This window comes from Polypterus senegalus, chromosome 8 (genome assembly GCF_016835505.1).
Source record: "Polypterus senegalus isolate Bchr_013 chromosome 8, ASM1683550v1, whole genome shotgun sequence".
NCBI classification, from domain to species: Eukaryota; Metazoa; Chordata; class Cladistia; order Polypteriformes; family Polypteridae; genus Polypterus; species Polypterus senegalus.
Window position 1 is genome coordinate 116152250 of NC_053161.1, and position 140000 is coordinate 116292249.

Sequence of the window (140000 nt, forward strand, 5' to 3'; positions counted from 1 at the left end):
CAATAAAATATAAAATAAAAATAAAAAGAGGAATAACCTTGGAGGTCAATCATCACACGGAAAGCGGATAGCAGACGTCACAAAGTATTTGTGTACCAAATGTCAGGTCAACAGGTCAAACGATTTGCGAGCTACAGGTGATTTAAAATCCTGGACAGACAAACAGACAGCCACCGTAGCATATTATACAATAAAAGAAGATTTTAAATTTGCAGCTTCCACAACACAAGGTTTGAAAACTAAAACAATTGAGTATTTCCTTCTTTTTAAAATATGGTACAATGTCACACTAAAAACACCACTTTTGAGTTTGGGTGCTTCGAAATAAAATATGAAAGAGAACAAAACTTGAGTATACAATCAGTTATTCAGTAAAATTAGACAATCAATGACAACCACTGTGCCACCATCCACCTTAATAAAAGGATATGTGTCTGAGGGTTTTCTGTGTTTGTCTAGTTATTATTTCCCTGCCATTCCAACAGATGGCGCATCACAAACATTAACACTGCTTTTACGAATTTCATAGCAAATGGCATATAACAGAGACATCTGCATTGTATGATGCACTGCAAACATCAACACAGAGATCTACAATGATTACTTAGATTTCAATCCATTTTAGAAGGGTAGTAGATAATTCCACCATCTTGACTCATTCAACGTCTATTTGTTTCTGCTGTTAGTCACAAGCTCATGATGGTCAACCAAGCTTCAGTACTCCCAACTCTTCTAAGGGAACTCCCAAACCAATTGGTGGATATCAAGTATCCAGGGGCCTCTACACTGATTGGACACACCGTATTACTTGGCTTTTCTCAATCTGAAGAAACAGCAGTTCTGCTCTTAGGTCATCTTGGACTTTTAGCTGCCTGATTTGTTTATGGAGGATAAAGCCTACAGCAATGCACATTGCAGCACATTCGTTTCCAACTACAATTGTGTCATTTTGGTCATTACTTACTGAGTATGACCATTGGTGAAGATGGGAACATATATTGTTCAGCTTTATCCACCAACTTAGCTGCGACTTCACCCTCACCCTGCAGTACAACCCTGCTGCTGTATACGCCCATACCAGTCTGTCTACCCTCATCTGGGAAAAGGACCCCAAGGTATTTAACTTGCCAGAGCCCCCTTCTTTAACTTAACAGGACTACATCATCAGATTTGTAAGTGATCGCCTTCATTTGGACTTTCTCACACATACGTTTGCATCAGTCCAGTGCGTACCAGACATCAGAGTCTGACAAAGCTATGAAGATGACATGGGGATGGCACTACTGGCCTCAACCGAATCTTGATACCTTCGGCAAGGAAATCAGCGAGGAGTAAAAGAGACACAGCATGGGAGAGTCCTACAGCCACTTTCAATAGTTTAATGTCAGCTTTCACCAAGCAGCTTAATCAAATTTAGGGTGGTGAGGGGCAGAGCTTACCCTGATAGCACTAGGCATCCATCCATTGTAGGGCCCATTCACAGAACAGGCCCTGTTTGGAATTGCTACTCAAGCTAACTCATATATCTTTAGGGATGTGCAGGAAAGTTTAAACTGCACCCAGATTTGAACCGATGACACTCCATATGAGGCAGTCACGTTTAGTACTGTGCCACTGTTCTGATCTAATGGTAATAACAACAATCTCCAGCTATAACCCCTTTGTGTATATCATATGAATAATGATGGATTTTATTTTTTGAGCACTTTTTCATGCTCTTGGGGCTTTAGAAATGCAGATATGTTCTTCAGTTGCATAGAGTTGAAGCACAGGCAGTCACTAGTGGGGCAGTCTTGTGGTTTCAAGTCCAGCAACTATCTTACCAAAAAAAACTCAACACCACCTGACAAGCTGCCCACCAAAAATCAAACAAATTCCTGATTACACTTTGCAGAATGAAACAAACTGATGGCTATGACACTCCAAAGTAATGCAGCTCCTCACTAAGAATTAAAAGAACTTCATCACCATAGCATCATGAAAAAACCGACTGAATGACTCACATAGACAATCAATAACATTTTTTACTTTTCATATTGGCTGTGTACCGAGGTGTGGCAGGTGTGACTGTGTATGTCTAGACATCTGCAACACGATCTTTACAAATGAAAAGAGGAACGTTACAACAGTGGCTGCACATCTCCACACACGAGTAGGCACGAGTGACAAAAAGCTTACCTGATAAAATAACCTGATTTCACACTCTCAATCCCCTTATCCCAGTGAAGAGTCACAATGGGCCACCATCCTGCCACTGCAGTTTTGGGTGCAAGTGAATAAATGGTCCTGGACAGGGCACAGTCGGGTACAGGGTCCAATGGGTCCGATCACACAGGCCCCCCAAAAGGCAGCATCTGCGAACTGTGGGAGGAATACCAGAGTACAAACAGGAAAACCCCCTCAGACACAAGAGAGAACATGCTAACGCAATACAGACAACAACCAGGTACAGGATTCAAACACAGGCAACTATTATTACAAAATGTAGTCAAATAGCTTTAAGAGAATAAATACTTGCTAAAATAAAACTTCCTCTTCCAGTGTGTCAGTTTTTTTTTTTTTTTGTAAATGGGTTCACAGGAAACTTTGCTCTATGCAATACCCTGTGAAGAAACATCTGTCAAACTCATTCAAGGTTGCTTTAAGTTCTCATCGAATGGAAGTAACAATGGCTTAAACTATATTTTAAAAGCGGGATTTAATTGATGGCTTGTCTCCAAAAAGAAGAAGCAGCCCACACACTCTCACATTTTAGGCTGAGGGAATGCTGTCTCGGAATTCCATTGCCTCTGGTTCAACTCTGTCTGGCCTTCCCCAAAAAAGTACGTTATCAGCCAGGTCAGCAGAAAAAAAAAAGGCCTTTATCTAAAACATTCCTGAAGGCTTTGTCCTCTGCAGACCATCACTGTTTAGTCTACTGGTGTAATCCTGCCCCAGCACTGCTCTCCTTGATCTTCTCAATTCTCCGCCATCTCTTTACTGTTAAGCGCATTCAAGGTGTGGTCTGCAAGTGCTGAGCACAGCCTGATTGTGGCTGCCCTTTCAACAGCCCACAAGTAGGTTTTTTTTTGTTTATTTTTGGGTCATTTTTCATCAGGTCACAGGCCAGCAGGGCTGATCTAGGATTCAGGCTGGTGTATTTTTGGTTCTTTAATTTTTTCTTCTTATGTTACTTGAACTGACTTACATTCGCACAGCCCATTAGGGACGTGAAAGTGTATATTTTATGGCCAATTTTTGGATAAACAGTATTACTCCAAGCTATTTAGATTTCAAATTAACCCAATGAAACAAAAGATTCCATTTCAGGAATTAAAGTGAAGTAAGATGACACTGACAAACTTTAAATGCTGAGCCTGTCTCCGATTTGGACACAAGACACACACAAAAGTATATCAGCATCCTTAAATTCAGTGTTTTGAAGGTTTTGACCAAGTGATTTCTAAAGCTTATTGATTTTCCAAAACATCACAAGTAAGGATACCTGTAACTTACCAGAGCAAGAACATGGTGACCATCCATTTTCTGAGAGATGCTTTTTTTTACTTTTTGTATATGAAGTATAGGTAAAGTACTGTAATCGTCCAAAGATTCAATGTTGAGATTTTGATGAATCTCGATGTTTTAGACCTCCCCGAGTCTGAAAATACTATTTTTGGAATTATGTTTTTGTGTGTGTGTGTGTATATATAAATACGATAACTTGAATGCACTTTCACTTAGGTCAACCAAATCTTGCATACAAGTATTAGGTACAAAACATAGATTTCTATCAACTTTTGAGCTATTTCCGCTAACCGGAAGTGGTACTTTACCTTTTATTCATGCAGCTGCAGAGTCCGATTTATTCAACTTTACTTTGATAATAATTGTTTAATATATTGTTAATTTGATTTGTTGTTGATGGTTCTTTAATGTACATACTATAAAAATATAATCATTGTCTTGCAATTCACTCCTCAGATATTCATTGCCATATCTGAGTATACGAGAAAGTCTAGGGGAGAGCACTCACATTTTATTCTTTTTTAAATGAGCTACTCCTTTTTAAATGCATTAGTAAATTGTATTAAATCACCCAGTTACCTTTTTTTTACAAATTTAAATTTTGCATTTTTTCCAATAAAGAAAGGGAAAGAAATGAGTCATTGTTTAATGTGGTCCTCCATGGAGTGAACTTAGATGGTCTCCTTTCTTTCTCCATTGTTGTTTTTTTTTGTTGTTCCATTATTTGAGAATAAAACATTACAACAGATACAACTAAATAAGCTATGATCAAAAAAGCAAAACTATAGTATTATTCAACAAAATCAAAGGATAAGGAACTCAACATTTGGCCCCCACACAAAAAACAAAAAAGAGAGCGACATGAATAGAGAGTTACATGTAAAATATTTCTTTATACGTAATAAAACAGCAAATAAAAATGATAAGCACAGGCCCAACATTTTGCAATACTACTTGTACCAAAATTAAGTAAATAACATTATGAAATAATCGCATGAAAAATGAAGTGATATACAATAATAATAATAATATAAAAGAGTACATGCCATGTGCACCACCCTAATTGGGGCTCATCAGGTGTACGCACCTTTGCTTCCTCTTGTAAGGCTCAAACCTCAGCAGCTGGTTTGCTTACTTGACAGAGGTTACATCTAACTTTTATTTGACAGGTACTATATTGCATGTCTATGATCTGCTTCTTGTAGCCGAGAGGATTTGCTGATTGGCTGACCAACCAGAAGTGTTACCAAATAATCGAATTGAGACATATAGATATATACTGTAGAAACAACTTTTTCCTCTTAATCTTTTCCCACTTCTATGTGAGGTCAATATGTTTGATCAATCTTCTCCAAACAGCTTGGTCCTGCACCTTCTTGCTAGTCAAGCCCTTTTCCTTCAGATCTTCTTTTCCTTTACCCATGCACCTCTACTTTGGCCTCTTATTCAGTCCTTTTTGTGTAACTCCACACATCCATCTCAACATTCTCATTTCTGCCATATCTAACTTCTCCTGCACTCCCTTTACTGCTCATGGCTCAGCTCCATACATCATTGCTGATCTTACCATTGTCTTAAAAAAAAAAACAAAAAAACTTACCTTTAACCTTTGCCTTAATTCTTCAATTCCTTCCACACTGCACTCTATGGGTTATCTTTGTATCTAAATCTCCATCTTGTCCTGCCACTGGTACTAGTTAAAATGTATCCACTCGTTTCAATAGCTCTTCCTGCAAGCTAACTTCTGAATCCTGATCATCATCATCATCAATAAACCTCATATATTCCATCTTCTTCCTATTTATCTCTCTCTTGCAAAGCCCTTCTCCATTCTTTCAGATTCCTCTCCACTTCTTCTGCATCAGGTGGGTTGTTTTTTTATCCCATGACTCAACACACATCCATAACCAGATCAAAGAGGTAAGGATCTAAAGAAATGCCCATGTGCAGACCTGCTCTAACTGGTATCTCATCTGTTACCCCAACACTGCTTTTAATCTGTGTCTTCATTCCCTCATACATATCCTGGACAATCCTCAGTTCCTTCTCTGGTACTCCTTTCTCCGTTATGTACCCCCAGATCTCTTGACATGGCACTCTATCGTAAACCTCCACTATCAATAAACACCATATGCAATCCTGTTCTTTTTTGGTGCTTCTCATGAGCTGTCTCAATGCAAACACAGAATTAGTTGTTCCTCTTCCTGGCATTTGCAAATATTACCCTGGGATTTTCTTCAATCAACAGCTTTTCTAAGTATTTCTTCCATCTGTTGTTGATCTTATCATGCTCACTTCAACACCATACCTTGCTCATCTTTCATCTGCTTATCTGACTAAAATACTTTCCAGCCCTGTCCTAAGCTTTCACTATTCTAAAAATAATTTTCTCCAGTTTTTCATACACCTCCTTCAAAGCTGCTGCTTTGGCTTTTGCCACTGCCCTCTTTGCCTCGTTTGTCTGCTTACACATATCTCTATCTTCCTCTCTCCCTGATTGATACCATGTCTTCTATGCCTCCTTCTTCACCTTTATCACATCCTGCATCTCTCTGTTCCACCACCATGTCTCTTTCTCCCCAAGTGGGCCTTTTTTTCTGTCATCTTACCTTCACCTGCTCTTAATACAACTTTGTTATTCTTCTCCCATAATTCCTCCACATTCTCAAATGCCTGCACTTTATTTAAAACTTTCTCCCTAAACCTGTTTCTAAGTGTCTCCTCTTTTAAACTCCACCACTTTGCGCTGTTTGCTCTGGTTTTATTTTCCTGGTTATTCTAATATCCCAAGCCCATCACTGTTGCACTTTCCCCAATTTTATTATCTTTTTCACCTGAAATGACTACATGTTAGAAAGTCTATTTGACTTTCAATTTACTCCACTACTGTAAGTCACCAGCTAATCTACACTTTTTTTTAAAATACTTTGTTAATTATCACCATATCAGATGAACTGGCAAACTCTGCTGTCCCCTCCCCTTCCCTATTTCTCTCCCCTACTCACCACCCTCCACGTACCCTTCTCTATTATCTCTCTACTCTTTCCCACATTACCATTTAGATCACAAACAACAATCCATCTTCTACCACCCTAAGGTGTTCTTCCATTTTTGCCCAGAAAATGCCCTTGTCCTCTTCCTCATAGCTCACTTGAGGAGCATATGTACAAATAACATTAACTAGCAAGGCACAGATTCACATGCATTACCCTTTCACTGCTCCTCTTCACACTGACAAGACTATCTTTAGGTTTTCTGGATACTACTATACCGACACCATTTCTCTCTTGCTCATTTGCTTCACTGTACAACAACAAAAAACACCCTCCCAATTCCCTTGCTTTATTCCCCTTCCATCTCATTGCCTGCACATTCAACACTGCCAACTTCCTCCTTCCTCAAATCTACCAACTCTCTTCCTTTCCAGTCATTGTACCAACATTCAATTCAATGTCCCTACCATTACCTTTGATTTACCCTTTCTTTCCTCTCCCCTGTCTTCTTCTGGACTAACTTTTTTTGCCATGCCAAGACTTTACTAAGTCTTTTGAAGGCTTCTTTCATCCAAACTAGTCTCTTAATGAAAAATTAATTACTGGCTGAAAATTAATTAATTTGGTTCCACTTAACTTTCCTGTTACATATGCATCTGCAAAATCCAATTGACCCAATGATCAGAAACATTTTGTACCTTTACCTTAACCCAAATGACCTAATACACTATCTTTTTGTCTCATAAATTCCAGCATTCTGGATTAAAATCCCCTATGAAGTACAATGCAGCTGTTATTTCTATGGAGTTCACATATTCTCCCTGTGTCTGCAGGTTTTTTTTTCTTTTTTCCAGTCAGATCGCAAAAGCAAGTGTGTTAGGTCACTTGGTAAATAACTGTGTGTGAGATGGCCCTATAATGTAATGGCATAGGCTTTAGCTCCTATTACCTCAAATGTTTTTAAGAATGTTCATTTTCTTTTGAATTGCAACCTCTATCAAACATGACCAAACACAAAGAACTGTCCACTGAGGAACTGACAGATTAGATTAGATCAGACAGACAGACAGATATTTATTTGTTCCTAGGGGGGAAATCTGCCTGATTCAAGTAAGTCCTCTACTCCCAGTCAGAGAACGAGATCCAAAGACATCCTGAAGGTCTAATTTACAAAAGGGTGGATTAACATTAGCAACTAACAGACTCTATCTACAGATCACTTCTTATCATCATTCAGTTATTAAAGCCACATCACATTACATGACTTCCAATGATTTTCAGTTAAAGCCATCATTTACAGAATCTTAGTGAGTTGAAGACAGTTGGCAATGCATTCCCAATGCACTTATCTTACAATAAAAAGCTGCAGCCCATAGCTAACCCAGGGGTTTATAATAACTAGTAACATGGGAAATGGAAGTTAGGGTATTAAAAGGCGAGCACGGTCAAAGGTTCATGACCTGTACAAGTCAAAAAAATATACTTTGGTAAAAAAAGAAAAAAAAAAAATATTGTCTCTGAATATACAGAATCTGGAACAGTGTGTTAGAAGAGTTTTGAAAAAATAAAAAGTAATAAGGTACTTTGGTTAAAAAATGTTTTATATCATGCCTTTCATGATGAGCACCAATCTAAAGTGAAATGCACTTGCTATTTACTTCTTTTCAATTGACAAGTTATAGACAGTTTAGCATGGTAATTGCACCTGCAACGCCTGCAGTGTAATTGATATTTTATAAAAAAGCACCTTTCATTGAAAATAATGTTTCACAATGTAGGAGCTCATTAGATAATCCAACTCAGTCCTAGAATACACAGGAACAGGAGATATTAATGTTACATGTTCACTTTTTTCTGAAGATCAAAGCATATGTTTTAAATTTATGAGTTCAAATCAGAGGAATATCTTATTTCTTTTGAATGTTTTTTTTTTTTAGAAAATTTTTTAAGGTACAGGTGTACATCAATGGTTTTTATTCATAGAGCCACTGTTTGACAAAGGACTATTTCATTTTGGGAAGGTTTTTTTGCACATGATGTTGGTTCTTTGTGCTTTCAAAAATGTCTTAATGTGTATAAAAAATTCCTGAATGTATGGATTGGTATGATAGGTTACTGGGCAGGACACTAACAGATTAAGAAAAACTGAACTTAGCCTGTGTTATTTTATGTATGCAGCAAGAGTCCTTTAAAAATCAGGGACCAATAGGACCTCACAACTATGTTTCCATCTGTTTGTGGTTATTTACTGTATGGAGCCTGTTATGGCTCTAAATAATTAAGGGTTCTTTCTGGACATTCATGTGGATGGGTGGCATTGCTCTGAAGAACCACTCTGGCACCTTTAGTTTTAAGAGTATAAGAATGCATTCACCAATTTACTCAATCCACTTTTTAGAATCATGTGCAGTCAGATTTTATAGGCCCTATAGCTTCCAAATGTTAGAACTAGCATTTCAAATAAAAGTTCTTAGAAAATGTAAATCATACTGTAAACAAGAGATGATCTTAAGGACAGAGTAAATTTTAAACAGGTTGAGAAGGAATTACTGTTAAGTAGTACATGAAAATATTTTTTTTGTAATTCAATAGTATATGCAAGAGTATGGTGAAAGCAACTAACCCATTAGTTCTCTTTACTGTCTGGGAGAGAATCAAGTTGAGAATTTAGTTTCTCTTTGTTAGTAGAATCATAAACTTGTGTTAGATTCCGGATATCTTTTGTTATTATTTGGCCCATATCAGCTTCCCTTGTTCATCATACACTCCTTCAAACTGTGGCATCAACAGATGGAATTACTGTTTACACAACAGTTCTCGGAATGATGAGAATTTGGGATTCTTTGTCAATGTGGACAAGAGATAACTGACTGACATTTTAACAAATTATGTTCCACCCAAGTCCCAAGCAAGTACTTAAAGCAAGTCAATCTAACTCAAATAAAAATGACTTTGTACAGGTGCATAACAAATACGAAAAAATATTTACAAATGCAAAATATAAATCTTAATTTAACAGTTTCTTTTTACTGAAGCACAAATGAACTGTTACAAAACCTATGTGAAAGTTTAAAAAGAAAAAAGTAAACATCCAGTTGTGATTTATTGTAACCTAATATTCTGTATCGTAATCCAATTTCTGGGGCAATGATAACTATACAAACAGTAATAGAGAACTTATTTATAAATGACACTTAAAAACCAAGGACTTTCCAAGGTAACTTTCACTAATACAAAACAACACAACCTATCCCCGGTACACCGGACACAATACACAGTTCCAAAAGCCCACACACCACCACTTCAGAATCTCAAAACAGCCTAACTGGTGTATCTTTTTTTGGGGTGTAACAGGAATTCAGAGTACTTTAAACAAAAAGTCATGCAGGCACTGGGTGTATGTGTAAACTCTACAGAGACAATTTATTTATTTCTTGTATAGCCCAAAAAAGAAAGAAAAAACAAATCCAATCATACAAGGAGTGCCTGAATGGCCTTTAACAGGCCCTGTTTTTTGACAGTCTGCCAGCCTTGACTCCCTAAGAAGAAAATTAAAAACCTCCCCAAAAAACCCTTGTACGGGAAAAAATTGAAGAAATCTAGGAAAAGGCAATTCAGAGAAAGACAAAGAGACCCCATTCCAGGTAGGTTGGGGGTGAAATGGGTGTCAAAATCTGGGGTAAATATAATACACAGGAGTAATCGTCTTTAGACAGTGACCAGGCAATGGAATTAAATACACCAGCTGAACAATGAGGCAGAATGCTACACATAAATTTGACCGTTATATTTAAAGATTTTACTATTTACAAAAAATTTCTAACAAATATCCAAACATGTTGTTGTTAAAGGCTTTTAAGCATGTGACATTAAGTATTAGCAAACACCGTTTAAAACAAAAAAAAAATCATGTTTAGAACACTACATTGTGATATCTCACAAAACAAAAAAAAAGTTTTCATAAAATGGTTTAAAGCAGGATGACTCTGAAAACAGTTCCTACAAAATGATTAATAATATGTCACTGCCTGTATTTTGTCATGGTGAGATAACATTCATTCAAAAGAAAGGAGTTCCAACTCCCTTTTGTCTTGTGCACTCGCCCTCTGTGACTCATTCATGTGCAGACTGTGGTTTGTGTGGCACAAGTTAACACACATGTGGGTACTGCAATTGTTTGTGAATCTGAGGATACAGTGGTGCTTGAAAGTTTGTGAACCCTTTAGAATTTTCTATATTCCTGCATAAATATGACCTAAAACATCATCAGATTTTCACTCAAGTCCTAAAAGTAGATAAAGAAAAACCAGTTAAACAAATGAGACAAAAATATTATACTTGGTCATTTATTTATTGAGGAAAATGACCAAATATTACATATTTGTGAGTGGCAAAAGTATGTGCACCTCTAGGATCAGCAGTTAGTTTGAAGGTGAAATTCGAGTCAGGTGTTTTCAATCAATGGGATGACAATCAGGTGTGAGTGGGCACCCTGTGTTATTTAAAGAACAGGGATCTATCAAAGTCTGCTCTTCACAACACATGTTTGTGGGTGTATCATGGCACAAACAAAGGAGATTTCTGAGGACCTCAGAAAGAGTTGTTGATGCTAATCAGGCTGGAAAAGGTTACAAAACCATCTCTAAAGAGTTTGGACTCCACCAATCCACAGTCAGACAGATTGTGTACAAATGGAGGAAATTCAAGACCATTGTTACCCTCCCCAGGAGTGGTCGACCAACAAAGATCACTCCAAGAGCAAGGTGTGCAATAGTCGGCGAGGTCACAAAGGACCCCAGGGTAACTTCTAAACAACTGAAGGCCTCTCTCACATTGGCTAATGTTCAAGTTCATGAGTCCACCATCAGGAGAACACTGAACAACAATACAACAATGGTGTACATGGCAAGGTTGCAAGGAGAAAGCCACTGCTCTCCAAAAAAACATTGCTGCTCGTCTGAAGTTTGCTAAAGACCACATGGACAAACCAGAAGGCTATTGGAAGAATGTTTTGTGGACGGATGAGACCAAAATAGAACTTTTTGGTTTAAATGAAAAGCGTTATGTTTGGAGAAAGGAAAACACTGCATTCCAGCATAAGAACCTTATCCCATCTGTGAAACATGGTGGTGGTAGTATCATGGTTTGGGCCTGTTTTGCTGCATCTGGACCAAGACAGCTTGCCTTCATTGATAGAAAAATGAATTCTGAATTACATCAGAGAATTCTAAAGGAAAATGTCAGGACGTCTGTCCATGAACTGAATCTCAAGAGAAGGTGGGTCATGCAGCAAGACAATGACCCTAAGCACACAAGTCGTTCTACCAAAGAATAGTTAAAGAAGAATAAAGTTAATGTTTTGGAATGGCCAAGTCAAAGTCCTAACCTTAATCCAATCGAAATGTTGTGGAAGGACCTGAAGCAAGCAGTTAATGTGAGGAAACCCACCAACATCCCACAGTTGAAGCTGTTCTGTACGGAGGAATGGGCTAAAATTCCTCCAAGCTGGTGTGCAGGAATGATCAAAAGTTACCGGAAACGTTTCGTTGCAGTTATTGCTGCAAAGGGGGGCACACCAGATACTGAAAGCAAAGGTTCACATACTTTTGCCACTCACAAATATGTAATATTCGATCACTTTCCTTAATAAATAAATGTATAATATTTTTGTCTAATTTGTTTAACTGGTTTCTCTTAATCTACTTTTAGGACTTGAGTGAAAAATCTGATGATGTTTTAGGTCATATTTATGCAGAAATATAGAAAATTCTAAAGGGTTCATAAACGTTCAAGCACCACTGTATGTGGTATGCTGTAGATGAACACTTATCAACACTGCCAGGCAGACAGAGAGATATTGTGAACTGTTGAAAATGTGGAAATACTGATAAAAGTTCACTTAGAAATCATTCATTCAAGCAGTGAGCAACTAACAGCAGTCAAACAACTCATACCAAGCTCACAGGTGTTTTACAAGCAATTCAATACGTCTTGCAAAATATTTATTTGAAACTGCAGATGACAAAAGAAAGTTGTACATAGTTGAGATTATTCTCATCAAAATGTTAGCTGAACTCTCGTGCAAAAAGGTAACAGGCAACAAAGCTAGAATGGGAAATGACACTGATCACTAAAATAGGTCCAGAAAGGTTAGCCTTATCTTAAATTTTAAAGTGATGAATCAACAATACCTTTGTGAAGCCATTAGGCAAATTTAGGCTTCTGTTCCTGTGCATTCAACATTCTTGGACAATGCCGTGAAGGATGACCAAAGCTAATACCTTCACTGTTCACTACACCATTAGCAGCAGATGGTGTACTAGAGGCTACCTGTATTCTCCTTTCTGGACCATTCCTGGTGAAAATGGCTAGTCATGTTCCAGGCTGACATTTTTATACCTGTGTACCCTTGCACTTTAAACTAATCAAACATCTAAACTATAAGGTTTGTGGCCACATTACCCTTGAATTCCATTCAGACAATGTTTTTTGCAAGAAATCTGAAGTGAGGCCATCATCTTCAACAATTCTCCTAATAAAACTGCCCAGAAACTGTCCTTCTTTCAAAGCCACCCGAGATATTGTCCTTTGGTTATATACAATAATGCCTATAGCATTTTTACTCATCAGACCTGTCCCTTCTGCATTTCTCAATATCTCTCTGTTGAAGGGAGCCCTAGCTATAAAACACTAATAAAGAAACAAACTGTGACATATAGCAGGGTCATTTATGCAATAAGAAACAACAGAAAATTTAAAGGTGGACCGAGGTTGCATTTTAGCTTTAGTACTTTTTTTAATGTAAATCTCCAAGGTAACACAGTACAATGCTACAGTCAATAAATTTTAAAAACATACAAATGATGGGTATTTCATGAATGGTTGCCTCCTTAGCATTATATGTTTACCTCCAGAAAAACAAGCCAAAAACCTTGAATTATTTTTCAGCACGAAATAATGTGATAGAATCATGACAATGCCAAAAATCATTATTTGTGTGATATGCTTTGAAAGAGTCACCAAAACACAGCCTGTCATCACAATCGGGAAGGTAGAAGTGTGTTTCTTCGCACACGTTTCTTATATTTTTTTAACGTTGATTGCACATGAAAGTGTAGAATGTCAATTCCTGATCGACACAATCAATGCTGCTCATTGAGTTATTGTAGGCTAGCACAGCCCAAAGCTTGTTGACTTCTGCATTTCCCCATTTCCGCAGCACAAACATTGACAGTTGCTGTATTGTGAACAGTGTTTAGGAGACTAATATCTTTCTGTCCTGCCATTTGATCACAAACACTTTTATGATTTTGCCACACTGAAACTTCATGAGATTGAATTCACAAGGAATATAACAGCAGTTCAGTTGTACAGAGCTGTATATGTCAGCTTCACTATTCGTGTGAACATCCGATGACCAACTCAAACTGTCATCACTATTGCTTTATTCAACTAATGGTTCAGTTTCAGTTTGTTCTAAAATTGGCCTTACATTTTTTCATTTACACACCATTGTGTGTTTTGGTTGAAGGCTCTGTGTCACTCATGAAAACTGATGAGTTAGCAAACTGTGGCAAAACACACAAAAATATTTATGACTTTTTTTTGCAGCCTTGTGTTACTTTGTCCACTTGATGGCAACAGAATACTGTTCTAAGACTTATTTGGACTTCATACTATATCTCATCAGAACAGATCAATCTGAAAGACACAAGGTTTAACCATTTTTATATACTGTAGAAATCCGAGTCCTAGAGAGGCTTGGGATTAACGCCAAGCAGGATAAAGAAGCAAATTAAGGAACATGCTATTAAGGTCAATTGAGCATCACAAAATTTAATACAACTTTGTAAACTTAAAACTCAAAGGTAATATGGCGCAATGCAACAGTTAATTAACTAGGCAGGATGTATCCAAGCTTTCATGTTGTTGACACCAAATTCTGACTCTACTATACGAATGTCACCACAGAAATCAAGACTCATCAGACCAGGCAATATTTTTCCAATCCTCTGTTGTCCAGTTTTGATGAACCTTAGTTGCCTGATCTTAGCTGACAGGAGTAGCACCTGGTGTGGTCTCCTGCTGCTGCAGTCCATCTGCTTCAAGGTTCGATGCTTTGTGCATTCAGAGATGTTCTACTGCATACCTTGGTTGTAATGAGTGGTTATTTGAGTTACTGCTGCCTTTCCATCTTCTCAAACCAATCTGGCCATTCTCCTCTTACATCTGGTATCAACAAGGTATTTTCGCACAGAGAACTGCCACTCACTAAATATTTTCCCTTTTTTTGGACTATTCTCTGTAAACCCTACAGATGGTTGTCATGAAAATCACAGTATATCAGCAGTTTCTGAAATACTCAGAACAGATCATCTGGCACCAACAACCATGCCAAGATCAAAGTCAATTAACCCACCTTTCTTCCCCATTCTGAGGTCCGGTTTGAACATCAGCAGGTCGTCTTCACAATGTCTACATTGAGTTGCTGCCATGTGATTGGCTGATTAGATATTTGCGTTACCAAACAGTTGAACAGGTGTACATAATAAAATGGTCGGTGAGTGCACACACACACACACACACACACACACACAGAAAGGACACCAGAAAATAAGCTCCAGATTCCAGATGCTAAAATGAATCTGATGTCTTTTAAAACTTTGCAACCACATGATAGAAACTTATTTTAACAAGTATATTTAAATTTTCACCACTCAAAAAAATAAATGATAATGCTCCAAAGAAAAATAATGTAAGAAATCAGTAAGGCTGCCATGTCACAAAAGCTCTTGAAGAGAAGGGTGAATTTCGGTATCACAATCATTTACTGCCACCTTCTGGACAATTCTGATAGGCCTCCTGTATCACAAAACTTTTTACTACAAATGGACCTAGTATTATAATCCAAGGGCCCTGACATAAGAAAGATGCAATGCATACACACTTCATCAGATGTATGTATTAATCAAAGTATCCTCACATCAAATTCCAAAAAATAAATGTTCTATTTTACAGTAGAGGCAACAACTAGGTATTCTTCAAGTCTTAATAGCTAATCACAACAGAGAGTGGATATCAAAGTAACAGATTTTATTTCCTGCCAGCACAGAGACGTGATAAAAACAAATGACTAAGAACCCCCAGGTGTTACGTCAAATACACAGCTTCAGCAAGTGGCTTGGATATCTGTTCTCAATGAAGATCAGATCTGTTTCATCAACAATCAGTAAAATTATGAGGAGAAACAAGACAATAGACAAATACTGTTCACTGTTCTGCTGAAATATTACCATACAGTTTGTCTGAATATAGTAGTGGCAGTGAAGGCAAGAGGGCACAATTGTTAACAGTGTGGTCTTACACATTTAAAGACACAGGATGTTAGGATGCCTTGTCACTTTAAAATGCTCCGATTAGTATATATGATGGCACATGTGGTCAGTGAGGAACTGACAGCCATTTCATGGTGTGTTACTGACCTGTACCTGATGCTGCCTGAGACTGGTGCAGGCTTTCCGGAAAAGGACAAAGCAGGTTCAGAAGATGAAAGACTGACTGGTAAAAAGTGGAGCCACACTCTAGTCACATGACAACAACATAAATAGCAGATTTTAGCAATCCTACAGTAGAACCACTAGTGTGACACTCCTGCTTCCAGACCCATAGGGCCCTCTTCACTAGATCTCCACAAAGTTGCACTTAAAAATATTTTTAATCTTTGGAGAAAGAAATAATATTTAATGCATATTTAGTCTAAATTAAACAGTTAAAAACTGGTGTGTCATGTGATGTTACAGGCAAGAGATGAATCTGCATAAGTCAGTAGATAATGAAAAGATCCATCATGATAAGAAGAAGAAAATAACTATTGCCTAAATCAAGCAACTGGCTCAAAAGCCTTTTGTCAATTAACAACCAAAGGTAACATGCTTAAAGCGTCAGTGGATGAGGGAATTGGCAAAAATGCTGCCTGTGCCATAAACAGAAAAGATTACTGTAGGACAGATGAACTGAGCATTGTGGCAAGTGTAACAGAAAAAAAACTCCTGCTTCTCCGCCTTGCCCATTTTTGCTCAGATAACCAGAAGTGTATTTATAACGATGTGCCAAGCAAACTGACAGTCCTAGACCCAAGTAAAAGTAAGGATTTGCAGTATTTGAATAAAAATAACAAAATACCATTAGGGTCTTAAAATGTTTCATTATTATACAGTATGTTAATAAAATGGCAGTTTTCTGAACTGCAAGAAGTTAGCCAGGCACAACAGGCTTTATTTAGACTGTAAACATTTGTTTGAATAGTTTCTGACATTAGTGGAGAGGCAAAAAAATGAAATACAGGAAAACACACATGTGGAGTTTTTCTAGGGGCTGATAGGAGAAGAAAGTGTGAAATGTGGGAAACTGTCAGGATTTCTTAGGATCCTATTAGTATAGGCCTGGGTTTGCTGTGTTCAAGGTGTTTTCTTTTTTGTACAGTTTTCTTACAGAATTTTTTTAATACATATCACCCAATTTAAAGTGTCCTGATTTGCTCTATTGTATCTGTTGAATTATTGCTGTCATTTTTGTTGTTTGCAATTGTTGTGTCTTCACAAATGTAACCATGTTATTAAAGAGCAACTGCACCACTGTTAAACTGCATGCTACCTTGTGTTTAATTTCTGAAACTAAAATAAGTTACATTCACACTGCAGTTCAACTCACATTTTTTTACTGATATGTGGCAAAGATCTGATTTTTCAGAGAAGAATGACTAGCAAAAACTGTCAATCAAAATCGGAATCAAAACTTTTCAGAAAGTTTTTACACTTGTCTGATTTGAATTGATTTATAGGTAAAGCCTCCTCGCTGTCCTGTCTGCTGAACTTTGTGTCACGTTTTATGTACAAAATATTGGCAAGGATAAATGTGCTCAAACCAACAGCTCTGAAGTTATTTTTTTTTTGTTGATTCTCTTCCTTGCTATCATACAAATTCACATGCATCCTGCACTGAAATGTGAAGCAGAGAAGCAGTTATTACCTTTTAGTTTGCATTTACTGTATCTGACAAAAATGATTTATTCATGTTGTGGATGTGCAGTACATTCAGGATACAGAAAAAAAAACACCATACAAAGACAAAAATTAGGATAGAGTCACTTTTAGCTTCCATGTAAATGTTGACTTAAAAAAATGTGGTTCTTCAAACAAGAGGTTTGCAATGTCAACAGCACCATCTAATATATTAAATGCTAAATATGGGAACATTAACTTGGTGTCATATTGTAAATGTTTTTTTTCAGTGAAAGGCCCACCTCTGCTATTGTGAGGGTCCCACAAATTCCGTGCTACACCACTGTATAGAGCTGAGATAAAGAGTGATGTAAATTAATATAAATTAACTGAAAAAGCACACTTTTACTTGAAGTGAAAAAGCTGGACTGTGTTTCCTTCATGAATCAAATCAACTTTTCATCCAGGACTGAAACCCTTTGTGATAAGCCACCATAACAAAATGGAGAAATATATTTCATTTTTTATTCCTCACCGGATCTTCTCTATCATTTTTACACATTTCCAACAGAGTCTTGATTACATGTCTAGACAGTTTTATTTTAAGTTTTTGGAATATTCTGCAAATCTGAGTTGACTTTTCACTTCAATGACAAAAGCTTTTTCAACAAAAACTTTTCACCATATAAATTTGTTGCATTTACAGTAACTTCTGACATTTTACTGTAAGAGTTCATGGAGATACATGTACTGTACAAACTACACGAAAAAGACTATCAAAACAAACTTTTGAAAGAGGCTTATATGGCGTGAGGAAAGATAAATGTTTAAATAAAATATTCAGATTAAAAAATGGCTCAAATGGAAAGAAATACTGAAAAAAGTGTGACTTACTTGTACAAAAGTCTGGGTACCTAATGAGTAATCTGGTTGAATAGTTGCCTACCTTAAAATTTCTGTAGCATACATTCTGTTAGCAAATCATAAAAATGGAAAAAATTTGCTTGCAAATTAATTTCTGTAAGTAAAATGGTCAAGAATTAGTAGTAACAGACACTGCATTTGAAGGTTAATACCAATTCAGTGTAATAACTTTTTTTGTGGTGCTAAACAAAAATAAGTACATCAATCTATCTTTATTGCTGGTAAGCAAGAATCTGTTCTGAAATTAAATGATCAGGACTCCAGACCAATGCAGGCCATGCTCTCACCAAGTTAATTTTGAGCTACCAAACAACCAAAAAACATTCCTACTGACTGTTAGTAAAAACAATGTGAACATGCAAATTCCAAACAGAAGGCAAGCAAGCCCTTTCTGAAGACTAAAAACTAATCATAGTGAACAGCCAAACAGGAATTCATCAAGGAGGTTTAAATTAAATGACTGAACATAGACAATGGTTGACAGAAAAAGCATGAGGACTGAGAAAATGCACTATGGCTATGGGCAGCAACATACACTTTGGTTACTTCAAATACACTTCAGCTTCTGGTAGTCTGATTTCTTTATACAGTTGAGTTGTACTTTAGAGTGTTCACTTGTTAGTACTTGCTCTCAAAACAAGCTTCACATGCCCTAAATATCAATTCTAAAACACTTGGTGAATTACTTTTCAAAGGCTTATAGAATATTTTAACAAAGTGCTTAAACTTTAAAAGTTTTATGAATCTAACTTTGTACATAACACAGCTTTCAACAGTGAAGTGTATAGCACAGAACTATTGGCAGAGTTGCACAAAGAAAACATACTGGTGGATTTCCACAGATGATGAAGTGAACTGTGATTTAAATAAGTGGTACACTGACAATTAAACACAGCTAACTGCATAATTATAAAATGAATAAAGCACGATAGAACAAAAATTGTTATTGAATAACATAACTGCATAATCAATTTTTTAAAGATTTTACTAATACTATATACAATATTTTCAAATAAACTTTAGAAACAGAAACATTCTAAATGTAAATTATACATTACAGCTGGGTGCAGCTCAGATATGATAGAACTTAAACATTCTATGAGAACTATGGGTCCAGAGTTTTATCTATACACACATTTCCTGACCTTCCTAACCGTAATCATGTTTCAAATGATTATGTACCTTATTTGCACTTTTTGTATAACAACATACTTTTTGACATATTGCAGTAAATATTCTAAACAGAGCACTCAGTCACCCTAGTCCACAGGTGGGCAGATTCAGTCCTGGAGGGCCGCAGTGGTTGCAGATTTTTGTTCCAAAAAAGTTGCTTAATTTATAAACAATCCTTGTCAATTATTTAATTTCATGGCCTGTTAGTGCCTTAACTCTGCTATGTCAAGTAATTCTCATATCCTAGATTTTATTTCCTTTCTAAGTATATCATCGAAATGATTTGAAGTTGAAAACTGATAAGTTATTCTCAGTGCTTCACTTTCCTCCCAAGTATTTAATTAAACCCAATAGGGCATGATAAATACACACAGGTGTAAATGGAAACAAGCTAAATGGAGAAATGCTGATTTATTTTGTCATTTGCATCTTATTGCTAATAAGGAGCAATTAGAAACCAAGACCACAGATGTTTAAGACTAAAATAAGCAATAAGGGTTCAAAATCTTAACGAGCGAGACAACTAAAGTGAAGCAGAGGTGTTACTTGAGCAATAAGTGTTTTTTATAAAGCAATTGGGTTGGAGCAAAAACCTGCAGCCACTGCGGCCCTCCAGGACTGAATCTGCCCACCCCTGCCTAGTCCATGGTAGAATGGTTACTTCTACTGCTTTTGGCAGTCCGATATACTGTAGTTCTCTATCTACTCCTCTGTGAAGTGAGCAAATGTGGCTGAACAAGCAGATACTAATGCCATATATTCTCAAACAATGGCAACACTGAAAACTCGGGTATTACCACATAATTTTTGACATTTTGCAGCAAATATTCTTTACAGGGATCTGAATTACCCTGCACCTTGTAGAATAGCAGAAACTACATAAAATCTAAAAGTCTGTTGGTTTTCTAGTGCAAACCTGTTCCATACTATGTAGATGGCTAAACTGAGCTTTAAATAGCTGTATATCTAATAACTAATACAATCATTTAATTTGTAATTTTATATTACATGATTCCTGTTGCTTAATATATGCTGTTTTTTCACCAAAATGATTAAGTCAGGTCTTTTAAAAATGTGAATAATCTAACAATGAATAAAGTGGAACAGAGAAACACAGATATAATACCGATATGCAACAAAACTGATGTTAAGGGAAACATAACTGTAGGACTTCAAAAATTTACCACACTTTGCGAAAAGAATCTATCTAAAAGTCCTTAAGTCTGCCTAGCAAATGTTGTCCCAGTCCATTAAAAACATGACAGGGATAATCCAAGTATCTACAGGCTTGTAAGCTTAACATGCACCATGGGAAAATAAGTATTAAGAAAAAGATGACCATCACATAGCAAAAACAGGTTAATTAGTAAACAGTCAGCCTGGATTTAAATGGTGGCGAGCCTGCTTCAAAAAATGCTGGTATGCCATGCAGAAGCAGCAAAAGCATTAAATCAGTGAGGTGTAAATGATATTATCTTGATTTTCTGAAAACTTTTGAAAACATACTGTATAGGTTATTAGGGACCAAACTAAAAGTGTGAATTAACAGTGTACAGTGTAGATGGAAACAATAGTGACTTAAATGCTTTAAGCAAAGACTTATGGTACAAGGAACCTTACCAGATTTAGGTGATGTTAATAAAAGCGTGTCACTCAGGGTTCAGAGTTGCCTATTGCTCTTTACAGTATATATACACATGATCTGGATAAGAACAGAAATAAAAAAGTTGGTTAAGATTGTAAATAATACAACTTGGACAATGTAAAATAAGCCACATCAATAAAGTGGGACATGAAGAAATACAGGTTTGGAATGATTTTGTTTCCGTGATGAAATTTAATGTAAATAAATGTAACAAATTACACGTAGGAGGTTAAAATGGCAGATTTGAATAAACAATATGTGGCTTGTGTATCTTTTGAACTGAACTGAAGTTGTTTCCCAAGGAGACCACAATGTAAAACAATACACTGGCTACTAAAAACTGGTAAAACGTATCCAGCAGCTTGCTCCGCACATGAAAAAACCGGAGTCTCCTCAGGATTAGGGTAGGGGATAAGGGCCTTAAGGCCAATGCATTGGTACACTTACTCTGCCTATAATTAATTTATTTTCAGGAACACACCCATACTATTAATTATGTTTTAAGCCTAAAAAGATCTTTTTTTTTTTTTTTAAGTCTGTCCTAAACATGCCCAACTCTTAAAGTTCGTATATATCCATAATATTTTAATCGTGTACTCAGGAATTACAGTCTGCTCTAGCCCTTCTTGTGCAGCACCACTATGTTCTCGGACCAGTGGTTCTGTACAAGTCCAGTTCAGTTTGATGTTATTGTAAATTCCCAGGTGCTTGTAAGTTCTCCACCACTTCCATGCCCTCCGCTGGAAAGGTGATTGGTCTCAGAGGCTCACTGGCACACTGAAAGGCAAAACTATTTTGTCTTGGTGATATTCAGCTGCAGGTGGTTCTCCCTGTACCACAAGCTGAAGAACTCCACAGACCTCCTATACTCCGACTCAATTCCATTATTAATGCAGCCTATGATGGAGTCATTTGATAATTTCTGTAAGTTCCAAGTGCTGGTATTGTACTGGACATCTGTTGTGTACAGGGTAAACAGGAAGGCAGACAGAACAGTTCCCAGAGGTGCTCTAGTATTACACACCACCACTTCTGACAAACAGTCCTGGAGCCTCACAAGCTGCTGCCTGTTGGTCAGGTAGTCTATGTTTTAGGAGATAATAGGAGCATCAAGAAGAATAGCCTTGAGCTATTTTCTCAGTCAATGAGGCAAAATGGTGTTAAAGGCACTGGGAAAAATCAAATACATTATCCTGACTGTGGTGCCAACTTTGCCCAAGTGAGAGTGGGCTCCATGGAGACTGTAGATTAAAGCTTCCTTCACGCCTGTTTTTCCCTGATAGGTAAGTTTCAGAGGATCACAATAGTCTCTGTAATGTATCATGCAAAAACAGCGGGTCTTAGGTCCATGGGACCACTGGAATGAACTTCCTTTGGCAATGGTGTCACACAAGATGTTTTCCACAACTGTGGAACCTTTTGCAAACACAGGTAAAGGGAAAACAGTAGCTAAAGAACTCCAGAGAGATGGCTGGCACATGTTTTCAGCACCCTGCGGCCAATTCCATCTAGTCCTGCAGCCTTGTTCGTTCAGAGTTTCCCCAACTCTCTTATCACTTGATCAGCAGAGACAGACAGTCCGGAAAATGGAAGGGGACTGAAAACCACACGTGTGATGTCATCCTAGGGGAAGGGCATGCAGCATAAAGATAGCTGGGATTCTGGAACCTTCACAGCTTGCATATAGAAGCTAGAAGGGTTAGGGGACGGTTGAACTGACTACAATGTGGCAGCCTGCTTGATAGTCCAATAATAGTTCTCATCCCTCTCCACACTTCCTTCATGTTATTCTACTGTAACCTTTGCTCAGCTTTCCCTTCACATAACTGCTTCTGGTTGATGTCTTCCTTTCCTGAAGGTCCTCCTCTTCTTATTCAGTAGGGCTTTTAGGTCCTTTGAGATCTGTGGCTTGCTGTTGGGAAAACAGTGCACAGTTTTTGTGAGAAGTATGTTGTCTTCTGTTGATGTAGTCTTTGATATAGTTGCTGAGTCCCTCAGTGTCTTCTCCATGTGACTCATAAATAATGTCCCTGTCAGTGTTCTCAAAGGTATTCTTCAAAGCTTCTTCAGCCTTTGATGTCCATTACTGCATGGTCTTAGTGCAGCCTGGAAGCTCGAAAGCAATGAATTTGTATCTAGGCGTGTGCTGTACCAAATTATTGTCAAATCAGGCCAAAGGTGGCAAAGCAATAGACTTAAAGGTCTCTTTGACAATAACATTAAATTAGTCCAGGGGCCTGTCTTCCCTAGTTGTATAGTTTACACAACTGGTAAAAACTGGCGTGAGTGGAGAAAAGCGAAACCTGATTAAGTCCCAAGAAACTCTGAGAATGAAAAAGCTGGGAGTGTCGGAGGTGGGTTTACTTTCCACAAAATAAACTGTCTGTTGCAATTGCCACATCTGCTGCTGGGGGATGTAAACTGGCAGCACAAGAACATATGAAAACTCCCTTAGCATTTAATAAGGCCATAAATCACACTGTTAGCAACTCAACATTTGGGTCGTATACCTATGTTTTAATTGTAATATGTCGGGGGTTGCATCATTTTTTATTCAAAGAAATGGCTAGTCCATCTCCTTTCTTCCTGCCATTCTCACTCCAGTTTCTGTCCATCTGCATGAATTTAAATTCATAGAATGCATCCACAGAGTCCAGGGTTTCAGCTCCGTGAAGCACATGAGACTGCAGAGTTTGTGTTCCTTTTGACTCCTATTAGCACTGAGAGCTTGCCCATTTTACATTGCCCATGATGCCAGAAGGTAGGTAAGGTCTGTACTTTCTCCTCTTATTGTAGAGCTGGGCTCCTAGTTTCATTCCTCTTTGTCTACACAATCTGGCACTAAGGAAGACAAAAGGTGTAGTTCTAGCAGTTGTTGCCCCATATAAGTGAGTGTGAGTCATTCCCCACAACTTCTTTTATCCATGTTATCCAAAAAGGTAGCAAACAACAATGAAGACAAACACACACACAAGAGCTGCTGTAGTAGACAGCTACTAAGTACTTTGTACTGTATTTATAAGATCATTTCAGTTAAAGAACAAGCTACAATTTGAACTTTGATGGAAACAATGTTTCCATGAAATGGATTATCTTTTGTATCTGTTTAATAATACCCTGCATATTAATATTCTGAAATATTAAAGTTCACAAATTAATAATTATTTTTACATATTTGTTTGATTCTAAATGGTACAACTGCAAACAATTTTTATCCATACATTTTTTCTTCCAAAAAAATTACTGCTTCAGAAGGCACAGCTGCCAAATTATAAATATTGATTACCATAATTTTAATACTACAGTTAACAGCGAAATTAAAGATTATGGAATAATTGCCTTTTTTCAGAAATATTTAGTACTGTAAGATTACAAGGAAGGCATTTTACGAGGTGCTCAAAACTTGTGATGTTGTCTTGTAAATTGTCTTCAAGTGCACATTCACATAGTGCCCAACCAATGTACACTATGGCGAGTAGATGTTACTACTACAAACCAGTATACATCATACCAATACAAAAAAAAAAAAAATCACGCTGATCAGAGACCATAACAAAACAATCTTCCTGGAAAAGAGAACACAGTTACAAACAGGTTTGCCTTTTTAGAATATTTCAAATATTCATCAATATAGATACTTAACAACACAAAATTTAATTTTATTATTCAATCTTGAAGATTTATTACAATTCCAGTACTGAGTGCTGCTAAATGGTAAACTTCCAACAATGTCTGACATTACTGATATTTGTCCCAGTTGCTTCTGTGATCCAGTCTAGCAACTATATATTCAATAGCTTCTCATCTCAACTAATAAAATGGAAACACTATATGGCTTGAAAGCTGATAATGACGCCAGAAGCATATTACTTCTACTTTACTCCTACTAAAGGCCCAGATACAATCAATACCTGGAATAAATATTAAGGTCTGACAGCTGTGTTTCTTGATAGAAACATACACAAACATATATTCCCAAAAGTAATGCAATATTATTTGTAAATTCTATAGGCCAAATTCCAAGACAAAACACAAATAACTCTTTTGAATAAATTACTTGCTACTTCATTTATCAAATCATATACCTTATTATAACAATGATAAAAATAACAGTATGCAAAATGAAGGACACTGTAATACAAAATAACCTTAATATGAAATTTTAAGAGATTTTTTTTTCTTTATGGTAAGGTTAAATCTACTATATGAATGCATGCATCCAAAAACTTCTTGAAAACAACAAATCCCTGCAATCCCAAACAGATATCATAGAAGATGATGGCATTTGTTGTTTCTCGAAGCATTAAGCATGAGATTGGCAAGATAAACAAGCACAATAACTAAAAGTGACAAAAAGAAATTGCAATGGAATTAATTATTGAACATAGGAGAAACAGATACTTTAAGTTTTATTATCCTGAGTATGATGCAGTTGCCACAAACATTTACAAAATGGTATATTAGGGGCAATGCTTCAAATACCTGTATAAAATGACATTATACAAGAAAACAGTCAATGCTTTCATGGAAAAAAATAATAAGTTCCAAATATAGTTACAAATCACACATGCATGACAGTTTACAATGACCTGGTTCGAGACTCGTGTAGTAATGTAATACAGTTAAACTGAATTTTATTTTGAATACCTACTGTATATTGAAATTTTCATTATATCTTCAACACTTTTAAAGAAACCAATGTTCTAAAATTTGAACAGTTCTCAAGTAAATTTGAGCAAAGAACTTACTGTACCTACAAAAGCTTACTGTCACCATAAACCCAAATAAATGGTTAAAAATGAAGGTCACTGTGTTAACTTTAGTGTGTACTTCAAATCTTAATATGTGTTACAACTTCTAAAGAAACTATCTTCCAAACATTAAAAACAGTAAATGGGATACTGTATTCACTTTCATGCTAAAACTAGTGAAAGAAAAATACAAAAGACAACTCTATCAAAAAAGACCACAATGTTTAGTTTTGTGAGGAGCAAATGAGAGTATGTACTAAGATTCCAATTAAGAAAATACTCCATATACAGATTATATCCAAGATAATTAATTTCTTACCAGCCACAAAAAATGAGAATTCCTGTAGGTTAATACATGTTAATAAACAATTGATTTTTGTAGAATTCAGGTAAAAAATTATTACATAATGCTAACCTTTAAACTTTAACTGTCATTAGTATAATTTAAACCTCCATTTACAGTTTTATAGAAATTTGAAATGTATTATGAATGTAACATAACATTGATTTTAAAAACAGATTTTCAGATAAATTAACACAAGTATAAAATTATGAATCCACATCTCTTGAAATGAATAAAACTGTCACTTTTAAGTATCCTCATAAAGATCACCTATTTTACACATGATGAGAAGCTGCAAAACATACATACAATTAATGCATTGAGCAAAACAATCCAAATCTCTACCCAGTCCCCATTTGTACAATACAGTATCAAAAAAGTAAACATCTCATAATGTTGATAATTTATTATCAAACAATAAATAGTTTTGTTTGCAAAGACATTGATGTCATTCTATTTTTATATTTTCTGGAAAATATCTAAACGTGTAATAAAAAGGTCAGGCGAGTGCTTTAATGAAATTTTGGTAAATAACCTAATTTTTAGACCTTCTCTTATCTGCTATAGTGAAGCAGTGCGCAACCTAGAAAAGTCACATTCCAAATAAAGCAAAGAATAAATTGCATTTCTGAGGTTTATAAAAAGGACCCTACCAAGATAAAAAAAAAATTCAAAGCATCACAAAAAAGATGGATGCAAACCCAATACACGATTCAAGCTAAATACTGAAATACTAAATTAAACAAAAAAACACATCAACACAATAGAGGCTGCTTCATAAAAAATAAACATTACAAAAAGATCTAAAATGCCATAATTAACAAGTAAAATACAAGAATACAGCTTTCATTTCTCTAAGAAATAAATAAATGATTTTTATTTTCCTTTGTATGGAAATTTTGCATTTGTGTAAAACCATTTTACTGCCTGTAACAGAAAATAAGCCTATTTTTTATTGGGTTGCTCTACTAACCTAAATTGTTTAATCCCAGTAACTAAAGCACACTCACTTTATCAGTGACCTTCAGCTGTATGATACTGTGATTAATCTGTTTGTGATGTAAGAGTAATCTTGACTTTAACTATTAACTTGTTTTCTTGCAGTAATTGAAACAAAATTTAAATAGGTCCTTCCACTATCAGGCTGGCTAGCCCCAAACCTCCCTCTACTCCATTTACTAAGCAGAAAAGAACAGCTATACTACTGAACAGTTATTAGGTATAAATTACTCAATCTTCTTAAGACAAATGATATCCCTAATTGCATACACAGTTTTACAGATAAACATAGTAAAATGTGACAGGGAAAAATTCATACAGTTAATAAAACTATTTCACTTTGTATCACAAATGATGGTTTGGTCCTTTTTTTACCATTTTGCCCATAATATAAGTTTATATAATAATAATCATAATAATAATAATAATAATAATAATAATAATAATAATAATAATAAATTCATTTAAAAACAAAACTCTAGAGAGACCAATGCATTTCATTGAAGTCCACTGCATCATTTAGTCCATTATCAGATTCTAAAATGCTCATGATTACAGCAATTGCAGTTTCATCGTTACTAAGGCTAGGTAAGCCAGGTCCCACCACCATATCAAGATCCAGTTGAGAGGGCTCATCTGAAAACAACAGAAAAGATAAGCTCTGAAAGCTATGTGTAACATTTTAATTGATCATAGAAAGAGATCCTAAAGTACTAATCATAACACATAAGGACCCATCTATGTGCTAAAAAGGACAATAATTGAATTTTCCATCATTCATTTCCCAAACCTGTTTTTTCCATTATAGGGTCAGAGAGCGGGACCATTTTGAAGAAGCATTGGTTGGGATTCCAGTCCACTGTGTGACATATCACTTTCTTCCCACATCCCAGTGACACATGTTAAGGATTTTTGCCACTCTGGAGAACCCACAAAATTCCACATGGAAGAATATCCTAACTCTAGAGACAGTGACTGTAGGGGTTATCAACTACAGATCCCTGCAGATGTTAGGCAGCAACACTAATCATCAGTAACATTCCACTATTTGCAAACCTTCTTCAACCTGCTATAACCTAATTTCCTTGCTTCAATTTTAAAATTAATTATTAAGGTGAAAACAATAATGATTAATAGTTATTTTATTTTTAAACTATTACCCACATACAAAATAAAAAGAATATCTTACTTAATAAAGCATTACCAAGTGGAAATATGCTATTCTGGCTATCACTTTCTTCACTAGGCTTTGCAGAGCATCCTGAGTGCACCGATTCTCCATTTGGCACCTGAAAGCAAAGAACCATTTAACAGAAGATAATTTAATCTCCAACCAAATTGTGACTCAGTATCACTGCCATATTCTCTGTAGTTAATCTTCAAAGGTTGTATGAGGCTGCAGTCCTATCCCTATATCTTCATAGACATTTCTACAATTTTTTACAGTTGTACATAGATTTTTGGACATTATATCATTACTAAATAAAGCAATTTTGTAATAAGTGAATTTTCATTACTACTAATCCATTTTAGAAATAAGAATAAAAGTAAAATGAGAAAAAAAATGTTATTTTTGATCAAGTTACCCTTTGTAGTACTGGAATGGGAATGAGTGGAAGTGTCATCCTTTATAATGGACCTAATATTGCGCAACTATGATGTTTTTATCTGCACTTGTCAGTGCTGCAGTACATAAAGGAGGGTCTAGACAACGTACTAAGTACAGATAGAGCCTGTACGAAATGCAATTTCATTTTCCTCTTCCTCTGTTTCCAGGTGGCTTTAGTGTTTGGTCATCTTAATGATTCATGTTAGTTTAGCAATACTATATTTGTAAATGCATACTACATCAGACGTGACTGACTCAAACTAAAAAGACTACTAAAATTTTTCATCCAAATTATTTATAAAGAAGCAACCTATTTACTGGTTTCATCAAATAGGAAAAAAAATATAATTATGGTTAAAGAATCGGCTTGCCAGTAATCAAGTGGGATAATGAAAGATACTACAAAAACTGTCCTAGGACAGAATTAGATCAAAAATACACAGGTGTTGTGACAAAGGTGAATTACACTGGAGAAACCACAAATTCTACAGTGTTCCTGCATTAAGCTTGTTCGCAATCACCAACAAACAAAGGAAAGATAAAGTGCTATAAAACTGCCAGCTCCACACTTCCTCAGCAACAAAACACAGCTATAAGCGCAGTTATAAACAATCCTAATAATGAGACATTATGCATTTGCATAGCAAAAAATGCCCATTACTAAAAGGTAAACCCATTAAATGTCGTGAAAGGCATCATTCATTTACATCTTCACATATATGGGGCACCTTAGAGAGTTGGAGATGAAAAGCCAAAAATTTTACATCAAAACTGAACAAAGGATTATGTTGATTAATGTGCATGGGGAAATGTAGTGTAACAGTCTGCTGTCCACAAAGAAATTCAATGGCTATAAGATATAACAAAATGTTGAAGAAAAAAATTAAGGCCCAAAAACCTGGGGTTGAGTATGAGAATCTCACAAAAATAAAACTGAATTAGCTCTTTGCAGCAGTTAGTTGGACACTGTCCTCAAGGATTTCAAGGAATACTTAAAGTTTATGATGGTCTTTTACAAGAGAACACCGGTTCCCATAATATTAGTTTACAAGAAAAGCTATGTAAATTGCCTTGGTGAAATAGCAAAATCCTATAAACTCAAAAAAATAAATATAAAAAGATAGATAAGTATGCTTATCCAAAGTAAACTCTAAAAACATAAGAAAGGCTAAGCCCTCTATGTTATAAACAGAACATTCTGGGAAACTTAAATAATAATTTACATATATAAAAGAAAACCTTTCTCCATCTTAATAAGGTTCAGATATCCCATCTACCATCCATTTACAATCAACTAACCAAAAATGTGCATATCAGACTGTGAATGCAGCATACTTGTGTACTAAGTTAAGACAATTATAGATATCAACACATTAAAGTCTCAACATATTACATAATAACTTTTGCACACATAAATAAATCAATTTAAATACAGTATAAATAAAATAAAGTAATCAGGACTGAAAATAATCAGAGTACAAAAATATCTAAACTTTCCAAAATCTAAGTGTTAAGGAAACATTGGCGAAGCGGGAGCACATACATGCCCAAATTACATCGTCTTCTTTGTTGTCTATACATCTAACAAGTTACAGGTCACTTGCACTGGTTGCCATTATTGCTATCAAATAAAATATAAAAGAAATTATATATTAATACTTACATGGTTGCTGGTTTGAACTAAGGACAGTGCGGATTTGTCTTGAACTACACTGAAAGGGCTTGCATTCCCACTAGATGGTGAGGAGTTTAACCTTCAGAGGGGGAAAAAAAGTGCAGTAAAAAGATTAAAAGATTTTCATTCATAGTATATCCATTAAAGACATCCATATTTGAATACACTAATTAAACTTACTCAATATAACTTAATGTAAACCTATGGCAGAACATAAAAAGGAAGGAAAAAATTAAAATAGATGAATAGTGACACACTTTCTTCTTATACGGTGTGAGAAGGGCCTCTTTTTTCTCTCTCTCTCACTCCCTACAGAATTAGGCAGCAAAAGGGCAGGCCATTCATTTTACACAATCTTCATCCCATCCATAGCAGCATGCATATCATAAAGTACTCCTCCTTTATTGATGTTCCAGTTTACTCAATTAATGAATTCTTTCATGGGAATAACTAATCTGCCTCTGATTTTTTATAAAACAGTGCCCTATTGTAACTCTGACTGTAAGTTAACCTGGTTAATCAAAGAAACCTAATTTCTAAAATGCCATGTAAACCCTTATTTTAGTTAGAGGACTCAGGTTATTGGCCTCTGTGAAGCCTGATTAACACAGTTAATTTCTCCATGAATAATCCAGATATGTGGTAATGTTAGGGATTTTGTAGCCTGTGTATGTCTGTTACACCCTGTCAGCCTGTGCATGTATTTGCTTCGTACACGCTTTCACCAACCATCAGTAGAAGTGTCCACAAAATGCATTTCAAGAAGCAATTGTCTGGGCGACTGCATTACTCTTAACATTTCAGAAATTGTTAAATTTATGTTGAGCTGAGCAAACAGTGCTAAACTCAGCAACAGAACTTTAAAAGTCTGATTACTTTTTAAAGTATTACTTTTTACTTTAAGTTTGATTGCTTTTTACTTATCAATTACTTTAAAAGTCTGATTACTTTAAGAGTTACCTAATGCAATACTTATCTTAATGAAGTAAAAAATACCCTGCATTATTATTATAGCAGCAGTACTGGAAGGTAAGAAGCACATGTGTATCAAGTCCTTTGCAGGGCTCAGTCGCACTGCGAAGTAGAACAAAATGTGCTGCATGCAATCTGGTAACAGAAAACCTAAAAATAATTGTCAATTTGACAAAACATATTTATAAAACACAAGACAATCATCACAGGCGTCATATTTATTTTCTGATTCAAGGTGGCCAATAATAGAGTTTAACTCTTTTTTATGCAGTTTAATAACGCTGAAGCGTTTTAACAAAGGAGAACTCCGAAGATTATTTGCCGACGTAAACATGGGTTTCTAAGAAACCAGATTTCTGCCTTAACCGAGTTATTCACCTTAATCAGGTTATGCGAGTGCATGCAAATTCACTCTGCATTAGTTATACAAAGTAGTATGTTTACTATTGCTGCCTTATAGTGTAAATAGACAGGTTTTGCTTAAAGTTACTGTAAGGCAATGTAGTAATATCACCTATGGTCTTTTTTTTTTTACCATAAAACAGCTTAAGAGGCGAGTTCCAAGATAAGTACAGCTTTGCAAACTACGGCAAAAACAGCTGTGAAACACACTTTTGGTGATTTAGAGAGGAAAAAAATTAAAGAAAGAAAAAAAAGTCATCATCTTGTCCGATCATTCCTTAACACTAGAATTACCAGAGCCTGCGAAAAAGCTTGTAGATCTGGCCCACCTTAAATCCCATCATTCCTCTCCGCCAGCGTCCTTTGTCCTGTAAATGCGCTGATAAAGACAAGCTGCAAGCAGCTGGCTATTCCATCCCCCCACCGACTTAGAACGTGCGCGAACTTCTCACAGCTCATGCCTTGATTGATTATCTGGGAGTGAAGTGGCGTTTTAGAGTGGAAATAATATATCGTTATTTGGAACACACGCATTTCATGGACAAGGACAATACAATAGCTTCCGTGGCTTAGCGTTAAGACTTGCTAACTCAGAGGGCAGTAGGCTTGCCATGCCTCAAAGACCCGAGTTCAATTCCCTGCTGGAGACAAAGTGTTATTTTTATTTTTAACCTCAAATGGACATACAATTTACAAATTGGTATGCACTGTCAGTTAATGAGATTGTTATATTTTCATGTGGGATGCTCCTTTTAAAATATATTTTAACAATTGAGACTGCAATTAACATGAACAAGTGTCCTTATAACTGTTATTTTTAAGATCCATAACACACAGACAGACAGAGCACTGCATAATAGAGAGACGGACAGGCAGAGAAGTCACTAGATATATAAATAAACAGGGAAGGCACATGTACTGAAAGAAAAAAAAGATCAACATGTGCGTTGATCCTGCTGCACAACGCACATGTACCCCCCACCCCCCGATCTGACACTAAGTAAAAGCGCAAGTACAGACGCAAACCAAGTGTATGTGGGTACTGTATAATATTAACAAAAAGAGCAGCTTACTACTGAAAATGGCAAATATAGGAGTGAGTGGGGATCGAACCAGGGACTCTTGATTACACTTGGTTTGCGTCTGTACTTGCGATGTTACTTAGAGTAAGATCGGGGGTTGGGGGCCCCTGTTAGAGTGCGTGAGCTTATTCAGTGCAGCAGGATCAACGCACATGATGATCTTTTTTTTCTTTCAGTACATGTGCCTTCCCTGTTTATTTATACTGTATATCTAGTGACTTCTCTGCCTGTCTGTCCCTTTACATAAAATCATTCCCGATAATATATAACCAGCGTCGGAATATAAAAACTCATTTTTGAATATATAAAGTCAGCATTGGAATATATAAAAATATTCCCGAATATATAAAATTTCCGTGCTTGTCATTACACTTGTACTAGTGAAAGGCAAACTTCAACAGAAGCCACTCAGAGTCAATCGGGCTTGTGAGGTTCATCCAAAAATGCGCCCATACAAAAAGAATAAATAAATATAGTGTTCAAAATGCCGGGCACATACATCATTTTGAATGAATTAACTGAACAGTGGGTTTTTTTTTTTATATTTTTCTGAAGATGTTTTTGTTAACTTAGTTCATTACGTTGTATTAGGAACTCATTGAAATGACTCAGGTACATTTTTAGTAAACTCAATTAATATTAACATAATCTGACTTTAAATTTATATATTCAGGAATGAGGTTATATATTCCGACGCTGACTTGATATATTCAGGAATGACTTTATATATTCCAACACTGACTTTATATATTTGGTAATGACTTTATATATTCTAATTCTGACTTTATACAGTATATTCAGGAAGGACTTTATATATTCCGAAAATCATTGCCTAGTTGACACCCCATAGGCGCTGTAGAACAGATATATGAAAAAACAGCTAAGGTGATAGACATATAGATAGGAAGGAAAGGCACTATATGATAGGCAGACAGGGAAGCTGTTAATAAATTAAATTAGGGAAGCAGAATAAATTACTGTAAATTACTGTTATTACTATATAGATAGACAGGGAGATCAGGCAGGCAGGCAGAGCGGTGAAGGTTAAAAAGAAAAAAAAAATAACATTTTTTCCCCAGCAAAGAATCGAACTCGGGTCTTGAAGGCATGGCAAGCCTGCTGCCCTCGGAGTCACCAAATCTTCCCGCTAAGCCACAGAAGCTGTTGTATCATTCTTGAACCATTTATGAAAGTGTTTATTTGATAGTCTGGACTTCAGGCTTCACAGATTTTATAGTTTATGCCTACATTTTGTAACATTTATTACTAAAATATGAAAAAGTTTCTGTTTTAACAATGTGTTTACACAGATTACTGTAGAAACGGAACACACATGAAATGAGTGTTTTCCAAATAACGATATATTATTTCCACTCCAAAACTCCACTTCACTCCCAGATAATCAATCAAGGCATGAGCTGGGAGAAGTTCGTGTTTCTAAGTTGGTGGGGGGATGGAATAGCCGGCTGCTTGCAGCTTGTCTTTATCAGCACATTTAGATGACAAAAGACGCTGGCGGAGAGGTGTGAACGGATTTAAGAAGCGATTTAAGGTGGGCCGGACCTACAAGTTTTTTCGTAGGCTCTGGTAATTCTAGTGTTAATAAATGATATTAAACAATAAATGGAAATTAAAGATGCTTTATAAGCAAGATAAATGTAGCTCCAATTACTGTACACAACTTGAAGGATGGCAAGCTAAGTTCATCCTTCTTGTAACAATGAATATTTGGCCAAGGGTAGCTACATTATTTCTACAGTTTCTGAATTAAACATAAATATAGACGTAACATTGATCCAGCATTATTCTAAAAGCCTTAAAGTTTAAAAAAAAAGAGAGAAATACAGTCTTTCACTGCAAAGACAATACTAGCTTTCAAGCCTGCAAGCAACATTTCAATCATCTGCCTTCCAACTTGCAGTCAGTGATGTATAGCCCTTGTCTAAAAATATTTCCTGACCCCTTCCTAATGACAGTAGTACAGAGGCTTATGAATTCTTTCCTGCAAGCAATGTAGGATAGGAGTACAGGCAGTCCCCAGGTTACTTACAAGATAGGGACTGTAGGTTTGTACTTAAGTCGAATTTGTATGTAAGTTGGAACAGGTACATTATTTTAATAAATGCCATTGTAGACCGACTGTAACCAAGTGCTCTGCCAATGAATGATGGAGTTTCACCTCTCTCTGACCTTTTTATTATTTCTACTTTATTTTCAATGGTGATGGTTTTTCTCTTCTTTACTGTATCACCAGCACTTGCATCAGATTTGTGTTTCAGTGACATTCTTGAAGGGTGAAGGCAAAAGGTTAAGATGAGCTCTTTTACACAGCACTGTACATGCTATCACAGCAGGAAGGCACCCGTCATCGACACGTCTGATGTACTGACAAGAGACAGCAGACTTGATATTGAGAATGACTGGGGCAGCGACAGGCGGTTCATCACCAGCCCACCTCACAGTCACCTCCACTACAATATGCTGCCTGAAGTGTCCGCCCACCAAGAACAAACACTAAGCGGCAAAAGGCGTGTAGTGAATCGCCCACCACTGCCCCCATTCAACAGGCAGCCATCCGAGGCACACTATAATGCTACCCCCCGCCTCCCCGTTCACCCTCAATGGCCTCCATTCAGCCACATCCTTGTCACCGCTTGCATCATCACCAGCCGCCCACCGAGATTGAACGAGGCAGCCGTGTGTGGTGGGCAGGCAGTGAAATAGCTTGTTGCCAGGAAACGCCCGAGGGACACTACACTGTGCCAGCAGCAAAATCGACCCCCTCCAGCCACTGCTTGCAGTGTCCCCAGGCCGAAGATGACGGGGCAGCAGTTACTGAGGCGCATGCGTTGCAGCCCCATTCGTATGTTGCAGGATGAATGTCCTCAACCTGGGGACTACCTGCACTGTGGCATATACTGATTAATTAAAAAAAGAAATCTTTAAAGGAACAGGGATAGGGTTAGTAGACTTTCTCATTAGTTTAGTGACAAAAAGGAGAAAAAGTACGATTTTGAGAGTGCAATACTTTCCTTCCGTGGTTAATTCTTGTTTTGCTATGATAGGCTCTGGCCCGTATCTATAAATTGTAATATGTGACTAAGAAAATGAAGGTGTAAGTATTTTCAAATGGAGCTTCACAGCGAGTGATAGATGCATGCATCTGTCAGAAATGCTGATCTATTTTTGCTTATTTATTCTTGACTAAATTAGAAAACTACAAACCGGTTGTTTATTTCTATGTCAGAACATAAAGGAAAATATTTATAATTTAAAAAATTATTTTCAGCTTCCAACTACATGTAATGAGAAGTGATAACTTTTTGAGACATCCCTTTGCATGAGAAGGTGGACATCGTAAGCTAAGAAGTAAATTAGGATGCCAGTTTTCTTATAGAAATGTTGAATATGACAATATCAAGGGAATAAATGAACAGTGAGGAAGAAACCTATTTTTAGGTGAGGCAAAACATATTAGAATTCAACTATAAAAGTTGTAATTATTGATTATCTCATCAAGACATGGATGTATAACAGAGCGTATGAAAAAGGTAACATACTAAAATACGGATTGAGAAACAACTGAATTGATATTATAATAAATAAAAACATTTTAATATTTTGCTCTTAAAATGTTTTCTTTCAACCTTTTCATAGCATCAGACATAAAAATCTGGAAAATATGATAAGCATAGTTAAAAACAAACTGTCAATGCTCTACGGTATGTATGTACAAATAAACATGAACTGAAAAGTATTAGGCCATTAGACAATAGACTGAATAGTATGTACTGAGGAGTTTTAAAGGCTTGGCTAACCAAAATACAGTAAAAGGAGTAGAAAAAAGATAAAAAGCATAAGTGTCATGCATTATCACTGTACCACTGGACCTTTCAGGAATTGCTGAGAAGTGTGTGTTTCTTGATGCTGAATGTAACCATATATTCACAATCAAAATGAAATGAAGATATAAAATAAAATATTTCAAAAATTAATGTTTCTTAAAGATCTTATCCTGCTAAAAAAAATAAAACATTTCCCACTCTTGTCTTAAGATACTGTATGCTACAGTATTTTTTAATGGGGAGACAGGCTTCTCATTTTTATCATTAAGCTCTTTATTAAAATGGATTTATAATCTGACACCAGCATATCTAGGGGAAAGCTGCGATTTTTCTGGGTGTATTATGAGCTGTGTAACAGGGTGTTAAAAGTAAAAACAGACATGAAGCTTTGAAACTAACAGAGGTTAAAATGCATATAAAATATATGAAATATTAATTATCATGATAGGATACACAAATATAATCACTTTTAATTTTTCTCATAATTATACAAGTATCATTTATGAAAGTAACTATACTAACAGCATACAGTTAACTGTATTAAAGTACATCTTTGGATATGGGTGAATTTTGGAAAAGCAGCTAAAATCCATTCAGCAATAGTACAAATGGGACAACGTTTAGAATTCTTTCAAAGGTTGTTACATGGATTACTTAGATACCTCATAGGTAATACAAAAATAAGCAAACTGAACTGTGATTAAATATTTGCCATGCTTTCAAAAATTTCAAATATTCAAACACTGAGAAAGCCAACCAAGGAAGTTTCAAAACCAAAATTGAACTTACTTCACAAAAATGCATTCAGAGGTAATTTTCTCTTACCTATTGCCATCCATCAGTTCACTAGCAATCTGAGTCCCAATACTTCCGGCACCAATCACTGTACCACTGGAGCTTCCAGGAATTGCTGGGAAGTGTGTGTTTCTTGATTCTGAATGTCAACAGATATTTACAAATAAAAAGAAAAGAAGATATAAATATTAAAAAAAAAAGTTTTTTTAAAGATTTTATCCAGCTAAAAAAAAAAAACAACAAAAAAAACTTCCAATTCTTGTCTTGTCACTGTATGTTGCTTTATTGATCAGGTTCTCTAAACTGATCTACTATGTGCTTCTTAAATGGGCCATGGGTAGATTGTTTTATATATGCTCCAAGTATAGCAATCTTGAAAAGAAAATTACTTTCTTTAATATTACCAGAGATGCTCTGAACAATTACCAATTTTTCAAATCTTTAATTGAATTTATATAAAGCATATAACATTCTATACAATCAAGTCAAAATTAACAAAACTAAGGCCATCAGCCAAAGTAAACCTTTTGAGAGAAGTAAAGAGAGAAAGGAATATTTCTCCCCAATATGAATGCCTATTTTGAAATGTCATTGATTAGATACTGATAGGTTTTAAAAAAGGTCTGAACAGATGTTCAAAGTAAGAATTAGATTTTTTCCAATTTCAAATAGTATATAACATAATTTACCCACTGACTTAAAACAGGTGGGTTAGGATTCTTCGAGTTGAGCAAGAGAAGTCTATGTGCTAGTAGTGAAGTAAAGGCAATTGCTGTGTTTGTCCTTCTCCATTTTAAGCCCATCTGGGAGTACACCAAGCACAGCTGTTAGTGGAATAGGAGGGATTGTGACACTTAGGCTGTCTGATAGGCACCTTAAAGATTTTTGTCTGGAATGGTACATGACCAAAACATTTTGCCTAGTTAAGCTGGAGCTCGATTGCAACATTCACAGTTTGGATCTTGCCCTTGTGCTTGATAAAAAATTTTAAGTAAAATAATTGAATGCTTTGCGCATATGGAGGTAGTGTGAATTCTTTGGATGGCTGGCTGCCTTCCACTCTGTTTCTGAAACATTGAGTAAGAGACCCTTTTCTAACTGTACTCTGGATCTTTAAAAGGAAGGGACTTTAAAATGGTTTTATACATTATAGAAATATTGTCCAAGTAGCCCAGCCACAGGGGATGCACAAGTCCGGATAAATGGGGAGGGTTACATCAGGAAGAGTATCTGCTTTAAAATTTTGCCAGATCAATATGCGGACAACAATTTAGATTTCTGAAGCCAGGGTTAACAATGGCCACCACCATTACTGTTATCCAACAGGGTGCTGGCAGAATTGGGCTACTGTTGGCCAAAGAAGGAGAAAAACAGGGGGTAGGTGTGCCTGGAGACAAGAGGAGAGGAGGAATGTAAAGAGAGTGGAACTGAGGGTATGAACTTTGAATGCTAGCACTATGACTGGTAAGGGGAAAGAGTTGGTTGATGTGATGGTGAGAAGGAAGGTTGATATATTGTGTGTGCAAGAGACTAAATGGAAGGGGAGTAAGGCCAGGTGGATCTGAGGTTAATTCAAATTGTTCTATATGCAGCTTTTAGTTGTACTGTGTTTATCATTGGTGTTATAAAGTATACATTTTGGACAGAAACAAGTACTGCATTATTACACTGTACCTCGAGAATTACAAATATTTACCTGGTATTCAGAAGAAAAAGAAAACACCTGAATAAATATATTAAAAGTTTATTTTAACAGCAAGAAAAAAAAAAAAAGGCTGTAGTGCAATTAATGAATAAAAATTATTAAAAAGGTATCAGTGCATGTATATTTACATTTAACCAGTGTTTGCCAATATCAATTAACTGACTGTGTGTGTTTGTATGTGTTTATATATATATATATATATATATATATACACACACACATACTCACTCAAACTGGATTCCAAAAAAGTTGGGACACTAAACAAATTGTGAATAAAAACTGAATGCAATGATGTGGAGATGGCAAATGTCAATATTTTATTTGTAATAGAACGTAGATGACAGATCTAACGTTTAATCCGAGTAAATGTATCATTTTAAAGGAAAAATATGTTGATTCAAAATTTCACGGTGTCAACAAATCCCAAAAAAGTTGGGACAAGTAGCAATAAGAGGCTGGAAAAAGTAAATTTCAGCATAATGAAGAGCTGGAAGACCAATAAACACTAATTATGTCAATTGGCAACATGATTGGTATAAAAAGAGCTTCTCAGAGTGGCAGTGTCTCTCAGAAGCCAAGATGGGTAGAGGATCACCAATTCCCACAATGTTGCGCAAAGAGATAGTGGAGCAATATCAGAAAGGTGTTACCCAGTGAAAATTGCAAAGACTTTGTATCTATCATCATCAACTGTGCATAACATGATCCAAGATTCAGAGAATCTGGAACAATCTCTGTGCGTAAGGGTCAAGGCCGTAAAACCATACTGGATGCCCGTGATCTCCGGCCCTTAAACGACACTGCACCACAAACAGGAATGCTACTGTAAAGGAAATCACAGAATGGGCTCAGGAATACTTCCAGAAACCATTGTCAGTGAACACAATCCACGTGCCATCCGCCATTGCCAGCTGAAACTCTACAGTGCAAAGAAGAAGCCATTTCTAAGCAAGATCCACAAGCTCAGGCGTTGTCACTGGGCCAGGGATCATTTAAAATGGAGTGTGGCAAAATGGAAGACTGTTCTGTGGTCAGACGAGTCATGATTCGAAGTTCTTTTGGAAATCTGGGACACCATGTCATCCGGACCAAAGAGGACAAGGACAACCCAAGTTGTTATCAACGCTCAGTTCAGAAGCCTGCATCTCTGATGGTATGGGGTTGCATGAGTGTGTGTGGCATGGGTAGCTTGCACGTCTGGAAAGGCACCATCAATGCAGAAAAATATATTCAGGTTCTAGAACAACATATGCTCCCATCCAGACGCGTCATCTCTTTCAGGGAAGACCCTGCATTTTTCAACAAGATAATGCCAGACCACATTCTGCATCAATCACAACATCATGGCTGAGTAGGAGAAGGATCCGGTACTGAAATGGCCAGTCTGCAGTCCAGATCTTTCACCTACAGAGAACATTTGGCGCATCATAAAGAGGAAGGGGCGACAAAGAAGGCCCAAGACGATTGAACAGTTAGAGGCCTGTATTAGACAAGAATGGGAGAGCATTCCTATTTCTAAACTTGAGAAACTGGTCTCCTCGGTCCCCAGACGCCTGTTGAGTGTTGTAAGAAGAAGGGGAGATGCCACACAGTGGTGAAAATGGCCTTGTCCCAACTTTTTGGGATTTGTTGACACCATGAAATTCTGAATCAACATATTTTTCCCTTAAAATGATACATTTTCTCAGTTTAAACTTTTGTTCCGTGATTTATGTTCTATTCTGAATAAAATATTAGAAGTTGGCACCTCCACATCATTTCATTCAGTTTTTATTCAAAATTTGTATAGTGTCCCAACTTTTTTGGAATCTGGTTTGTATATTACATACATACATATATTCATATATATATATATATATATTATATATTCATATATATATATATATATATTCATATATATATATATATTCATATATATATATATATATTCATATATATATATATATTCATATATATATATATATATTCATATATATATATATATATATATATATATATATATATATATATATATATATATATATATATATATATATTCATATATATATATATATATATATTCATATATATATATATATATATATATATATACACACACACACACACACAACACATAATTTTTGTTTGACAAATGGTGAAAACTACTACTAATGTACTACTAAGTACATTATAGGTAAAATGAAACAATATGACAGCTTGCAACTATGAGAATTTTTATTATCTTTTATGTCATATGTATTATGGATAAATATTTTTGTACATATTTTATTAGATAAAGCATGTATTTTAAGGAAATTTTATTTCAGAATTTTAATGGTCATGAGCAATAAGCCTACAGATTCAGACTTTTCTCACCAATTCATATAAATCACATGGGGTATTAATCCAGGGCTACACAACTTATTTTTTTTAAGGGTTTGGCTTTTAAAGTCTAAGTTGCTCAAAATAATGACTGTACCATACTTGCAAACTGCATTTGTGCACCACCAGTGTCTTTTCAGAGCTACCATATATTTTAAAAACAAAGATTCTAACTTACCTTCAGATGTCTTAGAGTCACCTGATTGTGGCAAAGTTTCACAAAATTCCCTGGACCTGACATCAGTGAAAATAACAGTGGATATTAATTACAGAGTCATGCTTATATTGCCTATAATTAGCCACAATAATCACTCAGTTACTCTCTATTCTGCATACTCCTGAACTTTAAATAACTCTTATAAAAATACTGGATCATACTCACTTATGGTGATCTAATCTATTTTCTAAACATTTATTTTCCATTTTTACTACATTTTCCTTAAATAAATTAAGAAAGCACTACATTTTGCAAGACAGTAAGACAAAGACAATAAAAATATAATCTATATCTTAAAAACATAAATAGGTTTTCCACGGTTATAAATAATTAAGAGACATTTAAGAATGCTTGACATTAAACATTAGTTAACATAAAAAGTCACCCTCAACCCCACAAAGTCAGAATGAATGAAGTGTTGTTATTAAAACTGTTTACTAAGATGAAGACCAAGGTTTGATTAATTAATACTCACGATATGACTGTGTTTGTGGACACTATGTACTCTACTTCTTTGGTCCAGGGGTTAGTGAAACTAAACCATCGACTTTGAAGAGTAACAAATGACCCATATTTAGTTTTAAATTTGTAGTAATTTGTTTCAATCTTCTCTTTACTACGCAAAACTAAGCAAAAGTAAGAGAGATATGTAAAGTCAGAAACTGAAGGAAGATTTCAGAACAAAAATCAATTTAACAGATGTTAAAACTAGCAGGTCATTTTAAGATATAGCCATTAAATAAACATTATTCAAATAAATTATGTAGCTACTTGAGATGACATTCTGCTTAGTAGTTAAAATCAAATGCAAAACATATTTTCAACAGAAAACTTGCCATGCCAAAATACCTTAGGCTAATTGGATAAACATTAATTAAAATGTAAATAATAAATGTTACTTGGCAAATGTCTGAAATTATCCTTAATAATAATAATAATAATGGGCTAGAATCCAGTGATTCTAAAATGTAGAAGATGACATCCTTGAACATGGTAAAAGAAAGTAGAGAAAAAGGATAGACTGATTGTAATTACTGAAAATACACAAAAGTAGGCAAAACATAACACAATAATAAATATTAAACTTAAGTAAAGGGAAGTGATTTACAACTGACTTGACAGTGACTACAAATTATGTTTACTGTAGCTACAGTGTAAAGGGTCTGAGCTGAATAAATTTTACATCCACTGTGAAATGCCAAATTCATTCAATAAGGCTCACAGTGACCAAGATGTGACAGAACATTTAGGGCAACAAAATCCAGAAAGCAGTTTGATCACGCATTGCTTCACTCTATCACTCCAAATTCAAAAACTTTACAGATCAGTAGACTCCAGTGTTTAAAAGTATTTTTAACTTTTGTATACACTGAGAAAAGCAATACAGTGCTTTTTCTTAAGAAAACCAAATTGGAATACTGCTGTCACAGAAACACCTTATTCACACAGTACTACTGTCACAAAAATGTTTAGAAAAATGAGCAATGGCTAACTTGAAAAGTTCTGTGTTGTAATTCTTAGACTAATTCATACTTCCACAAAAAATGGAATTATCATACACAATACCCTTGGATAATAAATTTAAACATTTAGGTAACTTGCTTTTGTAAGACATTTACATTAAAATGCTATTTATTGATAACCGTATTCTTCAGTCTATTGTGACTTTAAAATTTAGAGATATGAACTGAGGAGAATCAGAGTACAGTGTCCTCCATAATGTTTCGGACAAAGACACATTTTTCTTTGATTTACCCCGGTGCTCTACAGTTTAAAGTTGAAAATCAAACAATTCAGACATAATTAAAGTGCATACTGCAGACGTTAAGGGTATTTGAATACATTTTGTTCACATCAAGTAGAAAAGGCAACACTTTTTCTACATGGTCCCCCCATTTCAGGGCAATATAATGTTTGGGACGACTGGTGTCACAGGTGTTTGTGATTAGTCAGGTGTGTTACATTGCTTCAATAGTGCAGCAATAAGATACCAGTCAGTAGTTGTTAATGTTCAACATGAGGGCAAGAGCTGTGCTAATGAAAATCAAAAAAGCCATTATGAGGCTGAAAAACATTAAGTATTTTCATAAAGATGGATGTACCTTCTGATGCCAAACCACTGCTTTTAATTACACAAATTCTACTGTTAAAGTGGTATACTGAGTGTGGGTGTAAGTTCAGACTTGGTTGCGATAGTATTTATGGGAGGCATATGCCATTCAAATTGGTAAAGAATCATTTTGCTCATATCATATCTGACTCAGATACATCTCCAAATGCAAAAAATCGAAAAAAGTGCACAGTATTTCCAATAAAATTTGCTTCCCTTTTGAAATAAAATAATATTTATCATATATGACCCAGATGCATCACGAAGTGCATTTAATTGCACAATGAAGAATAATCAATGCTATCAGTGCACAAACCAGTAACAAGTGATAACAGTAACTAACACACATTAATGTAATGTCTACTGCACACCGAGTGAACATAGATTCATTTTAAATCACCAAGTATGATCAGCAGTACCTTTGTAAACAAAAAGGTGGCGGTACGCATATGTTGAGTTTGGATGAAGTTCAAGGTAAAGAGGCCGAGAGAGAGTTCTAGCGCTACATGTTTTGTTTATTTAGTGAAAAAACATAACATTTAAAATTTGAAACTAACAAATCGTCAAGCACAATAATAATTCTTTACACTTATATAGAGCCGTACTCACTACTCATATCGCTTTCCAAACTCCATGCTGGGAGGACCTGAGCCATTAAACCATGACCTCCTTATTGCAAGGCAGTGATGCTAGCATTACACCACGTGTATAAAATTACAAAAACAGAATTTCCAAAATTTAAGAATATTAACCGCAGATTAATAATGAGCCGTTTATACTACAAAAAAGTTATGTAGTCCGGCAAAGTAACCAGTGCTAACTTTGATTGAGTTAAAAAAAAAAAATCCAAACTTTTTACATGTTTTCAATAAATGTAGTCTTTCTAATTCCTTTTATGAATTGAGTGTCAATGGCTGATCGTCGTCCTTGTAACAGCCATGAATCTGTAGGATCAAAGCGTGTGGTGGGGAGCCAACAACCGTATGAAGAGAAGTGTGGAGACAGTGCTTGTCAGTAACAAAGCTCTCATTGGAGTAACAATTAGATTAATTTGCGAAAACCCACATTTGCACTCAGTTGATGAAACTGGAATTCCACTAAGACTCGGCACACAATTGATCATAGAATCACTTAATATGTAGTTGATGCCACGACCAGCTGTCATGGACAAGATGCAGGTACAATGCACCAGCGTGTACTGTTGCAAAAATAAATAAATAAATAAATAAATCACTAACTACCATAGACTGCTACCACCACATCTAGATGCACAACGATGTACTTCTGGGTGGGTTGAATGTTGCTAGGCTATGCAGAGTTGTTGCATTGGTCTATATCAGTGATGGCGAACCATTTAGAAACCAAGTGCCCAAACTGCAATCCAAAACCCACTTATTTATCGCAAAGTGCCAACATGGCAATTTAACCTGAATACCACCTAAAACTGAACACCAGCATAACCAAGGAGCTGGTGGTGGATTTTAGGAGGCCCAGGCCCCTCATGGACCCCGTGATCATCAGAGGCTAGTGTGTGCAGAGGGTACAGACCTATAAATACCTGGGAGTGCAGCTGGATGATAAATTGGACTGAACTGCCAATACTGATGCTCTGTCTGTCTATCTATCTACTGAGCTTTTAGTTTAGAAAAGCCACTCATACATTAACATCTTTTGTCTTAAAAGAAAAACATAATAGCGGAGCTTTCAATGATACAAACAACTTTTTGTTGAAAGGTAAATGTTTGCATTCGGTATGCTATTGAACAATTAATGTGCTTTTTGCTGTTGTATGCATGCTGATAATTTGTCTAACCTTGGCTCATACTTTGTAAGCTTGAGAGCAACACATGCGGCACTCAGGTCATCTGTTAGTCTGTTTCTGGTGTCAGATTTGATTTAATTCAAAGCTGAAAACAGCTGCGCACAAGCATAAGATGTTCCAAACAAAGTAAGGAAAGCAATCTCAAGTGCCTTCATTGACTTAAGATTATTTGGCAGAGAATTCCACACTTTAAGGATTTAATTTTCATAACTAACTGTGCTGTCCTTTGTCATCCCTTCGATCCTCTCAAGTGTTTCACGCAGGTCTTCCCTATTAAGCTCCGCCCCAAAGCTTCCATTATATATTACGGGGTCGTGGATCAGGTGTGGCGATTAGCAACTCCCGGCAATAATTACAGATGCGGACGACTCCTCACCTGTGCGCTTAAGCGAGGACTGCCCGCATCACAAAGCTCCCGGAAACCGCTCCAGCCACTCTACCATAACCCCCTTTAAGCCGCGAGTGTGGCAATTATCTGTTAAAACTGGCCTTTTCAGTTTTGAGCTGTGGACCCGCTATACCACATCCCCTTCAACCCCACCACGGGAATCACAGACTCAAAAGGCTGCAGTCTGTGCCGCACCCTCAAGCAGCATGTGTGCCGCCCACCTTACCCCAGACAGGAGAGGAAGGACGCACTCCCATTGGGCTGCTGGGCAGAGGGGCGGGTGATGTGAGAAAAGTCCTCCGGCGCACGTGAAGAGGGGGAGTGGTGAGGGGAGCAGCCCGGCCCCGCATTCCTCTGGCTTTATAGTAACGAACTCTGTGCTCGAGGCGGCGGCGTGCCCACTGAGAGGGCTCTGAGTGCCCTCTTTGGCACGCGTGCCATAGGTTCGCCACCACTGGTCTATATACTGTAGGAATTTAAGTAGGAATTTCTGAAGGATAACTAAATATGTTTTTCTTGGTTTTTCTCTGCGTTTCTGGTGGGACTGCAAGCTGAGTCACTGGGAGTTTGCTTCTAGGCCACATGTGGCCCACAGGCTGCCTTTTGAATAGTCTGGGTCTATGCCTTTAAGGGAAAATGTTTATACACAATGTATCTGGAGTTGTATTTAAGTAAGGGAGTCAGATTTTCAGACTGGAGTATGGGTAAAAATTGTCAACCTGGGTAAACTTGTTCATTAAACTATAATTATTTGTTGTTTTTAACTTTATACTTAATCTCAAATCGGTTTGGTATAAGCCTGTAAACACAGGCCTTTTTAATATTTACTACTGATCAAAAACCTGCTAAAATTATACAGTACAGTATATGTGTGACTTAAATGTACTGTGTAAATAAAATGTATTCTTGTTAATAAATTAATGTGTAACATCACTTTCATTAGAGCACTCAATTTTAATTGTTTGTATAGTGTGTAAAATATATGAATTGCATAATTAATCTGCTGTTCCTACAGCAGAACAAATCCATGTTTTTTGTTTCCATTCACAGTACCATTCCTGTATAGTATGATGAAATCATTCCACATTTTACTATATTCCATTCCCTCTGATAAACATACTACTCAGTAAACAACAACAACCTAGCTATGACAGAGCAAACCAACTGATCAAAATCAAACTAACATATGTTACCTACCTCTTTTTAATGCCAAGATGTTAAGCTGTGGCACACACATGACAACAGTCATCTGACTGCTCCACTTTTGTTGTTTTTTTCTTAACAGTAATACTTTGCATATTAAAAGGACTTGGTGAAACTGGAAGCCTGTATAACTTTGTTATACATTAATGTACAGAAACCTGTTCTCTGGAGAATGAAGGTCTTATTAAACCACAAGCATAATTTACCATAATATAATTTTCTGATAAGATGTGGTCCTTGTTTAAAATGTGTTATATATCTACATTTCTTTATATATATATATATATATAGACACACACACACCTACCTTTTCTATGTCTATCAGCCAAGTGCAGAAGATCATCCTGGTGGAAGTATTCATAGCAAGAGGTTCCCAGCAGTTCTTGGGGCAAATAGCCCAATATGGTAGTAGCTCTATTTGGAAAATGAGGAAGCAAAAATATCAAGTGTAAATCAAATCAAATCAAAATAAAAGGTAAAGTATAACTTGTACAAGGGGCATTCAATAACTTATCTACCTCAGTAGGAACTAAAAGAAAAAATTGTTTTATTTTTCAATATAATCCCCTGATAGCTCAATATACTTCATCCACTTTTCCTGCAATGACTTTAACCACTTTGAGAAAAAATCTTCTGTTTGACCTTCAAACCAGGACTTCACAGCTGTCTTGATGTATTCATAAAACTGAAAACTGCTGTCCACTGCTATCCATTGAGAGATTTCTTCAAAACTCAGAACAGGAAATAATCTGAGGGAGCCAGGCCAGGACTGTTGGGTAGATGGTTCATCTGCTGGAACTCACATTCTTGGATGGCAGCCTGTGATTGATGTTAAATGTGAACCGGCGCTTTGTTGTGAAGAAGGACGCCTGCTGTCAGTTTTCATTATCTTTTCTCCTTGATTAACTCCCGCAAAATAATCATTGTGTTGGCGTAACTATCCCTGGTTATGGTTGTCTTGTGTGGAATAACTCCAGAAGCAAAAGTCCTTCAATATCCCAGAAGAGAGCTGCCATGACTTTGCCTACAGATTTTTCTGCCTTGAACGTTTTGGGGTGGGTGATGACTTGTGCTTTCACTGCATTGACTCCTTTTTGGACTTAGCAACTCTGTGATAGACCCTAGTCTTATCTCCAATCACCAAATGATGAAAAAAATTCACCTGGTCTTCATGGAGCATCTCCAAGTTCTCCTGACAGCACTGGAGCTTTATGGCCTTCTGACATGGCATCCTGACCTCTGACATGCCCAACTTTTCATTAATTATTTTCCAAACTGTACCTGTCAAGATGCCTGCTTCTTCAGCTATTCGGGAAACCTTAATTCGTCTGTTTGACAAAATTAAATCCTCGACTTTCTAATACATTTCTGTGGAGGTTGTTTTCATAGGCTGCCCAGTGTGAGGGTCATCTTCAATGAACTCTCTACCACACTTGAACTGCTTGCTCCAAAATTTTACTCTGGAGGATGATGGGGCAGACTCACCATAAACTGCAGTCATGCATTCATGGATCTCCTTTGGCTTTTTCCCTTCTTTTTGTGAGAAACTTTATCACTGAACGTTGCTCCAAATCTAGCATTTTCTTACTTGATTCGCAAGTGGACTCTCCTCACATCCTGTCTCTTGGAATGTTAGACTCACACTAAGCTAAAACTGTGCATGAGTAACCTTGAGACATGTCACAATATGCTTGCTACTTTCTTTCATACTCATGTAGATAAACTATTGAACACCCCTCGCATGACATTCTTTTCCTTCTAAATAACCCACTTAGGTTCATCTTTAGCCATCAGACATAAAGCAGGCTACATACTGTATATATATTTTCTAAATAACTAGGTATGCCTCATGCAGCCTGTGCTGTGGCAGTGACACTATGGTCTAGTTTTGAGAGTTTCTAGGAGACTGACTGGAGACTGAAAGGTATACCAGTGCAAGACCAACCTAATCAGCAACACAAGTAGGTATCACTTTAATTATTTGTTCAATACAGAGTAGATTACCAGTAAGCTGCAGTCTGGCAAATTCTAAAGCAGTGTCAACAATAAAACACAGCAATACAAAAGAGAAAAATGTTTTAAGATTTCTCCTGGTTTTAATGATAATGCCATTTCATTAGTTTTCACATGTAGTTGAAGAAGTAATGTGAAATAAGATCTGCTGGCTCTAAGCCCCCCACATGTAGTCATTCCCTGAAAGTCTGGATAAGTCCATGCAATATTCTTGCAGAGAATCTGGTGAAAAAATATATTTTTCATGATAATTCAGTTAAAATCCTTAATCCACAACAATTTTAATACATTTTTCCACAGGCAGTTTTGGATTAGGCACACAGGAAAATGGTAAAACATCTGGTAAATTACACAGCAAAAGCACTGCCTTATCATACACATTGTATAGAAGCATTCTGTGATTAGTGTATACATTCTACATATAGTAGTAAAATACTTGATGAAAGAATCATATGAAAATGTCTAATTACCTATTACTGTAGTCTATTTATGATATGCAAAAGCGATTAATGTTCAATATCTGTTAAAGAAAGACTCATTTCCATTCAATGAATACATTAAAAAATAATGAACATTTAAAATATTAATTAATAAGCTTATAAACCTTTTCTTTGTGCAGATACCACAGGCATAGCTCTCTGTTCTGTTGTCATTTCTACCCCACAAAGCTGTTATTTACTAAAACTCTTTTTAATTTAACAGTTCAAGTGACTACTCTTATATTACTTCAGTTGTTTATATGTATTTATTTATTGTTCTGGTTATTGGTTTGGTTATTTATTTTGCACTTTTTAAGTTTGCATTTTGGTGCTACTATAATAGTTGTTTAGGAAAAAATTGTATGCCCTATTATTTTTAGAACATTTTGTGGTAACATACTGTACCTTCTTCTGACTGATATCAAAATTTATATTGTGATTTTATTTATATATACTTACACATATACATATATAATATAAATAATATATATACACACACATATATATATATATATATATATACACACACACATTTTATTTTTATATGTGTATATATATATATATATATATATATATATATATATATATACTTAACAGCTGTGACATTACTGCAAACAAACTAATAATAACAATAATAAATCAAATACAAGTTATTTATGTATATACATGAAGCATTTGTGCACTGTATATGAGGTTGATTTTTAAGAGGGTAACTTAAAATTAATCTTATGGCCCATTGCTGGCTACAGCAAGTACGCGTATTTTAAGACTGAATGCCTTCCTTTAATTAGCCATTTACATTCTCATTGAAAATGCAATATATTCTATGCAAAGTATGATTCTGACCAGCAAGAATATGAATTATATGTCTATATACAGTCGATTCCAGTTAATTGGACCACCGGTTAATCTGACCAGCCGCTTATTTGGACCGAATCCTAAAGATCCGAAACAGATCATATTACATAAGCCTAATATTGTTCACTTATTTGGACCAAAATTCCTTTTAATCGGACCAAAGAACGTTGACAGAGAATAATAAAAAGAAGCCACAAGTCGCCCGCGGAAAGCGGATGTAAAGCGGGTCAGAGACATCAGAGGATCCCTGAGCTCCCCAGGAGAATTTATGCTTTTATCAAAGGTCAGGAAATCGGAAAATTTGTACCAAATGAAAACCAGTGGGGGTGAACATGCCTGTCCTTTCTTTCCTAAAAGGGACCGCCCAGTAGCCGGCAACATGAAGTTGAGCATAAACAAGTGCAGCGCATAAACAGAATGTATCAGATCACACTAAACAAGTTCTTCAAACGTTGACTGGAATTTAGTAATGTAACCTTTTTTATTGTGCTTCGCATGCTGAGTGTCGTGTAGATAGTTTCAAAGAATTTGTAGATTTCTTTTTCAATAAACAAAGTTGTAAGCAACCGTACATGTACGTAGTTCTTGTTTGATGCGTTACGCCATATGCGTGTGCAGCACAATAAAAGTCATAAAGATATTTTAATATGTTACTTATAGCACGTCCCGTCTTGGTTGCACATGTATAGGGCAGTTCGTCTAATCGGACCAGCCGGTTATTAGGACCAAAATTATCGTGTCCCGATGTGGTCCGATTAACAGGAATCGACTGTATATATATGTCTATATTATATACATGTCTATATTATCTATACTAATAAAAGGCAAAGCCCTCACTCACTTCCTCACTCACTCACTCACTCATCACTTATTCTCCAACTTCCCATGTAGGTAGAAGGCTGAAATTTGGCAGGCTCATTCCTTACAGCTTACTTGGAAAAGTTGGGCAGGTTTCATTTCAAAATTCTACGCGTAATGGTCATAACTGGAACCTATTTTTATCCATATACTGTAATGGACAGCAGCTCGATGGCCTCCCACGTAATCACATGAACTGACTGTGAACGCAGTATGTAGAAAACAATGAAGAGCTCCAAAGAGCGCTGAAGAAAAAACGCATACAAGCATATTCATAAGTGCAGCTACTGCGGAAACAAAGCACGGTGTAAACCGTAATTTTAAATTATATTTATAGACACTCTCCCGCTGCCGTTTGTCATGCCTTCGACGAATACTTTATTCGCGAGATACAAGTTTAATGAGAAGACACGAGGTATAAACGAAACTTTGGATCACTTTGTAACGGAGTTAAAATTGCTGTAGCGAGAAACTTTTAAGTGCCGGGTCTTAGCTAACATGAAATAAATCCGTGGACATCGCAACATCACACAAGAGAGCAGCTCATGTGAACTGACCGAATGTAGTATGAGTGATCACTTCCATGCACCAAACCTGTTCAAACAACGCATTACACAATTGACAAGGTAGGAAAAGAATATGCCGTTTGTCATGCCTTCGACGAATACTTTATTCGCGAGATACAAGTTTAATGAGAAGACACGAGGTATAAACGAAACTTTGGATCACTTTGTAACGGAGTTAAAATTGCTGTAGCGAGAAACTTTTAAGTGCCGGGTTTTAGCTAACATGAAATAAATCCGTGGACATCGCAACATCACACAAGAGAGCAGCTCATGTGAACTGACCGAATGTAGTATGAGTGATCACTTCCATGCACCAAACCTGTTCAAACAACGCATTACACAATTGACAAGGTAGGAAAAGAATATGCTCCGAGCTGAGCTCCACAGCTAACGCAGTCTTGCGGAAGCAACTTCGTCACGCTGCCACCAAATACTCTCTCCAATATATCTCTCCACACTCAATGTATTCCTCGCATCCCTGTTATACCATCTGATCTACCATTTCAATTCAAATGCCTCCAATTTCCAGTAAGGCTCTGCTTCGCGATGACAAGTAATAAGTCTCAGGGACAGACCCTACAAAAGGTTGCCTTTGATCTGAGGCAAGATTGCTTTTCTCCTGGACAACTATACGTTGCATTCTCAAGAGTAGGCTCGCACAGCTTCGTCATATTACAACCGGAATGCTGAACTGACAACGTGCTATACGTGCTATACAAAGAGAACTATAGCAATCGTAATAAACGAACAATAAAACAGCAGGGAACCCGTGGATTAAATAAAAAGGCAGCTTCCTTGGCTAAGCAAGGAAAAAGGATGGCCTTATATGTCGTTCGTTTATAAAACAGTGGAGAAGCTGTGTAAAGGCTGCTTCACAGAAAACCAGCGGAGAGCCTTATATGAGCAGGCAGTCAGCTAAAGAAGGGAATCAATAAATATCTATAATCATAATAAACGAATAAAAAAATAGCGTAGAAGCCGTGGATTAAATAAAGGAAATGGGTACCTGAACAGTAAAATAAGTCTCAAATAGCTACACAATAACTATAACAATCGTAATAAACGAACAATGAAACAGTACAGAACCACAAAGCAAGGAGAAAGGACGGCCTTATATGGCGTTCGTTTATAAAGCAGCAGAGAAGCTGTGTGAAGGCAGCTACACAAAACAACAGCAGAGCGCCACAATCTGAATGTATTCCTTGCATCATCGTTATACCCTCTGATCTCCCATTTCAATTCAAATGCCTCCAATTTCCAGTAAGGCTCTGCTTCACGATGACAATTAATAAGTCTCAGGGACACACCCTACAAAAGGTTGCCATTGATTTCAGGCAACATTGCTTTTCTCCTGGACAACTATACGTTGCATTCTCAAGAGTGAGCACAGCTTGGTCATATTACAACCGGAGTGCTGAACTGACAACGTGGTATACAAAGAGATCCTTAACAGATAGTTATTGGTATATTTTCCCTCAGTTTAAAAAGGTTTTCTTTTCTTCTTAATAAAAATTTAAAAGCAGTACTTCGTCGCTGTGAAGCGCGGGGATTTTGCTATATACAGTATATATATATATGTAGATATATATGTGTGTGTATATATGTAGATCTGTATATATAGGTATATATATGTGTCTGTGTATATATATATATGTGTCTGTGTATATATATATATATATATATATATATATACTGTATATGTGTGTGTATGTATGTGTGTATATATATATATATATATATATATGTACGTGTGTATATATATGTATAGATATGTATATATGTATACATGTTTATATGTGTGTGTCTGTGTGTTTGTATGTATATATATATATATATATATATATATATATATATATATATATATATATATATATATATATATATATATATATATATATATATATATATGACAGCAACACTCATAACAGTGACAAAACAATTACATTGACAATCATGTTATGTTATTTTTAAAATGTTTCCTTTTTCTTTTCATAACTTCTTTTACACACTACTTCTCCGCTGCGAAGTGCGGGTATTTTGCTAGTATAATAATATATATATTTCGTGATGAATGAGTCAGTGTTATTTGGCTTATACAGTATATATATATATATATATATATATATATATATATATATATATATATATATATATATATATATATATACTGTATAAGCCAAATAACACTGACTCATTCATCACGAAATCTCCCGAACCATGAGGACTTGGGACTTGAAATTTGGAATGTAGGTTACCCTTGGCCCATAGTTGCTCGCTAAGAAACAGATTTAAAAATTTTGTGGTCCAAGGATCAAATTTCTTATAGTTTTTTAGACCCATTCACTCTATTTCTTTCCAATATAAATTTCTTTAAAGTAAATTAAAAATACTTTCATTTTTCTGAAGAGTACAAGGTTTTTTTGATATTTTCAAGTTTTCACAAAGTGCTTACAGTTTGCCAGTTATTTATCTTTTTAAAATAATTTAGTTAGGTTATTCTAATGTATATTAAAGCAATTTTTTTTGAGGATTTCAATTTTCATACTTATTTTATTCTTTTTCATACTTTCTTCACAAATTCTTCTATTAGGTTTATACCTCTTTAAATAAACCCATAAAACTATGACCGAGGAAGAAAGGATTTATATTCACAAAGTAATGGTCCCTCACCACGTGGTGCAGATGAGCGTTGACGGCATGTGCCTGTTCTCCTCGCTGGCCTGCCTTGTACACAGCACTGCCGCTACACTTAAAACAGCTTATATTTGAGTAAACCATTTCAAGAAATAATTAGCAACCTATTTTGTTTCATTTCTGTGCTAAACCTTGCCTTATGACCTTTACAGGATGTATACTGTCACGTTGTATATTTTACAACATATTTTTCCTGTTGCTATCCCGTAGCGAAGCACAGGTATTCAGCTAGTAAATATATAACCGAGGGACTTTTCCCATTGTATTCTATGGATTTCATATTTGTAATTACATCCAAAGATGTCTGCAAGTATGACTTGACTAGTTAAAATATTATTTTTAGTATTAGTAATAGTATTTTACACATCAAAAATTTTATTCTATATATCTCCAGTGAAAACACAATAAAGACACCTTTAAAGTCTAATCATAACTGATGAAAATATAACTGCAGAGTGAGAATCTCTGACATCTCCAGCTCACTACTTTGATTGGTTAAAACATAATTACATAATGCCTAAACATAATTTTGACTGTTTTCTGAATGGGAACTGGTACAAACAAAAACAGGATCTGACATTAAATGCTAAAATGGTTCACCATGAGTCTCCAAGTGGTTTTAACTTTAGAAATATTCAATTAATACAAGAAAAGAAAGATCAGAATAACATTATTATACCCATGGTAGAAATTAGAAAAAAGACAAATAAAGGACTGCTTTCTTTATTCTGAAATCTCATCAAAATAGGACTACTATGATTAATCAATGTAATCGATTCAAAAATTTAATTTAATTGTATTTTCTTAACCGAGTAATCATCCCACACATGGCACACCAGCATGTTACAACTCTCTCTAATGTTTTGAGCTGACTAATCAAGATTGTGAATACACCACATTCAGCAGAACAAGGTTCCTCCAAAATTCTCCTTTGTGTCGGAGTATTTCATCTGTAAATCTCTGAAAATGGTTGTTTGTTCATTGTGTAAAAAACAGATGCTGTTCCATAACAGTTTTAGCTCATTGCATGAACAACTAAAGAGGAAGCACGCTGAAGTACAAACAAGACAACAATACCGTAAGTAGCCCATTTACACTTACTTAGCTGTTTGACAATAGTTCTTCTGGTGTTGTGAAGATGGTTAATTTAAGAAATTCATTGTTAATGACTAGTGTTGGGACAAAAGAGCTACAGTTAACTGCTTTCAGGCAAAATACATTAATTGTCTGGTAAATGCATTTGTCAGGTGCCAAGTCATGTTTGAGTACACAGGGTAGATAAATATGATATAACAGTCAATTAAATGCATTTACTAGCTTTATTTCAGGCACAGTTGCATTTTCACCTTTTGCCATATATTTATTTCTTGGTGATTTACTGAAAGAAAACTACTTATTATCAGAAGTTGGAAAAAACTGATCAGCAATAGATAGATAGATAAAAAACACTTTATTTGTCCCCAAAGGGAAAATAAACGTTACCGAAATTAAAACCGAAATTAAATAAACATACTAAAAACAAACAACAACTCCCCCCCTCCCAAATTCCTATTAAGTTATTTTTTTAGTTCACCAGTTGATGCAACTGATCCAAACCAAAGGAGAGTCTGTAGCATAGTAACATGCAGTTGTCTTCTCACAGGAGAGCTACTGCTGTGGAGTTGGCTTTTTTGAAAGTAAACACAGTTTCTACAGCAGTTTAGATTTTCGGGTACAAGACCATACAGATCAGAAAAATCCCGGTTTTAGCGTTAAAAAGGTGCAAAAATAACCATGTCTTAAGAAAATTGGGCTCTTTCTATATTCTCTTTTAAGTCATTGAGGACAGACTCATCATCGTCTAGCCTCTGTCATCTTGCCAGAAAGAAGCACCCTGGAAAAAGCACTATGTAAATTATACGGATTGTTACCTATGAAGTATTCTGCACTAAAACATTTTTTTCTCACTTCTTGAGTTCACCTCCTATGTCTGAAACAAACAGTAATTTCTTTTTTTAGCAGAAGGGCTGTTTGAGTGTATTCAGATGTGTATTGCACAGAACCTTCTGCACAGAATCTTTAATAGATTAGTAATGTGTACTTATGTTGTAACCTACTGATTAAGATAAAGTAGTGCTGTTTCTCGCAACAAATATGCTTTACTTGCAGGTAACCTTGTTCACCGAATATTTTCCTGGAAATTCATCTTGCTGCTGACTTTGGTGAACATTTTTTTCTCCGGCACCCCATGATGCTTCATGAGGCCAGAGCGCCAGAGTTGTAGCAGAAATGCACAGAACTTTAACACATGTGTACTGCAAGATCATTGTGGAGTTGCAGCCTCCCTTTCCCCAAGAAAAAAAAAAAACACATGCAACCCTGTGAAATAATAACAATAATGACATATTTATCTCTGCTTGCAAGATGTTTCTAGGCTTACAGTCCAGTCCAGTTAATAATGTAACAAAAACACTTGCAAAACAAAACATACAGTATAATGCAAATAGAAACACCATACACAAACTGAGAGACAACAACTAGAACTAGTTTTGTATCCATTCCTAGACTACCAGGCATACTTCCAAGAATGATGAAAAAAAAAAAATGAAAGACAAATTTCAAAAAGGGTCAGTCTTCAGTTCTACATGGTCTTAAGTCAAGCAGGTGCCATAACACCAGGATGTTATGCAGCCAGTAAGAATGAGCTTGAATGCATACTTGTAAAAGTTAGGGACAACATACAGAAAATTCACAGCTTTATCAGATGACTGAGGAGGCAAAGATGAGGTTGAGCCTTGTTAACAACAGCCATAATTTGTTATGCTGTCATTTAATACTGTACTTATGTCCGATTATGAAGGCAAGGATATTTTTAGCCTCCCTGTTGAACTGTATTCTTCCAAACTGAGTTTTAAAATGCCTGTTTATTTTTTTGTAGTATCATTACATATTTATGCACTCCTCAATATATCATATCATTATGACAGTTATGTCATTAGAGCACTATCTTTTTTGAATTTCTTGTGGCACCACTATTTTGTTGTAGTTTTAGTTGGCTAAAGGTACTTTATTCATGGACTCAGAAAACAGAACAAACATACCTTTAAACATAATCAGTACAATGGATGTTTCTCTGGTATTTTGAAATTTTTCCAGTCCCTGACTTCTGTACATTAGTTCCAATAATACTTTAGCACTAGGATGTTAAAATGTTCCATTCACTATGACTTTAATATTTGTTTTGGCATAGTCCGCTCATGTTCTTCTGTGTTATGGTGTAAGGCCTCTGCCTGCTTCAGTCACACATGTTGTGAGCGCTCTACCTCCATCAATCTTACTGGGACCACAGCACATACATGTATGAACCAGAATAAACAGATGATCAGCTCCAACAAAAAATGCTTCACTTTATAACACAATTTTTCTGGTAAATTAATCTTGTACAATGATAGTGAAAAAATAACTTTTACTTAAAAACATACCAAACTTATCTTTTAACTGCTATATTCACAACTCTGCTTAGCAGAATTCATTCTTTTGAAGAAAAGGTACAAGAAGAGCTGATGTGTGTGTGGTATATCAGTCTGATCAGCCCCTTCTTGCAATAATTTCTAGAAAGATTGTTCTGACAGCCAAGTTCGCAATGGATTTCATGCAATCACATTCTGAAAATGCTAGACAATTTGGTTTTCACCGAGGCAAGTAGATTCTGCAACAGAAAACAAGGGGTGGATGCAAAAAAAAAAACTATCAAGAAAATATTCAAGTTTTCTTACTTTTGCAAGTTTCAGGTAAGGAATGTTATTGCCTATGTGCTATTTCCATAACGGTTTTTGAGTATCTTTCACAATGTTACTGCACAGGTTTTTATCTGTATTAAGAGCTCAGGAAAATGCTACAGATTGTGAACATCATTTCATTTGAAACTGTACCTATTGAAGAAGTGACACTGGATTTTGACAAGTCATTAAAGAACACAGTAATCAGTAGGTCTCTCAAAACACTGAATGAATTGTGACCATAAAAATCCCATCAGGTGGCTTATCTTCAATGGTTTTCAGAAAATTATTTCAAACCTTCAAAACTCCTTTGCTGACTTACTAGGTCACTGTTCAAATATTTTAAAATGCCTGTCTACACTGCTTACACCATATACATGTGTTGGGAAGCAAAGATCTTCAAATAATGGCTTTCTTATGGCTTTCTTTAATCTGAATCCTGCTTTATTACTCTTGCATAATTTATATAGTTCCTTCATGTTACTTTGTCTTTTTTAGTATTACCACATACCCTGTTGTATTTATTTATACCATTAACATTACTGTTCCAGTGTAAAACCTGTCAGGTGTCATTTTTAAGCATGTGTTACGTTAAAGAGATCTGTCTATTACCTCTACCTAGTACACTATAATTTTATACTGAAGTTTCAGCTTGAGGCTATGTTAGAAGACTACCACAATCTCCAACAGTAGCTGAATATTTTTTTTTAACATAATAACTAAACAGAACCCAACCAAATAAAATCAGCATAGGAAACACAAACATTTCAAAGACAATCCATGAAACTTAGAACTCAAACCATCTGACTATACAAGCTATATAACAAGTGAGCGCCATCTAAAATAGTTCTTATATATTAGAAAGAACAGCAAATAAAATAATAAGGTTCAGTATGGTACTGTGCTGCTGGGATTCACAGGGTATATGATTGCAAACTGCGAAGTCATCAACAATACTCACCGTTGATCCACAAAAGCAAACTTGCCATCTATAGCAAATCGGGTAACAAACTCCGCAGGTTTGACTTTAATCTCTCCCTTATCACATGGAATTATATGAGGATGTAAACGACCAACAGCCACAAGGCAGCTGAAATTACTGCTTTCTTTCTCTGCATCATTTTCGACTTCTATCCCAACTTGAGTGGCTGGCCAGCTCTTCATATAACCAGTGCAGTGAACTGTGCAGTATTTTCGAGCATCTATGGTTAAGAAAGCAAAAACATCAGTTAAAAATCCATTCATATGAGGTACAAATAATCATTTTAAAGACTATTTTTAAAGCACATAACAATACTATCCACAGTAGAGATGAAACAGATCTAATTCAGGTCGCTCTTTTTGTTTTTATTATTGTGATTGGTAGGATAGTTAAGTTCTCTATTGTATTTTTGCATTAATATGGTAGTATGTGATATTCATGCCTTTAACAGAAACGAGCTATGTTTCCATAGTATACTAGGCTACAATTAAATTTTTGTATCTTACCTTTTTTCTTTGAAGCATTTGGCTGAGAACATTCCTTGTCATCTGACTTCATTCCTACCCTGTTGCACTTCATACGGCAGAAAAATGATCTTCTAGCACCAGAACTCAGTCGAGCTGTCCCTAATGGAATGTCTGTCTGTACCTGCAACCCAGCTGGAATTTAAACAAAATTAAATATTTGCTAATAAAAACAACTCAAGCTGGCCAAAGACTAAGGATTGGTTAGATTTCTTTTATGTAAAAAAAAAAAACAGCATGTTCTGACCTTCTTATTTTAACAAGTTAGATAATGTGATTCAGTTAAACATTTATATATATACCCATTGTCTGGATATGTACAGTGAATTCAGAAAGTATTTAGACCCCTTCACTTTCTGATCACTTTAATGTGTGTGATTTAATTTTACATGGATCAATTTTTGACCACCAATCTATACTTAATAATCCATAATGTCAAAATGAAAATATGTTTTCTGAAAGGTTGCAAATGTATTAAAAAATCAAAAACTGAAATCTCAGATTCATGTAAGCACTAAGACATTTAGTTCAGTACTTTGTAGAAGCCCCTTAGGCAGAAATTACAGCTTTGAGTCTTCTTGAGCAAGTCTCTACAAGCTTTGCAAACTTGGTTTCGAGCAATTTTCCCAATTCTTCCTGCAGATTCTCTCAAGCTCTGTTAGATTGGATGGGAACTACCTGTAAACTGCCATCTTCAGATCCCTTCACAGACATTCTGTGGGATTTAATTATGGGTTTGGCTGGACCACTTAATGACAATCAGAGACTTCTACCAAAGCCACTCCAGCATTGTCTTGGCTGTATGCTTTGGGTTATTGTTGCTAGTCTGAGATTGTATGTAGTCTGGAACAGATTTTCTTTAAAGACCTCTCTGTATCTGACTGCATTCCTCCGCCCCTCAAAATTCTGACCAGTCTCCCTGTTCATGCCATTGAGATGCACCTAAACAGCATGATACGGCTACCACCAACCTTCACATTATGAATGGTATTAGGCAAGTCATCAGCAATGAAATTAATGACTTCACCAGGCATAAAGCTTGGAGTTCTGCCCAAAGAGTTCATTTTTTGTTCTCACCACACCAAAGAATATTTTCCCATATCTCTCTCTCTAAGCCCTTTAAACTTTTACATGCCTGTTACTAAAAAGTGGCTTCCTATAAGCCACTTTGACATAAACAACTGATTAATGGGAGTGTTGCTGAGACGGTTATCCTTCCAACAAGTTCGATCTCAGCAGAGGACTTCTGAAGCTCTGTTAGAGTGACCAGTGGTTCTTCTTGCCCAGTTATTCAGTTTTGCTGGTGGTTTCAAAGATCTTTCATTTCATAATTACAGAGGCTCCTGTGCCCCTAAAACACTTAAAGCTTTAGAAATAACTTTAAACCCTTTCCTTGATCATGGAGGTCCACAGAGTTTTCCTTGGATTTCACGGCTAGGATTTTGTCCTAACTTTCAGTGTGAATTGTGGGACCTTATATACACAGATATGTGCATTTCTAAACAACATCCTGTCAATTCAATTTGTCACGTCAGCTCCAATCAGGTTCTAGACACTTCTCAAGGAGAATTAAAGCAAACAGAGTTACAGTGAAGGGTCTAAATATTTATGTAAATGATACATTTAAAGTTTTGATTTTTAATACAATTGCAAAACTTTTTGGAAATATGCTTTCTTTTTGTCACTATTATTCATTTAAAATTAAATCTACAACACATTAAAGTGTGCAGGAAGTGAAGGTGTCTGAATACTTTCTGAATACAATAAGGTTATTTAATTACAAATTAGTATGTATTACTGTTTTCTTGTAAATAGACATCCTTCACATTTTTAATATTTATTATTCATTTATTTGTATCTTCTCTCTAGTAGTGACCCTTCAACCAATTCCATACCACTAATATAAATATTCTGTTGGAAACACTAAAAACTATAAAGTTTCATTATTCTGACACAAGTTGCAGGATTCCAAATCCTTACACAAGAGAAGCTTAGCTAGGTTTTAGCCTGAATACACAAAAAACAAAACAACAGTATATTTTAACTATACACTGCCATTTATAATGTAGTACTAAATATATTTCCTCTTTTAAACATTTTTTCAAATACCACCTAAAGCTAGAAATGAAAAAAAAATAATTTTACAAGATGAAATTAAAGAAAATTAATATGCATAACTTGAAAACATAAACCTTAACAAAAAAACACTTGCATATTTAAACATAGCAACTCACTTTTGGCATCTATTAGTCTCTCCCGTGGTGATACATCAGAAGCAGAAAGTTGTTCTTTCACCTTGGCAATATCCTTTGGATGCACATAATCAAAAAGGCTCTGTCCAATTAGTTCAGCCTTTAAAATATTTACATGAAGAACAAATTAAGAATTATTATTTTAATTTACAAAACATTTTTTCATTTTCCAAGATAAGAAATGCTAATAAAATGGATTTACAGTGAAATATTAGTCAATAAACTACAGTTTTTATTGAATTATTTCAATTGCAATGAGTTATTGTAAATAACAATTCAGAACTGAGAGGGACAGCATTCCCATGCTGAAGGAGATGGTGCCTAGGAGAAGGTAATAAAGCCACCTTGTTACATAGAAATAGCCTCCAGTACATACTTGGAAATTTTCAGGCATATGTGACATATGTGACAGAAGTGAAAGAGTCTGGAGATACCGTGGCGAATGTTATGCAGCCTGCAACCTCATTCAGCATGACCGGTTTGTGTCAGTGGGTCAGTGATAATCTAAGAGGGCATACTCTTGGAGGGTCACACAGACCTCCATGTTCAAGGCACTGGTACCCCAACTGCTATTAGGTACCGGGATGAAATCCTCAGAGCCATTATCAGAACTGACGTTCGTGCAGTGGGTCCTGTGTTCCTCCTGGTGCAGGACAATGCCCAGCCTCATGTGGACAGTGTGTAGGCAGTTCCAGGATGATGAAGGCACTGATGCCATTAACTGGCCGACATGTTCCCCAGACCTGAATCAAATTGAGAACCTCTGTGATGTTGCATATCGGTACATCCCATGCTGCCAAGTGGTGCCACAGACTGTCCAAGAGCGCACCGATGCCCTGATCCAGGTCTAAGAGGAGATCCCCCATGACACCATCTTATCAGAAGCATGCCGAGACATTGGGAGTGCATAGAGGCAAGTGGGGGCAATACACAATACTGAATCAAATATGAGTTGCCGTGAAGAAATTCACACAAGTTGGATCAGCCTGTGATTTTTGAATTTTTGACTTTGATTTTTGGTGTGATGTTGAATCCAGTCCTCAACTGGTTGGTGATTTTTGTTTCCATTGACCATTTTTACATCATTTTGTTCACAACGAATTACACAGTAGTACTCAGTAAAGATTTTTCACTTGAATATTTTGTTCATCAAGATGCAATGTGTGAATTAAGTGTTCTCTTAATTTTTGAGGAGTGTATTTCTACTATTAAGTGGTAACTCCAAACAGTTAAGAATACTAACAAACCTTAAATTACAGGATTTGAATTTTATTTTAACATATTCCAGTCAATAGTTAGGTTTGAAAATTGCCAGTTTGTCAAAGATAAATTAATACTTTTTAAAATTTGCTGCAAAATAATAAAAAAAATTAAGACAATTTCTTCATCTACATTATCTTAAAAAGCTGTTATTTCTAACAGAATACACGATTGAGCTATACAAATCATTCACTTCCTACTACAAAATTAATTCAGAACAGGGCAGCAAGGACTATAATTAGAACTAAGAAGTTACAAAGATACAACTCCAGTTTGCACTGCCTTCCAAATTTAGTTTGTGGTGGATTTCAAAAATCCTCCTCTTGCATATAGATGCATTAACTTTTTCTTTCAGCTTTTAGAATGCATAGTGGTACTTGATCTGCTAACATTTTTGTGTTTAACTGATATTTTGTAGTTTGACTGCAGATTGATTAAATGGCTGACCTTCATATATGTATGCTACATTTGGTTTATCTGTTTATGATATAGGTCATTTAATCATAATAGTATACTGTATTTGTAACTATCACACACAAGGTTAAATGCTTTTAGAATAAAAATATTCTACCTGTGCAACACCCAATTGGCTCATTTTACTTTATTTTAACAGTAATATACAAGTAACACCTGTAATAACAACAGCAAAATATAGTGATTTCCAAGTTATTAATTTAATGACTAGATTTTACTACATCTGTCTGCAGAATTATTCCGAGTATCCAAAACATTGCCAGCCATGCCGTTTTAAATGTAAAAATATAGAAATACCCAAACCCCAAGAAAAACACGGATTGCTAGATGGCAGCCTCTATGGGTTGCAGCAGTGACTCATATCCCTAAAGGGCATCATGGGGTTTGAAATTTTCCAACTCAAACCTGATGCGAGCACGCAAGACACACCCATCCAATTGCGTGCTTGTCATGGGGAGGGACTTCTGGTCCGCGGCCATTTGGCTCCCCTCCTGCGGCGACGACGTGCTCGCTGGCGGTCTTGTTGCGGCTCCTTCTCCGCAGCTCCCGCCGCGCTGTCGAAGCTCCCGTAGACCAGCATGCGCCCGCCACTGACGCGGATCCGGGCAGCCCCTGCTTGAAAGACAGAAAACACGCCGGGGCCGGCTGCCGATAGGCAGGGAACTCACCTCCCAGGTCCCGTCTAACCGAGGAGACGTCCGCACTAATCGGAGCCCGCTACACTCGCGTCATGCACGTCGCCAACCCGCGACAGGGGAAAACGGATCCTGCGGATCCATGGCGGTCCGTGGGGTACATTTACCCCGTGGGGCTGTGTGCACACCACTCCTGCGGCATGTGGGTGGGGTTCCCTTGCTGCGCCGGGCAGTTCACAGCAAGATTTTTTTTGTACAGGTCTCCGCCTTAGAACAGGCGGAGTATCCTTCCGACTATGCCAGATGTGGACGTGGCCCGGACATAGACAGGCAGACATGTTCTTTTTCCACCACCACACGTTTATTTACAATATGTCACAAATGTTAAGTGCACTGCCACCAAACCCCCCAGTCTCCCCAAAGTCAAAAGTCACTGTCCACACACATAAACACTCAGGCCTCTCCTCGCCTCCTCTGTCACAACCTTGTCCTCTTCCTCACCCGACTCCAGCCTCGAATGAAGGGAGGTGGCCCCTTTTATCCACACCCGGATGTGCTCCAGGTGCTCCCCGGCAATCACCCGCCGACACGCCCCAGTGTGGCGGAAGTGCCGGCTGTACTCCCGGAAGCTCTCCGGGTGTCCCTTCTTCTCTCCCCCCCAGCACTTCCTGGTGTGGCGGAAGTGCTGAGGTCCAGGGTTCCCAAGGCATCGGGGCGCCCCCTGGAAGTGACCACGGGCCCCTACAGGGTTGGGCTTCCAAGACTTCTACCCGTGGCCTCCAAAGCAACCAGGGTGGCGGCCCCCACGTGATCCAGGGCGGGCGTAGACCCTCTTCCGGTCGTTCAGGGCATCCCGGCTGGGTCGTCGCCCCTGGCATCCCTGACACTGTGTCTGTCTATGTCGGGTTTGGGGAGCTGGAGCACCTTATGCAGGTCACACTGGATAATGCTCAAAGCAAGAGTGTTGAGGAGCTGCTCAGAAACAGAATTCATTTTCTGGTCAGGTACACTAATGTGTATATTAGGAATTTATCTTGATAGTATTGGTGCAACATTTAAGGACAATATAGAATACAAAATATAAATACAAGAAGATGAAATATAAAAGGATAAAATATGATGAAGCATAAAGGGGAACTAATACAAAAAAATAAAAAAAGAGATTGGAGGATTAAAATGTCCAGTCAGTCTAGTGTGAAGGTATACACAGATACTGAGTAGGAGCTCAGACATGATTAGTAAGAATAAATGAACGTGGGGGAAAAAAATAGGTGATGTGTTGCTTTAGCTTTCACTGCACAAGATGGCTGGTGGAGAGAAGTCTTTGGAAAAGGTGATGCCCTGGGTTAGTCGGATCAGGAATAACCTTTGCAGTCATATACAAGTTCAGAGTAAGGAAGAAGGCTGCAATATATAGTAAGATACAGCCTATGATCCTTTGCCAGGCTTTTATGATGCACTGCAGATTGACCTTAGCCATGAACAAAAGACACACCAAACCAGTTATAGAGGAGGTGACTTGTTGATGGATATGTAGAATTAAAACAATATTGCTCAGATAGGTCTTGTTAATAATGCATGTGATGTTTTTGTCCCACTTAGGGTTTTGTAAGAGCACAGTGCCCAGAAACTTAAATGATTTTGTCATCTCAACAGCAGAGTCATTTATAGGCAGGGATAGGTGAGCAGGTGACTGAAATCTATTATCATCTCCTGAGTTTTTCTGAATGTTAATGTAAAATTTATATGGCTGCACCACAATGTCAGATTTTCCACTTCTGGTCTGTATATAGACTCATCGTTGTTTGAAATAAGGTCTATAAGTGTTATGTCATTTGCAAATTTAAGAATTCTGACAGACTAATCACCAGAGGTGCAGTCATTTGTATAAAGTGAGAAGAATAGTGGCCAAAGGACACATCCTGTGGTGCACCAGTACTAAGGGTTAATGGGTGACTTTTGTGTGCCCATCCACACATACTGTTTCCTATCTGTAAGGAAAGTCTGTGATCCAATGGCAGATTGAACTAGGCAAGTTGAACTGGGCGAGTCTCTTATCTAGATATTCTGGGATGATTGCATTGAAGTCCACAAACAAGATCTTCACATATGCCTCTGGTGTATCAAGGTGCTGGTAAATGAAGCTCACACCTAAATTCACTGCATTATCCACAGACTGGTTGGCTTTGCATGCAAACTGAAACGGGTCCAGGAAGTTTTTTGTAATATTCTTAAGGTAATTCAAAATAAGGCATTCAAAGGTCTTCATTACAACAGAGGTTAAAGCTACTGGTCTCTAGCCATTTAAGCCTGTGACCTTTAATTGTTTTGCTACTGGAACAATGGAGGAGGTCTTGAAATAGGCAGGAACAATACACAGATCCAGAGACTGGTTGAAAATGTCTTGCAAATACTGTAGACAATAGCTCTGCACAGTGCCGGAGTGTGGAAGAGGAAATACCAAGTAATTGTTAACAAAAATAACATTTTAATTGCTATACTTAGTTTTCCTTAGAGTGTATAGCCAAGTGAGGATGCCATTACGCTAAAATATAAATACATTTCACCATGTCATTTGTGCGTAGCATCAGTATAGTTATTCTGTAAAGTACGCCAGGTACAACTGACAGATGGAGTTAATAGATATGCCTGCGAATATGAGTTAGTACTAATGCAATTGCTTTAAAATTAAGCATTAAGCTCTGCTTGTTCAACAATTTGTTACCTTATAAAAGGTCTAATAAACATCATGTTCAATGGAGTATAAAAGCTGCTACTCCAAAAAGTAGGTTTAACAGAAGTCTCTATTTCTAACTTTAAAACAATAAAAGCTAAATTTGTCGAGAGATGTCAGTGATCGTGATTTCATTGGTATGCTCTTTACAAATAGTCAAAGCTTAGTTTAAATAAGGGTTGCATTAAGTGCCACTCTAAACTCATTTCTACATTTTCTCTATAGTTTTCTAGCACTTAATCAAACTGTAGCCAATGCAGCAATATATAAAAGTTTACTCAGCATTGTGTGATCAGTACTGCATTACTTTCATTGATAAAGTCAGATTTTAAAAAAAGTCCCTTTTTAATGCAGTTTTCTAAAACTGTATACCTAAACAACATTCTCATTTGGTTTCAGCCAGCATTATGTTGAAACCACATGCTTTATATAAATTCACTTCTTATTAGAGAAGTAGAGACTAGGGCTGGGTATCAGCACTGATGTCTAGATTCCAATCCAAATTGATTCACAATGCATCGATTCCATATCAATTTTTTCTTGACTGAATTAGCATGCACTGATATATTTGATATTATATATAAATAAAATAAATATATATTATATATTTTTTATCCTTTTAAAATGAGATTACTTAACGATGCATAGAGAACATTAATATAATGTGACAAATTCCAGTAACACTTTATTTGAAGGGTGTCAACATTGTAATTTCACAACATATGCATAAGCATGGAATGAAAAAGAATTTAAGAAGAAATACTTGATTAGTAATGAACAGTTAACATCGGTATTTGAAAGATGTGGAACAAAATATCATTGCTCCATAAAAAAAAAAAAATTCACAGCACTGCAATCATTCAAAATTAACCATATCAGGCTACACACATATTACGGGGGGGTTCCTTGTTTTAATAAAATGCAATGGCATCTACTTTATATTAAACATCTATATCATCTTGCGAACAATAAAATCTAATCAAATGTTTCTTATTAAATTAGAGTATGTTAATCAATAACCTATTTGTGTGCTATGAATCTCCATGTAGACCCCCTTCAGCTAAACTGTTAGCCAAATATATTCCCCTATTGGACATTTAAAATAATCTTGAATTAGTCGAAATTAAAGATACAGTGGGAAGACTCATGCGTTCTACATGTTACACATATCTTCATTTGCTCAATGGTAGCAGTCAGGTTAATCAGCCTCAGATAAAAAGGAATGAGGATCTAGAGCTGATAATTGCTGACAGCAACATTGAATGGACAGAACATAAAAGTGACTGATAATACTGCTAATATGAAGCTACCTCAAGCTGGCTGATTTGAGCACACGCTCACTTGTGTATCACAGGTTGCTCTGAAAATTCCAACAGCTGCCCGCTTGTGCTTTGCCAGATGATGCTTGTTGTAGGGTCTCTTATTCTTTATAGATAAAAACTGCAATAGATGCCATTTCTTTTTGGTGACAAGGTGAATTAAAACAGAAGCTTGGAGCTACCCGCCATCTCCAGTTTAGATTGTTTAGGTTCTACTCGTTTGGATGTTGACTGAGATTACTTTTATGGGTGACGACAAGAAAAATGATTTCTCAAATTTGTTGTGTTACAACGATAATTAACATCCAAGTTACACAGCTGACATATGGTTTTGCTTTTATTCAGTTGTTCTTTACCAACGCACATTTGAATCTGTAGCAAGTCCACATATCTGATTTGATTTAAAAGTGTTTAAGGTGCTGATTTCAGTTAAAAAGTACAAACCATTTTATGTGAAGTAGTAAAATGCTTTTTCTGTGGAGAGCCATAGAAAAAAAAATATAAGATAAGCAAAAATCTACATATAGTAATTGAACAGGTTACAGATTCAGGAGATTAAATGTTTCAGAACTGATATTGAATCATATAAATGAAAAATAACGATTAATCAGAAAATTGATATTTTTACACTAGTCGAGTAGAGACAGTTACATGTGTTTGGTAAAAAGGATTATGAGGAAAGTAAAAGTAAGAACATTGAAAAAAGTTTCCATATGCCTTAATAAAAGTTACAATATGAGTAATGAGTGTAAATGAAAATACAAAAATTACTGTTCATTCTATAGAAAATAATTGCTAATGTTTAACAAATGTTCAACCTTGAATTATTCTCCAATGATAGTGGATAACCAGTTAGTTATTCAGTGCTGATTATAGAAAGCCACAGTACATCTCTTAAAATGTTCACTAGAAGATAGTAACTCTCCCCTGGTAAGGCTTCCATCAACTGCGATCACAGCTCTCAAACACCCCCAAAATATGGGTGACCAAATACTGTCCTCTGTTTCTCATTTCATCCACACTACCGTTTTGCTTTGCTTTGTCCATTGGCCTCCAATCCTGACCACACGTCTTTTCATTCATGGCTCTGCTTCTCAATGTCTCCAACGTTTAGTCTTTCAGTAAATATGCTCTATCTTGTCTATTGACAGTCTCTTCTCTTGTCTGACATGTTTTGGACTTGGTGAGTATTGGTACTCAGACTTGTTTCAGTCTTGCCTGCTACTTTCATTAGAGATGGTCTTTGGCCTAAAGCAATACCAGCTACTTTCTAAATAATTATAAAATAAATTATATTTATTACTTATTTATATATTTTTGTTGGTTTGTTGTTTTTCCCTCTGCATGAGAAGCATGTTCATGCTTGGATTCCTATAGTACAGATCTGAGTTCACTGTGCTTACTTTCTTTGTGCATTTTTACAAAATATGTTTTTTTTGCTGTTACCAGTTGGAATCATGTTAGAGAATGTCTTGATCAATTCAAGTTAATTTTGGAAACTGTTATTATTCTCCTGTTCTTTGTAATGAAATGTTTATTGATTCAAGGATGTTGTTACTAGGCAGTAGAACCGACTGTGTGCTTAAAACTGCATCTGATTGTTATGAACACAAGGCAATGGCTTGCTCTAGAAAAGCAGCATTCATTTGAATTCTAGTGATGAATAGGTAAAACCTGGCAGCTGTCTCTGACTTAACTGTGGATCCTTTGGTTGGCACCTTGGTCTGATTTACTAAAATATTGAGGGTTTAACTGTACCAAATTCTGCTTGTTAGAAGACTACTCAGTCTGTCCCTAAAAGCACAAAAATGCAATCTGTCTCTTTACCACAAAAACTGCAGCTTAATTTGTTTCCAACGACAATAGCTATAGCAACTTTGGTTGTTTAGTTGAAAATGCATTTTGTTCTCAGGATTTGTATGACATAATTATTTATTCAAAAAGTTTTTAACTAACTAAATGGTATGCATATTGTATACCAGTGTGCATATTACTTGGTCATAAACTTTGACACTTTTAAAAAAATAAATAAATAAAAGTAATGATCCATAGTCTATATCACATTCTATACACTCAATGCACTTAAATTAGTAGATTATAATTTGTGACTTATGCATAGTAAAACTGAATTGCTGTAAAATCTTGCAGGTTAAAAGAAAACTGTCCGCAAGTGATTCCTAATCCAGTCTAATAGAAAAATAAATAACATTTTATAATATTTCAAACACTATCAAAAACCGCAATCAAATGATCAAAAATTTGACAAAACTCTCATTAATATCCCCCTACTTCTCAGGTGCAATCACTGACTTTTGTAGTACTGCAAGGATAGTGAGGAGCACTGTAATTAGATAGATGTGCACATACATGTTATCGACATGGAATAAGTACTTAACACACATTAGAAAGCAGTAACAATTATTTGTATAGAGCAGGTAACAAACTCTTTTAAAATCTAACTAAGTTGAGTTTTTGCAGCTTGAGCATTTTAAGTGACTAATGTATTGCTTAATATGCAATATGGATAGAGCATTTTTATCTTTGTAACCTATGTGCAGTTATTTAACAGCACAGAGCATGTTACTGGTATACTTGTATAATACAAAGATGATTTGACTCTATGTGATACATTATAATTTAATCTGATGCAGCATAGTCTCAAAACTGTGCTTGATTCTACTTCAGTGTAGCACAACATCCTTCATAAGGGTGGAGTTACATATTTTGAGACTGTTGAATGAATTGCAGGTAAAAAAGTCATTTTAAATAAACAATAAAACCTAATTTGACCCTAAACTATTATTTCACTGCACATGTTTTTTTGATCATTACAAATAAAACTGCAACATGATCATCTAAAAAAGTAAACATTTACACAAAACTCAAAAAAAAAAACCAAAAAAAAAAAAAAAACACTACTTTGGAATATGACCATATTTTGTTTGTGATTAGAGCTAAATGTTGACCAGGATATTTCAGTGTTCTTTTGTATGCGCCCACACACTCAATACCTGGTGTTATTCTTTAACATGCTAAAATCCAAAGTGAATCTGCAAGAGAACAATAAAATTGAGTCTCAGATACTTTAATCACAGAATTGGCAGATTTGGAATGGAAACAATTGTCTAAAGCTTGGCCTTGCTTATATTTGGACTTGATCTTGACATACCCTTACAATCAAATTTGACTCAATCTCGACAAGTTGTGCTGTTGACTATAGCACAGTGACATAGTCCAGAGTGTTCCTATAATAATTTTCATCTAACAAATCCTTTCTAGTACCTCTTTCACTCCCTTAAATTTTTCCAGTTAGTCATATTCCTTCTTTCGAAGGTTGTTCTACTAAGGGGCTTCGCTATTATTTGTTTCTCTCTCCAGATCCCAAACTTAACAAAACCACAGATTTGTTGTTTCCACTACTCTCTTTGGTTCCTTCCATTTGAACTTTGGAATCTGCAAGAAATACAAGTCAAGTTAAGTTGGGGAGCACGAACTGGTACAGTGCGTTACCGAACCCACTACACGACGAAACAACTCGGGATCCCGGTTTGCAACCCCCCAAGGCAGATTGCCACGATCTAGTCCCACCCTCCAGAAATTATCCTACATTTGCCGCAGCCAGCTGTTACGTGGGTGACCCCTTGGCCTTTTTCAGCCACTCTGGTCCCCAACAATGAGGATCTTACGAGTCAGATCACCCTCAGGGAAACGCGCCACATGGCCGTAGCGCCGTAACTGACGCTCCCTCACAATGCAGGTAATGTGCCTCATTCAGGACTCCATGAGCAACCTCTCATTCGACACATAGTCAAACCAACGGTACCGAAGGGTTTTCCAGAGTGACACAGTACCAAAGGAGTCCAGCCTTTGTCTCAGGTCATTGGATAGCGTCCATGTCTTGCAACTATATAGCAAGACAGGAAGCACCAGGACTCTAAATATTTGGACCTTCGTCCTTTTGCACAGATATCGGAAGTGCCACACACCCCTTTCCAGCAACATCATGACTCCCCCATGCTCTCCCAATCCATCTACTGATTTCATAGGAAGAGTCACCAGAGACATGAATGTCACTGCCAAGGTAAGTAAACCGCTTGACAAGGTTGTCACTCTCTCTGTAAACAGACAAACTGCTGATGGCTGTGCCCAAGAGGTCATTAAAGGTCTGGATCTTGGTTTTTATCCAGGACACTCGGAAGCCCAGAAACTCAGACTCCTCGCTCAATCACTCGAGTGCCCTGATCAGAGCCTCCACTGACTCTGTGAAGATCACAGCATCATCAGCAAAGTCAAGATCCATGAATCTTTCACCAACAGATGCCCCACAGCCGCTGGACCCCACAACCTTACCCAACACCCAGTCCATACAAGCACTGAACAGAGTAGGAGCAAGAACACACCCCTGACAAACCCCAGAATCAACTGGGAAAAACGCAGAGCATTCACAGTACCAGTGTACAGGCCGGCAATGATATCCAGCAACATTGAGGGGATCCTGCGAACCCTCAGGATGTCCCACAGGGCAGCTCGATCAACTGAGTTGAATGCTTAGCAAAAATCGACAAAGGCTGCAAAGAAACTCTGCTGATATTCGGGTTTGCGTTCCATGAGAACCCTCAGTACCAGGATGCGGTCGATGGTAGACTTCTTAGGTGTAAGACCAGACTGTTCCAGTCGCTGGTAGGTGAGCAAGTGATCACGGATCCTACTGAGGATGACCCTAGCAAGGACATTACCTGGCACCGAGAGCAGAGTTATACCCGTGTAGTTGCAGATTCCTCTAACAAATGGCTCTTTATCTGCCCTCGGAGCCCTTGCAGCTGTCCTTCTCAGTTCCCGGTACAGACCAGAGTTGCCACTAAGCAGTGCACTGCGACTCCTCTCGAAGGTATCCAGGGTGCCTTGCGAGATGAAACACCTCCTTCTGGGAACACCGGTAACACCAACACAACCCTCAGCAACCTTCAGGGTCTTGTCATGGGAGGTCTCCCACATCAAATTAGGATTGGCAGTCTTACCCAAATCTGCAAGTTCCTCGCACAAACTGCGTGCAAACTCATTAGATACAAAATACGAGTTGCAGATATTCCTCTATTTGATCTCTGTCACTTGCTTTTGCCTCTTGATATATGCCGTTTCTGCTCACACCTTACACCCTACTATTAGGTGCTGGTTTGTCTTGGGACCTTTTTGGCACAGTTTTGCACCTTAGATTTTGTCAATTGATCTGGTGTGTAGTGCTTGTTCTTGTGCTGCCATGATTAATGCATCTGTACTGTCCTTCGTTCTTTCCCTCTTCAACCACTGGAAGAATTTTTTTATGTCAGCAAACACTGCTGTTTATGGTACATTTCAAAGAGTGGTTAATCCTGCCATGACACTTCTACTCACATGTCATCTACATTCAGTTTCTGTTTGAGGCATTGTCTTCCAGTTTATCTTTGTGGGACATTGCTTGCATATATCCATAGGTGTTGTAAGTCTCATTCAGGATAATAGTCTTAACACTACAGTCCCACCATACTAGTTTTTAAGAAACAAAATAATACAATTTATTATTATAACAAAGATTACAGAAATATGATATCTGCATAAGACAGGACATAAGATTTATTCGACAGACATGGAACACAGAAGAAGTTAGCCGTTTGCCTATTTAGAGTTCTAATTTATCTTGGCACTAATAATTTATTATACCAAGCCTTTAAAGAAGATGCCTGATGTTGTGTAGAGGGTTCTCCTTGTATTGGAGTGCACTCTTACTCTTTGTGATATGGTCCTTTGTTCAGGTGTTGAGGTGTTCTGCGCTCTTCTCAGTTAAGCACTTCACTGTGTTGTCTTCAGCTTCATAGGGAAAGGCATTATTCTTTCTGGCACATGAGTTTAGCTGCAAATTCCCTCCCGGAAGCAAGATCTACTTCTCAAATCGCTGGCACAGCTTCACTTGGTAGAGGGGTCTTGGCTTTCCAAAAAGGGATGGATCATCAGCTTTTTGGTTTCAGATTGAGGTCATTTTGGAGTGTGAGCACAGAGGTATCCCAGGGACTTCTCCAGTTACGAGTATGCAGGAGTGCTCGTCTGAGAGTTTTCTTAGATTTCCCCAGATATATGGATGCAGGTAGTTTTTGAAGGAACTGTAACCTTTTGTTATTGGATTAAGATCACTTCCAGTTACAAAATCAGTGTATTCTCATATCCACGTTATTTTGCACATCACAGTTGTCATTTGTTGAATTATAGCTCTTTGTTGTTGGGTGTCTGTTTGGTACCTTCTGGACTGAGAGGACATGCAGGGAGGCTACTGCAAATATGGCAGTTCAACTTTGATTCATACTTTTGTTATCAGATAAAGTACAGGCTGGTTCTGGTACGAAGAGTTCAGTCATTTACTTTGGAAAGTAGATGCAGGAAGGAGAAGCTGGATGTCTGCATCCCAGTTAAATCTCCTGTCTTAACAGGCCTTGTCTGCCACTAAAACCTAGCAGAATGGGCAATGCCCACTTTGTCCTACAATACACTTCCTCACATATGGATAACATACACAAATATTTTTCTATAGTACTTGTATCCTTTTTGCCTTCAAGGAGTGAACTGTATGGTAAAGAAAGTGTTGTGTCAACAAGGGTAGAATTGCTAGCTTCTACAATTATACGAAAATCATTTGACTTTTGTAAACGGTGCTTTTCAGCTTACTCCCTTAAATATTAAGGATGTTTTTGCTCAAGGCCTTGAATATGCACTCTGTTAGCATTTATTAAACATTACTAGATCTTTCTTTCCACCTTTTCCTTCTCTGTCTTGTAAACCTAGGGTGTCATTTTTTTTATATTTTCTTTGTAATAAAACAGGGAACTTTGATTTTCGTAAACTATTTGTTTTCTGCCACAATGCTGTTATTAAGCTGTTCAACAAGTAGCTGTCATGATTAGAATGCACTAGCTTAATCTCAAATGCCACATGTTTGAGAAGATTTTAATGCAAAAATAAATAAGCTACCAAAACAAAGAACAAACAACTTTGGCACCTCTGTCCATTTGCTGTGTATGAAAAGTTATGAATATTATGAATGTGTTAAGCATTCAGAACGAGGGAGTGTTAAAAAAAAAAAATCTTTAATGCTATATATTTTTTTATATTGTAGCCCTATGACATGACAAAGAGAAAAGTAATTTGAAACACCTTCAGGAAGTAAACAAAACTGTCATTTTCCACGGACCTGAGCCATACTCTTGAAATCTAAGTTCACACACTGAGAACATAAATGAAAATGAGAATTTAACAGAAAAGGTACAGAAAATTCAGCTCCACTCAACTGAGCAAACACAGCAATCATATGCTGTCAAAATATATAAAAAGGTCACAGTGTTATCCATTTAACTTCATAAAGAAATCTCTTTACTCAGTTTTAAAAGTATTAATTGAGTACTGCTATATATTTGTATTTATTAGCTTAGCTTCACTAGCATCAACGCATGGGTGGAAACAGGTTACAAAAACAAGCACAGGCATTCAAGCTGGAAACAAATTTAACACATATAATATATGGGAAGAAATAAATAATGTAATAAGATAATAATGAAAACAATGTAACAAAATGAACTTAAAACTCTCTATTATAAAAAAAAAAAAATCTTGGGGAGGGAAACTAGGGAGACGAGACATGATCTTCTTGGAAAACAATTTGAAGTTCCATGAGAGAAACTTTAATTTGCTACCAGCTCTTAAAACAACGACAAGCAACAAGCAAAACACACAGCTCGCCAGCAGATGACCCGACCGCTTCTCCTTGCGTGCGTTCAGCCACCCTAACGTCCTCAATGCGAGCGCTAGAGAGTGGCAAAAGGACAGCTGCTGTTCAGGCTTTAAAATAATCGATGAGCAGGACAGCAGCAGCAGCAGAAGGAAGGACAGCAGATGATCCAACTGCTTTTCCTTAGCGTGCGTTCAGCCGCACCCCCTTCACAACACGAGCAGCGTTATACGTCCTGAGAGAAAGAGATGTAACCACGCCCCCAGCCAGAAATAAAGGACAAGCATTGTTTTTACAAAAGTTTTAAAGTAAAAATGAAAATAATGCATATGTAACAATTACAATGAAAATAACAATCTCTTTTAATTGTATATCTGGTAAACCAAACCCGGGGGTAGCGAGCGAAGCGAGCAGGGGGCAGAGACCCCTAGTATATTTAATAAAAATACATTGCCATATTCCATGATATTGATTCTTACAGTACTAGTTTAAAACCAACAGATATAAAAAAATATACTTACACGGCCATAGTTAAGGACCTTGGAAACAGACTCTGAGACAAAAAGTATTTTTCCTCGATCACATCCAACAACAAATAGGAACCCATCTGCAGCCTATGAAAAAAGATAAGCAATCATTTCATTAAGGCATAGAGATTGGAAGAGAATATTTTAAGTGCTGCCACTGACAGGCCGGAATCCAATTCATCCATGATTACCATTTCAATACTTGTGATGGTTAATTACCACTGGAGTGTACACGTAAAGAGCTGAAGTTTGCCTAGCTCATTATGTACAGTATATTAAGACATAATACCAAAGAAGAGCAGAAGTCGTCTCTGCTAGGAAGATGCACTATATTTAATGCAAATCAGGTGTGTCATCTTGAAAAATGGTGTCAACACAGATGTGATTGCCATAACTTTCATAAAGCACTAACAGGTAATTTTATTATAAAAAGGGAAATTATTAAAAATGCTAACCAAGTTTAAAAAATGTTTAACAAAAGTAGGTGCCAGCAAGATCACATCATTTTTGAAGAGACCAAAAAAAAAAAATACTGCATTCATTAAACTGTACACATCTTTACATAACAACTACTTGTCAATCATTTACCGTTTGGATTTCTTTTTGTTATCTTTGTTACTGCTTACTTATTACATCAACTTTGTTATGCAATTCCAGCCCCTGCCCCACCTCCAACAACCCGGGGACTACATAAAAAAAAAAAAAAAAAACATTTAAAACTTTGTTAATATATCCCCCTTGTTAACCTTAAGGGAAATCTTGATATTGACTACTTGCAGTAACCATTAATGAAACAGACATTTAGGAAAATACTTGCTTAATAATTTAAGTACAGAAACCTTTAATTGCTTCAATCATTTAACAAAAATCAATTTCAAGAGTTTTTAAACCTAACTTTTCTCTATAATACTTAAATTTTATACTGAAAAGCAATTTTGGCATAGAACGGCTATGTAAAAGAATTGAAACATTAAGACAACAGCAATACAAACTGAGGTAGCACACTAATTAATTATTTCAACTTTCCTAACAGTGCTAAAAGGAAAATAAAAATCACAATATACTAAACAGAAATTCTAGTTCAGGCTACTTTGTGTAATTAATGTTACCTGTGTTAAATACAGTATACTCAACTGTTAAATGTTTGATTAATAACAAGATGATATTGTCATAAACAGTTAGTACTCCTTGAGTATCATAAATTATTTAAATGGGGAAAAAGCCATCATAGGAAATAAAAAAAATATATATATATATATATATTTTTTTTTAACAAAATCAATAACTAATTGTTGCATATTCTCATTTACCAACCTTCTCCCCAACATCATTAAATATACAAAGAACATCTAGTAAGCAAGTCTGTTTTAAATTACCCGGAGGACAAGTTGCTTAAGCTCATCATCTGGTAAGAATGAAGGCTTGTAACTGGCTTCAGTAAAAGAACTTCCAGCACCTGAATAAATTAAAAAAAGATAGTAGTAAGAAACAGAAAAAGTCATGAAGCATAGCACTACAATGACTTAAAACAAAAACCTTGTTTTTTACTTCTGCATGCAGATGGCAGAATAAAAATTACATAGACATAACACCACTTCTTTTGAAGCACCAAACTTCAAATGCTATATGTAGAGAAATGACCCATTGGAACAATATTCCTTTTCTTTCCAATCCTTTACAACAAAATAAACTCAGGAGAAGTAGTTTCAGAAACCATCAAAATATATATACAGAAATGAGGGGTGGACAAATTGTAACATAACAGTTAATGGTGAACATCTTATTTTTTTATGATATTCCTATCACGCCCTTTCTGTGACTTCAAAAGGCAAGATCTGTTTGTAATGGAGTATAGCCCTCTGATTTTGAAAGGTAAATGTCCAATTCCTAATGCTGAATATCTGTGACGTGACAAACAGAGTATTTCAGGTTATTTTCTCAGTGGTAGCAAGCCCTGTCAGTTGAAAAGTAACACCCAAGTTAAGATTGTACTTGAAGAATTGGGACTTTTATCAATTTATTTTTGATTAGAAAAATACTGCAGATCCGAAAAAGATCTGGAAACACATCAGACATTTGGGGTCTGTATTATAATTGTCAGAATTAAAAACTGGTAGTCCTAAACATCCCAACTACCAATTGTCAACCCCAAAGTAACGAAATTTATTATCGGAAATACATCAGTTCAATTTGATAGTATTTTTTTTTTTAAATTCCACATGCACCTCTATCAACAGCAGCAGACTGACTACTTTTGGTCTTTGTTGTCAGCATCGATTTGTATGAATATGAACTGTGCCATAAAATATTTGTGTAGATGCTTAAACATAATTAGTATTCATTTAAAACAGTGTATTATAGAGGATTTATTAATCACAATCATTTTTACATTGCTACTAAAACGCCAAACAGAGCACACGATTTAAGATGCAGTAATTATGAAAAGGCAATTTTATCTCAAATTGTAGCCCAAATTGTAGCCAATTTTTAGTTAAATGTTAAAAATAGCAGATTGACACTTTACTGCTTCATTTGCTTGGGGGGAAAAAACCTACAACATTCACACAAGAAGAGACTGTGTAGGAAACTCTGAAGCTGCGAGGCAGCTTAAAGAAAGATTTAAAAAATTTCTCTCTTTCCCCAAAATGCGTTACCCTAAACAACAAGCTACAAGTAACTAAATCTCTCCACATGACCAATGCCATAAAAAGCTAAAATCATAATCCATCTATGCAAGGTAGTCAGAGCAGCAATTTAGTTTAACACCTCTAATAAACAGAAAAACGCTAAATTAAAAATCCTTTCCTAGATTAAACTACTAGGCACAGATTTCACATTAAAAAGTGAGTTTAATTGAGAGAAACAATACTCCTCGTACCTTTCATTGATTTTAAATGTTGCACAGCCATTCTCAAGACTATAAGTTTATCTAGTTTTCGAGACATTGGGTTACAAGTTGGGATTATGGCTGAGAGCTCATCTATCAGATAATTCATTTTATCTCTTCTTCTTTTTTCAATCTGGCTGTGTGGTTCTCTGAAATAAACAAAAGAATTAAGCAAAAAGTGAGAACACAAACTCAAGACATTTTTGCTTTAATAGGGTTTATTGAGATAATTAGATTTAACAATAAAAACCAATAAACTCAACACAAGTGATCTTCAATGCCCATAAGATCCCTCCTCTCTAAATACAGAAGTTGCTATTACATTCAATTAACAAAGCTCCATTTGAAAGGTGGTAAACATCTCCAATATTGAAACTGTGAGAGCTCTATGTACTCTTAAAAATTAAATACTAGTTTTTCCATTAGATATTCTAAAATACCACATTTAAGCTAAAGAATGACTACAAGCATCCATTTGTAACAAAATCTATGTACGGTAGTTATTTAAATAAACTCCTACACCTCCTACTACTCAAACAAAAACAAATTAAAATTTCTAAAGAAGTCTGGATAAGATAAACAGTGTACTCAAGCTTTAAGAAACACCAGAGTGGTATTCAAACAGGCTGGACCTTACCAATTATGATAGGCAGAGACATAAAAAAATGCCTATAGTTTTAACATATTGGGATTTCCATATGAATATTGGGGAGAAGGGAGAGGGTAAGACACAACATTCTCTGTGACCATCCTGACTCCTATCTGAGAGCTTGAAAGCTCATTTCAAAATAGTATAACAATAGTCATTATTAAAAGGGACTGTTAGTAGCTCCCAACATCAATTGGACTTGTTTGTTATCACGAATTTTACACATTGTAACACCATATGACCACTAGGCTGCACAGTAAGGTAAGGATGGCACTTGAATGACAGTTCAAACAACATGGGAAGGCAAATCACAAATTATCAGTATGAACAATCTGATGAAATACAAGGAAATCTGAAAAGTACATGGATTACTTTATGGGCTTGCACCTAGCTGTCATGCTTCATGGGGCTATAAAAAGTTTTTGAAAAAGAAACCCTAAAAAAATAACTAATACTTGAATAAACAAGTTACATTTACATGATATATTGGGCTGTTATCCCATTTTAGCCGCTTGTAGCTACTTCTGACCAAATGCATATAGAGGTTCTATTCTTACAAAAAATGAACACAGACAATATTTAAGTAGCTAATAAGAAGAACAAATGCTACAAAAAATCATTTGAAAGCCAAACACAAGAAGATGAACACTAGAATTAGTTCCAGAACTAGATAAAACTACAAGTTTAACAAAGATGTGTTGGTTGATAGCGTTAGTACACCTAAAAAAGAGAGATAACTGAAGGGAAAAAGCCCCAGAAGTTTGAAGATGAAGATGGGATACTCCTCCCTACAATAACCAACTAAACATGGAAGATTTTACTGATATTGTTCCAAACTAAAAAAAAAAAAAAAACTAAAGATTTTTTCTGAAGTTTTTTGGTGCCCAAATGCAACCCAATTCCGGTGGGACCAGATAAAGCAAAATTACGGTCAGTTAGTGTGTGTTTTAAATCTCTGCATGTATTAACAAGATTTAGTATGGACATAGCAAAATGACAAACTTTAGTCATCATGTCACTTTATGAAAAAATGTCTCAATAGTTTAAGAAGTACTTCATTTCAGCTCTTTTAAAAAGGTAAAAAATTAAAGAGACATCAAAATGATGATCTCCTCGAAATGCATTAAATTGTTTCACATCATAGCTGGATGCCATATAAAGTTTTTGAAGGTATAAATCTATCCACAAATTGGATTAAAGTCATCCTATAAAAAAAGATGTGCCTTTTACTCCACCGCTTTATAAAACTTTACCTAATGCATTTCATTCTTAAATACCAATCATACTGACTGCAATGTGAAAAAGTGACACAGTGGACAGGGTGTATCAGTCAGCATTCATATAGTTGAACACTTTCCTTGGAAAAAAAAACAGTACTGACCTCTTAATGTCCTGCATTTATAAATGGAAAATAGTAGTTAAGCCAACCTTTCCTTTAAAAAATAGCTCAATGTCTCACAAAAGACAGAAGCAGCATGGGTGTCCTTCATACAGTGTATCATTTTAGGATAATGAAAAATAAAGTTTATTTGTAATTTATAATAATTATACTTCCTACTCCCACGTCATGAATTGCAGACATCAGATCCTCATTTTTTGTAGGTTTAACATCAGTGCTATGACTTAAAGAATATATGAAAATTTTATAAAAAGTATGTATACAACCCATACAAAAATATTCCTGTAATCCTCCAATCTTTTTAATCCACAATCGAAAATAAACACTTCTTCTTTTAAAAATATGTCATACTGTAATTCTATCGCAATTACTGGATCAGAGGGGAATTCTAATATGTGGGAAAGGGGGAGATCCAGCCTGCATAGTTGATTATGGAAAATAAGTTTGTTCAGGCATGGGTACTGAGGCCAAAGAGAATGAGTTTTGGAAGGCCTTCTGTTTGCTTTCCTTTTTGTAATATACTATATTCATATTTTTTGGAATAACACTAGTTTGTTTAAAAAAATAACTGACATAATCTTTGACATTACACTGTCCTGTTATATGTCAAATGCAAATAATAATCAATAACAAATAAACTTTATAACACAGAAACAAAGAAGCACACATTGGCTCCCAATTAAGCCTGAAACATTTCTGACAGGGAGCAAATGGATAATGTTGGAAGTGAGGTGTTTAATGCATATGAAGAAACAGCTATCTGATCCTAAATAAAGAAAAGAAAAATAAAGAATAGTAAATAGAGTCAGATTGTTTCCAAAAAAGGCTACAAGTAACTCGACTTAGAAATTACAAGTTACCTGCAATAAAACTGTAAATAGTAAATATTCTAACCAGGGAGCTCTACAATTTAACTATTTATTTAAATGGCAGTTATTAGAAATCTTATAAAGGAGTTTGATTCAATTGTTAATTTAGTCATCCAGATAAAATACAGGTAAAAGTGGCCAATAAATTACAGAAATACTTTACATCTCCAGTCTAATCTTAGTAAAACAAGTTTTAACCATTCTTTAATGATTTAAAACATACCTGAAACATTTCATTTTTGTGTGCTGATCTTCTCCATCAGTCCTAAAACAATGAACAATAGATTGAAAATACACACAGTAAATACAGTATAAATATTCTTAATGTGTACAGTACAAATACAACACAGCATCACAGAAGCAACAGCATGTTATGATATAATGTACTTGCTGTGGAATGTGATTATCACTTTATGCCAGAAAAAAAAGTGACAAACATTGCACAAAAAATTAAATTTTTGATTCATTCCTCCACAGAACATTCTTACAAAAAATTTTAGGGATCATCCAGGTGTTTCTTGGCAAATGAGGCACATGCATTTATGCACTTCTTATTTTACAGTGGTTTCCACCATCCTCCAGTAAAGCTTATTTTACTCAGGATTCTAACAATTATGGAGTATTGACATTTACTGAGACAAAAGAAGCCTGCAGTTCTTTAGGCCTTTTTGGATCCTTTGTGACCTTATGGATGATGTTATGCTACCCTCGAGAGTAACTCTGGCAGGCTTGCCGCTCCTGGGAAGATTCACTACTGTTCCAAGTGTTTTCCATTTGGAGATTATAACTTTCACTGTGATTAATTAGAGTCCCAGAGTGTTAAAATAGCTTTTTAGCCCTTGTCAAAATGATAAACAACTTTTCTCCACTCTTCAGAAATTTGCTTCTATAAATTCATTATGTGCTTGTTGAATCTTTGTGCTAACAATTTGACCGATGTAAAGTATCAAAGTAAATGAGGTCAATATACTGTAGCTGTACTAAAGCCCAACTGTGTTTAACCTTAGTGTTACGTTTTTTTTTTAGAAAAAATGCAAAAAGCATTTGATTTTTTGGCTTGGAAAATTAGTCTTTGTTAAATCTCACCTTTCTACTGTAAAATGTACAAAACATTAAAAGTACAAAGTCAGAAGTGAAAAAAGTATAATAATTATAAAGATAATAACAATGATGAAAAATGGCAAGTGAACACTGCAAAGTTCACTTTGCCAATGATATATTCATGATATTCGCCGAACTTGGCAAAATCCATTAAAGTCAATGGGGAAGGACTAATTGAACTTGATCCGACTGCATTATAATGGTGCAATAATCTTTAAAGTGTCCCTTAGGATTAGAAAAATGTCTGCCAGCTATACAACTATACTGGACCGATTATTGAGGCCAAAAAGGTGACCCAAGCCGTGCAGTAGCAGGGCCAACCATTGCACCCCCATGCCTCCCTGAGATAAAATTGAATTAAAGATTTACAAAAATAAAAACAAAAAGGAAAGTGATAGAGAGAAATAGACAAGAAACCCATCTAGTCCCTAGAATCAGCAGACAGGGGCTGGAAATCACTGCTGATCCAGGACTCATTCATTTTTATAAAGGTCAGTCTGTCCACAGATTTGGGTCCTCTTGTCTGTGACTACCCTGCTGGTAGCACTGAAAGCCCGGTCAGACAGTAAGCTGGAAGCTGGGCAATACAGCACTTCCAGCGCATACTGAGCATGCTCCTGGCTTAAATCCAGCATAATCACCCAGAATTCAACAGGGTCATCAGTGTACATTGAATCATTTGCAGCGATGCACCCCAGGTAGTGCATGCTCATCATGAAGTCCAGCCGCTTGCCATGACTGCTGCTATTGTCACCCTTTGTCAGACTGGATCATCGATGCTGGAAAAACTCTCTTCTCATATCTATCAGATCGCCAACACCTTGGCTGCTACTGCTGTTTCTGCTACTGAAAGCTCTCTGATGGACATGTGGAGAGGTAGCGGGGAAGCGAGTGTACAGGTATGCCTCAAGCAGCTTGCTGGTAAGGACAGAACAGAGGTGATACATCCTGTGTTCCTGTTGACTGTGCTCCATAATCTCCCCCATCTTGGCATTGTACCGGGGATCTAGTAGGTTGGCCACCCAGTAATCGTTCCTCTGTTTTCCAGAGTTTCCTCCTAAGGCATTGCAGCATATGTGCAGCCATGTTGTAGTGGTATCCCCTGACCACCACTTCCTGATTAGCTTCTTCCTCCTCCTGCTGCTCAGTTCCCCCCCACCCCCTGACAATAGACAATTCCTTCTGTGCCTGTTCATCCTTCTGCTGTGAGCCCCATACTGCTTCCTCCTCCTCCTAGAGTGTCCCTGTAAATAATTCAACAAACAAGGTCAAATGCAGCAAATTTGCTGCAAATAACACTTTGGCAAAATCTGCTGATCAACACTAAAGATGAATACTAATAATAATATGGAATGAATAATAATAATGATGATGATGCTAATGCCATATATACTATCAAAATGTGTATTTTGTGTGGTATATCTTTGAAAAAGTATACGATCATTTACCCAAAACTGTTCAACATAACGGTTCGTCTCAACAACAATTCTTTCAATCACATCATCATCAAGAAATAACTTCAAGTAAGTAAGCGGATCTTGGCTGTCAACGTTCACTTTTATTCATGGCTGCCCCACAAAATTAAAATGAGGTGGTGCTGGTTTATCTGTAGCAGAATCAACAGAAACCCAAACACAAGAGTCATTTTCAGACTCATCAGAATCACTTTCAGTTTCACTGTCTGATTCAATTTTACTGTCTTGAACACAGAATCACTTTGTGATCACTCTTGATGAAAGGCTCATGAACATCACTGTTTGTTTTACAGTTAAGAGCGTGCAACACCTAGGCTGCTGAAAAACATTTCTTACAAGACGCTATTATGAGGCTAGGAGAAGATGCATCTACACTGTTGCCCAGCTAACGCGGGACTAAGGCTGTTAACACTGTTTTCAGAGGCCAAATAATCCTTGGGTTGAATGCTAAGGAAGTACTACTAGACTCTAATTAACCCTTCACCCGGGTTGATTACATGGGGGAGGGGAGTGCAATTTTTCCACTTTCGAATTCCAGTCGGTGTTGATAGGGCCAGGCGATAAAACAATGAAGATTATCGTGAAATACCTTTTCCTCAATAGAAATATAAGACATGGTTGATACAACATTGACAGAACTCATTCCATCCATGTTTTGACAGACAACATGAAAAGCCAATGATGATGAGAACAGCACCATTCCAAACCAATCATGTGGCTTGAATAGAGTTACAACCACATCATGTTAGGCAGACACACACAGCACTCCGCGGAGGAGTAGCAGCATTACATGCACTAATGTTTGGGCTACTGCAGCTGTGCACACCAGTACGTCAGGAGTGGGAGCGAGATGAAGGACAAAATAACAACAGAAAATGTTAACAAAAACTTTGAGAAAAAAAAACATTGTTACCAAAGAAGACACAAAACAAAAGGCTCAAACGATGAGGACATTGTTGAAAAGAGGAGTCCGAGGAATTCAGTAGTGTGGAGATATTTTGACTATTTAAAGACTGACAAGAAGCATAGCAGCGTGCACTTCAAATTGTGTCAAAAGCATGTATTCACAAAGACAGGTAATAATCTTTTGTACCATCTGAAGCAGTGCCAACCTTTAGAGCACACACAATACTGACTTCACAGACTTCACTGCACTACTGGGGATTTCTTGTGCCTTTCTTTAATTTTTTTTTTTTTTTTACCTTGGACCATAAGCTGACCATAATTGGGTGAATATGTCAATTTTGTTTACATTACCCTTCGTTTACTTTTGAAAGCTGCCTCAAGTTGTGTAAAGGATATATACAAAATGTTTTTTGTCTATTTATATTTATTTGTGGATTTGTTTCCTAATCATTCAAAACATTTTGAATCTACACAAAGGGAAGAATACAATATAGAAGTCATTTTTTTTTTAAGATTTATTTTGTATTAATATCTACTGTATTTAATTGGAACTGATCAAATAATTCACTTTGTGCTCTCCTGTAAAACTTGAAAGCTTTTAAGATTTTAGTTTTACATTTAAGATTTTAGAATTTTGAATTGAGATTTGATCTGGAGTTGACCAACAAATTTAGTGTGTTCAGAGTAACACATGGAAGTATTTGACTTGAATTGAGGCTTTTTTATTTTGTATTATCTATTTTATGTATTAAAACTGACCAAAGAATTTAGTTGTGAATTTTGTTTGTGTTTTCCTGTAACACTTGAAGAAGCTGACTGGTCAGATTTTAGTTTCTTATATATACCTACTAGGAGGCAAGACCCTTGGCGCCTTTGGCGCCCAACCCCCAGTTGCGGCCAGAATATTAGTAAAATCTGTAAATGTACAAAAGAAAAATTATTATTTATTGGAGTCAAAAAAATCACGAAATTCTATAAATATGCAAAATTAAAATTAATTATTATTTAACAGAGTAAAAATCATGAAATGAGAATAAAATATTTACTCTCTTACTAATTGGAGTATTCCAGTTAAACTGAGGTCCACTTGCTTGATGAGTATTTAGAAGAGACTAAATAAACAATGCATTCGTGAAAACTAAAGTGGTATGAAATGGGTCATCATAACTCAACCTTCAGCTAACTAAATCACCTAAATACAAACACTGGTGTTATAAATAGATATATATTTTTTTAATAGTTTGTTCCTGTTAAAGAAAGTTTACTTGATCAAAAATAAAAACCACGACTTTCTTGATATTAAAAAACATGACTTTCTTGATATTTTAGTTTATAATTAAAAAAACGGAATAAGAATCTGAAAATCTAACAATGTGTAGGTTTTAAAATAAGCCTGATTTAAAGCATGACAAAAAACGCAACATAAAAACATCATATAAAATCTTGCACTTTTAGGCCTAGGATTTTATACAGATAGAGTAGATTTTATTTATTTGAAATACAGTTGTATAATGTTCTACAGTACATTTGTCATGTTCAACTCCAGACAGAAAAAAAGAATACTTAAACCACAGTTAACCTTATGATATCTTCAAATCTCACTTAGGAGTAAAAATGAACCTTTAAGTTTGACAGAAATAGTGACTTGATTTATATTGTGATATATATCATTATTGACTGATACAAAAAAATTATTGTGATAAGATTTTTTTCCATATCGCCCAGCCCTAGTGTAGCAGAACATTTTTCATTTGTAAGTGTTTTTTTGTTTTAGATTCTGTCTAAAGACCCAAAAATATACAGTATTAAATATTTATATATTAAATATTTGGGGAAATGAAGAAGGGAAAAATGTTTCTTCACTGCATATTTTGTAAATTAAATGTATAGCCATTATACTCCTTTCTTTTAAGAAATGGGTTGCTTGTAGAAATTAACACAGAAAACCTTATCACATTTAAAATAGCTGTAGTTACAGCTATTAATTCTATAATATACAATTTGTGGTTGGAGATTGTACAAAATGCTTATAAATAAAATACTGTTATTGATTCAGTAAAAAATACTTACAGAGAACAAATTGTTAGCTGGAATGACCATCAAAGGTTATGAAAGAAACAAAAAGATTCCTTAGTTTCAGGAGTGAAAGGAATAGAATACTTTACCTGATGCTGTTCATTGTCCAACAACATAATGCTATTTATTAACTTCATATATTAATATCTTATATTTTACTATGGGATTTATTTAAAAATACATACTTGTCTTGTAATTCTTCCATGTCCACATCAACAATTTCTCTAAAAAAGCAAAATAAATATATAAAACCAAATGGTGTAACCATAAATTATGGCCAAAAAGCACACAATGCAAACTTTCTTGTAGCTTAATAACTAATACTATAAAGAAAAATTATATTTCTAACAGGTCTGTACCAATCTTTGTCACAATGTATAAGAAAAATGAACTAAAGTACCTCTGGGCTACTGGACTCATTTTGTTACCTGGAGTGGCATCTTTGCAGAGGTATGCTTATTTATATACCTGTATATATATATATATATATATATATATAATATATATATATATTTTTTTTTATTTATTTATTTTTTTTTTTAAAGATTACAGATTGTACAGGTCAAATTGTTATCAGACGAAAAAACAAAATCTGTATTTACATTTTGACTAGTTAAAAATTAAAAAACTACAATTATAAATTCAATTGAAAACAACAATTTTTATGAAAAATAATGGAAAGGATCTTTTTGGGAGTGAAAGTGTGTACAACTTTCAGATTAGTAGAATGTAAAAGTTTAGCTAGTATTTAAAATATTAATTACCACTTATTAAACAAATCCAGTATGTTGAAATATTCCATATTTAAACATTCAATACATCTAAAGATTTTTACTAATATCTTATAATACTTGATACTTAAAATAACTTGAAAACTTGATTTATGTATGTTTAACATTGATTACTGAAGAAAGATCAACACAGCTGGGTTATAGAATAAGATAACCCTCCACCAACCCTAACTTTATTGTAAAGATAATTTATGAGAACATTGCATGAAGTACATCTTGAAATTAGTGTGTCAAGAATGTGTTGCAACGCCCCTTTGAAAACTGTCAGTCTTCGCATACATGAAAATTCAGCTTAACTGTGGTTCACGTGACAAAGGGTCTTAAAAGCCTTGATTAGTAACTAAATTGTCGTGAAATGGTTAATTTGTAAAGCCTGTACTATTTAATGTGTTGTGACGACCAAAAAAAAAAAAAATTCTGTTAGAATCAAGACATGTTTCTCCCATACCTCACAAGCACAACAGCTTTGATTAAGCTACTTTGCATATTCTCTCTGTGCAAGCATTTTTTTTCTTTGAGTGCTCTAATTTTCCTCACAAGTCACCCACAACATGCGTTTCATATTTATTGACAACTCTAAACTAACCAATTATAAGTGGACTCTATAATGAACCAGGGTCCCTGCAAGGAGGATTACTGTTTTGCTGTCAGGATAGGCATTGCATTCCCATAACCCTAATTTGGATTAATCTTGTACGTATATAACATTATGAGTGCCAAATTATTTTACAGATGACAGGATTTATAAAGTAATATTTCTTTAAATTGAAGATCAGGAAAATACTTCTCTTTTTTTGTATGTTTATATAAATCCTCAAAATGTAATGGCATAGTTAAGAGGCAGGGGTGTGGAAATCAAATTTTTTTCTACTTGTCCACGGACCAGTAAACTTAGAAAATCCACTTGTCCGCCAGTTAAATTCACTTGCCCATAAACAAATAACAAAAGTGAAAAATAGTTTGTTTTTTCTGATCTCTTTTATTGATACCAAAAATGCCTTCCATTTTAAAACTGAAAAAAGTTCTTTCAGGGAGTAGTATTTTGCCACCTTGCTTTAGAACATTATATAAAAGATTCCCTTACCATTTTAACTCACTAATAAACAATGCCCTCATTATAGCTACACTAGTTGTTTCACATATTACAGTTACATAACAGAACACTGTCCTGATTCATTTTCTGCCATGTTCTTCAGCTTTTGTCTTGCAACATCTTCTCCCCTAAGAATCTTTGCCATTTCAGACAGCATAGGCTGAATGCTGTTCATTTCTGCTTGAGCTGAACTGCATGGTTCCTGGACTGATTTACCAAAGAAGTAAATATTACCGATGTTGTCGGGAAAAAATAATCGCATGTAAGTGAAGATTTTTATAGATATTTCATAACGCTTGGAAACCGTTAGAATGTTTTCTTCATTTTTAATAAACTGACAGCGCGAAACCAACTTGTTTTATATGAAAAATTTTCGAATCAAAAACGATCTATAGACAGTTTATCAAAATTGATGTTGTCACGCAATAAATTTCTTAAGTCCTCCATATATCACAACCTACGCGAAATTGCAAATTTCAGGAAAGATTAACTGCCTAACAAGTTTTGTTATGTGGTGAAAACATTTGCATTGTAAGTAAAATTACCTCATTTTTATGTAAAAACAATGAATTTTATTAATAGTATATAAAAGTTATCGATTATAATGAAAAATCATCAGATTACATCGTAATGTTGGCATGAAAAAAATGACCCATCTCCAAGCGTGTAAATATTTGGGTAAAATACTATTATGTAAGACCGTAAGAGTGCTTCCCCTTTTAAAAATCAGCTGTCATTTTGTAAACAATATTGAAGACCAATCTGAGACATGAAGAACATGCCTAAGTAGACTGTTTCCGCACGAAGTACGTAGGCTACACAAATATTTAAAATTTGAAAGTAGTGGTAAAAATGTACCCTGCACAGCGCAGATAATTCTTTTTTCTCTAGAAAATTGCACTTGTCCGCGGACAACTGAAACCAGAAAAACACGCTTGTCCGACGGTCAATTTACCCGTTTTGGACGAGTCGGGCGTTGGATTTCCGCACCCCTGAGAGGCTTGAATGTGTCTCTTTTGGCAGTTTATCAAGTTGTGGAGTTTTAAAAGTGGTTAAATTGTGACTCCACACTCCACCGATAGAGGGTCACAAAAAGAATGGAGCAGTGATAGCTCCTTTAACTTCTTTCAAGGAAAATGTGTTATTCTTGCATTATTTCCAATATTGAGCTATACATAGTGCATCCTTAAAGCTCAAGCAACCATAAGAAGTACATCATTAAATGTCTTTTTCAATTTTTTCATCATAAATAGCATATACGAGCAATCAGTGACACTAATAAATTAAAGTGGCAAAACAATAATATAATTATGCTGGTAATAATTACATAATAGGCTTTCATTTCCAAAAGGATTTATCAGCATACTTCAGTGAGGTTCTATAAAATGACTATAAATGAAATCAGTTTTAATGTTTTCTATGTTTCTTCTTCAAATACAGCCTATTCCAGCAAGACGAACTATTGGAAAAGAGGAATGTGCTACAAATAGTACAGTAGGCTGTACTACATACCAAGTCTGGTTAACAGATTGTGTTGGCCTATAGTTAGTTTAAACTAACTTCTGAGTTTCAAGGTTGTTGTGACATGGTGTTAAAGTTGATGCTGAAATGCTGCAATAAGTGTCATACATCTTGCTTTTTCAATTACATGTTCTAATGTCACATTTGATCACCATTTTAAAAGTTAATGGATTTCCAAATCAATGAGTAGTAACAAACAAAATAGGAAAAAAACAGGAATCTTTGTGGTTGGCAAAAATGGAAATAGTGAGGGTATTAGAAATTTACTTGATTCCTTAACAATAAAGTCAAGGCGGAGATAAAGAATTTATGTGTAATCATAGACTCTGACCTAAACTTTACATTGAACAATAACCAGATTACTATGATTGCATTTTTTTTACTTAAGGAACACTGCAAAAGTTAGACATCACTTGGAACATTGCAAGATGCGGAGAAATTAATTCACACTTTTGTTTTTAGTTGACTAGATTGTTGTAATAAACCCCTAACAGGAGTGTCTAAGAATCACATAAATTGGTTGCAATTAGTGCAGAATGCAGAAGCAAGAATCTTAACTAGAAAACAAATCTGAGTACATCTCACCAATTCTAGCGTTGGTACTTTGGTTACCCATGTCATTTAGAACTGACTTTAAAATATTACTAATGGTGTATAAAGCCTTAAATAATTTTGTACCTTCTCATTTTTTGGAGTGCCTGTCCCTCCACACTCCAAGTTGTGACCTTAAATCTTCTAACTGAGGTCAACTTATGCAAGTAATTCCAAGAGCCAAGAATAAAAATGTGGTGAGGAGGCCTTTTTGTGGTTATGCACCAAAAATCAGGAATACTTTACCAATAGAGACACACCAAGCTAATACTGTGGAACATTTAAAAAAAAAAAAAAATACTGCATTTTATGTAGTTACATTTTAGTTGTACTCTTAATAGACCACAGAATATTCTTCAGGGATCTGCAATCTTTACTAGTCTCTACTGTTCTCTGCTTTCTTTTCTGATTCTTCTATGGTGGCATTTTGCACCACCACCTGACTGAGGCATTGTGCAGACACCTGTGATACTGGAATGAAGGTGGGTGCCTCAGCTGTTCAATGAGACCAACTGCATCGAGACGAAACCTGGAAACAACGAGGAATGATTTAAGCAGATGTATATGTTAGGTAGAATGCCCAGTAGGGGCAAGGCATTCTGTTGGCTTCGAAACCCCTGCAAATTTTTTTTTGGTTGTTTTTTCTGTCCATCCGATCTTATTACCAGACTCATCTTTGGAGACTTACAATATGATATTGGATATAAGGAAACCACTCTTCTACTAATTATATATCGTATGGATTTTTAACATTTATTTTCTTTGTTACTTATTCATTATTATTCTTACTTCAATCTTATTTGTTTTTATTTTCTTGTAACTTTCTCTCTGACATCTTCCAAAGGACTTTGAGCTACATTTTTTGTATGAAAACAAGCTACATAAAAAATGATGATAAAAAATCTTTAAGCATGTTTGTGTTGTCTTCTCTCAAAAACTCAAACACTGATTGTTTATTATATGCAAGGGATCAACCCTATGGTAACTCCTACTTCAGCTGCATGGGAAATCTACTGTAACAAGGCATTTTAGTTAATCATATTTGGGAAAAATAAAGAATCAGAAAAATATTAAACATTTAAAAATTCTCATTAAATCAAACATACTACCTACCAATTTTTATTTTAATGAAAAGAGTAAATTATAACTCACTGGTTATCTGTACTGCCCTTACGTTTCCTGGGAAACTCCACCATGGACTTAACCAAGTCTGAAGATACAACTGCAGTAGGAGGAGAAATTAAGCTGGAGAAAGACGTTGTAGGACCCTGGCTCCCAAAAACCAACTGATCCTCTGAGGGAGATAAAAAAAGGAACATATTAATACTAGAAGTATACCAATTATTTTTAAATCACAAAAAAAAACTCTACTTTTAGTAACTTGGTTAAAGCCTTAAAATCTTCCCATCCACCGTTACCTTTGCAGCATTTTAACTGCAAAAACTCACATATATCAATTGCTGATATATTAATTAACTTTTACTTATTGTACTCTGGAATGTAATTTATATTTTTAGTAAGTAATCATTTTAGTGCATTATACAGACAATAGCTAGTGGGACAGAGAAAATACATTACTGTGGAAGCTAATCTACCTAAAATTGTTCACTTTTTAAAAAAATCTGATACTTGAGAACATTGTTGTACAATAAAAGGGAAGTGGACTCCAAACCCTAAACTGGATTAAGTTGGTTACACTTAAAACAAAAAGTGCCATGGGAACCCATGAAGAAAATAGTGTTATACATTACATGCTGCCAACACTGATGACTCGGAGAGACAAGAAATTATAGCGAATAAAACTTCATATTTTCACAAAATGAGGTTTGCTCACAAGTGAATGAATATTATAAATAAATAAATTTACAATGTTTGGATAGAAAACTACATTCATATTTTATGGTTTTTAGTTCTTTTTGAAATGACCTATTTATTCAGGTAATAAATATATTTTTAAATTCAAAACTTTAAGACTTTAACATTTTAATTAATCTACTAACCAATACCACAGGAACAGAATATTAAAGATCCCATCCTGGAAGTCACATGCCAGAGAGCTGAGTGCACCAGGTACTATTGTTTACTAATGGTGAAAAGGCAGTGTGTTGTTTTAACAAATACCCACGAGGTTCCTCGATATATCTAAAGAAAGTCTAATGAGGAATCCTCTGCCCTATGGCACTGATAGCTCAAGATTTAACAAAGAATGGCAAACATTTTATATTAATTAAATAGTTTAAACATATTAAATATGAAGAAATGTCAAAAACAAAATTTATTATCTCTGTATAATGTGTTTAATGAATCCTGCTAACTACAAGGAATACATTTCAACTGTATTTAAATAGAAAACAGTGTCAGAGCTGCGACTAAGAACAGAGTGTGACACTTCCAGATTATTTAAGTACATGCAGCTATAATCGATGCTATGATGTTCTTTTATGATTAGCTGTTCAAATTTATCAGATTGTCAAAGACAGCTTTCAATGAAGAATCTATATAACCTGCATACTGTAGTACATTTACACTTCTTTGAAAAGGGAGAATAATTAGACTAACTTAGTTCAAATTAGATATATAAAAAAAATCCAACAATAAGAAAACCTCCCCAACAGCAAGGTAGGTTATATTATCAACATACGATAGTAGATAACAGTCACAATGGTATTCAAAGACAAAGAATGCACAAAAACAAAGATGTCAAACGATTTTTGAGACACACAAAGTGTGATGAGGCAGTGCTTAACATAATTCTTTGATTATTTCAAAGACTATTTTACAATTTATTCTTACACGTTTTCTATGCACTACTGTATACAAAAACAAGGATTACTAATTAAATACAGTAACCTCAGGGATTATTTATTTACTTCTGTAGCGCCCTCTCATGTTAAGAATCTATTTAAAGCCACCATTGTAATATCTAATTTTTTTTTTTGCATTTAACAGCTCTACAAAAACAGTGCATCTGAATACTCTACACGTCACTTTCCCACTGGTAATACTTGTAACTATTTTTAAAATATTTTAATGCAATAGTTTACTTTAAAAATGTTGTTTACTGAATCAAACTACAGGAAAAAAATTAACTTTACTGCATCCTAAGAGCTTTACTCTTTTTTAAAACAAATGAAAGAGACTTTGGTAATGATCTGAACTTTTTGTGCAGGATACAGTAATAGAAAGCAACTTCATGATGCTGCTGGGTCTTTTTTTGGTTGAACAGATTTTTATTATTTAAAAAAATCAATTCAGTACAAAAAACATATACATGTTTTCTATTTATGTAGTCCTTTTTCTCATACCCAAGGGTACTTTAGACAACATTTAAAAACATAAGCTAGAAACAAACAAACACTAACAAAACAGAACAAATACCAATCATGACGTTAAGGTGTTAAAATGTAAGACCAAACAGAAGCTTTCAATCTAGATTTAAAACAAGACAGTAAAGGGTAGTCACACAAATATTGAGTTTTAGATCCAGGGGTCCATAACACTGAATGATCTGCTGTCCAAGGATAAACAAATGGTCTTCAGGATCTTTAGGAGCTCAGCATTAGAAGATCAAAGAGCGTGTAAAAGACTATACTGATGGAAAAGTTGAGTAAGATATGTTATGTCAGAGTCACCCTCATTGATGACCTTAAATGGTCAAGTCACACTGTGGCATTAGTCAAGAAAGCCCAACAACGCCTCTACTTCCTCAGAAAGCCCGGATGTCCCCTACAACCCCGTGCAGATTCTACAGGTGTACTGCGGAATCCATCCTGACACGATGCATCAAATCCTGGTAGAGCAACTGCTCAGTTCAGGACTGCAGAGCTCTGCAGCATGTGGTGAATACAGCCCAGCAGATGACGGGCACACAGCTCCCCGCGATCCATGGCATCCACACTACACGCTGTCTTAGGAAAGTGAACCGTATCAGGTGGGACCCCAGCCAGGCAGCACTGTCACTTTTCACCCTCCTCCCATCTGGGAAGTGACTAAAGTCCATTCGGATGCGCATCTCCAGGTTCAGGATCAGTTTCTACCCAACTGCAGTCAGACTCATGAACAATCAGTAACCTTATGTCACCTCCACTGCTACCTGCACATATACTTCTGCCACTGTCGCTACTTATTCCTAGGATTCTGGTTGTATTTATTTACTTATTTATATTCATTTATATATTGTGTTTTTTTTATGTCTATGTTCACTGTCTGTGGGGGCACATGCAAGCAAGCATTTTGTTGTACATGGTACTTGTACACATGACAATAAAGAATTGAAATGAAATAAATAGTTTGATAGTGTAAAATTTAAAAGGTAATGAGAGAAAGTTTATATTTAATATGTGAACAAACTGGTAGCCATTGCAAATGGTGAAGAACAGGAATGGTATGTTTAGTTCACTTGATATGAGAACTTAATAGTTTTTTTGGATATATTCTAGTCTATTGGACATTTTAATAGGAACTCCAGCAAACAGGGAGTTATACATGTCAAACATTTAAAAATTAGAAATCCTAACCAAGGAAACAGAAACAGCAAAATCTTCAAGACCAAAAGAATATAACAGATGTAATGTATGAAACATGACCATAAGTTGGAAAATGAACTTGTCGCATCAAGTTAAAACATTCAAAACCATTTGAGAAAACATTGGCAAAGAAACAAATAGTATCTATGTGTATCCTTATATATAATTTGATACTATCCGTATGTATGGTGTTCGCGTCAATACCTCGACTCGACACAAGTTAGAACCATGCAATGGGACTCTGCCTCTGTAGTTAGAACATAACGTGGCAAACGCAGACGCAGTATTGCATGACTGGCTAAGAATGTTCGAATGCTACAATGATGCCGCTGGATGGCCGATTATAGTAAGTCGGTGTTGATTCGACCAGAAGACAGCAAGTTCGGTTAGTTTTTGGATCATTGGTTTGGTGGGGCGTAATTTCCAGGACTAACATCGTCGAGTGACTTAAACCCTTTGACAGCTCCGGAACAGTAAGTAATTTAGAATGTATCGTCATTTGCTTGGTACGTCAAGATCTATCGTTGGGCAGTTCGGTTTTGGCATCCGTCCTTCTGACACCTATTGGCAAACTGAGTAATGACGGCTGGGTATTAACAATGGTCACTGTTCAAATTTTAGCTGATCTCAGATCTAAAATGACCACGCCAACATAATTATTACTCAGACTCTGATTAGAGTCGTAAAATATGGTTTGTTTTGAAAATTTGTTTGCCGGAAAAAATCTAATGAGGTGCACCGAAGAGCTGAGGTCACGTCTCACAGCCCTGCTTAAACAGGAAGTTCTTCATTACATCGGTCGAAAAGGTCTATTTTAAGCACAAATCAGTGCCATGATAACAAAATCATTTCAAGGACTTAAAAAAACAAATAATTCGTGGCAGAGAAAGTGTGGATTTCACAAACATAGAATTTGTAGGCCGATTCCATCGGGCTCCCAGTCGCTAATATTAAAATAAAAATATCGATAATAATTTTAAAAAAATCAAAGTGATTAATCTATTTTAGACAAAAGAAATAAATTAACTTTTGGTGGGGTAGGCAACATGCTAACAACATAAGCACTTTAAACAGTGTTTGGATATACTCCAAAAGGTATCATCAGATTTAAATATATATAGTTCCCTGGTTGCCGCCACATCTCAGAAATCAGGTGTAAGGCACAGGTTTTCTGGATAAATAAATCATAAATAAAAGACAACTTCTTCGTAATAAAGTCACAGTTTAACAAAGCAAGTCCAGTATGATTAACAGAGTGTACAGAATTAATAACCCATAGAAGAGAATGAAGAGAACTGTGGTAAGTTTCACAAGTTTTAGCTGGGACTTCAGGCGCAACGTTTGAGATAAGATTATGAATACCCAGCCTGCTCAACCATTTAGAGGAGACATGAGTGGGCAAATAGCCAAGGCATTACTAGTGTTTATAATGGTAATTTCTGCATGAAATGACTGATTTTTAATTTATTACTCACATATTGCTTCAAAGCCCCCACTTTCAGCAGCAATTCCTTAAAGTAACCTCCCTTACTGTATCCTTAATTAGTCATGTTTACAAGTTAATTGGTTATTAGAGAAACCTTTGCACTTTCATTAGCACCACTGAAACTTGTTACTCTGTTCATGTGGGTTAAAAGGTACTGCCATTCCTAAAGTTCAGTTCTGGAAGGCTAATCCTGGTTTCTCCGGGCGCTCCGGTTTCCTCCCACAGTCCAAAGACATGCAGGTTTGGTGCATTGGCGATCCTAAATTGTCCCTAGTGTGTGCTTGGTGTGTGGATGTGTGTGCCCTGCGGTGGGCTGGTGCCCTACCCGGGGTTTGTTTCCTGCCTAGCGCCCTGTGTTGCTAGGGATTGGCTCCAGCAGACCCCCATGACCCTGTGGTTAGGATATAGCGGGTCGGATAATGGATGGATGGAAGGCTATTTCATGTGACAGCCTGCCAAGAAACTGAAGATTTCATACAAAGGTATCCATTACTGTCTTGAGAGAAGAGGACAAACTGGGTAAAACTAGAGCAGAAAAAGAAGAAGGCCCAGATGGGCAACTTCATAAGAGGAGAAGGACATCAGAGTCTGTAGTTTGAGAGACATACACCTTATTGACCCTCAGTGGTCTTCATCACTAAACAAACACCAAATACCAGTGTCGTATGCAATTGAGAAAAGATGACTCCAGGATGCTGAGCATAATATACTTTTCCAGTCATCTTCTGTCCAACATCTATGTTCCTTTGCCTATTTTAACCTTTTCTTTATATTTGTCAGTTTAACATTTAGCTTTTTCTTTAAAACTCTTAAAATCCCTGGATCGCCTTCCTCTAGTATTTGGTGTTGTACATATTACATTTACACAGTTCTATTGGTTTACTAATAAGTATGGTGGAGACTAGGCTTGATTCCCAGGTGGACACTATGAGGTACTGACTGTCTCCGTTAATGTGGAGGAGTATTTATTGGGCTCTTCAGTTAATGAACAGAGACAGCTCTGTTAATTCTCAAGTGTGACAAAATGAATAACTGGCCTCCTACCTTCGATGCTGCTGTAGCTGGCTCAGCTTCCCCACACTCTTCCTACATACAATTGTTTAAAGGGAAATAACTGCTATTCATAGAGAAATAAATAATATATTTAAGTTATATTCCTTCATGATTACATGAAAGTATTTTATATAAGAAACTAATATTTTACATTTATTTGCCTAGCGGACACTTTTATCCAAAGAGACATACAAAAAGAGGTCAACATAATCAAGTAACATACAATTAACTTTTTACTTGCATTTAACTGTTACTGTTAAATAACAGTAATATACAATTAAATGAAAGATACAGCAAATCCTTAATATTTAAAGGCTTTGGTGTCTTTTTGGAGGATTTATTTTAAAAAACTAAAAGAAATGTAAGTTAGTGTCACTCCAACCCTGGTGCCGCCAGTTTGTTTTTTTTTTTCTGTACCAATAGCGACTAAATATCTATCTATATATGTTATATCTATATCTATCTATTTATACACACACACACAATATACACATACATACTGTACATATAAATACATACACACATACAGTATATATACATATATAGCAATACACTTTCATGAATTCACCAAGGAAAAAACAAAAGTATATGAGCAACTTGCTTTTTAAAACAGAAACACAAAACACACACAACACCTTAGAAAAGAAATCACAGCAAATAGCCTCGTTATTTGACCTACATCTTATATAACTGCGCACAATGAAGCACAATGTGACATCTTTACAAGACAAATGAGATGCGTTTTTGTAAAGTCAACTTTACAAACACAACGACATTTCCAAAATAAAAGAAAATATTATTTTGCAGGTACTGCCATTTCACAGTGCAACAAGTCAATAAAATTGCTCCAGTTTAAAAAAGAGACTCCGCCTGAAGCCCAATAAAACGACGAACTGGCGTGCAGCTACGATAGTAAGAAGTATAAAAAGTACAAACCCGGGCACCAATAAAACAAAATTGTCCCTGATCGGAAACAGAGGACGAGTAATTTATTTGCGTTATATAAAAGAAATGCTGTATTTTTGCAACAAGAAAAAAAACATTCTCTATTCAATTTCAGCGTAAATCTCTAAATGCTCGATTGCCAGTTTTACCTACAGATAATTATTTATTTGCGCATTATGCACGATTATACAACTAGATACTGTCTATAGCATGTTGGCCAAACTATTTGCACCAGATACCACATACCGTCTATACAGGAGTGTCTTAAAGATGATCAAAACACGCTCCACTTTTTCTTTTAAAATGTATAAACATAACAAGCCCGCAAAAGTACATGTTCAAAACGCGTATAAACAACATGACAGCGCAAATGCGCCGTTACATAAACCCCTGGTGAAAGAGACATTTAAAAACTTAAAGTGATATTTTCAAATGCAAGTCCTTTAGCAACAGTCAATCAGTATCCACAGCATTTATTTCATTATAATAAATCGGTAACTTATGTCTACACTGGCGTTCCGTGCACACTTTATCAAGTCGAAGAGTTTGATCTACTAAACTACTGACCTACTTTCGGAGCCGTGCACTATAACCTAGAAAACTGCGCTTATTTGATCGCCTCCAACAACTGTCTCTTATATGCAGTCGTTCGAGACAGCAGTGCACACAAGCCAAGTCTCCTACTAGTGGCTGTTCGGATCTGCCACATCTGGCCAAATGCTCGACATTCCTCCCCGAAAGCTAAAAATGAATATTTGGTACCTGTCGTCTCTCCAATCGTTGTCTCACCGATGCCAGCCGCCGCATTTCCCACCGACATGGCAGGAGCCGGTTCGCCGGGCGCCCGGACTGTAATGCATGAGGAGGAGGAGTAGAAGAAGAAGACAGAGCGAGGGTGGGGGGAGGAGGGAGGTAGCTGTGTTGGAAACAGGAGGAGGGAGTTTTACAATTGACTTTATTATATATTTATTTTTTTTATTCCGCACAACACACAATGAAGGCGCGGAAACAGAACATCCTTCTCCACCTTCAATCTATTCCTCATTTGCGTCTTGAGATCAATTCGCCGGGTGAGTGAAGTGAAGTCACGCGAGAACAGAAGAGCACGAGCAATTCCCGTTTTTCATTGCACTAGACTGGTCGTTGCAGAAAAGCGCAAAAAAAGCAGAAAGTTAATCTCGGCCAATGGTGTCGTCCGTAGCCTTGCCGCAGTTGCGCCTGTGCACCAATGGGATATTGAAATAGGTTATTCAGGAACTACCGTATGTGCTAGGTGTAGATATTACAAGAGGTTCAGTTCAATTTAAAGTAGCTGACAAGTATCAATATCTTTTGCCATAGCAGAAACATTTATAGTGCTAACAAGAATGAGAGTATGATGTTAAGGGAATTAAAGGTAATAAGAAATGCAGAATAAAATAATACAGCAATTACATTAAAAGGATACAGTATATACAATAAATTCATAATATATATATTAATGTATACATCTTCCCCCAGAATGGCCAGTTTGGCTATATTGCCCAGTGCTGAGTACTCTGGAATCGCTTCTGATAATGTGGTGAAGCTGGAGTCCACCACTGTTCTGTTTGGGGCACTGCATTAGGAACTACTGTTCATCTTCCACCTCTCCAAAGTCGCACTGCCCATAGTATCCCTGTTGCTTGGCTCTCCATGTTTGTTGGTGATGAACAGTTTCTATTGCCAGACTGTGACAACTCAGTCCATAGTGGCTCAGTATCTATCTGACTTTGGGGTCTTCTGTTGTGACCAGGCATGGTGCCAGGTGTAGACACACGTCAAGGTTCTGATACCATTCTAGTTTGTTATGCTGTTGTACTTTTTGTTGCCACTGAGTGATGAGGGATCTTCTGTTTTCAACTGCAGCTTTTCTGATGTTGATGCTTGCAGTCTTTTCCAGACCACTGGTGTGGTTCAGTGCTCTGAGGAACTGTGCCAGGGAGGTGATGACACATGGTTTCATAGTTGACTCCTAGCTCCATAGTTCGGCAGTAGAAGTCTGGGTCACTGTTACACAGGTGGCTCATGTCTAATTGAAGGCAGCAGTGGGATGTGGTCTAGTTCAGCTCTGCAGTCTTTGCTTTTGGTGTTCCTGTGCACCTGCTGTAGTCCAAGTATTTTATCAAGCCACACACTTCACTTCTGTATAAGAGAAATGGTGAGATCTTGCATCTCACATCATGAAGACCTTTGAGAGACTGGTCATAGACTACATGAGTCCTCTTCTGGTTGACCACCTGAACTCACTATAGTTTGCTTATTGGACAAAGATTGGAGTGGAGAATGCAATTATCTATCTGCTCTACAAGGCTTATTCTCACCTGGACAAAGCTGGCAGCACTGTGAGGATTATGTTTTATTGATTTGTCCAGCATCTTCTGCACCATCCAGCCACCACCAATAAGAGATAATCTCTGAGATATGCAGATGAATGAGCATATGGTGTCCTAGATAATAGACTGTCAGGCAGACCGCAGTTTGTAACGATATGAACGTGAGCAACACTGGAGTGCCACAAGGAACGGTCCTGTGCGCTGATAACAAGCCAGATTGTCACTCGCCTCTTAAGCCTGGAGGAAGCAGCATCCATGATTCCCAAAAAGAATTACATATTTTGATCCATTAGACCAGAGGATATTTTTCCACTTCACTTCAGTCCATCTTAAATGTGCTTGGGTCCAGAGAAGGTGTCAGTGTTTCTGAATCATGTTTAAATGTGGCTTCTTCTTTTCATGATGGAGTTTTAACTTACATTTGTGGAGGCAAAGATGAACTGTGTTCACAGTCAATGGTTTTCAGAAGTGTTCCTGAGCTCATGCAGTGATTTCCACTACAGAATCATGTCTGTTTTAATGCAGTGCCACCAGAGGGCACATAGATCACATCCAACCAATAGTGATTTTCAGCCTTGTCTCTTGCGTGCAGTGATTTCTATGGTTTCTCTGAATGTTTTAATCATATATTATGTACAGTAAATGATGAAATTCACGAAATTCTTTGCGATTTTATGTTGAAGAACATTATTCTTAAATTGTTGCACTGTGTTTGCCAATGCATTCTTTCACAGAGTGGTGAACTTCTCCCCATCTTTACTTCTGAGGGACTCAGCCTCACTGTGATGATCTTTTTATACCTAATCATGTTACTGACCTGTTGCCAATTATCCACCTAATTGGCTGTCAGTTGTTCCACCAAGTGTTTTTTTTAGCATTACACAACTTTTCCAATCTTTCGTTGTCCCTTTCCAACATTTTTTAAACATGTTGTTGCCATCAAATTCAAAACAGGTATATATTTGTCATAAAACAAAACAAATTTCTTTTTCTATTTTCAGTTAAATATGGGTTTAACCAATTTGTAAATCATCAAATTCTGTTTTTATTTACATTTTACACAGCATTCCAACTATTTTGGCAAGGGTGGTACAACCTTATACATATACTCACCATCACTTGGCGAGTTTAGGGCAGCCAAACTGTTTAAAGTGAATGTCTTCAGGATGAGGGTGGAAACAGCTACAGGGATAACAGCTAGGCTGAAAATAAAGCCCAGGACAGTGGAGATATGGAGGAAGCAGTGCTAATAACTAAATCTCTGCTTTCCTGTTATTTGCATTATGGTAGACTGCAATTCAACATCTTTCTACACTCATGCTTATTTTTCCTGTTTAGGATTCTGTCACAATAACAAGTCACAGACATCATAAAGGTTTGGGGCAGCCACCCATATATTGCTTCCCGGCTGCAATAGTTGATTTAAATTTGAACAGAGATGTTCATAGTGCAGAATTTAAAACAGAACTGGTTTGTATTGAGGCAAGATGGCGGTGTTAGGGCAGTATGGGAAGTGATGTCATCAGCACCGGAACCGGAAGTGATATTATCGTCGGTGCCGGGACCAGAAGTGATGTCATTGGTGGCACCGGAACCATGTGGGATTTCCCATGGAAGGTCTTCAAGAGATTGAGAGAGACAGTCAGCACACTCTGCTACCCCCTGGTCTGGCGTAGAATTACTATCATTTAGGCCCTTCAGCTGTTTCCCGATCGCACGTGTGTGGAAACACTTAATGGGACTTTGTATGTGAGGCCAGTCAAAACCTTAAATTATAAGATGTTGTTCTAGGCCTGATCTCTAACAACAGTGAGCAGACTTACCTGGATGAAATGGAGAGTCTGTGATAATGATGTCAGGACAACAGTCTTCTCTTGAACGTCACCGGGAAAAAAAGAGATCATTGTGGACTTTAAGGGGAAAACAGCAGAGACACTATTACCCCCCTTTAGTATTAACAGCAATCCTGTAGAGAGGGTGGACACAAACACACCAACACTTTGGTAAAAAAAGAACAACAACATCTTTACCACCTCAAACACCTCAGGGATTTTAGGCTGCCCTCCCCAATACTGAAGAATTTCTATAAATCCACCATTGAAAGTATCCTGACAAGAAACATTACCATCTGGGTTGTGAAAAGCAGGCAGCAGGACCACAGGACCACAAGGACACACAAGAGTTGTGTGGTCAACTGAACGCATCATTGGTTGTGCACTCACTATCTTCAAGGTCATCTACACCAAGCAATGTCGGACCAAGGCAAAAAAAAATAATTATGAGACACACTAGCCATCCCAACAATGGCCTCTTGTCTGTGCTCTACTTATTAAAACTATGTGACTACCTAAAGTCCAATTCAGAGAGAATGAGGGCAAGCTTCTTTCCACAGTCCATCTGCATCCTAAACAAGAACAGTGTCTAGAGCTACAAGATGCCCTATTGTTAATTCTTCTATGTTAAGTTTTATCTATTTATTATACTGTATGTTTGGTTAATATTAAAATAATTCTGTCATTGTGCATATTGATATTTATAGAACGGAGTATTTACTATTTATTGTCTATTTATATTCTTCTATTCTTCTTCAACTAAGCATTTCACAACATAGTGTACTGTATAAGATTATATGTGACAAATAAAACATGATTTGATTTCATTTGAAGGATGTTCACCTGCTGTGGGCCCTCGTTGTTTGTTTCTCATAGTTTAAATAGAAGGGTAACGGATAATTTGAAGTAGGGAACGAAGTCAGATTATTCATTAAAAAGCCAGCTGGAAAAGCAGGTTGTGATGACTGTATAAGTTACACCTGTAAAGTACTGAGACAGATTTGTGTACTTCTAGTTCTAAATTCCTCTGAAGTCGTTCTACTCCTTAATTACAGAACTTCAATGGAAAACCAAGACAACCCCAAATAAATAAACAACAGGCCAGAGGCAGTCCGTCTGGCAGCAAGAGATCGCGTCGTTCCACCTCGGACAAAAGAGATCGTGATTTTCACTGGGCGATTCCCAACCTTCTGGCATAGAGGAAATGGTAGAGAGTCGATCATCTCCCAGCAGAACAAGGTAAATGGGCTTGGTAGATTGTTGTAGATGACTTGTTCCGAAAACTGGATGCGACATGACTACACTTTCCAAAGTTCCAGCCAAGAGGCCTGTCATACCACAGCATTGTTCAATTCTGTCTAAGCTCCTGGTTGCCTTATCCCAACTTACCTCGCCTGCTTACAGATAACATCTTGCAGCATGTACAAGCATATACACGTATGCATATATAATGGATTTACATATATGAGGGGTAATCAAAAAAGTTTTCAGCCTGTACCAAAAAAGGGTCTAAAATAAGTGAATTGCATGCATACAGAAAAACAAACTAAAAGATCATGGTTTCTTTGATTTTTTTTATTCTAGAGAGCATTTAGAGGTTCATTTACAACTAGTCTATATGTACGAAGTGCAGTCCTTTCTCTACGCCACAGTTAAGGGGCAGGCTGTAGAATTCAGCCATGGCAGAACATTTTTCAAAGATGACCAAAGGTCTGTTCCATCTTCAAAATTAATAACAAAAGGTAAGTTGCAACTGTGGAGAAAACCCTAGAGACAACAATCAGTGAAATAAAGATAATGAATCATCTAACTTAAATCATTGCAAGGTCTGCGTACATTAGCCATTTGGAATGATGATTCCTGAAATTTCTACATCCATTGGTACCATAAATTTTACAACTGGGGGTTTAACTTGAATGTATCACTATGACCCATAGTTAAACAATGGTGATGCTCCAACACCAAAGACATTCAAGGTCCAAGGTCACATACACAAGTGCCAACATCTTGTACACAAATGTCTATGATGTCAAAGGTAGGCCATATTGATTACAGGATTGAAAAGGCGTACATAACGTGCCAATATTACTTAGATTTGCTTTGGAGTTTGTGACAGATAATCATGGAATAGCAACATGGAAATCCATAGGTCCTTCTCCTTCTCCTGTGCTGTGCTGTTAAACCGTGGAATCAAAGAGATGCCATTTCCACCGTGATTCCATGTGAATTCCACCTGTTCCCAAATTTCAATGGCTATCTCCTTGGGATGCACTATGCCAATGATAAAGATGTCAAGTCATCCACAGAGAGAGGTTAGGAGCCTGCAGTGATTCAGCATGTTGCCGGACCCAGCACACAACGAACCACCTCAGGATCCCAAATTAGGAACCAAGCACAGCCGTACAACAGATGACACCTCAGTACCAATGGAGTGGAACAGTGTGAGGTTTTTTACAGGCTTACCACCAACCCCCAAAATTTCCCTTGCAAGCTGGAGGCCGGGTGGATGCATTTTAACGTCATACCCCGGAACAATTGTAGATAAATGGGTTTGCTCAAGGGCCCATGTGACGATCTTGCTTCTGGGAGCCCTTGAACCCTGCACTGTCGGTAATGTTACCGATGAGCTCGGCAGTGAGGCACAACAAAGGAAGCAAGGGGATGGTGTAAAAGTATTTAAAAACAACAAACAAAAACAAGTGTTCAAACAAAGTGCAGTGCATCAAATCTTTAAATAAATAATCCATTAAAACAGAAGTGAAGTGCAGGTTAAAAATTCAATAGAACAAGCAACAGTCCTTTAAAATGATGACAAAGTTAAAATAACGCTCAAAGCAGTCCCTTTAAAAATCCAAAGCACGGTGTCTTTTACCTGGCAACTCCCCTGCTTCTCCCATCAGGCTTCTCAACAGGGGAGTCACCCTTCCTGCAGCTGACCTTCTCAACCACTTAACTGATCTGGTGGCCTCCCGATCTCTGGCTCCAGTTCAGCTCATCTAGACTGAGACTTGGCTTTCACCCATTGGCCAGGACTCTCATGTTGGGGCTTCTCCTTCCAAGCCTCCAGACTCCCACTGCCTTCTCGGCCTTATGTGGCCAGCCGTTCTACTGCCGGTCACTCCCGTTCCTCCATAAAAAGCTCAAGAGTCGACACTTTCACCTGCCCTAGGTGTTGGCCAAACACCCTTAATATGGTTCACTGTCCAGCTGCCTGCCTTCCTTCCTTCCAGTGGCTCGCTCGCTCACACCGGCTCTCTCTCCTCCTCGCTGCTTCCTGCTCTCCTGCAACCTTTGGCTCTTTTCTTTCTTTCCTTTTTTTTCTTACTCTCTTTTTCCTCCCGCTGGTCGCCTCATGCTACTCTTTATAACGGGGACATGATTCACCTGTGGCAATCAGCGACTCCCATGAACAATTACGGATGCGGACCGTCTCTCACTTGTGCACTTAGGTGAGAAACGGCCACATCACAAATTCCCCAGGACCCGCTTCAGCTGCACAATCATGCCCTCTCACATCGCCGCGAGTTTGGCGATTATTTATTTAAAACTGGCCTTATGACAGGAGCTGTGAACCCTCTATACCACATCCCAACAGAGTGGAACCACTTTTGGCATTTATGGTATGGCAGTTACCTTCTGATTGCCAGTGCAGATCTTTAGCCTCAAAGTCACCAGTCTGTTGTATTAAAAAGCACAGAGACAAAGAAAAACTGAGTGACACTTTTAAATGCTTGTGTGTCATTGGTGAGAAATTAATCACAGCCCTACATTTTTCTGGTTCGCATCCTCAGATGGAGAGGCTGGCTGTGAACTCAGGGCCATTAAGACAGAAAGCACCATCTTAACTAGTTGAGATATATGAGAATTCCATTTTCTCAGTTGAATAAGCACACTTCTGATTTCTAATTGCATCTGGGGATGAGGGTGTTATATTACGCAGAAGTCTCTTCCTCTTTACAGCCTTGCTGCCCCTCGCTACAGAGGATTAGTCTTTATGGGGAAATCACACAGGAAAATGAAAAACTGTTTGGTTTTACTGGAGCGTCTTTTAATAGTTCAGACTGAGAACAATTTAATTAAACTACATGTAAACAGGGACAATTTAATAGCAAAGTAACCTGACAAAACTTCCCTTTTTAGTGGAGATTGCATATAATGTGCAAAGCACCTATTGTGATAGCCCATGTCTGTCTGTCTGTCTGCCTACATGAAACAACTCTGACCAATTGTAGATCAATTTTGTTGATATGTGGCATGCTTATTCTTCAAGTAAATTTGTCCAACCAGTTCCATGTTCATTAAGATATCTCAAATGCATTGTGGGTGCAAAGTTTTGAAATGTCAGAATACCCAGGACTAACGAAGCTGCAGACTTTTCATCCTTGAAACAGAAAAACATTCTGTGCAACTTGAACTATGAATTAGATAATTGTTTCAATTTTACCTCGAGGGCATTTGCTTGAACGTGTAGATTTTATATATGTCCCCTTTTTACTCATCTGACAGCCGCTCGGAAGAGAAATGTAAGTGACTCAAACATCGGACAGAGTGCGTGTGCACAAATGGCTGACACAGCAGTGCCCTTCTCCAGTTGCTTAAGGTACTGTAAATTAACTAATAGAGTTCAAAAAGTCACTTCTGCGGACATAAATAACACATGCAAGCATCTACAGGTGGTCCATTTCTAATTATGCAGATCCAGATCGTCTGGATGACTTTGATTTATGCGGGGACGATTCCAGTTCGGCGCAAAGACGATTCTTCATGTCGTCAGTTCGCACTGTTCTCGATGGTCCGGGATTTTTCGGGTGATTTTCTGTGTAATAAATTTAATAAGTTATAGCGTAATGAAAATTACATAATTAGATCTGAAACACCCTATATAAGACTCAATTGACTGAACAACTAAATGATGTTTGAACTAATTATTAACAAGGGAAAGAAGCGGCTGCCCTAACTGATATAAACATGGAGCGGGTTTAGCGATGACAGTGTCGCCTGTTGCAAAGCTTCAGATGTACATCAACAATCGTGGCCAACCATAGCAAGCCCCTGATCTTCTTGCCAATCGTATACTAAATAGTCTCTGATCAATGGTAAACGTTTTATTTTAGGCACACATATGAGCCACCTTTTTAGGTTTTTATCCGCGAGTAACACCGCACGACAATCACAGACGTCTATTCCTTCAAATCCTACAGATGCCCATGAAGATGGAACTGCAGGTGACCTGCGGGCAGAAGATCGGACCACGCTGGCCACAAATAGGCAGGACTGCAGTTTGCCGAGTGCTCATTAACTTAGTGGTATTATGGTTTATGTATTTGAAGTGCCAATTTTACTTCCGTGCATTTTCATACTGGCATGAAAATCTTTTAAAAGTATATGAAGCTGAAGTTGGCTACGTGTATTCGCAGCTTATTCTTAAGATCACAGTCATCTTTCGCATTCCTATTATACAGTAAATTAGTTCCTTTCCAAGTTTTTACTTATTAAAAATTATAACATTTTAACGAATTACTGTGTTTTAACTAATATTAACAGCTAGATGGGAACTTATTTTAATGGCTTTGGAAATAGTGCGGTGGCGCTGTGGGTAGCGTTGCTGCCGCGCAGTAAGGAGACCTGGGTTCGCTTCCCGGGTCCTCCCTGCGTGGAGTTTGCAGGTTCTCCCCATGTCTGTGTGGGTTTCCTCCCACAGACTTGCAGGTTAGGTGCATTGGCGATCCTAAATTGTGCCTTGTGATGGGCTGGTGCCGTGCCCAGGGTTTGTTGGCTGGGATTGGCTCCAGCAGATCCCCGTGACTCTGTGTTAGGATATAGCACAGCTATATGCAGTTTCTCAACATTTAAGTACTGTATTTGCGACCCGAGTTTTCATAACAGTTTAAATCGCGCCCCAAATTTTTTTTTTTGAAATGTAGATGCATATTTTATTATTCCTACTTAACTTTTATCGACATTTATCTAGCTCCATATTTATTGTTCTAGTATCAGAATGTAGTTTAAGTTAATTTGTTTTGGTGTCAACAGATTTTTTTTCATATTTTTGAATCTTGTTTTCTTTTTTTCACATCTTCGCGCCCCCCTAGGGGGGCCCACCCTACCGGTTGATATAGCGGGTTGGATAATGGATGGCTGGAAACAGCAGTTAGAGACCCTCCACCACTAACGCACATCAATCGATGCCATTTTCACAGCACTTGAACTGGAATCTGCTGTGTATGAAAGCTACTGAGCCAACACAAGCCTATTCCTGCTCCATTTTTAACTCCATTGTAAAGATCCGTTGAAAGACATGCATTTAAATGTAGTCTACTAACACATGGAATTGCGTTCTGTTATCTCGATTATGTTTTAATATGACTCATTGTTACAAAACGATGATAACTGACTCTTGGATGAAGTAAATAAAAAACGTGAAATGTTCCAACTTTCATGTCAGCTAATTTAGTCACTGAATGCACCTGCATGTTAGGTATCATCTAACTTGTTTCTTTATTTAATTTACTTTTGAAAATCTTACCATTCCAAGTTGATATTGTTATCTCCAGTGGTTCTAAGTACTTGCTAAGACCTGCACGTGTTAAGTTTACTGACATCAGCAACTCTTGATCGTCCCACCTAAACTAAATAGGTGCCCTGTGTTGGCCTATTTCCCGCCTTGCCAGGCTGGGCTCCAGCACCCTGTCATCATGACATGGAATTAGTGGGTTTGGAAAACAGATGAAGAGATTAATCTTATTGTTAAGATAACTACATTTCCATGGCTTGCCAAGCTACACAACCCCAGGCCAGTTCTACCTTTTGAAGTTGATTAGTTTGAGGGGGCATGTGGGGCTGAATTCTTTTCTGTTTGTGGCTGGGCTAAATGAGTCATTTGGGAAGTGTGAGACAGGCATGGTCACTCAGAATGATGTGCTTTGAAATTGTTTAAAAACAAGTTAAAGCAGCATATTACAAAAAAGCACATCAGTAACTAAAGTATTGAATTGGAGATAACAAAGTTGGACACAAGGTGCTCTGTAAAATGAAGTCTGTTTTATGAATGCCTGCCTATATTCCAACACAAGTATTTCTTTGCGTTATGTATTGTTTATATCGTACATTCCTGCTCAATGACCCTGCCGAAGCCATAATATCTCCTGACCTTAGGGAGACATTGGTTATTAAAACATGTTCTGTTCAGCACTGGCTGTTATTGGGAAAAGAATTGAACTAGTGCAGAACTCTAACTGAAGACCAGAATCACACTCGGAGTTCAAATATTTCCTCATACTGCATTTTTGTTATTTTGCTTTTGTGCTATTGTGCAATTTTCAAAGGGAAGCCAATCTGCTCAGTGGAATCTGGGACATGTTGATTAATAAATACTTTTGTGGTACTTCAGGACTGCTGTTGTGATTGAAGAGTGCAATAAAAAATAATGTATATTCTATTAAAGTAATGGTGTAGTGAAGTCTTGAAAAAAGATTGCACCTAGTCTTCAATGGACATTGTATCGTTGCAGCAGTTTTAAATTTATTTTTCCATCTGCCCATTATAGCAAACCTTTCCATCTAGATTTTATGATTTATAACAAGGGGAAAAAAATCAAACTGGCTCTTAATTATTCTATCATTCTACTATATCATGTTATATTGCCTGAGGTACTTTTGTAAATATTGTTAAAAACTAAATTACAAAGAACATTTCAATAAATGTAATAGTGCTAGCCATTTTGCAATGTTGAAGCTGGACTCTACAGAATGATTCTGGGAGGCGTGGTGTCTGTCCATGGCAATGGCGCGGCTTCTCCTTGGGCTCTAATAGATCATTCAAACAGCTGAAATGTACATAAATTGTCCAACGTACATTATGTAGGACAGCAACTTCTAGGTAGACAACATGTTTAGTTACGGGCAATTTTCTGCCACACAAATCTTTTAAATGAAGAATTTGTGTTCAGTCTTCAGTTCCCATTATAAACATGTTTCCTCTACATGCCCTGGTCTGATTTTCTGCAAATATTTATTTATTAATTCTTTAGCAAAAAATGCATTCATTTTTGTTTTTGACTTTCTCTTTTAAAATTTTAATCTCCTCCTTTATCAACTGGCTATAGTTCATGAATTAAGCAATGGACAGCTGTTCTTGGTTTCCATTTGTGTTTAGTCAGTTTCTTCCTTGTCCTCTGCCTATTTTAATAAATCTGCATTATTTCTATGTGTAACAGTTCTGTATTTAGTAATCAGTAAAATCTATACTTGTAATTTAACAGAGAATTTTTTCAGAGCACTCTGAGCCTGCACTCAGTGATGAGCTCTATACAAAAAAATCAGTTGTATTGAATTGTATTTTGCCCATTTTGAGAACGCACTCAGGATTATGTGACACAAGTAACAGGAGATTTTTTTATGGATGTTTTTTATGTGGTTTGCTGTTCTCCATCATTGAGTTTGTTAACTTCCTTCTCCATGATAACCATCACTATAAATTGCATGGGGTAAGTAACATATAAAGTGTATACCATTTTTGGGTGGAGTAGTCCTTTAAGCAGATTTGAGAATATTATGCTATTTAATTACTGACACTCCAGTTTTCATTTTAATGCTCAGGTCTCCATCCCACGGCCTAGACGTATTTTACAATGCATTGTTCTTTATTTCACCTTATACAATTTCTTATATTAGGAATTTGTTAGTTTTTATATACCCCTTGGGGTCAGAGTGCAGGGTCAGCCATTGTACAGCGCCCCTGGAGTAATTGCAGGTTAAGGGCCTTCCTCAAGGGCCCAGCAGAGTGGAATCCCTTTTGGCAGCAGCAGGAACTCAAACTGGCAACATTCCTGATACCAGCGCCAATACTTAGCCTCAGAGCCACCACTCTGCCCTATTTAAATCGGTTGCAGTCAAATTCACATGATCTAATCTGCAGGTGACGGATAGAACTTTTGTTTTAGTTCAAAAATGCACAGAATACTAACAAGGTGCTTTCCAGTTTGTCATTTTCAATTTGCATCATTATGAATTAATAGCTGTAATTTTGTGTCAAGATGACACACAAAAACATTTGCTCTTCTGTGCTTTATGTTGACCTACCCCGCAAATATTCCATAGATTTCATTTTTCTTGTGGTACATTAACAAACCACAGGGTGACACAGTTTAAACATAAGTTTAATCCACCTTAACTTCCTCAGCGGTAGACCCGAGTCATTGACTCGGGCTGAAAAAACATGTTTTTACACCGCAGTGTTAGTCCCGAGTGTAACTCGGGTAATAGTATAGACACATCTCGCTTAAGACCCAGGTTTACTCGGCCTGTAAAAGTCAACAGTAATAGTGCTGAGCGTAACTCAGGGTGTATCCTGCGTAAGCATCAGACCCAAGTGTTACCTAGCCAATGGTGCAGACGCATGTTCTCTTAGCCTTGTAATGGTGTCTTGTAAGAAACAGCTGTCATCAGCAGTGATGACGAAGTGAAGTGAATCTGGTTTCAGGCAGTGAAACTGATGTGGTCAGTGGAACCGAAAGTGACATTCACATCACTTGCACTTGTGCAGTGAGCTGTTCATATTATTATTATTATTATTATTATTATTATTATTTGTATCATTATTATACTTTCTACACTTCTGACATTGTACTTTTAGTGTTTAACACATTTCACAGTAGACAGATGAAATTTCATAAAAATGTCATTTTTCAAGCCAAAAAATACAATGCTTTTTACATGTTTTCTTGAGAAAAAAATCTAACGCTAAGGAGGCTACTAACAGGATAATTGTCTGTCCAGTTGCCATGTCTCCAACATTCCAACAGATGGCGCATCACAAACATTAACACTTCTTTTATGAATCTCATACCAAATGGCATATAACAGACACATAGGCATTGCATGGTGAATGGCAAACGTTAACACTGAGGTCTCAGTTAAACGGGTAGTGCAGTTAGTCCCTTATAATGCAGGTTAGCACTTTGTCAGACATCGTTATGGTTAATGGAGAGTCAAAAACCTGAAAAGGAATGATTTTCCATGAACCACTGACAATTCATTTTCAAATGTAGTTTTTTTAACGTTTATTGAAATTATATAAAACATATAACATTCCATACAATCAAGTCAACCTTAACAAAACTAAATTCAGTTCAACCCCCTCTCATGAGAAAGTGAGAAAGGCCAACAGCCAAAGTAAAACTTGTATAGAGGGAAAGGAGTATTTCTCCCCAGCAAAAGTGCTTATTCTAAAATATTATTGATTAGGTCCTGCCAGGTTTTAAAAAAGTTTTGAACAGATCCTTTAAGGGAGAATTAGATTTTTTCCAATTTCAAATAGTATATAACATCAGTTACCCACGGACTTAAAAGAGGTGGGCTACAATTCTTCCAGTTGAGCAAGATAAGTCTACGTGCCAATAGTGTAGTGAAGGCAATCACAGTTTGTTTGTCCATCTCCACTTTAAGCCCATCTGGAAGTACACCAGACACAGCTGTTAATGGGTTAGGAGGGATTGTGACACCAGGGGCCTCATGTATAAATGGTGCATACGCACAGAAATGTTGCGTAAGAACTTTTCCATGTTCAAATCGCGATGTATAAAACCTACACTTGGCGTAAAGCCATGCACTTTTCCACGGTACCTCATGCCTTGTCGTACGCAAGTTCTCTGCTCGGTTTTGCAGACTGGCGGCACCCAGCGTCAAAGCAATGGTACTGTTCTTGTGTGATTACTCATTATTTTCATGACGCGGCTTTATAAATACACAGAAACTAACCGCATATTGTTTATTAGTGTAACGCATCTGATTGTAATTAACTCGTAACAATATAATGGTCCAGGGAACAGCCATAGTATTCCAAATGCCATAACTGCTTTAGCGTTGTTACTCTCACTTCTCCTTCTTCTTCTTCTTCTTCTTTCAGCTCCTCCCGTTAGGAGTTGCCACAGCGGATCATCTTTTTCCATATTACTCTCACTGCACGACTCGGAGTATTTATATCACTGTATCTGAGTGTGAATCACAGCAGCAGCTGATCGGAAAGAGAATTATCGGTATACAGCATCAGGCACACGCTACCTCAGCCACGGCAAAACGTTTTAAAGCCTTTCCTGTACAGACCTCGCGGTTCAGAAACAGTTTAATCCCAAGAACTTTAAATGCACTCAATCAATTGCTCCTTGTAGAACTGTTTGTACTTATAAGTACAATCACCCCACTGTAAACTTGCACTACAGTTATAATATTACACAACCTGAGCCACTTTATAAAGCGCGTATTTACATATGATGACGATATCATTTTTAAGGTGAAATGCAGCAAAATATGTTTATTAAATTATACAGATAAAACTTTAACTTCATTTAAATAATCTATATTCTTCACTGGGAGTGTCGTTAAGGATAGAATAATTAAACATGTACTACAAAGATATTTCAATGTTCTTTAAACGTTTTGAAGAATCGGCGCTAAGCTTACAGATGGCTTAACTTCTATTACAGAGCTGATTGTGTGGCGATCGGTTACTTGGGGAAAGAAAAGCACTGACTGCAGTGACGGCTATGCCAATATATATTGAATATAAAACAGAAAGAGAAAATAACAACACAGCTAAAAACGCAGCGACAAATTTCGGCAAAAGTTAAATGCTTGTGTCATGAGCACGAGGCGGCTAGTGTCTGCAACATACGTGGCCATCCACCGTGCCTAAGCTACCTTACTGACATTGGCGGGCGAAGGAGCCACCGATTCTTCCTCTGCCAAGTGCTACCACAAGCTTAGAGCCGCCCCTGAGTACTGCTGCAATAAATTATTTCATCGAAGTGAAACATGTTTAATAACGTGCTTTAACTCCTATCATCATGAATATGACATCACGTATACATCTCAGTATTTTAGTTATTCAGAGAGCTGTAATATCACAAATGTAATGGATTCTGTGTCCAGTTGGAGGAAGAGAGCCGGTTTAAGAAGCAAGTAGTGATTCACACACATAGAGCACATAGAAGATCAAATACAAAACAAAGCATTTAATGTGCTACTTTAATTATGATGTGATTTGAGAAACTGGTTAATTAAACGATTTTAAGATGAAGTTTATGATGTTCTACTTTAATGACAAAATAAACTACGTGATTAAAGTGGAAATGTCGAGATTGAGCTTTTATATGACACTCAGACAGTGGGCTACAACTCTTCTTTTCACGGCAACTTTGATATGTGACTTCTTTTTTATTTCCGGCACTGTGCGATTTTGTGAACGTGAGCTTTCAAGTTTCTCCAACACGCTATGTCACTCGATCAACTTCCTTTTGTTGATTATACCACGGTTTATTTGAACAAATAGTATGTTTTTCCTTTCCCTCCACTTGGTATTCGCTGAAATTCTTATATTTTCCCCATGCTTTTCCCATTGTCTTTTCACAGAAGGCTGAGTTTAAGGGCGATTTATATTGATTTGCATATTCAAATAGGCGTAATTCTAGGAGGATTTGGGGAGTTACATAATGCGTGTGCACGAGCGTTAGTTTTCACGCTGATCGGGATTTATGTAACGGAAGAGCGTAGAAGTTGGAGTACGCACAGATTCCTGCATCTGGATTTTTCTGTGCGTAAGCACATTTCGGGTTTTGTGCTTACGCCATGTTATAGTGCGAGTTCTACGCACGGCGTTATACATGAGGCCCCGGGGCTGTCTGAAAAGCACTTAAAGATTTTAGAATGATGTTAATTTGGTACACACCCAAAACATGTGACCCATTGAGGCTGGAACTTGATTGCAGTGTTCGCAGCTTGGCTCTTGCCCTACAATTTTAAACGAGAGACATGCGCTATATAATTTTGAGTTGAATAATTCTATGCTTTGCGCATATGGAGCTCAAGTGAATTCTGTGTATTGCTACCTTCCACTCCGTTTCTGAAATGTTGAGCGAGAGATCCTTTTCCCATTGTACTTGGGATCTTTAAAAGGAAGAGACTTTAAAAAGTTTTTATCCTTTTTAATAAAAGCCCTGTGTGCATCCAGGTGTCCGTGTGTGTGTGTCTTCTGGTGAAGTACGCATATGCGGGGCCAGCACATCGCACCATGCCCTGCCCATGCGCACGGCATCTTGGTCGCACACACACTCTAAGCTGAGAACACAGTGAATGGCCTATCCGCGGCAGCGCATAATAAGCAAATAAAGCACACACACTCGAAGCTGGGCACACAGTGAATGGCCTTGCCGTGGCAGCGCATCATCCTCTTTAATAAAAGCCCTGTGTGCGTCCAGGTATTCATGTGTGTGTCTTCTGGTGAAGTGCGCATGTGTGGGGCCGCGACGCACATCGCACCATGCACCGCCCATGTGCACGGCACCTTGGTCGCACACACACTCGAAGCTGGGCACACAGTGAATGGCCTATCCGCGGCAGCGCATGAAAAGCAAACAAAAGACATAATTGCTGGGAGAGTGCTGATTGGTTAGTCACGGCCGCGCACATAAAATCCGTTGCTGGGGAGACGCCACACATACAATAATCAGCTGCACGCCAGCACAGATTAAAATACTTGCTGGGGATCTGCACAGTACTTGCTGGGGAGACGACACAGTCACAATTATCAGCTACACGCCACACATTACATCAGTTGCTGGGGACACTCTGCTGATTGCCCAATGTTGTGACAGAAAATTAGAGTCATATTACGGACACCAAAGCCAGTATTACTGTCAGAGAAAATTACAGACATTTTATGGAAATACAAACCAGTATTACTGCAAGAGAAAATTAAAGACACACAATACAGTGACGCATATTACAGCCACACAGAAGCCAGTATTACTGTAAGAGAAAATATTACAGATGTATCTACTAACAACATGCCACCCAAAAAAGGATACGTCAAGTAGGACAAAAGAGATGGACAATCAAATCCTATATAAGCAACATCTCCTGGAAGAACAGTCAGCTCAACAAGTAAACATCAACAAAAGAAAGGCTGAAAGACAAAGAAAAATATGAGCAAATAGATCGATTGAAGAAAAAGAAAATGACCTTCAGAAAAACGCTAAAAGAGAAAGACTCAGAAGAGCAAACCTTAGAAAAAGTTGGCATTTACTTGCCAGGACCAGTATTCAGCCATGGTCAGTTTTATGTTGCATTATCAATAGTTAGAGGTTTTCCAGATGTTGTTGTCAAGGTTGTAGATGGTCCTGATCAAGGCAAACTGTTGCCAAACTCAGACAGAATATTTACAAAAAATGTTGTCTGTAGTGAAATTTTATAGAAAAATTTAATGAGGTAAAAAATAGAAAATTTTTCCTAAATATCTTCTTTAGATATTGTGTATTACATATTGTTACAAAGGTTTACACTAAGGCAATATTAATTATACTTACTGTATTGTCATACATTTCTATTTTATTTTTTATTATTATTTTACTTTAGGCTTCTTGCAAAAATATTTTTGACAAAAAAAATTAAGACAAGAAACAGAATGAGGTCAAGGTACCTTGCCATTTAATATAGACTTTTCCTACTAATGTTTATGCACTACTGTTCTAGCGCCCGTTATTGTAACAGGCTTAATGTCTAGTATATTATAGAAACACTGTCTGAGTCTTCAAGACTGATCAATATCTCTTCTGGAATAGAAATATGGGTGGGTTGTGAGGAAAAGTGGACAAATTTAATTTAGCAAAATTTCTAATTTGCAGATAGTGGAAAAATTGTGTTGATGGAAAACTAAATTCAGAGCGTAATTGTTCATAGGATACATAGACATTATTTATACATAAAACATGCCTTTTTCATTATAAAGTATCCATGATGTCATAGGGATAAAAACAAACTTTTTAAAATAATTTTATTACATTTCAAATTTTATTTGTGCTATTTTGACTCACCAGTTCTGCCATTTAGAGGCTAATCAATTACGTACCTTACAGAAATGCATCTTCACAGGTTCTAGGTTAGGCCTGCCTACTTCACCATCATGGTTGTCCCAGACCTCTTTAATTCTTTTCCAAAGGTACATCATGACCAAACAGATTGTTCAGTTCTTTTCCAGGAATCAAAAACACTTTAAGCATATTTCCCTCTGTGCCTTGCTACGACTGTGAACTGCACAAAATCACTTGTATTACCAACATGGCTGTCAAGATGGCCGCTGTGCTTTTGCAATATTAGGTCTTCTTAGTTTGAGTTTATTACCTAATGTGTTTCCTAAGAAAATGGTCTTTCTGGAACACGTGGAGCAGTTTTGTAGTCCACTTTAACTGCTTTGCAAACAACCACATAGTGCTCCTTTTGTCAACACTCCCTGCACTCTGAATTTGTGGCAACACAGGATACATTTTCTAATAAATCTCTCTACAGTGTGTATGTCCAGCTGCTTTTGTTGTGTTTGAAGGATCAGATGATTCAATCAGAGTGTTGCTTTCTTACTTCCTCACTCGAGATGTTATACTAACTTGACAGCACAATCTCAACTTAAGTCAGAAGCTAATTTATCTAACAGCTGCTGACTCACACAAAGTCTTTCTGCTCTCCTATCCTTTCATGAACCCCCAAAATGATCTGAAGTTGAAGTTGCCACCCTCACAGTTTTTAAAAGTGTAACTAGGTGTGATATTTGCTAACCAGTCAAGCTTGTACGTTAGTGAATTGTCTCTTTCCTTTTGTAAAATATCTAATGTCCTAAATGTAGAATGACACTCTAGCTCAACTGAATTTACTTTACATTTATACTTTATAGCACAGTGACACTACTCCATTTGCAATTAGCCTCCAAAATCATGGCAGCAACAATAGAAAAAAGGATAGAACAACACATCAGGGAAATTGCTAAACAACCATTTCAAATGAAGAACACTGTAAATATATCGATGTTAAGTACAAGGTATGTACAGTAAATATAATACATATCTGACAGAACAAGTAACTAAAAGATAACATAACTGATTTAGCAGTACACTGGAATGAATTTGATAAAACTGGGTTATGTGTGTCCTCTCACTTCAGCCAGATTAAGTCTGTATTCATCAATATCTTCTCAATTTCATATCTAAACATTATGGCCATTTGTTCTTCTTCTTTCCCAGGTAATAGAAGAGGTGGCTAACTTGCACATTTCTATGCTTCTTACATGGTGTCACAGAAGAGTAGTGATGAGTTGTATGTTTGTTCAATAATCATATTTTGTGATGGACAGCCAGCGGTTCAATCCGGCCGGGACATCCCTGAAAGAGAAGAATGGAGGAACGCAGCCTTTTCAGGGCAATGTCTCCCCCTGGACGACAATGGTTCCCCGGATTCCCTCAGGGCATCCTGGGACATGGAGTCCGTTTCCTCAGCCCCGTTGGGTGCCGTGGGTGTTGCCAGGGCAAGCACACAAAGAACCTGGGGACTCCTACTGTTACTACAACCCGGAAGCACTTCAGAGCCATGAGAACGGAAGCCCGCAGTACTTCCGGGCTACTTGAGGGCTGAAGAAAAATAAGAGTCTTTATCTGACCCGGAAGTGCTATTAAATCACATGGACAGAAGGACAGAAGCACTTCCGGGTCAAGGACTATTTAAAGGACTATTCGAGTCCCAGCAAAAAGAGCCGGAGTTGGGAGGTTGGGTGACGAAGCTGCTGGGAGTGGAGGATTGTTATTGATTATTGTTTTTATTATTATTATTATTGAGGTTTGGAGAATTGTGGCGAGTGTGGTGCTTTGTGCACTGTATTTGAAGAAAAATATTGAAATTCTTCTTGGTGCTTTTTACAAGTGTGTCTTTGACGTCCGTCTGGTGGGTTTCATGGGGCAACAGCGACCCCTAGCGTCCACAAATTTCACTGAACAAATACTTCATACACATTACAAGATAGCTACCACAACTACTACTACCACCCTTGGTTGCTATAAGGAGCCATTTGAGTTGTTAATTCCACTTTAATACTTGCCTGACACAATGCACAGTTATTTCTTTCAGTAGAAAATAGGCACTACATGCATGTAGGAATTTCACTGTAGGCTGTACATGTGACAATTGCTACCCTATAAGCCCACAATGCATTAAACAACAGCAGATCTACAAAGAGAAGATATCAGTTGAATGCAGTGGAAATCACTTCTGTAAATGCAGCTTAGAACTGTACTATACTGACATATGTTACTAGGAACTCTTCACTTTGAGCTATATGTTGCTCCCACCAGACATGTGGAATATGATCTCAGGCCCCACACTCTAGGTGGTGAGTGAAAGGCAAACTTCTGAGTCGGACACGCTAAAGGAGTATTGTGCCAGCTCCAGTGACTGCTCAGTCATTTATTTAGAACCATTTTGACGAAAACAGGCAATTTATCCCAAAAAGTTCATCATCCTATTCACCTAGATTGCCCAGAATAAAATCAAATCAATATTTGATGGTCCAAAATGTCCTACTCTATACCATGCTACTTTTTAATTTATCTTGCATGTCTATAATTTTTATGTGAAGACAAGTTTTGTAACATGTATACAAAATTCACCCTTCACAATTTTCTATATGTATCGCCATGTTGTAGTTGCAGAACTCATTTTAAAGTAACAGCAAGTGTCCAATGTACTAATTCCTTCATAATATTAATCACTTTAATCTCATCCCCTTCTTAATCTCTGTTTGCTTATCTTACTGTAATGTTGTCTTTTTCTTATATCAGGTCCACACCACTTAAAGCTTTGTCTGCACAAGTGCACATATATTCAGTGTATTTGTAGTCTTCACAACATTAATGTATAACTAGAGAAACATTCCCATAACTCACCATGACTGAGAGTGAAGTACTAGGTGAGAACGACAAAAATGTGAATAGAACTGAAACAAAAACGTGTTGACATTCCAGAATTGCACAGGTTAGTCTGATTGGCGTTTCTAAATCGTCCCACTTTCAATAAGCGTGTCCTGTGAAGGAATGGTGCTCTGTAGACTGTATGCAGCATTTTCATGATCTGTCCAGTGGTCCTCACCATATCTACATAACAACTGGCAGGGGTGTTAACATACTTTACATTCTATCAATTCACAAAAATGACATGATCGACTACAGAAGTTGTGGGGTTGGGCTATCTAGACAAGAAAAGTTTCAAAACTTTTCAGTTTAAGATACTAAAAAATGGAACATAGATTTGATTTTATTTGTAACTCAACTGTACGTACATACAGTACGATATGCCGTAAAATGGAAAATGCTAAAAAACAAAAACCCCAAAGATTTGATTTTGTTCATAACTCAACTATACATATAGTACAATACGCAGTGAAATGTTTAGTTGCTCAACTGCTATGGCTGTGCCTTGAGATGAATATAAAGGGACAATAATATATAAATTTATAGATATATGGATTCCAAAAACATTACATATCTCTCTCTCTCTTTCTCTCTCTATATACAGTATATATATATATATATATATATAGAGAGAGAGAGAGAGAGATAGATATCTATCTCTATCTCTATCTATACATACATGTACATTACATTACAATGTAAGAGTCATTTTCCTAGTTCTATATGATGTATGAGTATTTACCAGATGACAATGCATAATCTATGGGAGGTTCCTATAACCCCCGTAAATAGAATCGTATCGGTGTATTCCTGCCATTACTAACAGCTTTGAGTAAACAATATTCTTCAGTTAGTGACAGCCTTGCCAACCGGCCTACGGGGCTTTTGAGTGTGAAGTAACTCATTAAACAGCACTTATTTAAGTGCTGAACCGTTTGCATTAGACATACAGAAGAAGAAATTAAGAACCTTTAAGTATAGAAAGAAGTAGCTAAGAATCTTTAAGTATATAAGAAATTTAAGTATAGAAAGAAGTAAAGAACTTTTAAGTATAGAAATAACTAAAAGTTTCTCAAGAAAAGCTAAGTTTATAGAAGATATATTTTTTATTTTTTTTGCCTTTTATTCTACATGTGTAACTATTATTTCTTTTATTTTTGTGTGGATTATTTGCTTTCAACTTTCACTAGATATTTTAAAAATGAACTTTTGGACTTTGAGATTTCTTTCAGCACGCGTTTACCCGTGCTTGACAATGCCTTACGCCTCGGCAGCTACAATACATATACATATATATATAGTGATAAATTATCAGGCAGTAGACCAAAAAAGGTTTGGGAATGGTCACCCCATATACAGAAAAAACAGCAAAGAATAGAAAACACATTTTAAAAGTGGAGTTCACAGTTGAACTGATTAACATATTGAGACGGCTCTATAAATATGGTGGGTAGGAGGAAGAGGGGGAGTCAGGACAGCTGGAACAGGAACTGATGTGGCAGGAAGGGGAATTCTGGGTAGTGGAAGTGATGTCAACAATGGGTGGGTCAATGGTGATGTCATTAAGAGTCAGGGTCTTCGGCTGGGCTGCAGAGGGATAAGAAGGGAGAGGATCAGGCGACAGCGCCAACCCATGGTCTGGCTGGGAAGAAACACTATTTAAGCCTGTAAAATGTCCCCCATGTGCATGCGTGTGACGTGACAAAATATATATATGTCTTTTAATACTAACTAATAAATAATAATAACTAAACAGATGAATAACTTAATGTGAGAGACTTAAGAATAAGGCACCATGTAGTTCTAAGTTCTTCCTTATTCAAAATGTGGATGGACTGTAGAAAGAAGCTCCTTTCTGAACTGGACTTTAGGCCGTGGTACCATTTTAATGACCACAGTGCAGAAAAGAGGCTATTGTTGGGACGGCTGGTATCATTGATAACTTTTACTGCAGGAGTCTGACCTCACCTAATGTAGATGTCCTTGAAGTTAGGAGGTACACACCCAGGGATGCGTTCAACTGACTACACCACTGACTGCAGAACCTTGTGGGCCTGCTGTGTGCCATTCCCAAACCAGGAAGCAACACATCTTGTCAGGATACTTTTGATGCTGGATGTATAAAAATGCTTTAGTAACTAGAAGGGCAGCTTAAAATTTCTGAAGCTTGGAGGTAGTGCAGATGTTGCTGTGCCTTTTTCACCATGGTGTTGATGTGCTTGGACCAGGTCAGATCTTCTGTTACGTGGACACCGAGGTGTCTGAAATTGTCCACCCTCTCTACTGGAGTGCTGTTAATACTGAGTGGGTGGTAGTGCCTCGGCTGTTTCCTCCCAATGTCCACAATTCAGTAGAAGACTGTTGGCCTGACACCAGTGTGACAGACTCTCCACTTCATTCAAGCCTGCTCATTCTTGTTAGATAAAGCCTACCAGAGATGTGTCATCAGCAAACTCAAAAATGATGTTAGAGTCACGTGCAGCCATGCAGTCATACGTGCAGAGGGAGTACAGAGAGTGGACGCAGTATCTGTATTGTTGAAATTGGCCAGTTGTAAAATATTATATCATCCATCAATTTATTAAAATGTAATCCAAATCAGGGTCATAACAGTCATAAGTTATCCCAGCAATACTGAGTACAAGGCAGGAATTAAGGAGTGCCAGTCACTTGCAGGGCACACACCCATACTGGGCCATTTAGTGTTGCCACTCAACCTAACCACACATTGTGAGAATATGAAACCAGAGTGCAGACAAGGGGAGAAGGTGCAAGCCCCACCTATGAGCACTTGGTGGTACGTATTTGTCAAATAGCACATTGAGCCATTTAGGTTTCATGTTGAATCATGAAATAATGAAGCCAATTAGAACAAAATACAGCACTTCAGTAAAACTTCCATCACAACTGTACTGTATTTCTTACTTTATAATGAACTCCAGTCACAGTTGCATCCTTCTTGGGAAGAGTGCTGTTGGCATAGCCTCCATCTCCCCACAAACCTGAAAAAACAGGATGAGGGTTGGATAGACAACAAATGGATAGAAATGATTTAATCTGTTCTCTTTGTACATAAGTTTTGCAGGTATCCTACAAATATGATGACAAAAATGCAGAAATGTACCTTAAAAGAATTTGTGATTCTGCAGAAGTTATACAGGCACTTCAGGCTCCACTGGGGCCCTTATGCACATCTTCTTTTGACAACAGAAAGGCCAGTTGACCATTTGATTAGGAGCATTCAGTTTGGATCTACAGCACAGATTCTGTTCAATGCACCTTGACATGTCTGTCTTGGTTTGCTTTGAGCTGTCCGGTTCCTTTGAAGTCCTCCAGGATTGGCAGATTAATTAGCCATAGCAGTAGTAGTAGTAGTAATATTAATGTCATCAAAGTACAGACTACAGTGAAATCCTTACTTTCATGTGAAATCAACATGCAACACATCACTAAGATAAACTAGAATGTATTCAAAAATACATTCAAAAATGTTTTTTCAATTAATAGAAAATTACAATTAACATAAAATATAAATCAGTTTACCTGATGTACTCCTTACTCCTCAAGACAATAAATTGGCCAAATATGAGTTATTGTGGTCATACAAGTCAGTACACCTCTTGATGGGCTGACATCTTGACTTTAATTTGACCGGGTCTACATGAGTGTGGGTATGTGCATACGAACTGTCGTCCATTCTAGGGTTGCTTTCTGCTTTGCAATCAATGGTACTAGGATACACTCCCACCCCATGTCATCATCTGTTGGCCCAAAGAGGTTAGGAAAGCAGATGTAAGAAATAAATAAATAAAAAGTCCTGATATAATAAGCTTCAAGAATCAGGACATGGGTGGCACGGTGGTGCAGTGGGTATCGCTGTGTGTGGAGTTTGCATGTTCTCCCCGTGTCTGTGTGGGTCTCCTCCCACAGTCCAAAGACATGCAGGTTCGGTGCATTGGTGTGTGTGTTTCCTGCCTTGTGTGCTGGGATTGGCTCCAGCAGACCCCCGGGACCCTGTAGTTAGATAATGGATGGAAATAGTGATACTTCCTGCTAGAATTGGTCATTTTGTATTCATAGATATTTTTCAATTAGTAATTATTTGGTTTCTTAAAACAATTCAAAAATGTTTTAAAAAAACCAAACAACAGTTAGGGTGGCTCGCAGTTAGGAGACCCGGGTTCGCTTCCCGGGTTCTCCCTGCGTGGAGTTTGCATGTTCTCCCCGTGTCTGCGTGGGTCTCCTCCCACAGTCCAAAGACATGCAGGTTCGGTGCATTGGCGATCCTAAGTTGTCTCTAGTGTGTGCTTGGTTTGTGGGTGTGTGTGTGTGCCCTGTGGTGGGCTGGCGTCCTGCCCGGGGTTTGTTTCCTGCCTTGCACCCTGTGTTGGCTGGGATTGGCCCCAGCAGACTCCCATGACCCTGTATTTAGGATATAGCAGGTTGGATAATGGATGGATGGAAGAATCAGGACTAAACTATCCATTGCGTTCCTTCCACTTCAACTGTAATGTATATTCTGGAAACTGTCATTATTATATATTTATATATTTTCTTTAACGGCACTTACTGTAGTTGGGCAAAGGATCACTTGAAAACTGCAGACTTTTTTGGATTACACTTTCTATTTTTAGTTTGTAGAAACTTCTTCAGAAATCGTTTAAAGCAGCTCATATTATTACCACAGATTAGTTAGAATCTCACCTTTTGACCAAGTAAGCATCTTCAGCCAGGGGTAGAACAGCGTCAAATTTCAACTTAGTATTTTATAAGTTTGATTTACTATCTCATGCCTTTGAATATCTATCTCATAATTTCAGTTTAAGATTTTATAATGATGTGAAGTGGAAAGAAATGCAGAGGGAGAGGAAGAAGGAAAAGAAAACTCACACTCAATCATTTCAATATAGTATCTAATATGTCGTTACAAGAGGCAAAAGAGAGGTACCAAAACTACTTTATGTTTTATGTCTGCTCAGGCAGTAGATGGAGACATTATGCAACAAGTGAAATGTATTATTTATTTGTGGCCTAGGTGACTTTCGAGATCATTCATTCTTACAACAGAAGCCAACTGAGCGGCTCAGGAGCACACAACAAGGAGGCAGGGTCTAACCTGGCAGCCCTATGGTATAAACTCCAGCACCCCCAGCACTTCACCACACCACAGTCTTGTGCTTGATTGACTGACTAAGTAGCTTTTCAAAGTTACAACTAATAGAAAAGGAGGAATGCTCCTAGTACAAATACATACAACGAATGAGAATATATTCAGGTTTTAAAAATTACCATTTTGGAAACAGTTCTTGACACATCTGGCCGTTGTCTGTTTTGGTTTTCCTTTCATATTCCCAGAAAAGCTGCTCAGGTTTATTGGTGATCCGAGACTGGCCCCACGTGTGGGTGCATATGTGAGTGGTCCTGTCATTGACTTGCATCTGCTGCTGTTGGTATCGGCTGCAGCCCCCCATGGTCCTGAATTAAACAGTTTCGAGAATATTATGCTACTTCCTAGTAGAGATACAGCTTAGCTAAGGAAGTCAGGAATATGTGAACGTTTTTCAGAGCACAACAAAAGCATTTGAAATTGTTGTGACTTGCGACAGGTGAAAAGGATGCTGAAGCAATTATTTTTTTAAATTGATATTGAAAGAAAAGATGGAAGAACAAGAAAGACCTTTCTTAAACATCAGAAAGGGAAGAAAAATAAAAAAGTGTCCCACCTGCTAGTCATACAAATTTTATACAACTTTATATTGAAAACAGAGCCTTGTGAAACATCCCCCTTGGAGTCTGTCCTGTTTTGTCACATTAAAATCGTATTCAATTTTATGTAATGAACTTAATAATATACAGTCAGGTTCATAAGTATTTGGACAGTGTCACAATTTTCATAATTTTGGCTCTGTACACTATCATAATGGATTTAAACAAAATAATCAAGATGTGATTGTAGTATAGACTTTCAGCTTTAGATTAAGGGATTTAACAAACAATATTATATGTGCTGTTTAGAAAAGACAGACAGTTTCATGCACAGTCCCCCAATTTTCAAGGGCTCAAAAGTATTTGGACAAGCTAATATAATCTCTCTATATATAATAATAATAATAATAATAATAATAATAATAATAATAATAATAATACATTTTATTTATATAGTGCCTTTCCCATGCTCAAGGCACTTACAGAATTAAGAAAGAACGCAGGGTATACAGTATATAGCATTGTACAAACCAAATAAATAAATAAAGAAGATTAAGACAGTAAATTCAGAGAAAGCCTAACAGACAACATAATTGATGGTCTAGCACACACACACACAGGTTACATGAGCATCTTGACAGAGAGGTAAACTGAGAGAAGGGTAATAAAGTCAAGTAGAGCTAAAAGCCTTCCTGAACAGATGAGTTTTGAGTTGTTTTTAAAAGAATTCATGGAGTCAGCTGACCTGATTAATTTCGGTAGGTCATTCCAGAGTCTGGGCTATACAGCTGAAGGCCCTGTCACCCATGGAGTGTAGATTAGTGTGGGGCACAACAAGATTGCCAGAATCAGAGGACCTTAGTGGTGGGCAGGCACATAGTGATGGAGAAGGTCACTGATGTAGTTTGGCAAGGTTATTTAAGGCTTTGTAGGTTATTAGTAGGATTTTATATTCGATTCTGTAAGACACAGGGAGCCAGTGAAGCGGAGCAGGATGGGTGTTGTGCTCGCTGCTGCTGGTTCAGTAAGGACTCTTGCAGCGAGTTTTGAATAAGCTGGAGCTGTGATATAAGATTAGAAGGGCACCTGCCAGCAGAGTTACAATAATGATGCGGATGTGATAAAAGCATGGACAAGTTTCTCAGCGTTAGAAAAGGAGAGGAAGGAGCGAACACGTGATATGTTGTGGAGGTGAAAGTAAGAAAGTTTCTTAATGTGATTTATGTGGGCAGGATAAGAAAGGGAGGAATCAAAAATTACACCAAGATTCTTTGCAGCAGAGGCAGGTCTGATGAGATCACCACCAAGATGGACTGGGAAGGAGCTCATTTTATTAAGTTGCATTTTAGTCCCAATTTGCAGGAGTTCAGTTTTGTTGCAATTTAATTTTAAAGAGTTCTGCTCCATCCAGGTTTTAATTTCACTAAGGCAGGTTGTGAGCTGAGAAAGCTCTGATGAAGTTCCACTTTTAACATTGAAGTAGAGTTGAGTATCATCTGCATAAAATGATAGCCCAGTCCATAGCTACGAATAATATGGCCAAGGGAAGCATATAAATACAGAAGAGAAGAGGGCCAGGACAGAGCCCTGAGGAACTCCTTGTGTGACTGGCGCCAGCTGGATCTGCTGTTGCCAAGACTAACAAACTCTTGCCTATCAGTCAGATAGGACTTGAACCACTGGAGGGCAGTGCCAGAGATACCCAGCATGTTCTCCATTCTTGACAGTAGAATGTCATGTCTGACAGTGTCAAATGCTGCACTAAGGTCTAACAGAATTAATATGCTGGTTTGTCCAGAGTCTGCTGCCATAAGCAAATCATTGGTTACCCGTAGCAGAGCAGTTTCACAGCTGTGCTGCACCCTGAAACCAGACTGAAAGGGTTCCATCAAGTTATTAGACGTTAAGTAATTGGTGAGCTGGGAGGCTACAACATGCTCAAGAGCTTTTGACAGAAAAGGTATGTGGGAAATAGGCCAGAAATTGTTAAGATTGTCAGCATCAAGACCAGACTTTTTTAACATTGGGGTTACAGAAGCGATTTTAAAAGTGAGTGGCACAGAGCCAGTGTCAAGGGATGAGTTTATTATTGTTGTAAGTCGGGATTATGGCATGAAGGCAGGATTTAAGTAGTGTGCTGGGGATGGGGTCCAGTACACAAGTAGTCGGCCTCATCTTACAAAGCAGGTCATTAACAAAGCAGATGTGACTGGTGAGAACTTAGAGAAGGAGCTGGATGGAGTGGGAAAACAGGGAGAGATATAAACAGATGATGTATTTATGTTAGTTGAATTATTTAGATCTTTAATTTTGTTATGGAAAAAGTGGAGGAAATCCTCACAGACTTCAGTAGAAGAGGTAGTTGGGCCAGATGCAGGTTCGAGTAGTTTATTAACTACAGAGAACAAAACCCTTGGGTTATCGTGGCCAGTTTACATTATTCTGCCATAATGGGTGTTCGTAGCAGCAATTAGTGCTTCTCTGTAAGCTCTTTGGTGGTCAGAGAAAGCCTGGATGGGCACGGTGAGGCCAGTCTTACGTGACATTCTCTCAAGGTCGGCCAGCTGCTTTCATAGATCGCAATTCTGAATTATACCAAGGAGCTGAACGTTTAAAGGAAACCTCCTTATGTTTTAAAGGAGCTGTTTTATCTAATGCTGAATGAAGGGCTGAGTTATAGTGGTCAACAAGACTATCTAGTGTTGACGGAATAGGTGCAGACAGTAAAAGATCAGAAATGGATCCAGAAAGGATAGAGGGACAGATATTTTTAAGGTTTCTGTAAGAAATTTGTCGTTTACAGGTAAGAGGCGGGAAAGGCAGTGAGACAGTGAAAAGTACTGCTTTATGGTCAGAGAGTCCCAAATCAGTGCTGTAAGTGTTGGCAACAGATAGTCCAGATGTACAGATCAGATCCAATATATGACCACCAGAGTGGGTGGGAAAATCAACATTTTGTGTCAAGTCAAAACAGTCCAGTAAGGATAGGAATTCATTTCTCAGTTTAGATGTAGTAATGTCAATATGGATGTTGAAATCACCAAGAAGGATAATTCTCTGAGAATAAGAGCTTAGGTGAGACAGGACCTGTTTAAGAGTTTAAGAGCCAGGCACTCAAAAGACAGTGAACAGTCAATTGGGATTCGTTTGATATTTAAGTCTGCTCTGATGATTACTGCTAGGCCACCGCCTTGTCTAGAGCTGCGAGGGTCGGTATGGATATATATCTCTGTTTGCTTTTCACGAGAGAACTACTTAACAGATTTAGATTGGGTTTTTTTGTATAATTTGCTTAAACATTCTGGTTGATTGTGCGACTTCTCTCATTGTGCTAAGAATCACAGTCTGCTTGCAGGAACGATATATTCATGCTAATGCGAGACAGAGGCTGCAGGCCAAGGGGAGGGGTGGGAAGCGTGACATCAGGAGTAGGGAGCCAGGCAGGGCCCTCCTCACTGTCCTGTTTCACTTCTACGCGGGGGAAGGCTAGTCATATATATAATGATCATTTTCAATATTTGGTTGAAAATCCTTTACACTCAATGACTACCTAAAATCTGCAACCCATAACCATTTGCACTCTAGTGATGCTTTGCCAGGTCGTTACTGCAGCTGCCTTTAGGTGCTGCTTGTTCGTTGGACTTCCTGCCATCAGTTTTGTCTTCAGCAAGTGAAATGCATTTCCAACTGAGTTGAGGTCAGTTGATTGACTTGGTCATTGCTTTGTAAAGCACTTGGTTTGTTTTCATAATATGTTTTGGCTCATTGTCCGTTTGTTCTTTGAAACATCATCCTATCAGTTTTCAGGAATTTGTCTGAATCTGATCAGACAGTACAGCCCTATTTACTTCAGAAATCATCCTAATACTTCTTTCAGCAGTCATATCACCAATAAACATTTGTGACTGACTTCTATTCGCAGCCATGCATGATCATGCCATAAAATTGCCTCCACCATTTTTCACAGATAATATGGTATCTATCGGATCATGAGCCATTTCTTCTCTTCGCCATACTCTTCTATTTCCAACATTCTGAAATACATTGACCTTAGTTTCCTCTGTACAAAGAAAATTGTTCTAGAACTGGACAGGCTTTTAAAAAATGTTTTCTGGCAAAGTCTAATCTATCCACCCTATACTTGGAAGAGGGGGCAGGTGTGTCCAGAGAGAGGAGGAAGGGTAGGAGAGTGGAAGTGAAGATAGGAACTTTGAACGTTAGAATTATGACTGTTAAAGGGAGAACCTTAGCCGATATGGTGAAGAGAAAGAAGGCTGATATATTGTGCATGCAAGAGACTAGTTGGAAGGAGTAAGGTCAAAATAATTGTAAGCAGGTTCAAATTATTCTATTATGGTGTGGATGGAAGGAAAGATGGGGTAGGGGTTACCCCGAAGGAACAGTATGTCAAGAGTGTTTTGGAGGTGAAAAGAGTGTTGGTCAGAATGAAGGTGTGATGAATTTTGTTAGTGCATATGCCCGGCCAGGTGGGTGTGCGATGGCTGAGAAAGATGATTTCTGGAGTGAGTTGGATGAAGTGATGAACAGTGTACCCAAGTAACAGAAAGTGGTGATTAGAGTAGATTTCAATGGACATGTTGGTGAAGGGAACAGATGAGAGGAGGAGGTGATGAATAGGTATAGGATCAAGGACAGAAATGCAGAAGGTCAGATGATAGCACAAGTGGAGGAAGATGCACAGAGGTGGATTAAATCCTATGCAGGAGAGTCAATATGAAGGAAACTGAAAACCACAAAGTGGTGGCAAGGGAAAGCGTAGTAAGGAAGCATAGGATGGTGGTCTGTAGGATGATGCTGGAGATCAAGAGGAGGAGGAGGAGAGCGAGGGCAGAGCCAAGGATCAAATGATGAAAGCTGAAAAAGTAAGACTGCAAGGTTGAGTTCAGAGAGGAAGTAAGACTGGCACTGGGTGGGCAACTACAGCAAAAGCAGTAAGGGCATAAGTTGGAGAGAGGTAGTGAAGGCATATTATAAATATAAGGCGTATGATGAGTTGTATGAGAGGCTGGACATTGAGGGAGAAAAGGACCTGTACGGATTGGCTAGGCAGATGGAACGAGCTGGGAAAGATGAGCAGCAGGTTAGGGTCATAAAGCAGAATGATGGAAACATACTCACCAGGAAGGAAAGTGTGTTGAATAGATGGAAAGAGTAATTTGAGAGGTTGATGAATGAAGAGGATGAGAGAGAGAGAAAAAAGGTTAGATGATGTGGAGATAGTGAACCAGCAAGGGTAATGGATTAACAAGGATGAAGTAAGGACAGCTATAAAGAGAATGAAGAATGGGAAGGCTTGTTGATCCAGATTACATACCTATGGAAGCATGGAGGTGTTCAGGAGAGATGGCAGTGGAGTTTTTAACCAGATCATTAAATGCAATTTTGGAAAGTGACAGGATGCCTGAGGAGTGAAGTATACTGGTACCGATTTTAAAAAATAAGGGGGATGTGCAGAGCTGTAGTAACTACAGAGGAATAAAACTGATGAGTCGCAGCATGACATTAAGGGATAGACCAGTGGAAGCTTGGTTAAGAAGGGAGGTGATGATTAGACAGCCGAAGTATGGTTTCATGCCAGGAAAGAGCACCACAAATGCAATGTTTGCTCTGAGGGTGTTGAAGGAGAAGTATTGAGAAGGTCAGAAGGAGTTCTTTGTGGACTTGGTGAAAGCATATGACAGGGTGCCTAGAGAGTTGTGGTATTGTATAAGGAAGGCGGGAGTGGCAGAGAAGAGTGGTACAGGATATGTACGAGGGAAGTGTGACAGTGGATAGGTCTGCAGTAGGAGTGACGGATGTGTTCAAGGTGGAGGTGGGATTACCTCAGGGATTGGCTCTGAGCCCTTTCTTACTTGCAATGATGATGGACAGGTTGACAGACGCGACTAGGCAAGAGTCCCCGTAGACTATGATGTTTGCAAATGACAATATGATCTGAAATGAAACTAGGGAGCAGGTTGAGGAAACCCTAGAATGTGGAGGTATGCTCTAAAAAGGAGAGGAATGAAGGTCAGTAGGAACAAGACAGAACACGTGTGTAAATGAGAGGGAGGTCAAAGGAATGATGAGGATGTAGGGAATTGAAGGTGGTGGATGGATTTAAATACTTGGGTTCAGCAGTGCAGACTAATGGGGAATGTGGAAGATAGTTGAAGAAGAAAGTGCAGGTAGAGTGGAGAAGAGTATCGGGAGTGATTTGTGACAGATGGTTACCAGCAAGAGTGAAAGGGAAGGTCTACAAGAGACCAGCTATGTTATAATGGTTGGAGATGGTGGCACTAATGAAAAGACAAGAGAGAGAGCTGAAGGTGGCAGAGTGAAAGATGTTATGATTTGCACGGGGTGCAACGAGAATGGACAGATTAGAAATGTGTATATTAGATGGTCAGCTCAAGTTGGGACGGTTTGGAGACATAGGCAGAGAGGCAAGATTGCGTTGGTTTGGACGTGTGCAAAGGAGAGATGCTGGGTATATTATATTGGGAGAAGGATGCTAAAGACAGAACTGCCAGGCAAGAGGAAAGAAAAAAGGCCTAAGAGGATGTTTATGGATGTGGTGAGAGAGGACATGCCGGTGGTGGGTGTGACAGAACAAGATATAGAGGACAAGTAAATATAGAAATGAATGATCTACTATGGTAACTCCTAATGGGAAAAACTGAAAGATGAAAAAAAAAAGAAGATGATGTTGGGGAAATAGCAGAACAGTAGATGCCAATGAACTAAAGTTAACCAGGAAGTTAACCAAGGTGGTCTCTTTTCTTAGCACTTTCATGGAGACAGTGGTAGAGAGGAGGATGTTTGCCGAATTGGCTATCATGAACAATGGTGTAAATTCTTGGTTTGATTGCCCTGGTCAACCTACAAATTACTTCCCTAGTTAAATAGGGAACAATGCAGAAAGTTTTTCTAACCAAATTGGAGATATTGATATCTATATATAAACAGCATATATATATAAAATATATATATATATATATATAAAAATATATATATATATATATATATATATATATATATATATAAAAATATATATATATATATATATAAAAATATATATATATATATATAAAAATATATATATATATATATATAAAAAATATATATATATATATATATATATATATATACACACTATATATATTTTTTCCATTTTAATATGTTGATTTTAAACAAATTATGGCACATTTGTTTATCATACCGTTTCACCTTTGACATCTTCAGTGTAAGCTTTTGTATATCGTTTGCTATACAAGCATTTTTCTCTGGAGAATCGATAAAGAATCTTTGCGCTTTGTAATGTGCCATGCATAATCTGAAAAAATTCTCTTTTGTATTGATTAAACAATACAAACAAGAGAAACCACAGTGTTATGTTTTATGTATATACTACATAAAAGCAAATGTAAGCAAACCAGATGTATTATAGAGCTTTAAATGGCTGCATGAAATGAAAAATAACACAGCAGAAGCCCAAGGTGCATCTCATCACTTGAGAAGGAGCAAAAATTCCCAAGCTGCTGTAATTTGACAATCATTAAGGCTATTTTAAGAGCATGATTTCCATATTAAATTACTATTTAGTACAAAATCCATTGGCATTTGGACAAATTTCAAAACACAAATATTCACTGGAAACACCATGTACACATCCAGGGCTAAGCATGCAAAGTATAATACAACACACTGCTTAAATTCACTTCAGGCAGGTTTCTCCTCTTATTTCTTCACCTTGGAAGATTTTACAACTGCAAATATAAAAGGAGGTTACATTTATTTTGATCAAGTCAGTGTTATGTCATCATGTATATTACTAGTTTAGGTTATGCTTCTACTGAGCATTGAAATCGGAGTTAGTAATACAGCTTTGTTCTGCTATACCACCAGATTACTCTTACTCCAAGTTTAATGTATATATACTTTTTACAATGTACATGTCTGAATTTGATTTTTGAGGGTCAATAAATCTTCTGAAGCCCTTAAGAAGTAGATGTTCCAGTTATAAAGCCAGGAGTTGGTTCAGAGGAGAGGCCAATAAATGAAGCTTTGTTATTCTTTACTTAAAAGTATCTAGATTTTGATTTTCATGAGTACATTGTAAATATTTGAAGTTAAAATTCTCTATATATCATAGGCTTCAGTAAACAAAGAATATTTTAACTATTTAGAATAGGCCATATGGCAGTATTTCATTCATCGAGTCAATTTTCTGATCCTTTTCTGTGAAGTCTAAGGTCAGAGGATAACAGGCCCATCTCATCAACAACAAGGAAGGAGCAAACCTTAATTGGGACTATCATCCACAACAATGAGTGCACAGTCCACCCCCTGCACCCGTCTGCAAAATACATTGCCTGAGCCACTATGACCCCATGCAAGTCATCCTGTAACATTAAGATTATAAAAACAAGCTCAAAATATGTTCAAGATACCAAGTGGAAATACATTTTAACACCAAACTGTTTACTGTATCATCATGTTTATTTCATCATGTTACAAAAAATTAGCAATATACACTTTATTAATCTTTGACCAAACTAAGAAACTCCCTTGCTACCCTGTATTGACTTTCACTACTTTGTGTATAGTTGTTTTTTACAATGCAGAATGCAAACAGAAATACATTTTAAAATGTCACATTACTGGAATATCAGACAAATATACATTTTGTTGTAATTATGCCAAATATAATTTCTGAATATTCTTGTCTATGCTGACCATTCTAGTTTGCTTCAGATGACATTCATACTAATATTTTACTTCAGGTATTGCTGGAAAATGTTTGTTACAGTGGGCAATAATGAAACAAATAAAAGTGCCTGTAAAACATTTCAATGCATATTTCCATTATATTGTTACACAATTTATATATTTTCTATGACAAAGATGAAAATGTGCCACTCAAAGCAAAATGAACTAAGCAGCTGGAGAAAAAAAAATTGACATGTATACTTGATTGAAGAGTGAAAATGCTTAACCACATGGGGATTTATTCATTTAAATTAAATATTTGGCAATGACAATAAATTGATTGTGTAAAACATTTTTTGGATTAACTAAATTCACCACTGTAAACAGGCAACAAAAAACAATGAAACAATATCAAGCTAAAACATCTGCACAATTCCTTCATGTGCTCCCTGGTAGGGATAAATAAAAAACTCTTACACTAATTAATTCTGGAGCTTCCAGTAAATGCAGATTTGCTTGCCATCAAATATTTTCTCAACATAAAACATTTGCATCTTACTGACAGTTGGAAAAAAAAAAAAAAAACACATTACACCAAACCCCCAAACACAGATGATGTACCGTTTTTTTAACAACTGTATACATCAGAAACTTTAAATATTATAATACCCCAAATAACTTAACATTGACATTCCTTTACAAGTATAAACATTTACATCACTTTCTTTACAGCATTCCTTACTCCACAAACAGATACATTCTTAGAGATTATATACTGATAAAAAGTATTTTGAATTCTTTGGTAAAAAGCAAATGTTTAGGACAAATTAGGATTAATAAATTGTAAACCATGAAAGGAAAAAAAAAATGCAAAAACGTTTTATATCCCATTCTCCAATAATCTCCATTCACTTTTAAATCCAGTGTATGTATGCATGAGAGATTTTTGAGAAAATTATATGGATAAATCAATTTACTATTTTGCCAGACACAGTATTGAGGTTATCAGGATCAGAGTTATGTATTGGTAGCCAAAAAGGAAATGAGTTTATATTGATTATATCAAGTAAATCAATATGGCACCAGACTTTAATTGAATGTTTTATATAGACTGTGTATAAAAACTCTGTTAGAAATAGTCTGAGGGACACTGAACACTGCACAGTCTCTGGAACTAACTCAGACTTCCTTTAGCTCAGATGAGTCATTCATAAATCACCCTCTCCACCCAGTTTGATGTTGTTGGTAAAGACACTTCTTTAAACAAAGTTCACAACTAGTGAGGAGAAAGATCCTACAAATGATGCAGGCCAACTGGTTTAAAAGAGTCCTTTATGGCAGAGGGTGAACTTTAGCACAGGAAAACATGAAAGAGCACAAGTTACCCAGTTCTAATAAGTCAATTAGTGATGTCCTTATCTTACATGAGAATGTTCATTTACAATTTAGCTAGAGAATCCATTCTTTGAGCACTTTGAAGCAACCAGCAGGATCAGAGTTAACACTACAAAACAGGAGTATGCTCACAGCAATTAACTTAAAAGACTGGAAATGCAGGACTTTAAATATGTACATAAAATAGAATATGAAATCTCATTTGTATAAGGAAAAATTTGCATACACAAAAAATGATATGCTAAATTTACTTTGTCTAAATCAAGTAATTTTGATACACAAATAATATTAGTGTTTCCTTACAGCTACTACATTCCTAAATTGGTAGTTCCCAGACACATTAAAATGCATAAAAGAACATGATTGTTAATAGGCTGCAAATATTTTCTATACCATAAAAATGTATGTAATTCATACAGTAAAAAATAAATGTAAATGGCTTCAAATAACTCTATTTGAACATGATTTCTTTGGTACTAACAGGATTACAAAAAAGTTCTTAGAAGCAGCTTCTGTTCATTCTAATGATATATATTTTTTTTTAATAATTGAATCTAAACTCACTTCCTGGTTCATCTTACTTTAAAGAGATTTATTTTCAAAGTCTTTGTTAACTCTATATACTTCTTGCAAGGTCAAAGGGGTTGTAGTCTATTCTGGCAGCATACAAGTGCAAGGTGGGATCCAATCTTGGGTGAAGTGTCAGTTCATCACAGGGCACAGTCATTAAAACTGTATCAATTTAAAGATGCCAAATAAAGCTAACCTGCCTGTTTCTGAAGTGGGAGATACGTTTCTGAGTGCCTTGAGAAAGCTCCATGGAGACAGTGACTTGACCCGAATTTGTCAAAACCCATTTAAAAAAAAAAAAAAAAAGTGATTAAAAAATAGTACTTACAAAAAAGAAAAGGCATTTAAAATTCACTGTATATAAACAGCAATGCAAGTTAAAGAGAGGACATAAAATATAATTGTTCAAAAAAACACAGAAGTCAATCATTTAGCAAAATACTTAATATTTCCAAAAATGTATTTAAAGTTTTCCCAAAAATAAAAAAATTAAAAAAAATAAACATTTTCAACAGGCATTTTTCTCTACAGTAAGTTAGTACTTTAAACTAATGCAAAGAAAGTCATGGGGGTTCAGGTTCCCTGAAACAAAAAACATGCAACATTTTAAAAACAATCTAACCAGCTTTATGAAAAAAATGCTTTGTGCTATGTTGTTGGCAGTCATTCAGCACTTGTCATACGCTACATCCAGCTTTTTGTGAAATTTCTAGATTTCTTTTTCAGTCTCCACCTTTTCCTGCTACCATTAGTGCAACAGTTTTTATTTAGTCTGCAGAGCAATTGTTATTCCTCTGAATAAGGTTGAAAATAAAAAAAATTCCGTCTGGCTCTTCCAACCAACAGTTACACATTATTCAGCATGGAAAGCATAAATCAATGAATGCTTTAAGCACACAACATTAACAACATACCCTGTGTAAGGGAAGAAGAAATGCTAAATGAAAATCTGCATCAATATACTGTAATTTAGATTCATAATTTTTAACCTAATGCCTCACCACTGATAGAAATTAGTTTTCTCGCAGTGTTTAAATTGAGACTATGAACAAATCTTAATTTTTGTAACATGGAATCTAA

At 36.7% G+C, this 140000-nt stretch overlaps 2 protein-coding genes across 6 annotated transcripts in view; both read right to left on the minus strand.

The window, feature by feature from the left end:
- Nucleotides 1-25627: 25627 nt before the first annotated feature.
- arntl2 (aryl hydrocarbon receptor nuclear translocator-like 2) lies at nucleotides 25628-101674 on the minus strand. 5 transcript variants are annotated; one of them, XM_039761667.1, is made up of 17 exons: nucleotides 101335-101674; nucleotides 93715-93856; nucleotides 88752-88790; nucleotides 83232-83273; nucleotides 80083-80240; nucleotides 78581-78660; nucleotides 77199-77291; nucleotides 62488-62605; nucleotides 60236-60388; nucleotides 59709-59949; nucleotides 47829-47935; nucleotides 42474-42624; nucleotides 41960-42015; nucleotides 37746-37854; nucleotides 30608-30698; nucleotides 28540-28624; nucleotides 25628-27971 (listed from the first exon to the last, which is right to left on the minus strand). In XM_039761667.1, exons 1-17 carry the CDS (start codon nucleotides 101390-101392, stop codon nucleotides 27814-27816), a joined length of 1881 nt encoding a protein of 626 aa, XP_039617601.1. In that variant the 5' UTR covers nucleotides 101393-101674; the 3' UTR covers nucleotides 25628-27813. The 5 variants fall into 5 exon arrangements, with proteins under 5 accessions (XP_039617601.1, XP_039617599.1, XP_039617604.1 ...); XM_039761665.1 differs by having other exon boundaries at nucleotides 28525-28624; XM_039761670.1 differs by lacking the exon at nucleotides 101335-101674 and adding an exon at nucleotides 88561-88577 and having other exon boundaries at nucleotides 28525-28624; nucleotides 93715-93758.
- Nucleotides 101675-136724: 35050 nt separating this feature from the next.
- The window catches only part of LOC120534241 (serine/threonine-protein kinase 38-like), a 55128-nt gene continuing 51852 nt past the window's right edge, over nucleotides 136725-140000 (minus strand). Inside the window, exon 13 of the mRNA XM_039761672.1 lies at nucleotides 136725-140000. This exon is cut by the window's right edge and continues 761 nt beyond it. The gene's annotated coding sequence lies outside the window, so the exon portion shown is untranslated.

What these genes read in the sequence shown, in the direction of transcription:
- arntl2 (XM_039761665.1), bottom strand. Translation starts at nt 101,392, where the DNA reads ATGTCGGTGGGAAATGCGGCGGCTGGCATCGGTGAGACAACGATTGGA. An exon ending in ATGGAAGAATTACAAGACAA is followed by an intron (nt 83,274 to 88,751) that starts GTATGTATTTTT and finishes TCATTGTTTTAG; the next exon opens with GACTGATGGAGAAGATCAGC. An exon ending in AGGTCCTTAACTATGGCCGT is followed by an intron (nt 62,606 to 77,198) that starts GTAAGTATATTT and finishes AATATTTTAAAG; the next exon opens with GCTGAACTAATTGGACAGAG.